This window comes from Labeo rohita, chromosome 24, assembly GCF_022985175.1.
Source record: "Labeo rohita strain BAU-BD-2019 chromosome 24, IGBB_LRoh.1.0, whole genome shotgun sequence".
NCBI classification, from domain to species: domain Eukaryota; kingdom Metazoa; phylum Chordata; class Actinopteri; order Cypriniformes; family Cyprinidae; genus Labeo; species Labeo rohita.
In genome coordinates this window covers 28,611,593-28,755,771 of record NC_066892.1, presented here as the reverse complement: position 1 = coordinate 28,755,771, position 144,179 = coordinate 28,611,593, and the positions used below count along the sequence as shown (strand labels likewise).

General features: G+C 35.5%; 5 protein-coding genes across 8 annotated transcripts; 2 read left to right on the top strand and 3 right to left on the bottom strand.

Moving 5' to 3' along the window:
- Positions 1–1,374: 1,374 nt before the first annotated feature.
- cdk13 (cyclin-dependent kinase 13) lies at positions 1,375–21,978 on the bottom strand. The gene is made up of 14 exons (XM_051098402.1): positions 20,172–21,978; positions 15,536–16,090; positions 12,687–12,851; positions 12,472–12,611; positions 12,169–12,339; positions 11,894–12,083; positions 10,505–10,561; positions 10,269–10,370; positions 10,114–10,191; positions 9,899–10,015; positions 8,113–8,244; positions 7,293–7,492; positions 4,564–5,049; positions 1,375–2,766 (listed from the first exon to the last, which is right to left on the bottom strand). Exons 1-14 carry the CDS (start codon positions 21,224–21,226, stop codon positions 2,177–2,179), a joined length of 4,038 nt encoding a protein of 1,345 aa, XP_050954359.1. The 5' UTR covers positions 21,227–21,978; the 3' UTR covers positions 1,375–2,176.
- A 1,878-nt stretch (positions 21,979–23,856) lies between these two features.
- On the bottom strand, positions 23,857–36,192 carry ralaa (v-ral simian leukemia viral oncogene homolog Aa (ras related)). Its single transcript, XM_051098670.1, has 5 exons — positions 35,889–36,192; positions 32,880–33,157; positions 30,686–30,894; positions 30,233–30,407; positions 23,857–25,795 (listed from the first exon to the last, which is right to left on the bottom strand). The coding sequence occupies exons 2-5, from the start codon at positions 32,991–32,993 to the stop codon at positions 25,673–25,675; spliced, it is 621 nt and encodes a 206-aa protein (XP_050954627.1). The 5' UTR covers positions 32,994–33,157; positions 35,889–36,192; the 3' UTR covers positions 23,857–25,672.
- A 67-nt stretch (positions 36,193–36,259) lies between these two features.
- On the top strand, positions 36,260–53,557 carry zgc:111976 (uncharacterized protein LOC553663 homolog). Of its 2 annotated transcripts, none has more exons than XM_051097700.1 (17): positions 36,260–36,453; positions 42,344–42,444; positions 44,274–44,349; positions 44,447–44,501; positions 45,901–46,033; positions 46,108–46,136; positions 46,222–46,293; positions 46,369–46,443; positions 46,512–46,600; positions 46,686–46,751; positions 48,520–48,631; positions 48,908–49,032; positions 49,112–49,224; positions 49,487–49,685; positions 49,814–49,915; positions 50,111–50,213; positions 53,099–53,557. In XM_051097700.1, exons 1-17 carry the CDS (start codon positions 36,438–36,440, stop codon positions 53,445–53,447), a joined length of 1,815 nt encoding a protein of 604 aa, XP_050953657.1. In that variant the 5' UTR covers positions 36,260–36,437; the 3' UTR covers positions 53,448–53,557. The 2 variants fall into 2 exon arrangements, with proteins under 2 accessions (XP_050953657.1, XP_050953659.1); XM_051097702.1 differs by having other exon boundaries at positions 36,261–36,453; positions 46,524–46,600; positions 53,099–53,556.
- A 3,871-nt stretch (positions 53,558–57,428) lies between these two features.
- Positions 57,429–102,951, top strand: si:dkey-192l18.9 (F-box/LRR-repeat protein 7). 2 transcript variants are annotated; one of them, XM_051098700.1, is made up of 4 exons: positions 57,429–57,740; positions 67,273–67,362; positions 95,666–96,256; positions 98,695–102,951. In XM_051098700.1, the coding sequence occupies exons 1-4, from the start codon at positions 57,704–57,706 to the stop codon at positions 99,429–99,431; spliced, it is 1,455 nt and encodes a 484-aa protein (XP_050954657.1). In that variant the 5' UTR covers positions 57,429–57,703; the 3' UTR covers positions 99,432–102,951. The 2 variants fall into 2 exon arrangements, with proteins under 2 accessions (XP_050954657.1, XP_050954658.1); XM_051098701.1 differs by lacking the exon at positions 67,273–67,362.
- A 1,644-nt stretch (positions 102,952–104,595) lies between these two features.
- itgb1a (integrin, beta 1a) lies at positions 104,596–141,005 on the bottom strand. 2 transcript variants are annotated; one of them, XM_051098009.1, is made up of 17 exons: positions 140,733–141,005; positions 123,028–123,094; positions 122,622–122,707; positions 118,696–118,915; positions 118,430–118,600; positions 117,933–118,171; positions 116,065–116,220; positions 115,879–115,974; positions 114,026–114,115; positions 113,814–113,954; positions 113,513–113,715; positions 111,643–111,881; positions 111,310–111,532; positions 109,387–109,616; positions 109,101–109,267; positions 106,704–106,781; positions 104,596–106,150 (listed from the first exon to the last, which is right to left on the bottom strand). In XM_051098009.1, exons 2-16 carry the CDS (start codon positions 123,092–123,094, stop codon positions 106,704–106,706), a joined length of 2,406 nt encoding a protein of 801 aa, XP_050953966.1. In that variant the 5' UTR covers positions 140,733–141,005; the 3' UTR covers positions 104,596–106,150. The 2 variants fall into 2 exon arrangements, with proteins under 2 accessions (XP_050953966.1, XP_050953967.1); XM_051098010.1 differs by lacking the exon at positions 106,704–106,781 and having other exon boundaries at positions 140,733–141,004.
- Between the last annotated feature and the right edge of the window lie 3,174 nt (positions 141,006–144,179).

Below are 144,179 nucleotides of genomic sequence, written 5' to 3'. Positions count from 1 at the left end.
AATCAAATTGTCCGGCGTTTAGCAATTTTCCCTGAAAATTAGTTGGTAACCCTGCGAACAGTATTTAAATTAATATTTTGTCAAAGCAACTAGAATCATTTGTGACCCATGAGCACACATTTAGATTTACACATCATCTGAAAGCTGAGTAAATAAGCTTTTTACTGATGTACTCGGTGCATCGTCAGAAGAATGGCATCTACGCTAATATTAGTCTGTTTCTTTCTTATTCCGAGGTCACATTAACCACCAGATCCAGTCCGTACCCAGCCCAGACGGTGGATCAGCACCTAGAGGCGACCTCTAGAGCACTGAATGTCAGCGGAGACCACATCGACTAGATGAGCCCCAGAGACGGATCCCCAGTGAAGACCTTGTCACCCAGACGGCTGTCGGCACAGGACCACGGGACTTGGTGAGTCCTCTGTGTCTGGCCAGAGGAGAACTGGCCCCCCGACTGAGACTGGTTTCTCCATTTGTCACCGATGGAGTTTTGGTTCCTTGCCGCTGTCGCCTCTGGCTTGCTTAGTTGGGGACACTTTGTCTTCACTTTATCTTCACACAATATTGTATTTTATTTTGTTGTATTGATTAACTAGCTTTACCTGAAAATTGAGTGTTTACTGTTGCCCTTTGCATTGTTGATGTACTATTTCCTATTTAATACTGTACAGCCGCCTTGTCACAATTCTGTATTGTTAAAGGCGGTATATAAATAAAGGTGATTTGATTTATGGTTTGTGAGGATTTGGCCGAGATACAACTATTTGAAAATTTGGAACCTATGGGTGCAAAAAAAACAAACAAACAAATATATATATATTGAGAAAGCCTTTAAAGTTGTCCAAATGAAGTTCTTAGCAATGCATATTACTAATCGAAAATTAAGATATATTTTTGGCATAAAAAAAAAAAAAAAAAAAAAAAAAAAATTTTTTGACCCATACAATATACTGTTGGCTATTGCTACGAATAAACTCGTGCTGCTTAAGACCGGTTTTGTGCTGCTCCAGGGTCACATTTAGTAACCTTATTTTCCTGAAAATTGAGTGTTTACTGTTGCCCTTTGCATTGTTGATGTACTATTTCCTATTTATTACTGTACAGCCGCCTTGTCACAATTCTGCATTGTTAAAGGCGGTATATAAATAAAAGTGATTTGATTTGATTTCTGTTTTCAAAGTATCTAATGTGGATTTAACTTCATACTGCACAAGACTGCTTCAATTGCGTTCGAATTTGTTTTACTAACATGTATTAGAAAACTAAATTTACAATATTGAAGTATTTTCTGTTTTTGGATAGGACGGCTTAACTGCAGTGTGCATATATGTGATGTACATGACATGCAAAAATATACAAAGAATTAAAAATAGCAGTTACATGATTGGCATTTCTTTAATAAACATTTGCCAAAGGGGGGGAAAAAAAACATCTTCATACAAAAAAAGACATTGTTGCTCATCTCCTTGAAATCAGTTAAACGTCTCTTTCAATTTTACAATGGCTATAGACAAGAGCTGGTGGGGAACCGGTGAGAAACACAGCTTTGATCCGTTCACTCATTCAGTAGATGCACCAGTTCATCAATCGAGGCCAATCACTCAAGTGCTACCAGTCTCTCTGGAGTCCTTTAAAAGCCCCTCCAGTGAATTTACCCTTGCGACAGAGCCCATAATTGTTGAATCATTAGAAGGAAGGAAAACAAAAACTGTCCAAAAAAGAAAGAAAACCAAATAAAAAGAAAACGACTTACATTACTGGTCATTTACGTGTGCAGATACAGCACATTACCTCCATTCACACCTTTGCTTGTTTCCACCTACTTTATTCAGTAGTGCAAAACATCATTGTAATACTAGTCTGTCCTTACGCAATTAAAGGTCATAAAAACACTTACCCTGGCATGGTAAATGCACACTCAAAAAAGGTACAGTTTTAATTTAAAAGACAGCAGTAGAATAGATTACAAAAATCAATCGGAGGGAAAACCAAAACAGCTCTATGAAATGGTCTGAATAGTTCGTCCCTCCAGTTGTAACCCAAGCTGTGTCCTCGAGTGCCCTCGGGTCGTTTACAAATCTTACAAATCGACTTCTGAGACGCTTAGTGCTGGTTTGAGGGCAACTGCGTGTGTCTTTTAGAGTCTTCCTTTTCCGAGTTCGTCGGGAGCCCGTCAAAAAGGGAGTCCTCTGCCCCGCAGCGCCGCCGCCGCGTTCACGTGGGGAACGTACCCGAGCGGGAGCGGCGCCCCTGATTGGGATGGCGAAGTCCAGGCTTGGCCCGGAGGGGGCGGCGGAGGTCCGGGGCCCACGGGCAGCGGGCTGTGATTGTACTCGAAGCGATGGTCCTTGTCTCCGCTGAACACCATGCCGCTGCCGCCTCCTGCGCCGGCCGCGCTGGCCGCGCCCCCGTGAGCGAACGCCTCCGGGGCGAGAGGTGGGTGAGGGGGCATCCCGCCCCCCATCATGTGGCCGAGGTAGCTGTCTGCGTAGCCGAACGGCGGCGGCGGCGGAGGCCGGCTAAAGTCCGCCCCGTACCCGGGTCCCTCCGTCGGCCTGGGCGGCGGCGGATAGTCCGGCTCCGGAGGTCTGGGAGCTTCTCCTGGGGCTGCGGAGGACGGCAGAGCCGGCTTGGTCTCGGGGGCCTGCCGGTAGTCCAGGTCTGCGCAGGGAGGTGGTTCCGGAGGTTCTGGGGGTCTCTGGTCCGGTGGGAGAATGGAGAGAGGCTCCAGAGGCCTGGAGGACGAGCTGCCGCCTTCAGCCACTGCAACAAACACAACAGCAAAAGCTTATTAGGGGCTGCGTCCCAAATCGCATACTTCCCTACTATATAGTAGGCGAGAAGCTGGGCGATTCTACTGATTAATTCAAGTGAAATTGTGGTTTTGAATAAAAATTAGCGAATGCTACAATTAGACATGTTGACGATACATCAATAACAAAAAAACAATATAATAAAAAAAACAATATAGCGCCAGCTGTGGTTCGATCCCCATAAAAATTTGCATTGCTCACCAGGTTTCGTGAAGTTTTGAGTTTTCCATTAGGCTTTATAGGATTTTGGGTAAATCTGGACAGGCCCCTTTTCTAAATGACACCGTTATAGCTTCCCAAAGGGTACATTTCAACATGTTTTTGATCATTATTGACATAAAGAGCCAACAGAATTGCACTGCTGTTTTTTCCAGACTGAGCAAAAAACCTAGGACTAGTTCGCAAAAGTAGATTTTTCACATCTTCTCAATCATTTAAAAAAAAAAAAAAAAAAAAATGGTTTGATTGACAGCAGTGGCTTTAGAGGCAAAGTTGTTCAGAATGAGGAGGTCTATCATACGATATGAATATTACATATCGTATGATCCCCCACCATGGATTTCTTTCAAATTTCTCACAGACCTTTGGGGCCGTGAGTCAAACAGGCCCACCAAGTTTCGTTCCAATCGGCCTCTGTTAACCTTGTCTAATAGGGGCTCAAACTTCATCAGCCAATGGCAGCTATGTTTTTTGAGATATGCAAAACGTCCTTATATGTGCACAGTGATTTTCATGTTGATAGGACAAACTGCCTAGTTATAGCCATTATGTTTTTCCCTCTTAAAGCACCACCAAGTGGCCAATCTCCGCAATTTTTTCCTGTGACCTCAGATTGAGCTCTTACACAAGTATGCAGAGATTGGCAGAGATATCTCGTTCCCCTCAGGAGTAATAGGCGTTTTACTAAAGGTGGCCCTGCCCCCTTCAAGCATTTTGACGTTTAACGGTGAGTTGAAAGTTCAACTTTTTTTTTGATAATTATTGATATTCACTCTCCAGAGAATCTTTCTGCACTGGTTTGGTTCCGATCAGGCGAAAAACCTAAAACCAGTTCACAAAAATAGGTTTTTCGTAAAATGAGAAATACCAGAAAATTTTGCCAGACTCACAATTGAATCCAAGGCATATGTTTTGTCAGGCATATACAAAAGACACTTGCGACTGGCAGTTTATGAGTTGTGAGCAATTTCGTACTTTTGATCGCTGTAGCGCCCTCATCAGGCCAATTGGGGCGAGCCTTGGAGGGATGGTAGTACTCACACTGCCTACAAAATCACCAAGTTTCAAGTCTCTACAACTTGATCTGAACGTTCAGTTTTAAGTGGATATCACTGATCCATGACCATTCTAACAACTGCAATAGGGTTTCAGCTCATTAGCGAACCCATAATGAAAAAAACAGTTTCTTGAACAGCAAATCAGCATATTAGAATGTTTTCTGAAGGATCATGTGACACTGAAGTAACTGCTGAAAATTCAGCTTTGATCACAGGAATAAATTACATTTTAAAAAAATATCCAAATCAAAAGCAGTTATTTTAAATGGTAAACATTTCACAATATTACTGCTTTTGTTGTATTTTGGATCAAACAAATGCAGGGTTGGTAAGCAAAAGAGAATTAAAAAAAAAAAAAAAACACATGCTGTTCAAAAATATTTGACTGGTAGTGTACCCAATAATATGCAATTTCAGACATAGCCAACATGTTAAAGAAGTTCAAGATGGACAGGATTATATGCTATTACCTGGAGATACAGGGCTGGGCTCAGGTGGTGGCTCAGGTGGACCTGCTGCATTTGGGATACCACCCTCAGCCCCCTCAAACCCTATGACCTCTCCTTGCTGGACTTTGAGGAGCTGAGCGAGGAGCATGGTGACGGCGGTCTGCGTGGCTGCGGCCGAGGCCTCTCCCTCGCTCTTGCCCGACTGTTGCGGGGTGGGAGGCGAAGGCGGTTTCGGCATGGGTGGGGTGCGTGGCGCTCCGCCCCCTGAAGGAGGCGGCTGAGGGGGTTTAGAGACTTTGGGGGGCGGTGGCGGTTCTGGGGGTCTTTCAGACTCCAGCGGTCCAGGGGGCAAAGCCTGCGTCAGCTGCTGTAGCGTCTCCGGGTTCATCTTCGAACCCATGGTCTGGGCGAACTGGGCCGATCCCACCGGGGCGCTTTTGGACTGAAGGAGGTTCAGAAGCACCGCCAACTGTTCTTGAGTCAGTTGTGAGTTGGGAGCTTTAGCGTCTGGAAGAAAAAGATGAAAAAGAGAAGATTGAATGGTTTTCTCATTATTGAAACCTGATCTGACTCGAAGAGAAACGGGCTGGGTCACATTAAACTTCATAAACTGGTTTAAAAGTCCAAAAGTCCGTTTCCATGTCTGCAACAAGACTAATACTAGGGCTGGACAACACCGGTTCTTGAACTTTGTTCTGAACTGGTTCTTTTTAGTAAACTGAATGAACCAGTTCACCAAATTGGACTGAACCGTTAAGTTACTTAAAATTCACTTACGGACATGCCTGACAGTCACTCCAACTCAAAATGAGCCAAAATGGCAACGTATATGACACTATGATGCCACTCTTTTGCTAACTCGTTCACTTTTATGCTTTAGACATGTATAACATCCATGTTCATATCATTATTTGGCACTTTAATAACAACAGAATAACAGAATTGCATGCATGTGATGCAATTGTGTAATTATTTGAATTTTTTTAAGCTTTGAAATATGATTCCATACTGTCAGAGGATAATTTTTTGCAATGACCAAACAGAATGCTAATATGCGATCCGCAGTCATTTAGCATATGAATCCCAATTTTTTCTCTGTAACCATTAAAGTCGACAAGTTTATGATGCCCAAGGCCAGATTTACTAACCGCTTGCAGCACAAACCCCTCTTTTGGCATTAAAGAACTACTGCGAGGATTTAGACACGGAGTGAAAAAAGTTGGTGATGAAAAGGCATGGATACAGTCATTTTTCTGACTTTGTTGCAAATGCATTTGTTGAAGTTTCTTTTTACACCATCTACTATTGCTGTATTCATGGTAATCAAAAGAAAACCAAATCATAATATAAAGATTCAAAAGAAACTCTAAAGACTAAACTTGAGTTTACTTGGCTAAAAACCTTTATAAAAGCATAAACAGAATAAAACAAAATTCCTCAGGGTAGAAGTACTGCCATCCAGTAAAATATGCTTTAAGATAAATTAAAGACTAAGACCTGCTAAAAATAAAATGAATGCCATATTAGCACGGTAAGGCAATGTCCATGGAAACATTAAACTGTAAAATGACTGTAAAAAGCATGATTTAGATACAGGATTTTACAAAAACAAAAGTTTTATAAACTTAATTCACCCTTTAAACTATTTTTAAGAAAATGGATGAGTCAAAAGCATAAGTTATTATATTAATTAATTATATATATTATACTAATTGTCAATCAATCATAATACTAATGAAATAACATTTTACTGTCTTGATTGTTTAGCAGCATAAAAACATGGGTCAGTTTTCACAGTGGTCTAAACAAAAACAGCAGATGTGCAGACTGAAAACGCAAACGTATTCTCTGCCAGCAGGTGGCGCTTATGGAGCGGCAGAAATTATATGGAGCGATTTCTCTGTAATCGCAGCACAAAAGGCACAAAGTGCAGTGCTCATGTTTATTTCATGTTTATTTGAAGTTTAAATCATGACATTAAGCTACATCACAATATTTGTCTTAGTCTGCAAATTTAAGAACTTTTGAAATCATAATTAAGTTTTTCTTGCGTGAAACTTTTTATGGCCTTAAATTGAATAAGTGTAACTTAATTTAAGACTTTTAAAGAACACCTGAAAACATTATTTTATGGGCGTTTCCTTTCAGATGCAAAATTCATGGCAGTAGAGTATTTAAATGCATCATGCAAAGTGACATTACTAAGGTTTGCAGTAGTCAGTTTGCTTTTATTTGTGCCATTATTTATCACGGAAGAAAAGCATGTCAAAACTCATTTTGTGATGGCATGGCTGTGACAGTTACTACTTTGCACTGCACTCGGAAGACTGCATTGGTCATTAATGGAAACAAGCCGTTTACATCTTTTTAATTTATTCTATAATTTGTGCATTTTCAGAACTTTACACTTCCAACATTGCTTTTATGAGACAGTGCTCTCATGCTAATGTGCCCGTTTCTTAATCTGGCCACTGGTCTTTTAAAATCATCTTACATTTTAAATGTAATGTAGTGCACTGCAGCCTTTACAAACTGATGCCTAAATCCCTCCACTATGATGCTAGGGTGATGTGGATTACTGTGAAGATGCTACTAAGTGGATGTTAAGGTAATACTAAAGTGATATAAGTAGTTGCTTACAGACCCAAGACAAAAGAGTAACTGGTGCATGTCTAAAATGTGTGACAGACACAGTATGACTGACAATAGGAGGATGTAGGTTTCTGGAGCATTTCTGATGAAGTTCTTACCCAGCAGAGCTGCAGTGGCAGCAGCACTCGGACCTTTGTGTCCTGCAGCGGCAGGGAAGCCCTGTGGCGTGTTGCTGCGGCTGTCGTCCAGGCCCAGCTCCTTCCGAGGGGCTTTGGGGGCGGTCAGCTCCTCCGGCATCTGCTTCTGCCGGCGCCGCTTCTTACTCCACAATTCATGGCAGTCCTGCCACAGAGGGAGACTAGAACGAGAACAAACAGAGACGCTATCAGAACACAGTACAGAGAATCAGTGGTGAAATAATGTAAGCGGAGATAAATTAAGAATCTGAAATTAAATTTGCACTGATTATTAAAAATAACGAGCGAAATAAAAGCACAAAAAAAAAAGTCTGTTTTACAGTTTTATTTACTTAAGGGAAAAAAAAAAAAAAATTGCAAAATTAATTAACTTTCTATCTCACAATTCATTTTTTCATGCAATTGCGAGTTTCTCACATTCCAACTTTTTTCCCTGCTATTAATTGTTTTTTTTGTTTTTTTTTTTAAGTTAATTGCAACTTCCTCACATTTCAGACATTTTATCTTGCAACTGCAAGATTAAGTTTTACAATTCAGACTTTATTGCATTTTTTTCATACTTATTTATATTGCATTTTTCTCCCCTCAACATGGAATAAAAAAAATAAATGCAATTAGCAGAAGCTTTCAGTACACTAATTAAAACCATAGCTCTTAAAAACTAACAAACAAAAAAAAAAAATCTGGTACAGTATGAAAATAAAATGTAAAGTAAAAGTTAACAACATAATAATAATACTAATAATAATAATAATAATAATAATAATAATAATAATCATACTCAGGTGGGGGCATCTTGGCAGGGTCCACATCTTTGAGGAAGTCACTTTTAAGAGCTTGTTCTGCAGTGCAGCGTTTGCTCGGGTCCAAAGCGAGCATATGGTCAAACAAATCCAGGGCCATCAGAGGAATACTGAAACATCAAAATGAACAGTCACCAAACAACATCACCGACACTGATGCTTATAACAGTTCAAGAAATACATCTTTCTTTACGTGTCTAACAGTGCTTTCAAATCATGTCTAATCATAATAATCATTTTGACGCACACATAACACCACAATGATGAAATTACCAGTGCACAGACATCACTAGCAATTTAAAAAAAATAAATAAATAAAAAATCATGGGAGAAGCAAATAAGTGTTATGAAGATGTTTATGAACAGCCTTAAATCTTGTCACAAAAACGGCTTGTTTGGCTGGTTTATGAGGCGACATGCTTGTGCGACAAATTGACTTTTCCTGTGATTCTCAGTGGCAACATGAGAATAATAAAACAGATAATGCATCAATTACACACTTACTGCAAATCCTCTTCATTTTATTGCATTAGCACTAAAAAGCTTCCTATCTTTATCAGCAAGCCAACAAAAATCCATATTCATCCTATATTAGGGTTTGTGCAGGTTTTTTTTGATGGTAAATGCAAAACTTGCGGTTTTTGAAATTGAGATTTATGCATCACCTGAAAGCTGAATTAATAAGCTTTCTATTGATGATGATGTGTTGATGTTTGTTAAGATAGGACAATATTTGGCCGAGATACAACCATTTGAAAATCTGGAATCTGACGGTGCAAAATAAAATCTAAATATTGAGAAAAATCACCTTTAAAGTTGTCCAAATTAAGTTCTTAGCAATGCATATTACTAATTAAAACATTTTTTGATTACATTTACTGTAGGAAATGTACAGAATATCTTCATGGAACATGAACTTTACTAAATATACTAATGATTTTAGGCATAAAAGAGAGGGAGGGACAAAAAAAAAAAAAAAAAAAAAAAAAAAAAAAAAGTTTGACCCATTCAATGTATTGTTGCTACAAATATACCCGTGCTACTTACGACTGGTTTTATTGTCCAGGGTCACATTTAAGAAATAAATTGAATGGAACTCAATTGGTCTCTAAATGCAAATGTACTATATTAGCAACACTTTAAAGTTTGTAGAAACTTTACTTAATTCATTTTACAAAAATAAAATTACTGTAGCTTCTGACCACACTACAAAGAAAGTGATGTCCTTATTTTTGTGTTGTTCTACAGATCTCTAAAGTTTAAATCAAGGTGCATTATTTTATTTTATTTTCTTATTTTTCTCATTTTTTATTTTTATTTTATGACAAAATAAGTCTTGTTTTACGAGAAATGGATCAAAATGAAGTTAGTTTATGATTAAAACAACAAATCTCTTTCAAAAGGCTTAGAAATGAGCTTAATTCAAAGCGGAAATAAGTTTCCATTCCCTTTTTACAGATTTTGTTCCCTTTTTGCTGAGAAACTGAACTAAATGAAGTGAGTTTATGCTTAAAACATGAATTTGGATCTGCAGTAAGTGTGTCGTAGAAACACTAGTTTTTTTTGCAACACATTTGACATTTAATGCATCCCTTTATGAATGTAAGACTTTCTGCGGCAATGTAATTTGTGGAAGAGCAAACCAGGACTATCTGAGACCTGCAGAAACCCTGTGTATTGATTTGTCTCTTTGTAGTTTTGGTTTGTAGAGCTGTAACGCCTTTAAAACAGACTAAACTGGTTTCACTCATTTCTGTTACTCACAAAGCAAACTCTTCCCTTAACCTCCGCCGGTACTGTTTCTTTGGTTTCATGGTGTTGAAGTAGGGCAGCTTGATCACGTCCGGCCACACAGCGGGACAAGGGCTGCCACAGATTCGACTGGATTGGACACAAATATATAGGTTAGCTAAATTCCAGACTTTAAAACGAGAACATCCAGTCTGGATCTCCAACCACGCATGGACAGTTTTTCCTACCTTATGAGCTCTAGCTGCGCCAGCTCCTGGTTGGCCTGAAAGATGGGCTTCTTTGTGAAAAGCTCTCCCAAAATGCACCTGTGTGAAATTGGAAGGTTTCAAAATCTGTGTGATTTGACTATTAATAGCAGAGCATTTCTGAAGTGCTTTCTCACCCGCAGCTCCACATGTCGATGGCGGGCGTGTACCTCTCTTCTCCCAGCAGCAGTTCGGGTGGGCGGTACCACAGAGTGATCACTTTATTGGTGTACGGTCGACTGGAGAATGAACGCACGGGACAAGTCAGAGTCTGCTCTGATCAGTTTACACAAATCATAACTGCTTGCCGAATCAAGTCAGGATGTTGCAAAATGTGTGTGGCTGATGTGGCTTTGCAAAAGGAGGTACGTACCTCTCTTCAGAGTTATACAGACGAGCCAATCCGAAATCCGCCAGCTTGATCTGACCCCTGCAGGACAACACACATAGATCAGAGATCTCAATTATCAAACAATGTCTTACATTTTAAATTCTAAAAAAAAAATAAATAAAAAAATAGATAAACAAAAGTATACTAATACATTTACTTTTAGGGGATTGGTATGTGTATACTTTCTTTTTTCTTTGTTTTGTTTTTCTACCGTTCAAGAAAAAAAAAACAATTCTGAAAAACAGACTCGCAAAATCGTTCTGAAAACCTGATCTGAAACAAACAAACTCACACCAAAGTCCTGACCTGAATCAACATGAATCAAATGATTCATGATCCCTGCTCCGAAGCGCCGATCTAAAGCAAAAGATTCGCGAACCTGCACCGAAGCTCCAATCTAAAGCAAAAGATTCACTAACCCGCACCTAAGTAAATCAAAAGATTCATGATCCATGCTCTGAAGTCCCGATCTGAATAATGATTCACAAACCATAATTTCTGCTCAGGACTGCGGATTGCAAATCATTTGACTTAGATTGGAAGTTCACATATAGCAAACCATCTGATTTAGAACAGGACTTCAAATCACATATTGCAAATAAATATTGAATAATTCAATTCATGAATTGATTCACAAACCTGTTCCAATCTAAATCAAAAGATTCGCAATACGCACTCTTAAGTCCTGATCTGAAACAAGTGATTTGTGATACGCAATTTGATGTTCCAATCTAAAGCAAAAGAGTCGCAAACCAGCACCGAAGTTCCGATCTGAATCTAATTATTTGCAATATGCAGTCCGATGGAAGTTTTGAAAAGATTCACCCATCACTATGTGCTTTTTAAAATCGCTACAAGCAATGTCGAAATTTGAAAATGAATGGCTTTTAATTTTATCTGTTTTTTTGTTGGTGAAACACTTAAAATGAACAATCGAAGACACGAGTTGAATCAGAGAGGTTCATGTGACTCAATTAATTTGGTTCATCTGTTCCTCTTTTCACATCTTCAACCATGTTTAATTTTTAAAATTTAAAATTTTATTTCAAAAAGTCAAATTCAAGTACCTCAAGCACTTTAAGCACATTGTACAAACCCTGTTTTTTTACAAACTCTCAACAAACAATAATGGCCTAAACTATAATTTAAAGCTAAGTGTTAAAAAAAAAAAAAAAAAATTATATTTATTTATTTATTGATTGATTGCACTTTGCACTTGAAGATAGCCTATTGGTTTAGATTTTTTTTTTTTTTTGGAAAATCTGGATTGTTTTATAGGGGTCCAGGGTTCACAATATCTTGTGAAATGATCCCAGACCCAAAACAAACCAAAACAAACCAAATATGAAACTGTGACTCATATGCACTGACTTGTTATTGAGCAGAATGTTGGAGCACTTGATATCCCTGTGCAGGAAGTTCTTCTTGTGGCAGTAATCCAGTCCTTCTAGCAGCTGCCTCATGAAAGACTTGATGTGGCTCTCGTTGAAGTGCACAAGGCCTGACTCCAGGAGGCCCATCAAATCGTGGTCCATGTACTCAAACACCAGGTAAAATGCCCCTGTGAGAGGAAAACACAGTTACCACAACAAAACGAAGATGAGAACCTCTAAGAGCCAAAACAAAGGACCATCTCCATGTGATACCTTTGTCGTTCTTGAAGTCTAACGCGTCTTCTTTGTCAGTGACTATCTCCTTCATGTTGATGATGCTCTTATGGTTGAGCTGCCGCAAGATTTTGATCTCCCTGATGGCCGTGATGGGGAAGCCCTCCTTCTCATTGTCCAAACGGACCTTCTTTAGAGCCACCAACTCAGCTGAATAAGCAAGACCAGAAAGATGGAGTAGATACACTAAGTGATTAATGGTCTCTGAATGCATTAGCAGACAAATTGAGGTACTCAAGCAGACTACAATTCTATTATCACAGACATTTGAGAACATCTTACCGGTGTCTTTGTCCTTGGCTTTGTACACCTGCCCATAAGTACCTTCTCCAGTGATCCCAATGATTTCAAACTTGTCGACGCACCGCTTTCCCCAGTCGATCTCCGTCTCCTTGATCTCTCCGAAGCGTGGACCACATATTCTGCAATACAACCACAGATGATGTTTAATGTGGCTAACCAGAGTAAATCCAAGGAAGGATTGTTTGAGAACATACTTTGGTCTCTTCCGTGGAGTGGGCGTCTTTTTGTCATCAGGCGGGCTGTGGGGCGAACCAGGGGTGACGCCCGGGAGCTCTGGAGGAAGAGGGAGGTCTGCGAGGAGGTGACGGGCTTTCCTTTCGGGTTTCTTCTTCCCTGCGGTTGCTGAAGAGTCCTTCAAGCTACTCATATTGAAAAAAGGAAGCCATCAGTGGAACTATTTACCAGGGCTAAAGCACTTTAAGGCATTTAAGCACATTTGGAAATAAAAGACCATGCAGCAAGTCTATAACCACCTAAATCCATGATTTATAAAAATTGGATTTTTGGCAAATCTATGCAATTTACCACAGAAATACAGTATTATTTTTTTTAAATGTTTATGACTGTTAAATAAACCTAGGACTAACTTGCAAAAGTAACTTTTTTTTTTTTTTAACACATCATCTCAATCATTTAACAAACGATTTGATTGACAGCAGTGGTTCTAGAGACAAGGTTGTCCAGAATGAGGAGTTCTATCACATGATACAAATACTGCATGTGTGTGCAAAAAAAACACGTAATGTACACTCGTTTACGACCTTGAAAAATGCAATATAGCCCCCCAGTGGCTGATTTCTTTCAAATTTCTCACAGACCTTTGGGGCCTCCGTTAACTTTGTCTAATAGGTGCCCACAATCATTGGCCAATGGCAGGATTTTTTTTTTTTTTTTGAGATATGCAAATGTCCTTATAGACACTTGTGACACTTTGGTCCAAGACCACGCACAGCAATTTTCATGTTGATAGGATGAATGGTTGCGTTGTTATAGCCATTTTTATGTTTTCCCCTACTTATAGCGCCACCAAGTGGCCAAGCTCCACAATTTTTTCCCCGTAACCTCAGATTGTGCTCTTACATAAGTGTTCGGAGTTTGGCTGAGATATCTCATTGCATTCAATAGTTATAGCCATTTTGGTAAAAGTGGCGCTACCTCTTTTTGAACGTTGTCATGCCAGTGACAGTGAGTCAAAAGTTGTTGTTAATTATTGATATTCATTCTCCACAGAATCTTCCTGCCCTGGTTAGGCTCACGACTGAATCTGAGGTGTGTGTTTTGTCCGGTGTGAGCCAAGGATTCCAATGACATAAGACACCTAAGTCTGTGACTGACTCTTTAGGAATGATGAGCACTTTCATACTTTTGTAGCGCCCCCGTCAGGCCAATCGGGGCGAGCTTCGGTCACATTGTAGACTGTGTGAGTACTACCATCCCTCCAAGTTTCAAGTCTCTACGACTTACAATTTGGTCTTCACGATCTGTTTTACGTGGAGATTGCGGATCCTTGGCCATTCTAACAATTACAATAGAGTTTGAGCGCTACACACTTGAACCCCTAATAATAAAGAAAAAAGCACAATCCAACAAAGTGTGGACAGGGACTTATGAAGTCTCAAATCACTCCTCCAAAAATTAAGAACTTAAAAAGGTCTTAAATCAGGGGCCAGTTGCATAAAAGGTTTAGACTAGTCTTAAAAGTTAGTCATCTAATTTCTTTCTATAAGACTGGTCAAAATTTGTAAAATTCGGTTACACAAAAACTTCGATGAGTCTAAGTTGAATCCAAAATATATGATTGATTACCCCTTAGTTAACTGCTAGTTGGTCAAAATAGTTCTTAAGACACTGTCTTAACATAGAGGCTAAGTTTATGCAACTGGCCCCAGGTCAGAAAGTCTTAAAGTCATGGCATTATATACTGCATGCACTGCAAAAAAAATTAAGTCCTCCACAGTATTTTTGTCTTGTTTTCTGGGTTAAACATCAAGATACATTTCCTTGAAATGCAAAATGAACATATGAAGTCTTGTTTTCTGAGAAATTGAACAAAATGAAGTGAGTTCATGCTTAAAACAAGAACAAATATCTGTCAATGAGGAACGAAAACATATTTTTCCATTAAATTAAGGCAATTTTTGGTTCTTTTAATCAAACTCGTAAAATTAAATATTTTGACCAATTGATTTATTTATTTCTCAGTATAAGAATTTAAGAATCTTCAGACATTTACACTGGACAAAAATAAATTAAAGTAACAGATCTGTTGGGAACTATTGTTAAAAAGAAAAAAAATGGCTCTCTATAAATTTACAGAACATAGTAGTCAACATCTGAAGTGGATCAAAAGGTTTACAGTTGTCCTAAGACAAGAACAGGTATTGTTTTGGTTTTAGGACAACTTTGGTAAAAGGTTTTACTCCACTTCAAATGTTGACTACTGTATACTGACGTACTATGCCCCCTTAGTCCTTGAATTTTTCACTTTGCCTTAAAGAGATCTTTAAAAAGTCTTAAATGCGACCCTGGCCCACAAAACCAGTCGTAAATAGCACAGGCATATTTGTAGTAACAGCCAACAATTCATTGTATGCGTCAAACTTATCAATTTTTCTTTCATGCCAAAAATCATTAGGATATTAAGCTCATGTTCCATGAAGATATTTTGTACATTTCTTACCATAAATATACCAAAATTAAATTTTAGATTAGTAATATGCATTGCTAAAAACTTCATCTGGACAAATTTAAAGGTGATTTTCTCAATATTTAGATTTTTGTGCACCCTCAGATTCCAGAGTTTTAAATAGTTACATCTCGACCAAATATTATCCTATCCCAACAAACCATACAACAATGGAAAGCTTATTTATTCTTATTTAATCAATAAAATCAATTTCAAAATAATCCTTATGACTGGTTTTGTGGTCCCGGGTCACAAATTAACCTTCATAAAAGCCGCAGAAGCTCTGGTAAACTATTAAATAATGAGTGAAATGTATTATATATAGTTTTTTTTTAAAGATCAATGTGGAAAACAAACCTGTCGCTTCCATCCAGATGATCCAGGTTGTTGGCTGCCAGTGGAAGAGAGGCTACAGCTGGAGCAGCTGCTTTCTCTCGCTCCTTGTCTTTAACTTGCATGGACTGTCCTCCTTTCTTTTTATCCTCCTTTGCCTTGGCTTCTCTGCTGGCCTGCGCGGGATCTGAGATCCTCTTGGCAGGTCGATCCACAGGAGACTGTGGCTGACTGGACACTGGGGTTCTGGGGCCTTTCTCTGACACAGGTGGAGGTGAGGGTGGTCTGGTCTTCTTGGTTGTGTGGTTGGTGACGGGGCTGGGCTGGGGCGCGCTGGAGGAGGATGAGGAGCCCTTGGTCGGGGTGGAGGCGTTGCTGGAGTTTTTGACGCGGGCGGCTTCGGCGGCCTTAGCTTTCTTCTGCTTGCTGAGCTCGGCGGCCAGGCTGCTCTTGAGGGTCAGCGTGCTGGGGGACAGACTGGAGGGTCGGCTGCGGGACCGAGAGTGGCGGTGGCGGCTGCGCGAGCGAGAATGACGCGAGGACTGGTACGGGCTCCTGCTGCGGGATTTTACAGTCCGCCTGAAAGCGAGAGTAGAATGAATTAATGTAAATCTCTATAACGTATGAAGACAAAATGAGAGATTCCATTTGACCTTTTGGATACAATGAAAACAGCAGAGAACAGGGGGAGAACAGCAGAGCACAAGCTCCAAAAATGACAAATGCATAATAAAAAAGGATAAATAAGAAAGGAGTATATGCGATGTGCACTATATGACAAGTCTTCTGAAGTCATGTGATAGCTTTGTGTCAGGAATAGAGTCATTGAAGTCAAAGGAAAAATATAATTGGAATAACTTTTACAAAGCTTTTTTCCAGCTGATGAACAATAAACAAATTTCTAGAGAAACTGAAAATTATTTCTTTTTTTGACAGATAACTAAACAGCATTGTGTAATTTACTAGAGGTTCCGACAAAATGTTAATTGCTGCAGTCTATTTAAAAAATATCCAATTTAAATAAAGTAATTTTAAAAATTAATTTTAGAAACACACTCAAAGACTTCACTTGTTTCATTACTAGATGAATCTGCATTTTTTTAGTAAATGTCTCGAGGTAATGATTCAATGACTCACTCATAAAGACTTGTTGATTTCTTCCATTAATGAAACACTTCTGAATGAATCTTGAGAATGACTCACTCATAAAGACCTCACTTGTTTCACTACTGGATTAATCTGCATTTTTAATGAATCTCAAGTGAATGATTCAATGACTCACTCAAGGACTTCACTTGTTTCATTACTGGATGAATCTGCATTTTTGAATTAATCTCTTGTGTGAACAATTCAATGACTCACTTAAAGACTTCATTTGTTTCATTACTGGAAAAATCAGCTCTTCTGAATGAATCTCAAGTGAATGATTCAATGACTCACTCATACAGACTTCACTTGTTTCATTACTGAATGAATCAGTGCTTTAAATGTTTGCTTGATTGTCCTTGTCAAAAGTTTAATAGATGACGGATCACTGACATTAAGAAATAAGATTGCACGGGTGTTTGAATCACAATCTTTTGATGATTAATCATGCAGCTCTAATTGGCAGCCAGTCAGAATCCACCTGACTTGAGTATCTAAACACCATCAATGCAGCGCACATTTATGTATCTCGCTCATGTATGCACAAGTTCAATGCCTTAAGATGTGCTGCAGCACATTAGACATCATTGGTTGTTGTGTCTTAACCATTCAAGATGCATAAGGTTTAAAAATGTGGAAATGAAATTTGAGAGCTAAGTGGACAGGATGACTACTACAATAATGATTTCAGCGATTAGGTGTATCAAGCAACAGATCTGTCTGCACTGTCATTGCTCATTTCTATAAAGCTGTGTAAGCGGACATTGAGAAATCTCATTGAGAATGACTGATATCTGGATGTCACTGTGAAAACCCCTTCATGCTTTGGTCTGTGTCCCACACACAGCTATCATATGGCTCCAGAAGTCTGACAATATGGTTAACGAGTCTTACTGACTCATTTTATTCATCTAATTTTACTATATTTGGAGCTTGAAAGACTGTGGTTACTGTTTGTTTTGACTGTGCAGAAAAGAGCAATTGTAACAATCCCATTTTGCACTACCATTCAAAAGTCTGAAGTTAGTATGCTTTTTATTTTGTTTTAAAGAAATTAATTATTTTAATAAAGTAAGAATGCATTAAATTAAATCAAAAGTGACAGTAAAGAAATACATGAACCTCAGCAAATCGGCAAATTAGAATGATTTCTGAAGGATCATGTGACACTGAAGACTGGAATAATGATGCTGAAAATTAAGCTTTGATCACAGAAATTAATTACATTTTACCAGATATTCACATAGAAAACAGTCATTTGAATTTCTAATAATATATCACAGTTTCAAACGTAATTTTAATCAAACAAATACAGCCTTGGTGAGTAGAAGAGACTCTTTCAGAAATCTTACTGACCCCAAACTTATGAATGGTGGTGTATATGTTGTGAGCACAAGTAAACTTTAAACAGAAATATAATTTTGGGTTGACTATTTATTCAGTGAAGAATAAAAAACAAGTGGCAAATGACTGTCGTTTACTGCAGTGCTACAATAATCAGTTTCTCCCCACCATCTCTCAAAATAGAAACCATAAGACATTAAACTGATGGTGTCTTTAGTCTAAGACAATGTTCAAACGCAGAGATCAGATAAACTTTGATTTCCTGTACTTGAAACCACTTACAAAGGCTTTTAACCTTGTTACAATGCAAGCATTTAAAGAGTCATTAACTGCTAAAAGGAAAGATGGAACTGAATGAAGAAACAAACAACACGGCTGCTTAAAATCATCAAACAGGCATTTGCAAAAAGGAATGGCAAATGAGTTGCCTTCATCCTCAACAAACAGCACTTAATGCGGAAACACTTGTAGAATTTACCATTAACAAAAGCTAAAAGAAAATAACCCAGTTTATGGTCGCTGTCCCTGATATTTGGTTGTGCAATCATCTGACAGCAAAGCGGATGAAGCCACATAATGACTGAATCAGCCAATGAAAATGTACACAATTTGCTTCTCAAACTGAGATTACACTTATCTGCTTTATAATGACAGACATCATTATGCCTAATACAACAACTGACTGAGCCCTTTATAAAACTCACTGACTCACTTATGACTTACAGTTTTAACTCATAAGGTGGAAAGCAGATGCTAACATGTCGTAAAGTCTAAGGCTTCAGCCTCCAGTGTGTTGCTTAAGCCAAGGGGCCGCTCGACTCCGGTTATAAAGCCTGTGATTCACGTGAGCTCAGCCAACACGCAACGCGTGTGTGCCTCATTCTTCACAGAGTGTGGAAAGAGTCAACAGTGGGTGGAAAGACTATTTTAAGGTCAAACAATTAAAATCAAAAGTCTTTTATACTCTTGTGCTGACTGTTACTAAAATAAAAGCAAATTCTTTACAAATGCCAGAAAATAATAGCACAATAACATTTCTACTGATTGTGACGTTCTTATTTCAGATTTACATTACAGCCAGTATGAATTTTAATAGGAAAAACCGGTGTTCTGTACAGAATTCTTTACCAAAATACCATTTGAAGAGTTCAAATGCAAAACCCTCTAAAAGCCACCTCGGTCAGAAATAAGATGATGATCCTGAGTGAATGCTCTCAACACACAGTCTACATCCATCAAATACGTTTACTTCAAACTCGCTAAATCCCAGTCTCAGACCAATCACAAGTACCAGTAGTTAGGTAGAAACCTATACATCGGAGCCGGATAAAAATGCTTATTTTAAAGAAAAACGACAGATGGACTTTTGCATCTGAACTCTTCATCTGTACTAGTTTGTTAACCAACTAATGTTGTAATAATAACAACAAATCTTTGTTTAACAGTGTAAGTAGTTTTATTTAATTTTAATTTATTTTTTGATTATAGTAGTGGCAGAAAACGGTTACCATAGTATGGATTTGTAATGTAAACCTTTACACAAAAAGAATTATAAGAGGTCCTAAAAAAAAAAAAAAAAAAAAAAAAAAAAAAAAAAAAAGACAAATGCAACTCAAATGAAATAGTCACTTGGACAATAAATATAATCTGCATTTACACTAAGCAATACTAAGCTTCATTTACACTGATTATCTGAAAAGGTTTGAGCATTGTATAAAATGCTATTTATTAAAACAATTCAGTTTTGTATTTTTTTTTCCCCTTTTTACTATAAATCCAAGGCATTAATATTAAGTATGTTTTATGTTTATTTCCGTTATTATTAAGTCAAAGTAAATACTTTTAAACCCTACAAATCAAATACGTAGTTTGCTTTAATCGATTCTCGGCTTATAATCGAAAGAGTCGGTACTCTGCTCAAATTCGCCATGTATGGGTCAAACACTCGATTTCTCGGCTCGTTTCGACAAATGAACCGGACGAGTCGGTTCTCTGTTCAAACTAACGAGTCGATGACTCGCGTATCGCTCGAGTCGATTCGCTCACAGCGGTTGTGTGAACCGACTTCAAACAACAATTCGAGTCACGTGTTGTATTTACAACGCCAGTAATCGTTACTAACCCACGCTCAGCACACAGACAGACCCAAATAAGCGTGACCCTTTCTTACCTGACGTCCGGACTGGGGCTCAGGGACTTTCTGTAGGGGCTCCTGGAGCGCCTGCGCTGGCCGTACGGACTGGAGGTGAACTCGCCCTGCTCGTAGGGACTGTGTCGGCCGTAGCTCGGAGACCTGCGCCAGTACGGGCTGGACGGGGAGCGCTTCCTCTTACTACTCGAGTACGAACTCGGCGACTTGGAAGCGTTATAGGCACCGTACAGCTCTGAATCCCGACCGTAGTAGGTCGAGCTCGGAGAGAGCCTCCTGGGGCTCCTCCTGGAAATAAACGGGTAGTTTGTGTTAGGAGACTGGTATCCATAGGAATAAGACGTCCCGTAGGGACTATCCGCCGCTTTGAAGCTCGGACTGCTCCTCCAGTAGGCCCTGAGCTCCTCCCGGTCGTCCCTATAAGCCTGCGGCGGTTCCCTATAGGCGGAAGGAGGGTCCTTGTCGGATTTGGACTTGCTTTTGTGTCGCTTCGACTCCTTTTTGTCCGCCTGGGCCGCGGACGAAGGCTTCCTGCCGTTGCTGTCGTGATTCCTCACGCCGCTGCGGGACTTGAACGCCGCGTCCCGCTCCCGGCTGGACCGGTTCCTCTTCATCTCCTTCTCCGGGCGCCCCTTCTCCGCCGATCCGCCGCCGGCTCCGTCCTTCCTCCGAGAGGAGGAGGAGGAGGAGTTGTGCTCCCGCCTGCCCGGCGTGGAAGCGCCGCCGTAGCTCGAGTCCTGGAGCTCGGCTTCGCTCAGCCGGTCCACGGACAGCGTGTCGGTTCTGGGCGACGGGCTGCCGGAGAAGCGCTCGGACTGCGAGCTCACGTCGTCGTACTCCACTAAAGTCCGAACATCCCCGTCGTAAACCACGTCCTGCTGTTGCCACGACTGCTGCTGCTGCTGCTTGTCCCTGGCGTGCTTGTGTTTCTTCCTCCGGGAGGAGGAGGACGAAGATCGCCCCTTTTCCCGGTGCCTCTCTCGGCGGCTCTTGCTCCGTCTCGCCTCCCTCTGACTCCTTTGTGGCGGCGGGCTTCTCCCCCGGCCCTCGCGGGGAATGATCTCCGGGTTCGGCATTTAATATCCCACTTTTATCGCTCGTGTCTCAGTCCCCGGCAAACAAAGCAAAACATTTGAAACCCACTTTAAGCGCTGTTCTAGCACCGCTAGCGTCTGTGCGTTCACACAGCCACCGTTCGCATCCAGATCACACCTATTCCATCGCATCCAAGCATCCCAACGCACATCGATCGGATAAATCCCTAAAAAGCCTCGGAGAAGTCAATAAAAGCCTCGAGTTGTAATCCAGTTCCGCGCATATGATGAAAAGATGGTGTTAGCCAGCCTGTGCTAACTTAGCAAATCAGCCTCACAACAGCCGTTAAATCCGCCTCCATGGCTCGGCTCGCGTTGTCCTCCCGGTGCTGAGTTAAAAAACGCCTCAGTGGTTGCGCCTGGCGAGGATTCCAAAGGGAAAATCCCATCGAAAACGTTAGCTAAATCCACACATACTTATGCGGGGCTGAAACTTCTTGTCGCCCTCTCACACCGACTCACTAACAAGGAAGTAGCACGCATGCTAGGGCAGCGCGGAGTTCAGCTCGGCAGATTCCACACTCGGTGGAAAATCGCAAATTCCGTTCAGTCCGGCGAGCTCGACTTATTAGCTGTTTTCTGTCTAAATAGGATCTCGGTTAAAATACTAAATTTATCAGATGGCTTTGGAGCTAAATGAAGCGGCGTTCGTCCAAAGTGCAAAAACAAAAGTAGCGAATCGAGCGCATTGCCGCCGCCAGTAGGCCTTTGCTCTCCGAGGCCTTCAATCAGAGTAGATTTGCTCTAGCGGTGCCACTTATTAACTCCTAAATCTTGCAAACATATGCCGCTGGCAGCAGAGGGCGCCACCACGTGTCTCCTTTTGTACATGTGACACTTTTTATGTCCATGCAACAGTTGAGAAATGAAAGTGTTGTCATTTTGATCTCGTACATTGTATGCTTGTTATTTTTCATCAACAGGATCAGTTTCTTGGAAAACTAGAGTGGTTTTCCTCAGGTCTTATCTGCAGACTGACCTTTGGCTGATCTGCTGCTGCATAAAAGTGTAAATGAATGTTGTAATTGAAATAAAACCTGAAAAGTTGCTCAACATTTGCTGATTAGAAAAAAAAAAAAAAAACCTGTGTCAAATCATTTATAGCTATAGGCCACTATAGGCCAATGATTTTTTTTTTAACTATTATTATTTAGAAAACGATTTCAGTCTGTTTTAATTAAATAAATCAATGCACAACTACAGGATATTGTTTTAATATACATTAATAATAGTTAATAATTAACTAAACATTACACCCAGGTAAATAATTAATATAAAAAGTAATGCAAGACATTTTATGGGCTGCTGCTAGCAATAAAACCAAAGCAAACTAGACCACAAACTCTTCGAATGAAAGCACAAATAATGCTGTCATTTTAATTTATTTAAATCGTTTAATTTAGACAATATCATTTCTGTTGTTTCCAAATGTTTCCTTTACAGTCAGAAATGCCCATTTGCAAGAAAAACATTGAACTTGAATGCAGTTCAGTACTTTACAACTTAGGTTCAAATATAAAACAAACTACAAATACTACACACAACTGAAAATTAGCTATATGTTCTGTATATTTTACATTGTAATCATAATCGTGTATTTTTTTTAACAGAACTGTCCCTTTAAATTGCACACAAGTTCTCAACACACACACACAGCCCATGCTGCACACACTGTACACACACACACACACACACACACACAAAGGACAAAGCCTTTGTAAGCAGATATAGCACCAACAGAAATGATTAAACAGGCAGGAACACAGCTGCGTTTGCTACTAAAGCCCACGGCCACGGTGATATACAGTACTCTCGCATTTATGACACTCCACTGGCCTTTGGTGGGACATCATTCAGTCATATAAACCACTGCTCACAGTCCATTTTAGATTTTTGATCTTTTCCCCAGCATAAAGAGTCATTTTTGTTTCACATGTTCATGCTGTAGATGTGAACACTGTGCTATGACAAATGACAGAATTGATGATTATCCCATGCTAAACCTGCCATAATTTTTTTTGGAAATGTTGCAATTAAAATTTTAAGTGATGGACTTTTTTTCTAGTTCTTCTTAATAGGAGAGCTTTTAAAGTAATTGTTAAAACAGTACGCCTTAACTTCCATTTCACAAGATCGGCTGATTATGATGAACTAGATATATGGCACACAATCATTTACTTTCTAAAATGCAGTACTACAGAAGCCTGTTTCTGCCATCTGATAAATAATAACAACAACAGTAATGACAATAATAAAATCAATAATAATAATAATTCAAATGTGGTTCAAAAAAAGTTCTGACTTTTTTCTCATGCAATTTCACGTTTACATCTTGTAATTCTGTTTTAAAACAATAATTAATAGTTAAAAAAAAAAAAAATATATATATATATATATATATATATATATATATATATATATCTCTCACAAATCTGAGAAAAACAGAAAACTGAGAGAAAAAAGTCAGAATTGTGAGATTTTGTTTATTTTTAAATATTGGAAATATGTATTTATTTATGGCAGAAACGAGCCTCCCATCAATACAGAGGTATAATGGAAAAAAAGTAAGTACTATATATAAATACACATATTTTTGTGAATAATAAAGCACATTTAAATTAGAAAAATTTATTTTTTTGAAATGGCTGAAATAAGCTTTCACATTAACAATACATATATAAAAAAGCAGAAAAGCTGAATGAACAAAAAAAAAAACAGTCACTGGATTGATATACATTAAAATGACAATGCATTTCTCTGGTTAAGACTGGAACCGTGGGGCAGGAGCGCACGAGCAGTCCAGACTGATACGTTTTGGATTTTCACATCACATAAAAAGCATAAGATTGTCTTCGTACAAGCTGTGCCACATCTAATATGCTGTGTCATCTTCCAATAACTGATGCAAATCCTCTGCCCTGTTCTTCCAGCTGCCTCTGATTCTGAAATGGTCAGACACTAAAGGGAGTGGACGCAGTAAGTACGGGTGAGTGTCACATTCACAATGGACATCAAGGCAGCAGGAAGTCAAGTACACTAAACTTCCTGTTCGCCCACTGGTTCTGACAAGTTGCTTGGAATATTTAAGTAATTAAAGGAACTGTAACTGGTTACTGGTGTAACACAAATCTCATCGCTTGTTAGTGTACTGCACTTTATGCATAACAAATACTAACTGCTTAGCCACAAACCAACATAAAAATTGACAGCATGTTTTTTTTTGACAATGCATCACTTTGCCATAAAGCTTGTCTATTTTTTTTTTTTCTAAAGCCTGATGATTAGCTCCACTAATGTGTTTTTAGTTTTAAGACCCCTCAAGTTAATAAAGCGTAAATTGTAATTGAAATAAATGGAGTCATCCAACATTACAGTAGTAACAATCACACACTCATTTTAGCTTTAAGCCCAGAGACTCTGCTAAAGAAGACTTCTTTACACCAGCTTTACCATCCTTTTCAGGTGATCCAAACATACATGTAAAACCTTTGTTTTAGTAAGATTCAGTAGGGTTTTTTTTTCTTTTATTCAGCAAGGATGCATTAAATTGATCAAAAGTGACAGTAAAGACATTTATAATTTTACAAAAGTTTACAATAAATGGTGTTCTTTTGAACTTTCTATGCATCAGATAATCCTGAAAAATAAAATGCATGACAGTTTCCAGAAAAATAATAAGCAGCACAACTGTTTTCAACATTGCTAATAATCATAAATGTTTGTCGAGCAGCAAATCAGCACATTAGAATGATTTCTGAAGGATCATGTGACACTGAAGACTGGAGTAATGATGCTGAAAATTCAGCTGCGCATCACAGAAATAAATTAAATCTTAACATATATTTACACGGAAAACAGCTATTTTAGATTGTAAACATATTTTACAATTTTACTGTATTTTTGGTCAAATAAATGCAACCTTGGTGAGCAGAAGAGACTCAAAAACATTAAAAATCTTACTGGCCCCCAAGTGACTGAATCACAGGACATTTCAAACACCTTTTTCACCTGTGTTTAGTGTTGTCTATTTGAGATTGGATCACCCAAGACTGATGTTAAAACCAGGTAGAACTGTGTTTATTAAAAAAAAAAAAAAAAAAAAAAAAAAAAAGGTGAGGTGGCCTGAGAACTCATTAACAAACCTGAATAAAAAAAAAAATAAAAAAGCTCTCTTGCACAGGAAGTGTTCATATGCTAGTCCACTTACACCAATAGCGTCCTGTGCCTCTGGACAGTACTACTGATTTGACACTAAGAGAGTCCAGTTGGACTGCATGAATCTATGAAATCAGCTGTGCCAGACTGTCCTGGTCCTTCATCTAATTGGACACACAAACACCAGGAAACATCGCAGATGAGGATTAGTTGGCAAAAATATAGAACATACAGGTACATATGCAAAAGGAGAGGAGTAAATGATCACAGACACTATAAAATGCAACATCTTTCGCGGATTCGTTTGGCCAGACTTTTTCTCTTCTTCTTTCCGTTCTTTTCCTTGCTGTCCTCCATCTTCCTAGCCCGAATTTCCCTCATGAGGTCAAAGAAAACCTGCAATCAAGACATGATATAATTTTGGAAAATGCATTATTTCAATTAAATTCCAAATTGCTTGTATTATCAATACAACAATTCATTTGAAGTGAACAAAATAAGCTCTTTACAACCCATTTTTATCCATTATATCAGAACAAGTCTAGACTAATCATTGCATCACTGTCTCACCAATGGATGCTCTGCAGTGAATGGGTGCCATCAGAATCCAAACAGAGTCCAAACAGCTGATAAAAACATCACAATAATCCACAAGTAATCCACACCACTCCAGTCCATCAGTTCACATCTTGAGAAGACAAAAGCTGAAACAAATCCATCAAGACGTTTCTAACTAAAATACCGGTGAGTCCGTAATCCATAATAATGCTTCCTCCAGTGAAAAAGTCCATCTCCTGTTGTCTCTCACATCAAAATCCAACCACATATGTCTTTAGAGCTGTTTTGGCTTGTAAATGGTGCTTGATTTGTGCAGATTTCTCTCCTGATTCAGACCAGACCGCTTTTTCACTGGAGGAAATGTTATTATGGATTACAGACTCGCATTTTAGTTAAAAACGTCTTGATGGATTTGTTTCAGCTTTTATCTTCTCAAGATCAGTGTTAGGGAAAGTTACTTTTAAAAGTAATGCATTACAATTAGAGATCGACCGATATATCGATTTACCGATATTTTTCCCGATATTTAAGCATTTTACCATAATCGGTTATCGGTTTTGTAATATCGGGTTCACCGATAAACGCCGCCATCTTGTGGTTGTTTTGAGAATTGCGCGCATGCAGCGCGACCCGGCAACAACTGCGTGCAAAGGTAAAGCATAGCCTGCTTTCTTGCTTTGCTGTAATTAGTCAACTTTATTTAATATAACATTAATGCTCATATTAGATGTGATACATAAATGCCTGATATGTAACTAGTTTATGCAGCTTGGCTCTAAGAAATAGAGACGAACTTACAGTCACGTAAATTAATTCATGTCCTGTCCCAATAAACATAACTTTGCCTGAATTAAATAATATACAGCCATGAATCAGCACATGTTGGAAATGAAAGCGCTAAATTTAATTCTCTCTCTGTTTTGTGTTCATTATAGTCTTATGAAGTCACATATAAGCTTAAACTGTCATAAGAAATAGCTCAAACTCACTCACTTAATAATCCTTGCCTTAAATAAAATCTATAGATATAGGCCTAAAAGAGTTAAAGTATAAAGCAATGTTAGTTTCAGTGTTAAACTTGGATAAATGTGCGCTATTAGGCACACAATGGTTTGTGCGGAGAGTGGAAGCTAAAGCTGCTTACAGGACACGGAGGCGCCAGCGCGATCACTAATCACATTTCTTTCAGTGGAAACAATTTGTTTATTCCGTCATTTTTGCTCATAAAGGTAGAGTAATGCATCATTCGGAACTGTAAAGGCTCTCCTTTTATTTTTGTGCACTCACAATATCAACAAAACGTTGCAAACGGTGCTTTTATAAAACAATCATTATGCATTTTCTGTTGTCTCAACAGGAGCGCTTCACAAAAATAAACCGAAACTCAGCGAATACAAACCGCACAGACATGATAAATATACCTATAGAAAGCTCAAAATTATTACTTAACGAAATAAATCAAATCGAAAACAAAAACTCTTATGTAATCTGTAATGATGCTTTTTAAAGGCGCGAGTCCGGATCGGCATTTTTTTCCTGAAATCAAAACACTAGTTTATTAATAAATCTAAAAATTCTCCTTACTATTTTCCCCTCGACACATTCATGGTAATAACTTTTGCTTTGCAGCAAGCTTTGGCTTACTGCGTGCACTTGAACGCGAATCTCTTCCCGCTGCGTTGAAAGCGCTCGCTGATGCTGCTGATGGAGACGCTAAACGCTTTCCAAGCCGGTCTCAAAAGTGAAAGCGAAAGTGACGTTTAGTGTTGTTTTCACCAGCGCGGAATTTTTTCATCACCATAAATTGTGGATGTAAAAAAAAAATAAAAATAAAAAGAAGCATAAAACAGACCCGAAGCCCGGCCCGTATCTGAGCTATGACGTGAATATTGGCCCGAAGCCCGACCATAGGGACGTAAAAGAGTCGGGGCCCATCGGGCTTGGGGTGAAATGCAGGGCTCTAAGTTCACTCACCGGGTTGATGCTCTGACGGCCCCCGCATGTAACTTGTTTAAAACACCCTCAATTATACTAACATGTACTATATAACCATTATTTTTCTAATACACTTCTAAATATGTACAACCCTAAGGAACTTATGTATTATCTTTGCCAGCGATCACAGTTTGAGTATACTTCTATGTAAATGCATAGATAAACCGTGCTGTCAGCAGGCATTTCAGAATAGAAAGACGAAAACAATATTAGTAATTTTGATATAACATGTCAGTTGAAAAATACAATGATGTTTTGTTTGTTATATTTGTTGGTTATATGCTAATTTTCAACACTTTTTAGGGATGACTTAAAGGAGGAAAAACCAAAGTGAAGTATGGACTTATATTACTCAGTCACTGATTTACTTTATAACAGTAAATAAATATCGGTTATCGGGCACATAATTATGCAAATAATCGGTATCGGTATCGGTAATAAAAAATCAATATCGGTCGATCACTAATTACAATATTGTGTTACTCCCTAAAAAAGTAACGAATTACGCTACTTAGTTACTTTTTATGTAATGTTTACTGTTACTTTTTAAATGTGGACTGGCTTGATTTTTTGTATGTAACATAAAAAGTTCTATTTTTTTAAACGTAAAAGCCTTGTACATTTGCATCTGTACAGTAGAACACAGGAGAATTTTAACACTCTTTAGCAATAAAAAAAATGAAGCACAGTTTAAAATGTTAGTTTAATGTTAGTCTAATGTTATTTTTGCTTATTAGTATGATTGAATTGGATCATTGAAGGTCAGCAGCAAAAACATTAATTAAGTAACATTTAACATTGCCGGTTTGCCACATATTCTGAGTTCACCTTTGCACTTACTTCCAGTTTCCCCCAACTTGGGGAGAGGAGAGCTGTCAATCAGTCAGTGGTAAAACAAAGTTAACTGGTGTTACTTATTTGAAAAAGTAACTCAGATATTTTTTTGGAAATTGAAAAGTAATGCGCTACTTTACTAGTTACTAGGGATGTTCATTTTGGTTATTTTTCCTATCCGACAGCCGACGCTTGTTAACCAATTATTAACCGTAAAAACATAATTAACAGAAAAATATAATAAAGCTGTATGACTAGAAGGAGATATTGTGCTGACACCGCACATGTGCACACAGTTAAGCACTGCTAACTTGACAACACAGCCTTTCCATTATGATAATAAAATACAGTCAGCCAAACATATGGAGAGAGAGGAAAAAAAAAAAAAAATAAATAAATCACACTGCTTCATCGTTATCAACATACTGCCGTGATATTATTCCAAACAATTAGTTTTATGTGGATATTGGAATATGAGGAAAGTACAAAACCAGGTTTACATAATAAATAATACTTTGCCATTCAAATACATCTCGAATATGGAAACATTTGGATTTGTGCCGTATGAGACACCCAACGTTAGTTTCAGCTTCGCTTTAGCCTAAATAAATTTGTTTTGGCTTGTCGTTTATATAGCTTAGCTTCTTATATTTTTCATTCTTGTTCTTTTCTGAATACTGTTAAATTGAAAGGATTTTTTTGTGGAGTGAGGCAAACTAAAATAGCCTAGCATATGTTTACAGTGTTTGTAAAAATTTCGTGTCCACATCTTCTGAATGTAATAATAAAATGCGACTTAACGCTAGAGGCCTATGTGATTTTTCTTTTTTTTTTTCTCTCTCAAAAATGCTATTTTATTTTATTTTAACCATCCAGCAAATGTTTTCAAACATTTTGATAAATTACTAAAAAAAAAACAAAAAATTAAATTACCTTTTAAACTACTGTTTAAATGGTTGTATTAATCGGTCAAAATTCTTTCTGTCGGTTAACAGTTAAAGGGTTAAAATGAGCATCCCTACTAGTTACCTGAAAATCTGATTACGTAACTCGCACGTAACTTGTAATGTGTTACCCCCAACACTGCTCAAGACGTTAACTGATGGACTGGAGTGATGTGGATTACTTGTGATGTTTTCATCAGCTGTTTGGACTCTCATTCTGACGGCACCCATTCACTGCAGAGGATCCATTGGTGAGACAGTGATGACACATTGTTTAGGCTAAACATTCCAATGACACATTTCTACAAATCCAATGAAGAAACAAACTCATCCTAATCCTGGATGGCCTGAGGATGAGGTCATTTTTAGCACAATTTCATTTTTGGGTGAACTATTCCTTTAATAATAAACTGTTTTAAATGTATAGCAATTGTAGTCCAAAAAGCAGGTTAGGAATACATCCTTAATAACTCTTTTGCGCATCTGGTTTTGTAGTACTGACCTTGTCTACGTTGGCGCGGGTTTTAGCAGACGTCTCCACGTAGCACACGCCCCACTGATCCGCTCTGGCTTTGGCCTCATCGGCGCTCACCTGTCTCCTGTCCTCCAGATCCGACTTATTTCCCACCAACAGGAAGGGGACGTTCTCATCTTCCTTCACCCGCAGAATCTGCTCTCTGAGTAAGGAAAGTATCATTAAGCGTTTATTGAAAATAAATGCTTTTGCATTTAAATGCTTTTGCGCTTAACCTTTAATTGAACATTTAAAGTACCACAAAAAAGCTGAACTAGTAGACTAGTCACTCGTTGGCCAACTATCATAACCACTGTGGCCCAACCCTAATACAATCAGATAAAAAAGATGATGACATAAACAAGATCATCAATTAAAGAGCAACAGTTTAAGTCTAAAATCAATAGCGCTCTATTAAATAAGCTCAGAGTTGTAAATCACCTGAAATCAGCAGTCGCTGCGAAAGATTCTAATTCGGTGATGGAGAAGACGCAGAGGAACCCCTCGCCGCTGCGGAAGTAGTTATCTCGGATAGCCGCATAATCCTCCTGACCGGCTGTGTCCAGAATATCTATCTGGACCTCCTCGCCGTCCAGAACCACCTTCTTCCTGTAGCTGTCAGCCTTCGTGGGCTCGTAGTCTTCCACAAACTGAGGAAAAGAAGGTGGGTAAAGGTGTTTACATTCAGACAAAAATCAATCAAAATTGGGTCGTATTTAAATAGTTTATGACCTTTAACTGATAACAAAAACACCAGGGCTTCAGCAAACTTCCGATGAGAAATCAAGACACCTAAAATATTACATTAAAATCTGATCTTAATTTAAACAATTATTAAATAATCTAAATGTCTAAACAAAAAAACATGTAAGAAGTATTTCTAATACATTATAATTAGTGTTTCTATAGTATAATTGAGATACTATTACAGTTTTTATTATATCGAATCAGTTTAATTTTTCTATTTTTTTATTTTCTTTTTAATTTTAGTTAAAGGTTTAATAATTATACTGTGTATTTTTGTCACTTTTAGGATTTTATTTATTTATATTGTTTTTATTCATTTTTATTTCAGTTAATTTAGTACACTAAGTTAAACTAAATTAAAATGAATAGGCAATATATTAGTTTTTTTCTTTTGTTTTTATTATATTTATTTTATTTTATCAAGTAACAATTTTTAAAAACTGTTTTGGTTATATTTTACTAAAACAATTTAATACATTATATATTTTTAAAAATATTTTTTTCATTTATTTTTATATAATTATAATACAATAAAAATATTTTACAAATATATTTTTACCCCCATTAACTGTTGTTTTTAATTGAAGAACATACAGTTCTTGAAATCTCTGAAGTCACAAACTGAATCATGTTTTATTTAATATCAATACTCCCAGTTTCTGTTAATAAAAAAGCTTGAAAACAAGCAGTAGGCTTGCCACGATAGACGGTGTTGACGGTGTTACCGGTTTTAAGACGCAACACCGGTGACATCACTTTTCCACCGTCCCCACATTTGTTTTTTTTTTTTTGTTTTTTTTTTTAAGTATTCGTTTTTTTATTAAATATTTATTTGAATTAAATGGAAAATATAATTCTAAATAATTTACTTAAGACGAGAGCATGCACTATAATTAAAAACTGAACATGGCTACAATGCGTCATATTTCATTTATCACGTGAGGAGTCGAATTTACAGAAAGAGAATGGCGTTGTGTTTTTTTTTTCGTTATGTTAATAAAAGTTCTGTGTTTAATATCAGTGATTTTTTTTTTTTTTTGTACTTTCGTTGTCGTCCATTCAAACAATTGACGCCGAATTGCCAATTCCCGCAAAACTGAAAGTCAAAGTATAATACGCACGCATTTATAAGCTATTTAAAAGCAGAAAAAAAGAGGAAAAGAGGAAACCCCCACCCCCACGGTGATACCGGTATTACCGGTGTTGTCACATGTCGATTAACCGGTGGGGAAATTTCCTCATCGTCACAACCCTAACAAGCAGCTTTGTCATAATTCAGTGGGAACACTGGGAATAAACGTCCATAGTGGTGAACTGAACTTACAACAAATAATTTTTTGTGCACTCGCTTTCTCTAATAGCAAAAGAATAAAATCCACTACTGTTTCTATTATTTTTTAAAACAGGTAAACAAATTTGGAAAGATTGATTACAGAGGTCAGAAATGACATAAATGTCAAATTTGCATGCAAGTTACCCAGTCATCTGTATTCTCGTGCCTCATAAATCTCATAAATGTACATTCATTTGTTTTCAATCAAATCTTTGCTAGATTTATGATGTTAATAACTGAAGAAATGCACCATTACAGTATGCGAAAAGGGTCCACGTCATGCTTAGAGCTCCCAAATACTGTCCTCAATCCTAAACTAAACTAGGAATATGCAAGATTTGTTGCTGGAAGTCTACCCGATTTAACCAGGCTTAACCAAGATGTTCTACAAAGGTTGATGCTCTTGGTCAAAACCAGACAATGCAGCTGATATTGCCATCTGGACCAGCTATAAACTGTATAAAACCAGTGATGATTCATAACAATGATTATTACATGAATGCAGATACTATCAAATAATAAATCATTTTAGTAATGTGTGGAAGGCATCCTCACCTCATCGTACATGAACTGCAAAGTTAAAGCGGACTTTCCCACACCGCCGCTCCCAACCATGATCACCTTATGGAGAGCCAGTGAGTTCTGCCCTTTTGGCTTGGCTGCTGCCATGGTAACGGTAGCTATGGGGCAGGACAGACAGGAGAGCTGTGAGGTTGGTAGGTCGGGTCGGGTCGGGTCGGGTCAGGGAGGCTGTGAAGATGCTGAAGGTCACTGAAGCGAGGGGTCAGGGTGGGAGTTTGTTCCAGAGAAGATCATGTACTGCCTGTGTGTACCTGGAGGAAATGAAAAAATAAGGTTCACATTTCTTTCTGTAACATTCTACTCATAGTCATCACATAAATCAAGCAAAATTGCTTTTAATTTAAACGTCCTCCTGTCTGAAGCAGTTACTGGAGAAACAATTTTCCCAGTATTTCCCAGAAGTACTGAAATGGCTTACGGCATCATTTTATATTGACGTTTCACTTAAAACAACTCATTTATGTTCTCCTGACTAACCTAACTCCCTCACAATCAACTGATTAAAAAGAGTTCACACGCATTAACAGGGACGGATAAACTCCCTATGCATTTGCAAAAGCATTTCTGTCATATCTGAGTCAGTGTTGTCATTGTTAATTAACACTAAAACTACTAAATATTGATTTTGTTAATTAAAATAAAGCTACATTTGGTAAAAAAAAACTTCAAATGAGAAAGGTTGCCTTGGCAACTAATTGAAACAAAAAAAGTTGAAGTATTAATATTACTAGAACTAGAAATATTACTTTTTATATAAAATAAAATGTAAAAAAATATTTAAAAATTATTAAAATGACAAAAGCACACAACTAAATTACTTAAACGTAAACTAAAATTAAACTGAAAATTATAAAATAAGTTAGGTACCAATTACTAAAATTGAAATATAACAAATAGAAATATTTTTCTTTTTTATTTTACAACTAAATTACTCAAACTTAAACTAAAATTAAAACTGAAAAATTAAAATAAGTAGATAACTGAAAGGTTGAATCACTATTTACTAAAACCGAAATTTTTTAAGAAATAAAAATAGAAGTAGTAATTACTAAAACTATATATATATATATATATATATATATATATAAAAAAATATATATATATATATATATATATATATATATATATATATTAAAAAAGCACACAAGTAAATTACTCAAACTTAAACTAAAATTAAATGGAAAATTTAAAATAAGTTGAAGTACTACTAAAACACAAATATAACAGAAATATGATTTTTCATTGATATAAAAATATAATTATTAAAAAAAAAAAAAAAAAAAAAAAAAAAAAAAAATCACACAGTTAAATTAATCAAACAAACTAAAATTAAACTGGAAGTTATAAAATAACTTACTAATTACTAAAACACAAATATAAGAAATAAAATATTATTTTCCTGTAATATAAAAATAAATATTTAAAAAAACATAAAAATACAAAAGCACAACTAAATTACTCAAACTTAATTACTTAAATTACTTAAACTAAAATTAAACTTAAAATAGAAAAATAAGTAAATAACTGAAAATAAGTTGAAGCACTAATAACTAAAACTGGAATATAAGAAAAAAATCTATTTTTCATAATATAAAAAAAATAAACAAATACAAATGTCAAAAAAAAAAAAAAAAAAAACACATAACAAAAATTACTAAAATGTCAACTAAAATGAAAATTAGAAATGCTACCAAAATAAAATAAGTTCAAGTTAAAAAAGTAATTAATAAAACTGATATATAAGAAATAGAAATAGTATTTTTATTAAAAAATAATAATAATAATAATAATAGAAACAAATAGGAGTATAAAAATAATAAAAGTGACAAAAGCACATAACAATATTACTAAAACTTAAAATCTTGGCAACTAACTCAACTGAACTCAAAATAACTTGAAGTACTAATATAACGAAACAGAAATTGGTATTTTCTATAGTATAAAATAGAAATACTGAAAACAAAACTACTAACAACAACAAAAGCACATAACAAAAATGACTACAAATTAAACTAATATTAAATAAATACTAAATATATAAATAATAAAAGCTACTTCCAAATTATAGTGTATAAATAATACTAAAATAGCACTGATCTGGGTGGGGTTACAAGTGACTAACGGCTGACAAGTCAACAGCAACAAACATAGCCTCATCTGATCCTCAGGTTACAAACGCCATCCAGTACCATCATTTAGATACATTTGTGTTACTTTCAAGTTTAAGAAGCATCAGTTCTACAACGAATCGAAAGTGATAAAACCCAACCAAAAGAAATCTACAACATCCAAAGCTGATCTAACTAAAGAAATGAATGATTCATAACACACTCATAGTGAAATAGGAGTCTGTGCATGTACATGAGTACATAAAAGCACATTAGATGTGCATGTATGTAGGTATATGTGTGTGTGTGTGTGTATAGACCAGGGAGGCCAGGGCTGGGTCTGCTGAACACAACAACAGCTTTCACATTCAGACAGTCACAGTCTGCAGCTTCACTACAGTGCAATCATAAACACCTGGGAGAGACGATATGGTACCTGTGGTTTTTACCCCATTAGTCATGTGTTTAAAGACATAACAATTCAATTGTTCTTTTGATTATGTACAATGATGATCTATGCTATCTATAGGAGTGACACACTATGGGACTCATTCAGTACTATTGTGTATACCATGGTATTAGCATCTACTATGGTATCAGTACTTTTTGTAAGGGTCATTTATACTGTCTGCTCTCACACAGACGGACAGACTCATTCACACACACACACACACACACACACACACACACACACACACACACACACACACACACACACACACACACACACACACACTAGCTGTCCAGCTAGCCATCATCATCACACACACACTCATATGTTCATTAGCTTTCATCTATTAGCAGCCGGTCTGGATTTAACATTACAACCACAATATATAAGCATATCCGCCTCGACAGCAGTGCTGGATCCTACCTTTGTGTCTGCTCGTTCAGCTAAAGGTAATCCAGAGACACAAGGACTCTTGGGAAGGGGAGATTCCTCTTCCCTGATCTCTCTGTCTGTCTCTCCCGTCACTGCAGCCTCCACATCCCGACCAATGTCATCAGAACCGGACCGAACACGGCCTCAAACTGCACTTCCGTCCGTATTTACCGCGAGCGAAGCCGGTCGCCGTGATGATCGGTGTGGCTGCGGTCAGAGCTCATGGGTGTGTAGCGCTGATGCTGATCCCGATAGGCGGGTCACATGGATCCGCTTCAGTTTTCCATGCAGGGAAGCGCACGGCGGCTGTCTGCGCATGCGCACGAGATTCCCCCTCCCTCACCCTCCCGCCTCCGGATTCACGTAGCGCGCGCTGATTATTAGATTCAGGCGGGAAATTAATTAGCAGCCTCTGAGTGCTAGAAAGTCTTTTTGAAATTTGTCCGTTTGTGTTTATATATTTATCTTCAAGTTATGTGTTGTTAATCTGGAGACAAATCTCTTGAGCAGCGGTCTAGAAGAAATGAACAAGTGGCTGAAATGGAGTCCGAACGCGGTAAATCTCATATCAGTGCTGACAAAAATATTTGTTTTTAAGCTAGTTTACCTGTCTAAGATGTTCATATAAATGGGCTAAAAGGCCAAACAACGAGCTTAGGCTGGTTTAAAATATGTTGCATTTTTGTTTAGCAGGTGTCTAGCTTATTTTGTAACACGTGGTTAAGCTATTTTTTGTGAATGTGCGAGACTTCCGACAGTTGGTTAGCCGCTATAGGTAAGTTAGCTAGGATAACAAAGTGCACTAACGTTAAACGTTAAAACTATTTGTGCCACAAACCAGTGTGTTTAGGATTATGATAATGATTTAACATCAATATGCTACCAAGAAATACCGGTTTGCAATTTTAAGCGGCATAACGGAATGTTTTTGTACAAGTAAAATAACTGGTAGCCAATGACACCGGAAGTTACGCGCATTCAAGTTGCAAATGGCCGCAATTGCTCTCTTACATTAAAAATTAGGTGGATGTAATAACAGGTTGATCACAAAACATTTTATACATAATCTGAAAGCTGAATAAAGACGCTTTGCTAGGATAGGGCAGTATTTGGCTGAGATGTAACGTTATTTGAAAATCTGAAAATAAGTTGAAGCACTAATTACTAAAACTGAAATATAAGACAAAATACTGTTTTTCTTTAATATAAAAACAGAAAAAAATAAAAATACAAAAGCACACAACTAAATTACTCAAACTTAAACCAAAATGAAATGGAAAATTATAAAATAAGTTGATCGACTAATTATTAAAACAGAAATAGAAATATAAGAAATATTATTTTTCTTTAATATAAAAAGAAATATAAAAAAAAAATAATACAAAAGCATACAACTAAAATTGAAAATTGTAAATAACTGAAAATAAGCTGAAGCACTAATTACTAAAACTGAAATATAAGAAAAAAAACTGTTTTTCATAACATAAAAATAGAAATATAAACAACAAATAAAAATGTCAAAATCACATAACAAAATTACTAAAACCTCAACTAAAATGAAAATGGAATCTGTTTACCATGCTGATATTCGGCTGACAAGTGCCCAAAGATCATATAAACGGGATAAAAGACCAAACAACGAGCTTAGGCTGGTTTAAAATATGTTACTTTTTTGTTTAGCAGGTGTCTAGCTTATTTTGTAACGCGTAAGTAAACTATTTTTTGTGAATGTGCGAGACTTCCGACAGTTGGTTAGCCGCTATAGGTAAGTTAGCTAGGATAACAAAGTGCGCTAAGGTTAAAACTATTTGTGCCACAAACCAGTGTGTTTAGGATTATTATAATGAATTAACATTAATATGCTACCAAGAAATACCGGTTTGCAATATTAAGCAGCATAACGGAATGTTTTTGTACAAGTAAAATAACTGGTAGCCAATGACACCGGAAGTTACGCACATTCAAGTTACAAATGGCCGCAATTGCTCTCTTACATTAAAAATTAGGTGGATATAATAACAGGTTGATCACAAAACATTTTATACATAATCTGAAAGCTGAATAAAGACACTTTGCTAGGATAGGGCAGTATTTGGCTGAGATGTAAGGTTATTTGAAAATCTGAAAATAAGTTGAAGTATTAATTACTAAAACAGAAATATAAATATTATTTTTCTTTAATATAAAAATAGAAAAAATAAAAATACAAAAGCACACAACTAAATTACTCAAACTTAAACCAAAGTGAAATGGAAAATTAAAATAAGTTGATCGACTAATTATTAAAACAGAAATAGAAATATAAGAATTTTTTTTTTTTTATATAAAAAGAGAAATATTTAAAAAAAAAAATACAAAAGCATACAACTGAAATTGAAAACTAAATAACTGAAAATAAGTTGAAGCACTAATTACTAAAACTGAAATATAAGAAAAAAAAACTGTTTTTCATAATATAAAAATAGAAATATTAAAAATAAAAATACAAAAGCACACAGCTAAATTACTCAAACTTAAAATGAAATGGAAAATTATAAAATAAGTTGAAGGACTAATTATTAAAACAGAAATAGAAATATAAGAAATATTATTTTTTCTTTAATATAAAAAGAGAAATATAAAAAAATGAAAATACAAAAGCACACGACTAAATTACTCAAACTTAAACCAAAATGAAATGGAAAGTTATAAAATAAGTTGATCGACTAATTATTAAAACAGAAATAGAAATATAAGAAATATTTTTTCTTTAATATAAAAAGAGAAATATTTAAAAAAAAATACAAAAGCATACAACTAAAATTGAAAATTGTAAATAACTGAAAATAAGTTGAAGCACTAATTACTAAAACAGAAATAAAAGAAATATAAATATTATTTTTCTTTAATATAAAAATAGAAATATTAAAAATAAAAATACAAAAGAACACAACTAAATTACTTAAACTTAAACCAAAATGAAATGGAAAATTATAAAATAAGTTGATCAACTAATTATTAAAACAGAAATAGAAATATAAGAAATATTATTTGTTTCTTTAATATAAAAAGAGAAATATTAAAAATAAATAAATACAGAAGCATACAACTGAAATTGAAAATTATAAATAAGTGAAAATAAGTTGAAGCACTAATTACTAAAACTGAAATATAAGAAAAAAACTGTTTTTCTTTAATATAAAAATAGAAATATTAAAAATAAAAATACAAAAGCACACGACTAAATTACTCAAACTTAAACCAAAATGAAATGGAAAATTATAAAATAAGTTGAAGGACTAATTATTAAAATAGAAATATAAGAAATATTATTTTTCTTTAATATAAAAATAGAAATGTAAAAAAAAAAATACAAAAGCATACAACTAAAATTAAAAATTGTAAATAACTGAAAATAAGTTGAAGCACTAATTACTAAAACAGAAATATAAGAAAAAAAAAACTGTTTTTCATAATATAAAAATAGAAATATAAACAACAAATAAAAATGTCAAAATCACATAACAAAATTACTAAAACCTCAACTAAAATGAAAATGGAATCTGAGTGCAAAAAAAAAAAAAGCCTTACTATGCTGATATTCGGCTGACAAGTGCCCAAAGATCATATAAACGGGATAAAAGACCAAACAACGAGCTTAGGCTGGTTTAAAATATGTTGGTTTTTTGTTTAGCAGGTGTCTAGCTTATTTTGTAACGCGTAAGTAAACTATTTTTTGTGAATGTGCGAGACTTCCGACAGTTGGTTAGCCGCTATAGGTAAGTTAGCTAGGATAACAAAGTGCACTAACGTTAAAACTATTTGTGCCACAAACCAGTGTGTTTAGGATTATGATAATGATTTAACATTAATATGCTACCAAGAAATACCGGTTTGCAATATTAAGCAGCATAACGGAATGTTTTTGTACAAGTAAAATAACTGGTAGCCAATGACACCGGAAGTTACGCACATTCAAGTTATAAATGGCCGCAATTGCTCTCTTACATTAAAAATGAGGTGGATATAATAACAGGTTGATCACAAAACATTTTATACATAATCTGAAAGCTGAATAAAGACGCTTTGCTAGGATAGGGCAGTATTTGGCTGAGATGTAACATTATTTGAAAATCTGAAAATAAGTTGAAGTATTAATTACTAAAACAGAAATAAAGAAATATAAATATTATTTTTCTTTAATATAAAAATAGAAAAAATAAAAATACAAAAGCACACAACTAAATTACTCAAACTTAAACCAAAATGAAATGGAAAATTATAAAATAAGTTGGACTAATTATTAAAACAGAAATAGAAATATAAGACATATTATTTTTTCTTTAATATAAAAAGAGAAATATTAAAAAATAAATAAATACAAAAGCATACAACTAAAATTGAAAACTGTAAATAACTAAAAATAAGTTGAAGCACTAATTACTAAAACAGAAATAAAAGAAATATAAATATTATTTTTCTTTAATATAAACAGAAATATTAAAAATGAAAATACAAAAGCACACAACTAAATTACTCAAACTTAAATCAAAATGAAATGGAAAATTAAAATAAGTTGATCGACTAATTATTAAAACAGAAATAGAAATATAAGAAATATTATTTGTTTCTTTAATATAAAAAGAGAAATATTAAAAATAAAAATACAAAAACACAACTAAATTACTCAAACCGAAATGAAATGGAAAATTATAAAATAAGTTGAAGGACTAATTATTAAAACAGAAATAGAAATATAAGAAATATTATTTTTTCTTTAATATAAAAAGAGAAATATTAAAAAAAAAACAAAAGCATACAACTAAAATTGAAAACTGTAAATAACTGAAAATAAGTTGAAGCACTAATTACTAAAACTGAAATATAAGAAAAAAAAGCTGTTTTTCATAATATAAAAATAGAAATATAAACAACAAATAAAAATGTCAAAATCACATAACAAAATTACTAAAACCTCAACTAAAATGAAAATGGAATCTGAGAGTGCCAAAAAAAAAAAAAAAAAAAAAAGCCTTACCATGCTGATATTCGGCTGACAAGTGGCCAAAGATCATATAAACGGGATAAAAGACCAAACAACGAGCTTAGGCTGGTTTAAAATATGTTACTTTTTTGTTTAGCAGGTGTCTATCTTATTTTGTAACGCGTAAGTAAACTATTTTTTGTGAATGTGTGAGACTTCCGACAGTTGGTTAGCCGCTATAGGTAAGTTAGCTAGGATAACAAAGTGCACTAACGTTAAACGTTAAAACTATTTGTGCCACAAACCAGTGTGTTTAGGATTATGATAATGATTTAACATCAATATGCTACCAAGAAATACCGGTTTGCAATATTAGGCAGCATAACGGAATGTTTTTGTACAAGTAAAATAACTGGTAGCCAATGACACCGGAAGTTACGCACATTCAAGTTATAAATGGCCGCAATTGCTCTCTTACATTAAAAATTAGGTGGATATAATAACAGGTTGATCACAAAACATTTTATACATAATCTGAAAGCTGAATAAAGACGCTTTGCTAGGATAGGGCAGTATTTGGCTGAGATGTAACGTTATTTGAAAATCTGAAAATAAGTTGAAGCACTAATTACTAAAACTGAAATATAAGACAAAATACTGTTTTTCTTTAATATAAAAACAGAAAAAAAAAATAAAAATACAAAAATTACTTAAAACAAAATGAAATGGAAAAAATTACTTTAAAAACTTAAAATATAAGAAATATTTTTTTTTCAAAATGAAATGGAAAATGATAATAAATAAGTTGATCGACTAATTATTAAAACAGAAATAGAAATATAAGAAATATTTTTTTTTCTTTAATATAAAAAGAGAAATATAAAAAAAAAAATACAAAAGCATACAACTGAAATTGAAAATTGTAAATAACTGAAAATAAGTTGAAGCACTAATTACTAAAACACTAAAAGAAATATAAATATTATTTTTCTTTAATATAAACATAGAAATAAAAAATAAAAATACAAAAGTTTTTAAACTAAAACTGAAATAAAAGAAAAAAAAAACAGTTTTTCATAATATAAAAATAGAAATATAAACAACAAATAAAAATGTCAAAATCACATAACAAAATTACTAAAACCTCAACTAAAATGAAAATGGAACCTGAGTGTGCAAAAAAAAATATTAAGAAAATCATCTTTAAAGTTGTCCAAATGACGTTCTTAGCAATGCAGGTTGCTAATCAAAAATTAAGTTTTGAGATATTTACGATAGTAAATTTACAAAATATCTTGATCTTAACTTAATATCCTAATGATTTTTGAAAAATGTATCATTTTGACCCATACAATGTATTGTTGGCTATTGCTACAAATATACCCGTGCTACTTAAGACTGGATTTGTGGTCCAGGGTCACATATGTCTCAGGGGAAAAAAAAAAAAAAAAAAAAAAAGTTTTCTGGTCTGTCACCTCCACAGGTTTTGTAAGTATGAAGACCAAGACTTTAATGTCTGACTTGAAGTCCAAATATGCTGACAAATCTTGGAATGAGACCGTTCAGCTGGTCCGGAGATGTATGGTAAGGAAATTGCCTTCAAGAAATAGTGAATTTAAACAGGAATGTTCTGCGATTTATTCACTGTCATGTCATGTCCGTCTATTTTACTTGGAACAGAAAAGGAGATATTTAGCAGATGTCAGAGCTGCTCTTTTCTGTTCACAGTTTTCAGTCACATGACTGGCATAGAGACCTGGAAGGTAAAACATCAACAGAACTGCAGCACAGGCCTGTTTCAGGCAAGGAATATTTAGATCCGTTTAAGAATATAGAGGGTTTGCACTTGCATCATGATTTGGTCAGTTACCTGGATGCAGGGCCATATTGGTGATACTGAGATGTAAACAACAGCATGGATTGCAGGTTAATGTACTACTGAATATGTTGTTCTGTTAATTTATGTCTAAACCACGGGAAAAAAAACATGAGAGCTGCTATAGAGAATGACTTCGTAAGCATGAAAGGGTGGAATATTTTGACAAACTGAAGTTAATAGGTGGTAAAGATGCGTAAGAGTGGTATTAATTAAGATATTAGTCTAATATTTCCTGGTTTTATCCTAAATCTATAAATCCTGGTTCAATTTGGCTAACCACAAACGCCTTCTTTTTTGGCAATCTGTAGTATTCCAAATGTGATAGTATTCCAAAAGTCTGAGTTGTGAGATGTCACAATTACCTTTTAATTATTTTTTAAATCTCTTTTTTGTGGCAGAGACAGACTTGCTTATACGGTATAATTTAAAACAGTGGAACATTCTAAATTGCTTAATATAAAAAAGCTTGTACTAAGACAGTAATATCAGAAGAATCAAATTCAGTATGCATCTTATTGATGATGTGTGCAATACTCAGGCAAGGAGATGAGTCCAGAATATGAACACAACAATTACACGTTACAATTTTTTTTTTTTATTGTAGTAGTTTATATTCTTGCATGTACGTTTTATACTTGCATATATTGAATTTGGTCCTCCAATATCACTGCATTGTTAATGTGCAATTTAGCATGTTGCGCTCATATTCGAGGCTCATCTGCTTGCCTGTATAGTATGTTTTATGAATAAGGTGTATACTGAATTTGGACATTGAAAATCACAATATAATTTAGTGCATTAGTACTTAGTGCAAACCTGGTAAAAATAGCTGTCATTCAGCTTGTTCTGCTTTCTAGGTGGGTGTTTTTATAATATGTGATGCATGCTTTGGCTATATTAAAAGTACATGTTGATTCATCATCAAGCTCAGGATATTCCATATGGATTATTAGACTGTTTGGTGCTTGTGGTATAAATTGCCATCTGGCAGCTTTGACATTTTTCTAAATGTCTCTTTTTGTTTTCCACGAAAGAAAGACTATCATACGGGTTAACAATGACATAAGGATGAGTAAATGATAACAGACAGTGTTTATAATACTTAAATTCGCATTACACATCAAGCCATGTCGCATCATATATGCACGTGGGATTAAAGCAGGGTGATATCAAACGAAAGAGGTCAAGGCTGGGTCAATAATTGCGCATTAGAGTCCAAACTTAGGTCTCACAGACATCAGCCTCAGATTTTTGCCATTATGTGTGTGCACAACCCTCCAAATCTATTCCAGATGTGCAGCTTAAGACTGTTGCAGATTGCATAAATCAGTGCCAAAATAATATGCAAACAGCAGGTCGCTCTCCAGAGCGATGATTAAATCTGAGTTTCTCTGAGCGGCTGTATGGTGTATAATGGTCTGTGTTGGTTGGAAAGTCACTGCACGATATGCTCAGGGTTATGTTTTTCCCTCAGAAGGTAATTATCAGTATTGCTGTGATGAAACACAAAGGTGAGGAATATTTTTCTTCGTAGGAAAAAACAAAAGGAGACGACAGAGCTTGTGAGCCGATCACTACATGTCTTCAGAAGATCAACGAGGCGCTCAACGGTGAGGATATCCTTGAATTAAACACTATTGTTGCTCTGTGAATAAAAAATGTCTTTTTATCTGTCTCTTATATTTGTTATTTCTGTTTGGTCTGTAGTGTCCTCATTGACAGCAATGGTGTCCAGACTCGAGATGATTGCCAGACAAAAAGGGTTTGAGCCTTTTCTACATGCAGATATTGTATTTATATTACAACAGTTTTTTTTTTTTTTTATGTGTTAATATTAGATAATCGGCAGGTTAATCTTTGCTGAAAGTCGTGATGAAATATAAATTAATGTGTTTTCTAAATGAATGTATTTGTTCTTTTTGTGAGCGCTTGATCCGTCTATTTTATTTTATTTTTTTAATTGAGCTTGAAATTTTGAATCATAACTATCTAACAAATGATGGAATGAAGTCCTCACTGAATTTCTCTCTCCCCAATCCTCAGTTTTGTTCAGGTATAACTTTGGAATAATTTTTTTGTTAAAACCCAGTATTTATAATTTATTTTTTTTTTTTTTTTAGAAAATAGATTTTAAAAATCTGATATAAATTAAAATTTTATTTATCTATTTATTTATTTATTTTTTGTTTTTATTTTTTGTCTGAATAATTAAATTAATTTAATTTAATTTAATAAACCTAATCAAATTGACATTTGACCTATTTTTCAAATTGAATGAGAACATCCCAGCGCATCTTCTGGCGGATTTTCCCAGATTGTTTTTAAATTGTGTATTTTTTTTTTTTTTTTTTTTTTTTTTTTTTTTTTTTTAACATTTTTACATTTTTATGTATTTATTGAAGTATTTATTTATTTATTTATTTATTTATTTATTTTCAGTTTTAGTATTATTTTAGTTTTTATTTAATTAGAAAGTTTATGTGTGTTTTGTTTATTGGCTATTTTGGTTTTAAAGGTTTTTTAAAATATTTTAATTTTAAGCTTTTTTTTTTTTTTTTTTTTTTTTTGTCCATGCTTTTTGTCATTTTTATTACTTTTATTAGTTTTTTCCACAATACTCAGTTTTGCTCAGGTGTAACTTTGGAATAAATTTTTAATGTTTTTTTTTTTTTAAAGAACAGATTTTGAAAATCTGATATAAATTACAGTTTATTTATTTATTTTATTTTTATTTATTTTTTTTTCATTTTTAGTCTCACCTTAAAAATGCCAGAGGCAAGCATAGCATTAAACAAACAAACAACAAACACTTGGATGTATGTCACAATGCGGAAGAAATTTAAGTCAGAACTATCTTGTACAACTAATTGAAAAAGTGTAGATTATTCTGGAAAACCTGTCTGAATACAGTCAGTATTTTTGCAATTCCACGCATTGCAACCAGAGATATAGAAATTACACCTTTAACTGATCATTCATCTGAAGTTTCTGTGTTTTATTGTTTTTTCAGATTGTGTTCTCACATAGACATTTCTCATAATTTAATACTTTGTCAGTATTTTAAAACCTTGGATGAGTTTCAGATTTTATTACTGTTCCTTAAAACTCTTTGTGCAGTTGTTTCTTGTCATTTTAAGCTGACAGACTCCTGGTTTTTGTAGATTGGGGTCACATATGAGTCCCACAGAGACTGTGTGTTACCTGACAGCAGACCTGTTTTACATCGAGGTGGTGCTGCTGTCGGGGGGACGAGTGGAAGATGTGAGGGTGGCCCATCATGGTGAAGCTCCTGTGGTGAGATAATGTGCTTCTAAGTTTGCTGAAAAGATTCTGTGAAATGCATTAACGTGGTTTGGTTTTGTTTGAAGTCCAGCCCATCACTCCTTCAGTTGTTAAGGTAAATAGAAATGATGTTTGATTCAAGAGAGACATTTTTGAATTTAACTGGTGTTGGAGTAAGAATAGTTATCGTATTCCCACAGGATGAAGAAATTTGAAGAGTTCTCTCTAAAGTTGGACGACCTTGCTTCTTTTTACAACATCCCAGGAGACAGGTATTTCCTTCTGGTTTCTGATTTTAACATTTATACTACTAGTATATTTGTCTAATAATGAGTGTGCTCTGGCAGTGATGTCAAGATTAAAATCTACACCTCTCTTCGGCACCTGGAAACCGACCTCTTCAAAATATCCCATTTACCAAGGTGTGGGAAACGAATGCTTTACGTGTTTCTGAAGATAAAATTCTATTATCATATAATTCAGTGAACAGTGCCTCCTCTAGGTCTTTGAGAGAAAGTGACCTTCACGTTGACCTCATTATGAACGGCAGGATTGGAAACGTCCGGTCGGGCAAAGAGGGTACGCGAGGGAAAAATGCGAGTGTTTGATCAGCATGTTTTATGTCCAAATATATAACTGTTCTCTAATGTCTCCCTCCTCACAGGATCTCCACTGACAATCAAGTACTACGTTAGTCCATTAGATGTGCTTATGGGGTTGTCAAGCACAGGTAAACCATAAACAGTACCTTCTAATCCAGTGTTGTTTTAGTTTTTATATATGTGATGCGATCTAGGAAACCCAACACATGGTGAGATTTTACCTTTTTTGAGGTTTTGATACCATATGAAAGCTGGGTTCAAGCCCTTTCCAACTGTTTTTATTTTGTCCATACCCTGAATATAAGTTATGGCTATCTTGAGTTGGCTGATAGCTGTGATTTTCAGGAATAAAATTGAGAAAAACGGGTTTAAAGTAAGACTGGTTTCACTTTCACTTCACGGGTTTAACGAGAGCTGTCTGTCAGAGCGCTGTACTGCATCATTACACAAACAGACTAATGTTAGCCTGGAGAGGACAGTTTTCCGTTGTCTGTCATGGCGTAGTGTCTGAACTTTTGCTTATCCCTTCTATGTTTAGATAGCACAAATAGTGTACCTTGTAGTTTACGTTTAGAAAAGCGAGCGCAGCGCAACTGTTGGCACACTGTGCAAATAACAACCCGTCATTGGATGACTCCTCTTTAGTAACTTCATCCAATCCTTCATCTCTGGATGTGAAATTGTCCATTATAACATTGTTTAGGGCACTGACATCACCAAGATTGAGCAGATTGAGATGAGAAAGATTAAGTCTTGCGCAATGCCATCTTACAATATTAAAAAATAAATAAGTAAAACTTTGCGTGCTATAGTTTTAGGCCTGGCGGGGAATGTGCATTGATACGCCTTTATTAAATATGTTACGTGGTTTATTTTGATAGGTTAACTGTTTTGTGGTGTTAAGGGAAAGCACCTCAGCAGCACTTAACATAAGAGAAAGACACCGTCATTTCTGCTTGCTGCAATAAATTGCTGTTTTTCTGCACTAAACAAGTGAATTTTGGAGAGAGATTTTCAGAGATGATGGACAAGATGTTAGACTAATTTAATTTAATGATTAAATTAAATTACCTAATTTAGTAATTAATTAGTTTAATTAACCTAATTTTGCCAAAAAAAACAAAAACAAAAGACATTTGGCCTATTTTTAAATTTCCTGAAAACTTCCCAGCGCAACATCCAGCAGGTTTTCCCAGATTACATAGTTTGAACAATATTGCCTTTTAAAATTGTAGTTTTCTTTCCTTTTTTGTGCTTTTGTCATTTTTATGTATTCATGTATTTATTTTCAGTTTTAGTGTTATTTTAGTTCTTATATAGAGTTTGTGTGTGTTTTGAACTGGCTATTTTTTTTTTTTATTGTTAATTTTAATTATTATATTTATTAGTTTTATTTATTTTTTTATTTTTATTTATTTTTTTTTCCATTTTTCTTCCATTTTTCATTTTTAGTAGCTATTTTATTTCTGTTAGTTGCCAGGGCAGGGTTTGTAATTTCTTTAAATGTAAATTGTTCATCCAGTTTTTTTTGTTTTTTAAAAAAAAGCTTTAGCTCAGTTAACCAAAACTATTTTTGACAGTTTGCTTTAAATTTAGTGCACAACACTGTTCTAATCAGTTCAATTTAGAGATAATTATAAAATACCCAGTAGCATCAGTGTCAGTGTATCACTGAAATACTATTTTAGTTTTTATTAAAATTTTGAATGTTGTTTTTTTTTTTTTTTTTTTTTTTTTTTTTTTTTTTTTTTTTTAAAATGTGTTAGCTTTAGTAATTTACTTTTTCCTCATTTCTAGTGTTTTTTGTTTAGAGAGAGAGAGAGAGAGGGGTTTTTTTTGTTTGTTTTTTTTCTCTCAATATAGTTTTGAATTTATCAGTTTTGAATTTTTATATAGATGAGGTTAGCAGTGGCCAGGTTGCTCTGGTAACAGTGGGAAGCAGTGACGCCTCTCACAAGCTGCAGATGGAATCGCTGATCTCTTCTCCACCTCAGGTCGACTCTTTCGGGTGAGTAGTGGAGTGTTTCATACCAGATGTCTTTAAAAATTGTGATTATCGCCTAATGGTTGGGGATTTGTGCTGCTAATACAATGGTTGCATGTTCAAGTAGAGACTGCCAAGGAAATGGGAAGTAATAGTCACCCCAGATAAAGGCTTTTGACCCTTCCCAATTCCCTTTACCACCAGTCTAGCTCTAGAGAGAAGAATCAATGGTGCAATATTGATTTTTCTGACCCTTATTATGTCAACCAAGATAAAATCTTTTATTTTTCTGTGCTTTAGGTTTCCAGTGTTTCAGCCGCTCACTGAATCCTGCTCAGAATTACTCCCAGCCACCTTTCTTCTCAAACTACAGCCACCGTTACCCATGCTTATTTCCTTTATAGAGAAAATGGGCGAAATCACAGGTGCATTACACACCGAGACACTTAAAAATAAATTGAATAACCATATTTCCCCAGTAACCAGTCTCCTATCATTACTCAGGTGGTGTTGTAGCTGAGAAACCCCAGCAGGTGGAGCCTCTACCTCAACTTCTCATGAAGACCTGCAAACTGCTGAACTCAAAGATCTGGACTGAAGGGGTTCAGTTTGTTGTGGTCTGTTTGCAATTCAGCCCACCAAACTTTACATAAACAAGCATGTTTTGCCTTGCCATGATAATTATATACTGCAAAGAGAGATTACAGGATATTCAGAACTTTTGTTTGGTTCGTTACTGGCTACTGTACATTAATTGTACATGCCATTCTTTGCTGCTAGAAGATGTTTATTTTTGTTCAGCAGAAACTGACATTCATTGATTTGCTCTTCTCTGTTTCTGTCTTATTTACCTTGGTTACGGTCTTTAATGTTTCTCAGCCTTTGCCCGCCTCGGAGTACCACAGTTATGTGTTCCCTGGGGCCGAATGGGGCCGAGAGTCCTGGAAAGGGGCCTTAATTCACACAGTCCCCTTCACACACCCTGGCCACGTCCCTGCCTTACTGGATATCCTTCGCCATCAGTCTGCCATCAACGTCCTGCTGGCAAGCTGTTTCAGTAACCACAACCACCACATAGGTTATTAATACAGCTTATTCATGCATTCAGCTGGCAGTAGACTGGCAGCACATTCTCCTGGCCTTCTCAGACTCATTTGCCGTAATTTAAGATGAAGCTTTTGCCTTCTCGCTTTTCATATACTGAAGATGCTGGCTTGCTGTATGACCTGAGATGTGAGATCCTTCCAGAATCAGACCACAGCCTTTCTGTTACATTCAGCATTGATGATGATAACCACCTGGCTGTTCGTAAGGACCGTTACACTATATTAAAAATATTTAGTGCGTGCAGCAGATTCACTATAGTATATATTCACTATTAAGCAAATTCACTGCATGCTATCTGAAATGTGTTTTGCATCATATTTTGGCACAAATGGAATCCTGTGGAAACTAGTCAGCATAAGCACAATGATAAAAAAAAAAAAAGCCTTTTTCTGTTAGTTCAGGTGACGGTGGTGGATTCTCATCAGATGAGCTGCAGGCTTCTGATGCCTGATTTTGTGGATCATAAATTGGACGACTACATTTCCAGAGTCCTTATGCGGTGCGTCCAACATTTTGCATCACTATTGCACATGCTCACTAATTAGGATGTCCTTTTTGCATTTAAGAACTGTTATGCTTAACTATATCAATAACAAACTCAAAACTTAAAGAGTTATTTCGTGTAAAACTGAAAATTGGCACCAGGTGTCCAACCTGATGTCATTCCAAATTCATAACTTTTGTTCATCTTCAAAACACAAAGATATTTTTAATGAAGCATGAGAAACTTGTTCACCGAAAACTTTGTTTCAAGAAGTTAAAGCCTGAAGATTGTAAAAGAAATCCATATTAATGTAACTGTTTAATCTGAGTCTTCCACATTGACATGATCACTTTGTATGACAGAATTATTTTAGGCTATTTTTCACATGTGACCCTGGACCACAAAAATGCTTAATAAATAAGGTTCCCATGTATGGTTTGCTAGGACAGGATAATATTTGGCCGAGATACAACTATTTAAAAATCTGGAATCTGAAAATCACCTTTAAAGTTGTCCAAATTAAGTTCTTAGCAATGCACATTACTAATTAAAAAATTAAGTTTTGATATACATTCATGGCCAAAAATATCGGCACCCTTGCAACTCTGTCAGAAAATTGTTGCAGTTGCAAATGTTTTGGTACTCGCATGTTTGTGTTTTTTTTTTTTTTTTTGTTGGCATTGGAACAACACAAAAAAAAACAAGAAAAGTAAATCTGATACAATTCCACATAACCAAAAAAATGCACTGGACAAAGTTATTGGCACCTTTAACTTAATATTTGGTAGCACCTCCTTTGGAAAAAATAACTGAAATCAATCGCTTCCTGTAACCATGAATGAGTTTCTTACACCTCTTTACTGGAATTTTGGACCACTCTTCTTTTGCAAACTGCTCCAGATCATTCAGATTTGAAGGATGCCTCCTCCCAACTGCTGTTTTGAGATCTCTGCACAGGCGTTCTATGGGATTCAGATCTGGACTCATTGCTGGCCATTTCAGAACTCTCCAGCACTTTGTTTGTAACCATTTCTGAGTGCTTTTTGAACTCTGTTTCGGGTCATTGTCCTACTGGAAGACCCATGACCTTTGGTGGAGACGCAGCTTTCTGACACTGGCCACTACATCACGCCCCAAAATTCTTTGGTAATCATCAGATTTCATGAGGCTGTTCACACAGTCAAGGCATCCAGCGCCAGAAGCAGCAAAGCAACCCCAAAACATCTTTGAACATCCACCATGTTTGACTGTAGGGACTGTGTTCTTTTCTTTAAAGGCCTCATTTCTTTTTCTGTAAACAGTGCCATGATGTCCTTTCCCAAAAAGCTCTACTTTTGTCTCATCGGTCCACAGTACATTTCTCCCAGAAGGACTGTGGTTTTGTCACATAAGTGCTTTTTTATGCCTTTGTGTCAGCAGTGGTCTCCTACCATAGCGTCCCTTTTCATTCAGATGGCAACGGATAGTGCGAGCTGACGCTGTTGTACCATGTGTCTGTAGATCAGCTTGAATTTGTGTGGAAGTTAATCTGGGTTCCTTATCCGCCATTCGAACAATCCTTCATTGTAATTTTTCATTAATTGTGCTCTTCAGTGCACGTCCAGGGAGGTTAGCTACAGTGCCATGGGCTGTAAACCTCTTGATATTGTGCACAGAAACAGGAACATTAATATCTCTGGAGATGGACTTGTAGCCTTGAGATTGTCCATGTTTTTCCACAATTTTTTTTTTTTCTCTCAAAAACAGAGACAACTCTTCACACTTTCTTTTCTCCATGCTCAGTGTGACACTTAACAAAAAGGTTGAGTCATTTCTCCATTTTAACTGGTTGCAAGTGTGATTACTATATTGCCCACACCTGTTACTTGCCACAGGTGTTTCTAAAATGCAAATTACAGATGCATCACATGCTTGGAAAGCAATTATTTCTTACAATTTTGACAAGGTGCCAATAATTTTGTCCAGTCCATTTTTGTGTTTTGTGTGAAATTTTATCAAGTTTGGCTTTTCTTCTGTTTTTTTTTTTTTTTTTTTTTTTTTTTTTTTTTTTTTTTTTTTTTTTTTTTTTTTTTTTGTGTTGTTGCAGTGCAAACCAAAACAATAAGCTTGTGAATACCATAACATTTGCAATTGGAACAATTTTCTGAGAGAAGTGTTGCATTTTCTCTCAGAATTGGGTGCTGATATTTTTGGCCATACAAAATATCTTCATGGAACACAATCTTTATTTAATATTTTAGACATAGGCATAAAAGGAAAAAGATCATTCTGACCCATACAGAATGGTAAATAGTAAATTTACAAAATATCTTAATGGAACATGATCTTAACTTAATATCCTAATGAGTTTTGAAAAACTTATCATTTTGACCCATAAAATGTATTGTTGGCTTTTGCTACGAATATACCCGTGCTACTTAAGACTGGTTTTGTGGTCCAGGGCCACATATAAACAATGATCACATAAGAAATGGTCAACCAAAACTCAAATGTGTTTGCTTGACATGTGGAGGATGGGAAAACTCTTAGGTTTCATTCAGAATACCCTCTTTTGTGTTTCAAAGATGAACTAAATCTTATGGGTTTGTAACATGAGGGTGAATAAATGACACAATTTGCATTTTTTTTTGGTGGAATTACCCCTTTAAAGGAAAAAGTGGTTTCCACTGAATTTAAACACTTTTATTTGTGGAGTCTAGATGTTCCATGTTTACTAAATATTTTGCCTTCACCTTCCTGTAAACATGTTGTGCTCCTAGATTTTATGTTTAAAGCAATTCTTGATGCCCAGAAAATATGTATGAATGATTTAAAGTGAGCCTTGTCCTAGACTGCTGCTTGTTTTCTGGAAACTCCCTCTGTTCATGAATCATCCTTCACCCGTTTGTTTTTCTTTCCAGATGCATGTCCATCCCTATTACGATGAGGGCCATACGCAGGAAAGTGGCTGGCCGGACGTTACCTCTAGCCGACAGAGAATCCTCTGTTGCGATGGAGAGCACCTTGCCTCCCCACTCTGATCAGTCTGTTCCCGATATCATCAGTGCTGTCTACCCATCTGCCTCTGTTTCCCATGAGGCTGTTAAGGATGAGAGCATGGCTTCTCCTCCAGGCTACTATGTTATGTCTGTTGCTGCCCCAGTGGCTGATAATGCGAATACAGATGTTGTTGCTAACCGTTCCCCCTGTGCTTCTCTGGGTGTCTATTCACATTGGGCGACCAGCGGACTTCCTGCAGAGCTTCTATAGTATGAGAAGAGATTTTATAAGAGTATTTTAAGAGATTTCTCACTATTTTAAACAAATCTTAAATAAAGATGTTATATTAAAGCTTATAGAAAGCGGTTTATCCCATGAATGCAAGTCTGACTATATGAAGTCAACACGAAAGCAGCTGTTCCTGGTATAGTGTGCATGATTCATCAGTGTGCATTTATTTTAGAAAGGGAAAAAAAAACTTGTCTTCATTATTGACTGAATTGCAAAATAGTTTTTATTACAAAAACAAACTGCAAAATGCTGCATTTCTAAATGCATTTATTTCATGCATGGATTGTTTCTGACAGCACTGCAGAAGCTAGCTTGTAGTTGTCTATGGGACACCCTTAGCATTTCTGCCAAGCTCGAAAATTAACACTCCACCAAATGCGTAAAAAAAAAAATAGGCTTTGGCGAAGTATACGAAACTCCGTTACTTGCCAGTTGGTGCAATTTATTGAATTGCCTTTTGGAAAACGCAATAAGTACCAACCATCTTCCCAAATGTGTAATGAGAATCATTTATAAATCTGTGCTCAACAGAAGAGATACTCTTGCTGTGGTTTTTCCACCAAACTAGATCTGGAAACTCCTTCCTGCGATATTCACAAGTAAAGTCTGCTTGTACTTTGTGGTCCAGTATGATGGTCCAAGAATTGTTTTATCATTTCAATGCTTAAGCCACCCTTAAAAATTAACTAACAGTACAAAATAAAACATCCAACCAAGTGCCATTTTAACTAAGAATATTTAAAAAGGTTCATAAATACATGTAGCATCAAGGAATATTTTCCATGAGATAATGTGAAGCACATGCAGAGCATTCAAGTTCAGTTAATACAGGCACACAACTAAAATAATGCGTATCCTGCTCGAAATGTCACATCTGGACATTTGGGAACAAAATGTGCAGTGGACATTTTTCTTTATTAACATGAAAAGTTCTTAAAGTTTAAGTTAAAGTTCATTTTAAAGCAATGCATACAGTAACACATTGCCCTAATACAGTTTGATAGCTGTGTTACTGTAATGTCAATACATCTGGATGCTGTACTGTTTGGCTGTAATACAGTACTTCAAAAGAACTATGATGCTAACTGTTACAAATGTGACCTATAAACATCAGTTGCATTGCTTCACTGCAATTCACAATCCTCTCCTTTGGCCTCATGGAATAGTAACGTGCTCATCGTATGCGACGTTCAGAATCTTGCCGGAAGTAGTAGGTCATCCATGTACTTTTCGCCTAATCTTTCATGAGTACTTTGATTTCAGACATATTTCTGTTTTTCTCATACTATGTTGTAGGGAACAGTGTTTGGGAAAGTTACTTTTAAAAGCAATGCATTACAATATTGTGTTACTACTTTAAAAAGTAACTAATCCTGTTACTCAGTATCTATTTTTATGGAAAGTCATCTGTTTTGAGTACTGTGATTTCAGACATCTATTTTTCACCTACTATTTTGTAGGGAAGAGTGTTGGGGAAAGTTACTTTTAAAAGTAATGCATTGCAATATTGCATTACTTCTTTTAAAAAGTAACTAATCCTGTTGGTATCTATTTTTATGGAAAGTAATCTCTTATGAGTACTGTGAACTCAGACATCTGTTTTTCACCTACTATTTTGTTGGGAAGAGTGTTGAGGAAAGTTGCTTTTAAACGTAATGCATTACAATATCGGATTACTTTTTTAAAAAGTAACTAGTCCTGTTTCTTAATATTTATTTTTATGGAAAGTAATCATTTATGAGTACTGATTTCAGACATACTTTTGTTTTTCACCTACTATTTTGGAGGAAAGTGTGTTGGGGAAAGTTATCTTTAAAAGTAATGCATTGAAATATTGCGTTACTTCTTTAAAAAGTAACTAATCCTGTTACTTGGTGTCTTTTTATGGACAGTAATCTTTTATGAGTACTGTGAATTTTTTTTTTTTTTTTTGTTTGTTTGTTTGTTTTTTACCTACAGTAGTAGGGAATAGTGTCATGGAAAGTTAATTTTAAAATGTAATGCATTACAATATTGTGTTACTTCCTTAAAAAGTAAGTAATTGTCACTTTTTATGGAAAGTAATGTGTTAAGTTACCGTTGCATTACTATTTTTCATCTTTCTCATTATTTATCATTTAATTATTGCAGGTTTGCATCATATTCTTAGTTTGCATTTCATTGTTTTTATTATTTTGTGGAATACTGAATCTTTTTGTGCAGTGAGATGAGTAAATGCATGTTGACATTTAGTCTAGATCTATAGCAACATCATGTTCACACATCGCATGCAACGCCTCTGCACTTACTCCCAATTTCTCTCAACATAGCAACATGAGAAGTGTCAGTCAATACTTGGGAAAACAAAGTAACTGCCATTACTTTTATGAAAAAGTAGCATTTTATTCCAAATTAAAAAGTAATGCATTCTTTTTCTAGTTACTTGAAAAAGTAATGTGTTACGCAGCACTGGTAGGGAAGTATGTGATGATTGAGATGCTGTGACATCACAGTAGGTCATTTTCAGTGCCTGATGCCACTGTTATGAAGGCATATGGCTATTAGTAAAATTTTCAGCAATAAAAACTACAAATGCTACCTTTGGGGAGTCTGAAGCATGAATGTGGCCTTCTAATTCTGTGTTTAATATGACTAAAACCTCAGATTTTGCAACGTCAATATCTGACCTTTAAAGTTCTCTCCAAATCTCGGGTTTCACGGCCGTTTTCAAAACCACATTTTAAGCAGCTGGCTTAAGGTTTTCTTCCTGTTGTTTTCAGTATCACATCTGCACATGTGTCTCTGTGTGTGCCAGCCTGCATCAATAGAGCCCCAGAGACAGGAAGTAGATAGCGTTCTTGGGTTGCATACCGTCGAGGCAGAGCGTTTGGCTGTAAAGGCTTTCTCTGGCTTGGCATTTGACCTCAGTCCAGACAGCCAGCAGACCGCTGATTGGTACCATGCAAGCCAAACAGACCAGTCGAAAGTAGACGCTAAAAGTTCTCTCAAACCCGCTTCCAAGAAAAATAACTTTTGTGCAACTCGGCATGTTTTGACTCTGCTCAGATCTGCGTTTGATAGATGAATAATAAATGAATGCATAATTAACAACAGCCATTGCCATTTACAAAGATCTTTATAAAAATGTGTGGTCCGGACATTTGGCCATGTATATTGTCCTAGAATAAAGTTGTAAGATCTTTGACATCAGCGTGTTCACCTTTGAATTTGACAAAGAGAGAGATGTTGACTTGCAAAACGATACGCGTCCACCCATTCAGGGCCACCAGCACAAAAAACAATGTCAGCACTTGCAAACAATAAGGAATTTTGTATTGTCGCAAGAACATAAAGGTCACAGGCGTTTACTAATTGATGGGAGTTTCATGGAAGTAATTCCTAGACAAAAATACCCTTGTGTATGATTCCTGTTTTGTTCAGTGTAAAAGGTTTCCGTTAATAGTCCCAGATGGCTTTATTCTGCACAGGAAGCCTAACTCACAATAGAACACACAGTAAGGACACAGACTAGTTTGGTTTAAAAGGAAACATGTCCTGCCACTGATATTAATATATTATTTTATTAATGGCCTCTTGAGTATAACACAATTCTGACATGTACCCATACTCAATTCAGTTGATATTAATGCAGAACTTTTATAAAGTGACATATGTGTTCATAAATGCATCTGCACCGCAGTGTCGATTACTGCATTATCATGTCATGTACTTTTCCAAACCCTTTTGGCAATGTGTCTTCATCAGATTTTCAAGTTTTTGCATGCCACTACTTCTTAGAAAGGCTTAAATTTATGGCATTGAATGATGCATGCGCATCAAAAAAAAAACAAACAAAAAAAACCTTTAGATGAGGCTGTTTTCACTACTGGATGCTCAGGAGGATGTGTGGCATTTTAAATCGAGGGTCTCTTTAAAGCTGGTCCAGCCCCTCCATCACATTCTCGTATAGTCGCAGTGCAAGTGAGTTCATGTGGTTAGTTTCTCTTCACACATCTGTCGGAACCGCCCGCTCGACATCTGCGCAACTTCTCTCCAATAATGGTCATTTTTCTCAGCGAAAAGATTGTTGTCAGCTTTCTCCAGGACTGCTGGATTCCGCGTCTGAATGTTGCGTTATAAAGAAGACTTTGTCTTTTCCCATAATGGAGCTATATTTTGTGTGCTCGAGGACTTTCCCCGTGTAATCTGACTGCTTTAGATTTGTTATTGGGAGGAGAGACTATGTGTTCTTCGGGATGGGTGCGAACAATGGCAAACAGTGTGGAAGCGAAGGTAAGTGATCTCCAAAAACTAGAACGCTGCACTTTCTGTGAAATTAAACATGAAGTATCGCAAATGGCGGTTTTGGTTGTAGAAATAAAGATACAGAGCTGCCTTGGATGAGTTGCAATAAATTGAGCACATTTTGGTGCTGTTTAAATGAGTAATGAGGGGGAATTGTGTGGCTTGGTTGATTTACATTTATTTGTAATGGTCCAAAGTAAAATTTACTAACAAATTAAATAAAGCCGGTAAACTCATAGGATGTGGCTGGTTGAAGCTAAAACATAAGTAATTGTAGTAACGCCCTTAAAATGTGGTCATCCTGAGACGCACTTGTCTCTGTGAGGCGCTGTTAAACAGCAAAAATCTGACTTCGGTCCCCGCGTGTTATCAATAGAAAAACGTGGGGGCGTGGTTACCTGGCAAATGTATCTTCGTCTGTCAATACTAAACCACGCCCACACGAAGTTATATCAGTTACAGACCACGCCCACAACTATTGGAACGATACAGACCACACCCACTATGAAATACAACCTCGGCAGATACAACACAACAAGGTTTTTTTAACAAGAAATTCACTCCTTTGCCAAGTGTCTAGGATTTAAGTCAATTTAATTAAAAAAATTTAGTACTCTTATAGCTTTTGAAGGCAAAACAATGATTTTCAACAAGCCTCTTATTTTAAATTCCCATCTTCTTTCTGCTACAGGTACGGTTAGGACAGTGCTGTTAGTAGCCTATCAGTGAGACCATGGTAAAGTTTTTATTAATTTAATTTATTATTTATTTTTTAAGTTTTCACCTTAGAGCTCTCATCTTGCATTTTAAATAAAGCTTTAGTAATTTTGTTGTTTTTTAGTAGTGTTTTTTAATGTCTACATAGCTATGGATTTTTTTACTTAAGTTTTTTTTATTATTATTATTATTATTTATTTTAGTAAATCAAGCTAAGCTACATGAAATGAGAAATGTTTCCATGGCAGCTAGCTGAAATAAAATAAGTTTTATTTTTTAGATTTTATTTCAGCTAGTGTATTTTATTTGAAATAACATTTTTATGGGTTAGTTAACCCTGGGTTAGCACTGGATTTACACTTGTTATCAGTCACGTGACTAATATTCTGCATGCTCATGAAGCAAAGATGGCATCCGGGGTGTTTTGTTTCAAATGGAAATCCTAACAGCTAATTTTTTTCAGGTATTGTACACTTCCTATCCATGGGAAATAAGGGTAATGTTTGGAAAACCTGTTTGGTAACACTTATCATTTGTGTAACTTTATATGGTACCACTAGCATCACAGAGTAGATGTTTTTGCACAGTTCTGATCCTAGAAGTAACAGCTGATATTTACAAACAGTGTTGAGCTCCTTCACACCGTATGATGGTCTCGTGCAGATGTGTGTACTTTATGCAGTTTTCAGTAAAACTCAACACTTGTGGGTGTGTGAAACTGCTCTCATTCAGCTCTCTCTGGTCTTGTTTACACCTGCCATTCACATCTGTCTTGTGTGATTTGATCACAAGCGGTCAAGCGAAACAGATCACTGTGTACCTGATAATGAAGTGTCTCAAACGCACTTCCTGTGAGCACTTGTGATTGAATTTAGTGGGGAGGATGTCTGATTTTGTAACTCACCACTACTTTACCCTGCGGGCTCTTTCTAATTTTAATAGACCAGTTAATGGATCTAAAACTGATTTACTATGCAAGTACATGTGTGTTCATTCAACACATTTGCATTTTCTTTGAAATGGTGTGCAATTACTACGGAAGCTTAAAACTAAAGGTAATTACAACTTTTTAGCTCACAATTTTGATTTTTTGCAAATGCAATTTTGCATCTTACAATTTTCTTTTCTTAACTGAGAGTTGCAGTTGACTAAATTTGCAATTGTGCAAGAATTATGAGACAAACTCTGAACTGCAAGAAATAAAAGAATGTAAACTCAAAATTATTAGATATAAACTCACCATTGCAAGATATGAAGTCACAGTTCTGAGAAGAAAAGTAATGCAAATGCAAATGCAAAGAAAAAAAGTTAGATTTGTGAGATAAAAGTCCTACCTTTTTTTTTTTTTTTTATAAATCCAATGTCAGAAATAGGCTTCCATGCATTACAGAAATATGAGCTCAGAAACATAGCTTTTTTTTTTTCTTTTGGACCACCATGATCTAAGCAGGTGCAAAGTGTTTTTGGAAGACAGATACTAGTTTTGCAAATATAACTGAATGAACTTCTTACTCACTGAAAAGTTTAAATGCAAAGTCAAACTCTTGTTTTTGCAGTCATACCAGATATCATATGGCATTTTAGTGCAGCAGCACAAATGTGAAGTTGATATTGCTTAATGGTCTAAACAATGCCAAATAAAACATTCTGGCTCTGTAACACTATTTACTGCATATGAAATACACAGATATACATTATGCATCTGGGACTCTGCAATCTGTTCTTAGGTTTGACCCTGATTTTGAATTTCTCTTCAGGCCTGGCTGAATTCTCCTTGTGCTTTGCATAAGCACAGGACAGGAAACATATGAAAGCTTTTGAGAAGTTGTTTTCCAGACCAGAAAACAATTATGTCTCCCCTCAGCCTTGGCTCTTTTGATAACTCTGTTTCTGCTGCAGCTCATGGTGATTTCAGCTCAGTGGGAGAGTCAAGTGGTGCGTTCATTAAACTCCCTCACCATCACCCTCTGGAATCAACAGATGAATATGTACCCCTGTCATTTAGGAAAACAACATGGATCCTAGAGAAACCCCTTAAGTAGTGAGGCTCCACAGATCTTTGACCACAAAGACACATCTGGAGAAGAACAATGACATTGGACAACTATAATATACTGTAAAAACCTGATTACAGTCATTCCAAACTATGTAAAACAGTACAAACAAGCATCAAACTGTCATTTGCTTCCCTCTAGATACCCAAAAAATTAGCTGAAAATGTACTCACCCTCAGGTCATCCAAAATGTAGATGAGTTTGAAATGCGTCATTCCACACTTTCAGCAATGGATCCTCTGCAGTGAATGGGTGCCGTCAGAATAAGAGTCCAAACACCTGATAAAAACATCACAATCAGTTAACATCTTGAGAAGACAAAAGCTGTGTTTGCTGCATTTTTGGGTGAACTACTCATTTAAAGACTCTTTTAAGATTTGCTTAAGTGTCCAGATATGTTCTGTGGCCTCTGGGTAGATTGTCTTTTATGAATGCAGGGCGTGTATTGTCTGTGAATGGGTATAAATCACGTCTAATGTGGCAATGTGTGCTTAGGACAGTCCTTCTCATTTAAGCTCCATCTGGAATACTTAGGAGTGTTTGAAATTTCCATTATAGAGGAAAAGAGCTCTAATATGACTTATGGATTAGGGTCATTGGATCAAAAGCAGGACTGGCCACTCGGGCCATGAGTGATGGACCGTTTGTGAAAATTCGAAGGAAATCTCTTTGTCATTTCTCCCTTCACGTGATGGGAAATGGCTGTGCTTGGGATGGCAAACGACTGACAGCTTAATGAATCAGATTTATTTTCACAGTCAAGCAGAGCTCTTTTCTTCCTAGTTTAGGAGGAGAAAGTGGAAGACTTTTGGATTTTCCAGCTTTCAGTTTTTACAGGTCAGAGTTCAGTCAAAGTTCAGAGGCAGTCTAGAGGAAAGAAGGATCTCAAATCAATGATATCTGGCAGTCTTAAAGGACTAAGCTGCTGTGCTTTTGGTTGCTAGTTTTAGCCGAATCCCACCGTATCAGATGATGGATCTCATAAACTTTGACGTCTTCTCTCTAGCCCATTGTATTGCATTCTCATCTTCGCATTTAAAGGAGAAGTCCACTTCTGAAACAAAGATTCACATATAATGTACTCACCCCCTTGTCATCCAAGATGTTCATGTCTTTTTTTCTTCAGTCGTAAATAAAGAGTTTTTTGAGGGAAAGCGTTTTTCTCCATATAATGGACTGATATGGTGCCCCGATTTTGAACTTCCAAAATGCAGTTTAAATGTGGCTTCAAACGATCACAAAACTGGGTTGTAAACGATCCCAGCCGAGAAAGAAGGGTCTTATCTAGCGAAACGATCGGTTATTTTCATAAATAATACAATTTATGCACTTTTTAATCTGCCTTAATAGATAAGACCCTTCTTCCTCAGCTGGGATCGTTTACAACCGCATTTGGGATCGTTTGAAGCCGCATTTAAACTGCATTTTGGAAGTTCAAAATTGGGGCACCATATTTGTCCATTATATGGAGAAAAATGCTGAAATGTTTTCCTCAAAAAACATTATTTTCATACAACTGAAGAAAGAAAGACATGAACATCTTGGATGACAAGGGGGTGAGTACATTATATGTGAATCTTTGTTTTGGAAGTGGACTTCTCCTTTAAAGACTGCATTTTAATTAGATCATTGGTGTTAAAGTTTTCAGATGGTTTTAAAACCATTTATGTGAGAGATTGTCACTCAATAGTATTACTGTCACTTTTTAGTCATAAAGTCAAAGTCATGGTTGGTAACAACGTCATTAAATTAAATTAAAACAAACTTGCCATCAGCTTTTATTGGAGAAAACAGTCCTTAAAGGGGCAGTTCACCCAAAAAGGAAAATTATGTCATCATTTACTCTACCTCAAGTTGTTCCAAACCTACCCAAACTTTTTATGTATGTTTAAAGAAAGTGTGTGCATGTGACAATAAACAGGTGAGGGCTGACTACTCCATTTTCCTGTATTGTATTCATATCATAATATAAACTCTATGCAGTACTGAAAATTGATGTATGGCATACAAATGTGGCCTGCACTTGTATCCCATACATCATTTTTCAGTATTGAGTTGAAAAAAATTTCCTGTGCAGCAGTACCAAAGCAGATCTTTCAGCAAATATCTGTGGTTTCAGCTCGTGATTCTGAGTAAGAACGCTGCTGTGTCTCTTTTAGCAGCAAAGTAATAGAGTTTCATCATCCATTTTGATTAAAATGAAGACTTTAAGCTTTGTGAAAGCCTTGCCTAGCAACATCATAATAACAGCGTCCGTATCTGGTCGTTATTCAAGGCGTGCAAAGCACATGAGGTCCACTTGACGGATGAGTCACGTTCTGCCGACTACAACAGGAACCGAAGCAGATGTTCTGGCTCACTGATGTCACCACAACACGTCCACGCAGCGGTAACGCCACGTTCGGCACGGGTCACGTTATTCTGCTGTTTTTCCGTCGTGACCCAGTTGATAAGAGTTCACGGAGTCGTTCGATGCATCAGCGGTAATCTGACAGCTTGTTTGAAAGACCTTCACGCAACAGCTTTACAGGGTGAACGTATGTTGGCCACTTGTAAAGGGGTGTTCACACACGCAGCGATTTGCAACCGGCAATACGGCAACTCCGTGACCTCTCTATATGTGTGAAACAGCATTAGTGAGTGTTTCTGTGTGTTTGTTCCTGTATGGATGTGTGTTAAGAGTGAGAAGAGGAACTTGTTTACAGAGAGAGAACAGTGTTTGTGGGATGAAGGCTGTTGCACTGTGCTCACATGGAGCCACTTGTGGTTCAAGTTTATGACCTGACAGAGGATGAAGTGCCGTAACCCAGCCCTGCCAAATTAACACACATGCACAGACTCGCATCTTCTGCTACAGAAAGTGAGACCTTATGAAAGGACCTCAACTTCTTAATGCTTTGTATCATCTTGTCAAATTAAATATAGGTTAAAATGAGTCTGAAATGCATTTCAAATGGGTTTGACCAGTCATGACTGTTTCTAGAAACCATAGTAGGTCCCACATCCATTGTTTGAACTACACAATACAGGTACTTTTAAAAAATGTGCACTCTTAAATTTGCATATATCACCAGTTTTGGGTGGCAATCTTGTATGTCTAGACTCATTATGTTTCATAAATTGAGAAAATCCCTGTTTTAAGTCAGTAAGTGCATCACATTTTGTTTTAATCAGCTTACACATTACTAAGTTTGTCATAGCTATGTAGACATTCAGTTTTTCCTGTCGTTTAATACAAAATCTAATTTTAAAAAGATGAAGTGCTATGCAAAGGCTGTTTAAGACAGTATTGGTTATGACCAGATGGCAAATGCTAGACTAAGACACTCTTCTCCCATAAAACATTAGCCTTTATAGACATAGTGTTTCTTAAGGAAAGAGGGCGGTGTACTGTTTCAAACAACCAGTTTTTTATTCTTTCTCTTCAATCTGCGAGCGGTATTTTCTTGAAGATGGACACGGGTGGAGCTCTGAGGTTTTCTGACAGTTTGAGGATGCAGTGGAGTTTCAGTCACGAGCTTGTTAAAGGGGTCATGACATGAGAAATCAACTGGAAAGTTTATTTTTAATGGCATTCTGGGTCGTGTCAGAGGATTGATTCGGAGCATGTTGTTTTGTAAACGAGGCACAGTGTCATGGAGAGTTCACAAAGACACATTGATTAAAAGATAAAGTTGTACTAAATCTGATTGCAGCTGCATCACAAACTGTAAGTAAATGATTTCATAATGCATTGTCTGGAAATAACCGCTTTATTTTGATCATGTTGTCAAAACACTCACATGGCGAGGGGGCACTGATATTGTTTCCTATGCAATGGCGTTAGTCAGTCATAACAGTGGGCAATGACTGACTGAAGCCTTTTTTATGCAAAAGCTTTATTAACATTATAAGTAATCCTTAAGGAACATATTGAAATAATTTTTAAAAATCCATGTCGTGACCCCATTAATACTGTTCATTGGTTAAATGTGTGTCACTCACAGAAAAATAAAAGGAGTGATCAATAGCATTGATTAAAAAAATTAAAAAATAATAAACAACGATCTTCATGTAAAACTGATCGTGTAGACCAAACCGTAAGTCATAGAGAACTGGAGAGATTGTAGTACTTACACCGCCTACAACGTGGCCAAGTCTCACCCCAACCGGCCTGACGGGGGCGCTACAGTGATCAAAAGTACGAAATCGCTCATAACTCCTCAGGCTCAAGTTTCTTAAGTCATTGGAATCCTTGGCTTACGCTGGACAAAACACATGCCACAGATTCGATCATAACCCTGGCAAATTTTTGGGTTATTTCACATTTTTTGAAACCTACTTTTGTGAACTAGTCCTAGTTTCTAGTCCTAGCCCGATCAGAACCAAACCAGTGCAGGAAGATTCTCTGGAGTGTGAATATCAATAATTATCAAAAAAGGTTGAAATTTCGACTCGCCATCACAAAAGGCCGCCAAAATGTTCGAAAGGCAGGGCCACTTTTGGTAATTCCTGTAACTCCTGTATGGAATGAGATATCTTCACCAAACTCGGAACACTTATGTAAGAGCTTAATGTAAGGACGCTGTAAGAGAGAAAAACACGGTCTTGGTCCAAAGTGGCTGCCACTGGCTGATGAAGTGATTTGACTCATGGCCCCAAAGGTCTGTGGGAAATTGGAAAGAAATCAGCCACTATGGGGGGCAATATCGCATTTCTCAAGGCTGTAAATGATTGTACATTGTGCGGTTTTTTGCACATACATGCAGTATTCATATAATAAAATAAAACTCCTCATTCTGGACTACTTTGCCTCTAGAACCACTACTGTCAATCAAATTGTTTGTTAAATGGTTGAGAAGGTGTAAAAAAGCTACTTTTGTAAACTAGTCCTATGTTTTTCTTGAAAAAAAGCACTGCAGTACAATTCTCTCTAGGTCAATAATGATCAAAAAAAAATGTGAAATTCACTCTTTGGGAAGCTATAACGGGCTCGTTAATTTACCCAAAGTCCTATAAAGCCTAAAGGAAAGCTCAAAACTTCATGAAACCTAAAGTTTTAAGGAGATTAGACCACAGTCGGTGCTATAATAGTCACAAACGTTAAAATTTTATATTTCTATGAAAAAATTACCTAGATTTGGCAAAAATGCTTGTTTTTAACTCATTGATTTAAAAAGCAGCACACCAATGGCAAAAAATGTTCAAAATTGGGTGCTCAAGAAAAAACAAACAGAAGTCGTGACACCATAAGCAATTTTTTTTTAAAGATTTTATTTTTGGCCTTTGTTATGATAGGACAGATCATACAGGACAGGAAGCAGAGAGAGAGAGAAGGGCGTGGGATCGGGAAAGGTCCTCGAGCCGGGATTCGAACTCGGGACGCCCCTACCGGCTATCGTCGACGACGCCATAGACAATTTAATAATGCACTTCACAGTGAAACTTTACCGTGACTTTGACTTGTCTTGACCTGACTTTAGTTTGTTCTTTCAAATGAGTTTCACGCAATTCATTTCAGTGCTGCAGTAGTCTAGTAATTGGGATCCAAAAAAAAACAACATCCGAAAACAACTGCTGACAGATTTGTTTTGACTGTGAAAGTAAACTAAGTAAAGAAGCAGTGAATTTTCTCTGGATGATTCATGATTTGAGTAAACTTTGAGTCATATATTTCATAAGTTCATATATTTCATAATTTAGTTTCTGACAAGCTTCATTAAAGGTTTTCTGTTGTTGTTGTTTTTACCCTGACTTTTTGATGTTTTTCAAAGCTTTTCTTTTTTTCTTTTTTTTTCAAACTGATGGAAACCAATAGGGGAGTCAGTTTGACCCCAACACATCTGTGTGTTGTACCTTTGCATGCAGCAATATTTGGTTTATTAAAAATCAAAAGGGGGTCAAATTGACCCCAATAAAACAGGGGGGGATAAGTTTTGCCAGTCAGCTCGACCAGCACCAAGCAGGCACTCACATCAACCAAGATGGAAATTCATGCAATGAAAGTCAGCTACTTAACACTGGCTCGTTCCTGCGAATGGGGAACCATAATCTAAAGGGTGGTGGTAGTGTTGTTGATTTATGTGTGGGTCTCCGTTCCAGGCTGTGAATGACCACACTTTTATTACAACACCAATCCAACCTTCACATCCACAAAAGTGAACTAATGTGTAAGTATCGAACTTATTCACCCTCTTAAAAAAACATCAACCAAATGCAAGTAACAAGCCGTCATGAATGGTCTCCGCTCCTAGTCTTGCACAGTGGCCAAATATGTCCTAATGTATGATAGATAAATCTGTCTTGGAGGATCTTAGCGAAACTGCAGACTCTGCCAGTGTTGAAGATACTAAAGTAATTTCTTCCATCTATTGTTCCAGTCACGGATATTGTCTTGGCAGGAAGACGTAAACCGAAGGGTTCAGTGCTTCAGTGCGTTCCTGATGAGTACTGAGTAATGAGTTCCTCTCAAAATCTTTAATCATGAAAACCTCAGACCTCACTTTGGATTAGGAACAAGAGGAGTTTCCTCGCTTTCAGTAATGGTTCAACAAGTGAATGAGCGATGGGGCCAAAATGTCCGATCGTACTTTTATTGCATCTGTTATAATATTGACTTACAGTGGGAACCGATGCACCCCACCCTTCTGTGAAACTGCACACCATCGTTCCCACAGCTGGCCAATGGAGCTGACCGTACAGATCGTGAATGCACGCAGTCGACAAGCTGTTTTCACAAAATGTCATTTTCTTCTTCCCTTCTGTCCCAGGCAAGGGTAGCTCCAGTATCTCCTCCGATGTGAGCTCCAGCACTGATCATACGCCCACCAAAGCTCCCAAGAATGTGGCTACCAGTGAAGGTAAAGCATCTGGTCTTCATTACGAGCCAAAATGCCTGCTTAACTCCCATTCGCTCTTTCTTTTTGCCCCCACCCCCCCTCTCTTTCTCTTTATGAAATGCTTAACATTTTGGAGCAAACCCATGTGCTCGTAGGATAACCTGGAAATTGAAAACAAACTTGACGTTCCCATCAGAAGTAACTCGTGGGCCGTTTGTCTTGTGAGCGAGCGGAGAGGAAAAATCCCCAGGGCAGGTTAATATCTGGATATTAGCTGCAGGACCGCAGTGCGTGTGTGGCTGTTTTTCTTAGAGGTTCTCTTGAAATTAGGAAAACATTATCGAGATTTTTTTTTTACATTACAGTGGTGTGGATTGCACCCTTTGCATCCCCATGCTGTACTGTAAAAACAGATAATAAAAAAGACAGTAAATCTGTTAATCCCTGTGTGAGTTTTTCTTGGCTTATGCTTCACAGATTCTCATGTACTACATGACCTCCCCAGCAGATATATTCCACACATTAGATCACTCCAGAGTTGTTTTGTAACTTGATAGGAATAAACGACTGCGACGGTCCTTTGCGTTCCTTTCCATTACGGCTAACCGTTTGACCTGTGTTATTGTATATATCAGTGCGTGTATAAACAAACTCGTTTATTTATTGGTTCCATAGCCTTTTTAGTTTCATTAGAGTAAATCTTGTCTGCAAAAAGCTTGTAAATATTTTTACTGTGCATTTGGCGTGGGATCTCTATCTGCTGGGTGCTGAGAACTGAGCTCAACCATCACTTTGACGCCAACCGTGCACGCATGTTGTCGAAACGTTTATGCGGTGTGTTTGTTTTTGTCTGGACTACGTAATGCTTTACTCTACACCGGTTTGTGAACACAGGCGCTTCTTACTGCTCAAGCTTGATTTGACATGTCATTGCAACGCAAAATGTGTCAGAGACGGACTGATAATGCAATGCAAATGCACAAGGGCCGTTATAGTAGCTGTAATATCATACCAGCTGTAATATAATACCAGAGCAAGAGATTAAAAAAAAAAAAAATATTGCAGAGCAAGTTGCTTAAACTTAGTTAATCTGTCAACAAGTTTTTAGCTAGTGAAATTAAACTTGACATTTTTAAGTTGGTTAAACTGACATGTTTATAGCTACATAAAGTTAGTTCAACTGTCAACATGTTTAGAACTAAGGAAATCATTTAAACTGTCAACATTTGTATAGCTAGTTAAGCTACTTAAACTGTCGACATGCTTATAGATAGAGTTCAACTGTCAACATGTTTATAACTAGTGAAATTTGTTAAACTGTTAACATTTTTAAGTTAGTTAAACTGACATGTTTATAGCTAAAGTTAGTTCAGCTGTCAAGTTTATGGCTAGTTAAAGTTAGTTCAACTGTCAACATGTTTATAACTAAGGAAATCAGTTAAACTGTCAACATTTGTATAGCTAGTTAAGCTACTTAAACTGTTGACATGTTTATAGATAGAGTTCAACTGTCAACATGTTTATAGCTATTGAAATTAGTTAAACTTGACATTTTTAAGTTAGTTAAACTGACATGTTTATAGTTAGTTAAAGTTAGTTTAACTGTCAACAAATGGTTAGTTAAAGTTTGTTAACTGTCAACATGTTTTTAGCTAAGGAAATTAGTTAAACTGTCATCATTTTTATAGCTGGTTAAGTTACTTAAACTGTTGCTTTGTTTATAGATAGTTAAAATGAGTTCAAGTGTCAGCGTTTATGACTGGTGAAATTAGTTAATTTGTTGACATTTTAAGTTAGTTAAACTTGACATGTTTATAGCTAGTTAAAGTTCGTTATACTGTCAACAAGTTAATGGCAAGTTGGTTGAAGCTAGTTGAACATGTTGAACATCTTTATATCTTAAGGAAATTAGTTAATCTGTCAACATTTTTATAACTACTTAAGTTACTTCAACTGTTGACATATTTATAGATAAAGTGAGTTCAACTGTCAACAGGTTTATAGCTGGTGATGGTGAAATTAGTTAATCTGTTTACATTTTTAAGTTGTACAATTGTTTAGCTAAGGAAATTAGTTAAACTGCCAAAATTAAAATTTACTTAAACTGTTGACGTGTTTATAGATAGTTAAAGTGAGTTCAACTGTCAACATGTTTATAGCTAGTAAAATCAGTTAAACTGTTGACATGTTTATAATTGTTAAAGTTATTTTGACTGTCAACAGGTTTGTGGCTAGTTAAATTTAGTTAAACTGTCAACATGTTTATAGCTAAGGAAAATAGTTAAACTGTCAAAAGTTAGTTTTATAGTTTTATAGTTAGTTAAGTTACTTAAAGTGTTGACATGTTTCTAGACAGTTAAAGTGAGTTCAGCTGTCAACAGGTTTCTAGCTAGTGAAATTAGTTAAACTGCTGATATTTTAAGTTTGTTAAACTGTTGACATGTTTATAGCTGTTAAAGTTAGTTAAACGTTCAACATGTTTATAGCTAAGGAAATTAGTCAAACTGTCAAAACCTTTATAGCTAGTTAAGTTACTTAAACTGTTGACATGTTTATAGATAATTAAAGTGAGTTTAACTGTCATCATGTCTATAGCTAGTGAAATTAGTTATACATTTTAGCCAGTTTCTGTTGATCTGTTAAGTTGTTTATAGCTAAAGTTAGTTAAACTGTCAACAAGTTTAGAACTAGTTAAAGTTAATTAAAGTAAACGGTCAACGTGTTTATAGCTATTGAGTTTAACTGTTCATCTTTACATAGCTAATTAAGATAGCTGTTGACAGGCTTATAGCTAGTTCTGCTGTTGTACTGTCAACAAGTTTAAAGTTAAAGTAGTTAAAGTTTAACTGTCAATGTTTTTATAACTAGTTTAATTTGTTACACTGTTGACATGTTTATAGCTAGTTAAACTGTCAAGATAATAGAAGATAATATAGTTAGTAAAAGTTAGTTGAACGGTTTTCTTGTTTATAGCTACAGTTAATTAAACTGTTGTTGACATTATTAAGATTAGATTTCAACAAATTTATAGTTAGGTAAAGTTAGTTAAACTGCCTTCATGTTTATAGCTAGTTATTTAAACATATTGTGTTTATAACTAGTTAAAATTAGTTAACCTCTCAATATGTTTTCAACTAGCTAAAGTTAAGTAAATTGTCAGTAGTAATTAAACTTATTTAAACTTTTGCCATGTTTATAGGTAAAGTTAGTTAAACTGTCTTCTTGTTTATAGCTAATATTAATTAAACTCAATATCTTTATAACTAGTTAAATTCTAGTTAAATAGTTAAATTCAATTAAAATGTTGACATGTTTATAGCTTGTTAAAGTTAGTTTGAATGTCAACAAGTTTATAGCTCAAGTTAGTTCAGCTGTCTTCTTGTTTATAGCTAAAGTTAGTTAAACTCTTTATGACTATTTTTTTCTTACATGTTTAGAGCTAGTTAAAGATCTAAAACTTAAAACTGTTTACATGTTAATAGCTAGTTAAATAGCTACCGGAATATCATGTGGCGCTGTGTTCTAATGGCACAAAGATTTGGAAGTAACTTTATCGCCCTCTTGAGTACTGGAGGTTTCTTATAAGTCTTTTATAGAGTGTGTTTTTGCATCTAGACATTTAAATTAATTTAAATGAATCTGTTCGTATTTTCATACCGCGCCGAGATGCGTGTTTAAATCTGACATTTAGTTTTAAAGTCAGTATGTGGTTGGGCACCACCACAGCTCCCTGGAAAGCTGTTTTCCCAGTTGGCACTGTTCTTGATACACTGCTGTACCCACCCCACTCGGGCTTCACGCCAGGGAAATCGGGTCCAACTGCATATTGTCCCCAAAATGGGGCATGTGGTGTGTGTGAAAAAGACTGAGCCAGGTGCTAATAGAGTGTGACCCGTGATTATGGTCGTAGTCGTAGTATTTCATAGTTTCTTGGCTCAGACAGGTGGAATAATGAATATCAACAAACATTTCGCTAAGCAACGCCCGCCATTAATGAGGGCGACATAGTGTGCGTGTAAAGCTGCCAGTTTGTGTGGTTCAGCGAGGGAAGCTCAAAACATGAGGGAAATGAAAATGAGGTTAAAGTCAATATTAAGAGCAATGATTAGATGTTTAAGCTGTGTGAAAAACTTGGAAACTCATGCTCACTAAACTTAACAAAGGAATAATGTGATCACATAAAAAAGTTGAAATGTTAAGCACACAGCGCTGGCCTTCACATATGATATGGAGCCAGTAAGCGATCTAAGGTAGTTGCTAAGAAACTAGCCGCTGTTTAAAGTCAACACGAAACGGCGTTCACAACCCATTTGACTTTTTATAATGTGAAGTTTTTACAAGTGAAACAGAATATTCAAAGAGATAAAAAAAGGGTGGGACTTTGATTGGATTGTAAAAAGATGGGTGTTAGTGAGTGGAATGGTGTTTAGATTATTTAGATAAATATTAATTACATTTATTTATATGTATATCCTGCATATTTAGTTAAGAATGAATTAATTTAGCAATCAGATTTTCCTTTCAAAGCCCATGATCATTCTCATTTATTGTGATTTATCTTTTGATTTCTTTGGTGAATCCGTAAATCCATAAACTCGTACTGACTCTTTCTTCTTTATCTCTATTTTGTGACAGATAAAGGTCAGTCACAGTGATTTATTTTTATGAACAATATTCAGACGTGTGTATGTGCACAAACACTCACACACAATGTAAAGACCTTGAATCCCTCTATATTTTTGCCTTCAGGGAAGGATGAAATCCGCTTGTGTGGGACGGCGCTTCCCACAGGATAACAAACACATGTGAGTGTGTCTGAAATGTCGGGATATATCATATTGTCAGTCAGGAGACTGTTTGACCACAGTGATGTGTTCTTTGTCCAAGAATGGATATGCCACAAGCACACATAATGCCTGGACGACTGACAAAGGCTTGGCGTTGAGAACGTCAAACTTTTGCACTGTGGGAAATCATATATGTGTATATTATGGAGGGAGTTCACCATATTTGTGGGTATAGTCATTTTAGTAAAACATACGTCTTCATTAATTGAGACAGAATGTCATTTTATGGGTTGTAATATGTAAACATATTAAATATAATGTAATAAAATTCTATGACTGCATTATATATAAATATGGTATTACAGTGTGCAAAATGAAGACAGTATTGTCAAAAGTGAAAACGGGAATGCAAGTCGCCAATTACTAATTGCTTCGCTAACTGCAATGTTATCATTTCATGTAATGCAAGTATGAGGAATAAAATAATAACAGGTCTTGGCGCTTTTGTGACAGGTTGTTTATGGTTAGTGTTCCAGCTATGATCGGCGCTTTTCTACAGAATTATTGCCACAAATAATTCATTTTCGAAAGGAAAAATATATATTTATTTTGATGCAATTGTACCAAATACAATTTCATGCCTACAATTGAATAATAATTCCCATCTGAGCTTAACAGGGAACATCTTGTTCTCTTAGCTTGAACATGTTCTTCTCCATTTATCATTGAACACTGACTAGCTTTCTGAAGGGTGGGAAAGTCTCGAACTAAACCATAAAATGCCCAGACCAAACCATTAAAATGCTCAGAATGCCTTGTGCCAACCATACTGCCATCACTCATAGAATTCTAGCCTCAAGATCCATGTTTTTGAACCTTGCTGAATGTAAGAAGGATGATGTTCCTCTGTGGTATGTTATTCAACACTATTGGTTGATTTTGAAAGACTAAGTCGAGGTTTGGTAGCGAACGCACGTTTTAAACACCTGCAGCCTTCATCTGTTTTCCACAATCTCTGCGGCATCTGGTTGTTCAGCTGGAAAAAGGAGCAGTGGATAGACCACCCTCGCTCATCTGAACTTCAGGGGATATTTGAGAGTTTATTTCAAAGAACACTAATAAAACCGCTTTGAGCCTACAGAAGATAATGCTCAATGGAACATCTCAAATTTCTGCCCACTTTATGGAAAGCATCTAAAAGTGGGACAATTTTCTAGCGGAGCACAAACGCAATTGCTTTGTCATCTTAAAAGGACTGTGCCGTCTCTCTTTTTCAAGACAAATAGTTTACTCATCTTATGAGTAGCTAAATTTAGCTCCTCACAAATGGTCAATTCGAGAGAGCATTTCACGAGGTGCTTAGCTAAAGTAGTTAAAACGCTCACAGCTCACAAGTCCACATTCCTTATTTGGGATGTGGTTCAAAATATACACTATAAGTTCAGGCCTAGGAACGGTTGTCCCGGGATAGTTTTCTTTGGCTCGCCTTGTGTTTGAGGTGTGGTTTCACTACAGATTGTTCAAGGACGAATAACAAATTATGAGACCAGAGCTGTTAGCACAGGAGGATTATTAACCCACTTTGTGGTGCCACTTGGTCAGTTTTCTTCAGTGAGGAATTGAATGTTTTTTTCAACCTCTTTCAAAGAGTTGTATTGAAGTTTTCTTTTTAAAGACTTTAATGTACTATGTAAACACACTGTGAATTTCTGAAATGAAAATTTCCTCAAGTCCAAAAGGACCATTTATCAGACATTTGGCTCAGTCACAGTACTAATAGATAAATAAGCTACTGCTATTCCTTAAAAAAACACACACACAAGAAGATTCTTAACCAATAATAGAGTAAGAAAAAAGGAAAGGTTGTCAAAATGTTCTTATTTCACCTGCAAGAGTGCCTTACATACTAAAAATAAATTTTAAAAACGTTTAATTTTAATGTCAGGGAGAAAAACGTTCAAACTTTCAAACTTGTTTCAAATTTTAACCTGCTACAAACTTCAAGCTTTTAAAATGAATTCAGATTTAATGGCTTTTTAAACTGCTTTCTCAAGTCAACATAAGAGTTTGCCCTGTCAAACCTTTTGATCTATTAGTATTATTTTCATAGTTAAAATAGTTTCATAGACATACAGGTGCATCTCAAAAAATTAGAACATCATGAAAAAGTTCATTTTTTTTTTTTTTTATTGTAACTTATTTTTAAAAATGAATTTTTTTATATATTCTAGATTCATTGCATGTAAAGTAAAACATTACAAAACGTTTTTTAGTTTTAATGTCATGAAAGTCAAAAATCCAGTATCTCAAAATATTCATTTAATGACTATCCCTACAGTATAAATTCCGGGTATCTCTTGTTCTTTGAAACCACACTAATGGGGAAGATGGCTGACTTGGCAATGGTCCAGAAGACAATCATTGACACCCTCCACAAAGAGAGTAAGTCACAGAAGGTCATTACTGAAAGGGGTGGCTGTTTACAGAGTGCTGTATCAAAGCATATTAAATGCAAAGTTGACTGGAAGGAAGAAATTGGGTAGGCAAAAGTGCACAAGCAAAAGGGATGACCGCAAGTGTGAGAATACTGTCAAGTAAAGCCGATTTAAACACTTGGGAGAGCTTCACAAGGAGTAGAATGAAGCTGGAGTTAGCACATCAAGAGTCACCACAGAAACAACGTCAGAAGCATCTTACCTGGGCTGAGGAGAAAAAGAACTGGACTGTTGTTCAGTGGTCCAAAGTCCTCTTTTCAAATAAAAGTAAATTTTGCGTTTCATGTTGAAATGATGATCCCAGAGTCTGGAGGAAGACTGGAGAGGCACAGAATCCAAGCTGCTTGAAGTCCAGTGTAAAGTTTCTGAAGTCAGTGATGATTTGGGGTGCCGTGACGTCTGCTGGTGTTGGTCCATTGTGTTTTATCAAGTCCAAAGTCAATACAGCCATCTACCAGGAGATTTTCGAGCACTTTATGCTTCCATCTGCTGACAAGCTTTATGGAGATGCTTATTTGCTCTTCCAGCAGGACTTTAGCACCTGCCCACAGTGCAAAAACCACTTCCAAGTGGTTTGCTGATGATGATATTACTGTGCTTTATTGGCCAGCCAACATGCCTGACCTGAACCCATTGAAAATCTATGGGATATTTTCAAGAGAAAGCTGTGAAACAACAATATACAGATGATCTGAAGGCTCAATAGTGCCTCAGCAGTGCCACAGGCTGATCACTTCCATGCCACACTTCACTGATGCTGTAATATGTGCTGCCGACCAAGTATTGAATGCATAAATGAACATTCTTTAAAAAACTTGAACTTTTCTTTCTTGCAAATCCATTTTTTGATTGATCTTAGGAAATACTCTAATAGTTTGAGATACTGGATTTTTGACTTTCATGAGCTGTAAGCTCTAATCCTCAAAATTAAAACAAACAAAAAAAACTTTAGAAATATTTTACTTTACATGTAATGAATCTAGAATATATGAAAGTTTTTTAGTTTTTAAAATAAGTTACAATAACAAAAATGAACTTTTTCATTATATTCTAATTTTTTGAGATGCACCTGTATACTGTTGCTGTAAATATATTATTATATGACAGAAATAGTAAGAGTACTATGTTAGTATGTGGTTCCAAATTCAGCAAATCACTTATTTTGTTCCTGAGCGAATCAGTGGTTTTAGTGGAGGTTGAGTAAATGATTCAATGACTCCTTCATAAAGACAGCTACTGTCATAATGCTTCAAAATGCTTTTGCACAGACTCAAGATAGCCTGCTAATACTCTCTATACAAATTGTAAAATGTTTAACAGGGAATGTTTAACATGTAACCTTACTAGCCTATCTTGTTATTAAATAAAATAGTTACACAGATGCATATACTGAGTGGTTCATTTTTTTTTTATAGTGTTATGGTTGTTTCCATTTCCAAGTTTCTGTAGTGATTATCTTAATGCATTGTAAGAGATTCGAATCGCTGTTACACACAGGGAGTAAAGTGTAAATCCTCCCATATATTGGAATTTCCTTAGAACAAGTTTATCTCGAATAAATGGACTTTCCCTTCCTCAGACAAATGCATGGGCAAATTCCCAGCAGGACCCATCTACTGTGCTGCTTCTGCAGGAGTGATATGTGGATTACGCTGTGAGGTCAGCAGAGGTGAAGTTTAACAGTTTGAGCTCTGCAGTGCAGTCTGTCTCTGCTGTGTTCAAGGTTTCTCTCCCCTCAAGGCCTCCTGTCATTAGCAGTTGTTTGTAAACTCGTAGACTACTAACAGTCCCTCTTCATATTTTTCTGATCATACAGATTTGCACAATGTGTTAGGTGTCATTGTCAATCTTCTCTTGTGCACATAATAGAAGCATGAGTAGAAATTTGTTATACTGGACTTCAGAGACCTGCACTATGGAGTAATGGGGTTTTAAAGTAAAGCCAAGTGACAGTACTGATTACTGATGGCGAGCACTAAATAACAGCAGATTGGACAGTTCAGCCCAAGTATAACCTATTAATCAACTTATCCCGATTCAGGCCGATTGCTTTGCCAAAGACTCTCAGCTTTAGTGAATAGCCTATTGCATAAAGAGAGATGTGGGAGAGTACGGCAGATTTATTATGCTATGGATTAAACGGTACGGAAAGTCAAATGTTGTAACTTAAACCTGGCATGCGAGAGTGTGCGGTTTATGCAGATGTAGTTTGGTGTATCCATTTCTTAATGACATTTCCTTAATATTTCATTGGGAACTGGCTACAGTGTTCTATAAAGAAAACAATTTAGAATTTACCTTCCGATGGTTATTTATATTTCTAATACTAATTAATTGTCTCTTAGAATACTTAAACTAATTTGTTACACGGCGGCTTAAAAATTTTAAGTTCAGTCAACTCAAAAAATGTTTAGTCAACTTGAAATGTTAAGTTGTACTAAGTGACAACTTAGATATTTGAGTTTATTCAACTTAAAATTTTAAAGCAGCTGGGTAACAAGCCCAGCTTTTAAGTTTAACAAACCAAATTGCTCGTTTAGTAACCTCAAATATCTAAGTTTTTACTTAGTACAACTTAACATTTCAAGTAAATCTGAGCTGACTGAACTTAAAATTTTAAGTCTGCAGGGTAACAAATTATTTGAAGTTGACTCAACAGATTGTTTTTGTTTGTTTGTTTTTTACTGTGTATGCCTTAAAACAGACAATTTTCATCATCCAGAATTTTTTTTTTTTTTTTTTTGGTTTGCATTGGACCAGCATGACTGCAAATGTGATATTACTTTTATATAGCTTTCATTAAACAAGAATTTATCATTGAGTAACTTACAATTTGGGAGACACTATCATCAGTTCATTTTATCTTTCTCCACCAATGAAAATGGTTCTAAACAAAGCCAAAACAGAATCAACTGTTTCTGCATGATCGAATAAAGTGAATTATTTAGTGACTCACTCACAGAGATAATTGTTGCAAATATATCATTATATGGCAGAAATAGCACAAGTAGTATGTTGGTATGTGGTTCCAAATTCAGCAAATCACTCATTTTGTTCCAGAGTGAATCAGTGGTTTTGAATGAATCAGTTGAGTCAATGATTCAACGACTCCTTCATAAAGACAGCTACTGGCATAATGCTTCAAAATGCCTTGCACAGAGTCAAGATAGCCAGCTAATACTCTATATATCAAATGTAAAACTGGGCTTGAAGGAAATGTTTAGCATGTAGCCTTACTAGCCTATCTTGTCTGATGTTTCTTGTTTAGATCTGTTTGTATGAAGAACAACAGTCATAACATATATGTGACCCTGGACCACAAAACCAGCCATAAGGGTCAGTTTTATGAAATTGAGATTTATACATCAGCTAAAAGCTGAATAAATAAGCTTTCCATTGATGTATGGTTTGTTAGGATAGACTGGCTAAGATACAACTATTTAAAAATCTGGAATCTGAGGGTGCAAAAAATCAAAATTTCTAGTCAAAATTTAGTAATATGCATAGTTCTTAGCTATGCATATTACTAATCAAAAAGTAAGTTTTGATATATTTACGGTAGGAAATGTTCAAAATATCTTCATGGAACATGATCTTTACTTAATATCCTAATGATTTGTGGCATAAAAGCAAAATCAATTTTGACCCATACAATGTATTTGTGGCTATTGCTACAAATATACCTGTGCTGTTGGCGCCGATAGCCTTGTGGGCAGCGCGCCAGCATACAGTGCAGTTGCACTAAGTTGTCCCGAGGTCGAATCCCATCTTAAAGACCTTTCCAGATCCTGCCCCTTATCTCTCTCCCACTTCACTTCCTGTCAGTTCTGATCTGTCCTATTCTAATAAAAGCAAAAATGCCAAACAATAAATCTTAAAAAAAAAAAATGAATAAATAAAACTATACTACTGTGTTTATACTGTAGTATGCATTTTTGTGGGACATTTTCTATTCTTAAGTTCAGTTTCAGTCAAACTGACCCTAACAAACTCACTGTCATAACTCAATTTCTACAAACATGTTCGCTGTAGCTGATGGAAAACAGATATTGGGGTTTCAGTCATGTTTACTCAAGACAGTGAAAGACCACTTAATTATGTCCTTTTTTGTAGAAGCTGTTGAGCTGTATGTATATTAAATTAAATGTGTTCGTGTGTGTAGATAAATGAGCCTGCCATGTGGCTAATTACTCAAGAGCTGCAGGACCGTGACGTTATCTCAATAGTGATTGGCTGATGGTACCAAACGGCCACTGTGACTATCCTGAGCAGTGAAAAGAAAGGCAGTAGATCAGAAAAAAATACCCAGTTTTAAACTTTTTAAGACTCCACCAAAAAATATCTGTCATTGGTAAAACATCTACTATATTATAAAGAGGTGTTAGCTCACCATACCGCAGAAGAAATGCCTTTTTGTAGTCCTAATTCGCTTCTGATGGACTACAGGTGTTGCCAGTTCAATTACTCCTCCCAGACTCCTGACCAAGTTGTTTTCATTTTCCAGGGCGATGCTGACATGTGTGCAGAGGTTAAACCTGATGCGGTGTTGCTTAATAATGTGTTATAGTGCAATCTACATTTTTAAAGAAATTTGTGCACCAAGCAATTTCATTGCACGTTGTTTCCGGGTCTCTATGACTTTCTTTCTTCTGCAGAAGACAAAATAAGATATTTTGAGGAACATCAGGGTCCAAACTTCCATTGTATGGAAGAAACACTGAGACATGTTCTACAGAAGACAGAAAGTCTTACAGATTTGGAATGAGTAAATGATGACAGAACATTCATTTTTAGGTGAACTATCCATTTACCAATCTCCAGACAGCTGTCAGCTGTCAAGTTTGTATTATGAATGCATTGGGCAATGAAAAGTAAAACCTTCATTCAGTCATAATTGTGGTTTTGGCTCTCGTGCAGCTGGTTGAGTCAAGAATTGAGCCTTATGTTCTCAGTGTTTCACCTAGACCTGTCTCGGTCATGTTAGGCAGAGTTGTGTTTGGCTCTTCAAAGGAGGCACCCTGTTGGTATGAACTTCTCAATCATTAGAAACACAACTGTGCAAATATGTAAGTCCTTACCCTCTGACTGAACCGTCACACGAGCAGGAGCCGGGTTTTGACGAAGCCAAGTTTGGGGGGCTTAACCCTTCCACGACGTATGATTCAACACCTCTCCGTGGAGGGACGCAATTTTAACAACGAGGTTCCTAAACAACAAACTTTTACGAGGTGCTTGGGGATAATAGTTCATGGAATGTTGGAGCGTGGCTTTCTTTCTGGTTAAGCCCGAATCTACAGGCCGAATCTGGACAGCATAGCATTACCTCATCAATCCCTCTCTTTCCAAATCAGAGGGCTTAGTCAGTCAGCCCTCCAGATGTCCATGACCACATTACAGCAGTTACCACAATTTGCTTCTTGTCATAACTATATAGTGCAGGGGTCCTTCCCAGAACATCTTGCAACGCATTACGACTGTTTGCCTGTGATTTGTGTGATCTGCGAGAGTTTCGGCGTGTCTGCTGTGCACATGTCGTTGCAGATGTCATTAAGTTTCAATCTTTGATATTCCAGGCGAGTTGCTCAAGAACTTTTGATAGCCTATATTTCAAGGTGCTAAATGACGCTGCGGTGCCATGATGGAAATCGGATGGAGTTTGAGGCGTTAAGCCTATGATTAGGTGTAAAACGGACCAGATCTGCTGGACTGGCTCTTGACTGGTGAAATACTGCTTGGGAGTGATGTAAAACACAATAGTCTGCCTGTAATGTTGCTTTTGCCCTTATATTTCTGCTGCATGTAAAGATCTATGAGCTGTGGAGAGGAGAAGGAACAGATCGAATGTCCTTGCAGCAGATTTTGTAGGCCTTGGAAGAGGTCCTTTGGGTATTTTTGTTTTTCTTGGTGAACTCTCCAGAAGGAGGACAAGACCTGGTTGCACATGCTCAGCAAAGACTCGTTTTCCCTAGAGTCTCCTCTATTGAGGATATGAAAGGAGATGCTGACTGTGCCTCAGTGGGGCTCTTCATTGAAGACCTGCTTTTCCATATTCTTGTCTGAACGGCCAATTATTAGCTCATACTTATTGTATGTCCTCAAATTATGCAACTTGTTAAGAGCAGATGTGCTGTGTCTTTTCTAAGTAATGAAATTTGGCCAGGCGTTCCATATAATATAATGTGACTTAGCATTTTCATGCATTTTCATTCTGTGTGCCAAATTGCATGTGAAATTCAGACTGAACTTCCATGCCTTACTCTTTTCACAGCAGAGATGTATTTATTTATTTATTTATTTTTTAAAGTGGCCAGCCACCACCAGCATTTTTCATCATTTTCACAAAATGAAAAAAACTGTCATGGCCCTCAGAATAGTTTCTTGTATGAGTTTCTGGACATGCATTATGTCAAAAATAAGAACAGACCACATTTTATTTTAGCTTAATGCATTTATTTATTTATTTTTTTTTTTATAAAGTTTCATTAAAAAGAAAAAAGCAACATTTTGACAAAAATTGCATTTTTGCACAAGACCATTACTAAGCAGCACAAGTATAGTTGTAGCAATAGCCAAATATACATTGTATGGGTCAAAATTATCGATTTCTCTTTTATACCAAAAATCATTAGGATATTAAGTAAAGATCATGTTCCTTGAAGATATTTTGTAAATTTCCTACCGTAAATATATCAAAACTTAATTTTTGATTAGTAATATGCATTGCTAAGAACTTCATTTGGACAACTTTAAAGGTGTTTTTCTCAGTATTTTGATTTTTTTTTGCACCGTCAGTTTCCAGATTTTCAAATAGATGTATCTCAGCCAAATATTATCCTATCCTAACAAACCATACATAAATGGAAAGCTTATTTATTTCAGCTTTCACAAAATTGACCCTTGTGACTGGTTTTGTGGTCCGGGGTCACATTTCATTCGGTAACATTAGGTTTTGATTTATATGCTGTTTAATGTTTGATGATCGCATTATTTTACATTAGAGCTGCAGCGATTCGTTGACGTCATCGATTGCATCGATTATGAAAATACGTTGATTGGCATGGAATGCGTGGACGCGTTGCACCTTTAGCCCACGCCCATTGTGCGAACCTGCAGTTATCCCTGCTTAAGACTGTTTTTCAGCTATGTTTAACACGAAACAAGACTCTAGAGCAGAAGGTAAAGGCTAATATGGCAACGTCACTTAATAGAGCTGTGTTCATAGAGCATTTTATTATTATATGACCATCAGAACCGTGTATATAGCTGAACTGACCCCTTTACATTGTAAGGATTCACAACCGCATTCTCACATTCAAAGCTGCGCTGAATGAACGGAACAGCACGGGACATCGAGTTGCCTATATAATCATGACTGGTTTAATTCACCTACATAAACGGAGAAGGAGAAATGATCCAAACACGCTCTCTGCACTCGCTAACAAAGCATGTAAGGTCATTTTTAGCTGTTTAACTGTGTGAAGGACTGGACAGGCCTTGACTGGGCTCATTTATTTAAAAACAGGCTGTCAACTGTGATAAATCTACCTGGTATAATGATGCCATTTTTGATTGTCGCTCTAGTGTCCTGAATGCAGTTGTGACTGCAACTGTTCATTCGAGCCATGAAAATGCATATAAATAGTACACCAAATAAAAACAAAAACTCCCTAATCCTACCCATCACATAGAATATACAAAGTCAGTTATTGCGTACCACGCTTTTTTGTTTGTTTGTTTGTTTTTATTTGGCGTACTGTTTATACGCACTTTAATGAGATTGGGTTGGTTCATTCATACAGATATTTTTGAATTCTTTCTTTTTCTCTCTTCTTGTTTTTTATTGTTACTTTCTTACTTTCAATTTTTTTTATTATTTATTGTTATTATTTTTCTTTTTCTCTCTTTTCTTATTATTTTTTCTTGATTATAATTTTCTTTCTTTCTTTGTTATTTTTTTGTAAAGTATTAATTATGAGAAAACGTTTGAATAAAATATTACAAGATTAATAGCAGAAGTTACTGTTATTATTTTTATTGATAGTTTAACTGAAGAATTCATCAACTGATAAGAAAATAATAAATAGATTCATTATAAAATAATCGATGGATTAGTCACCGATAAAAATAATCGTTGGCTGCAGCTCTATTTTACATATGTGTTTTTCTGCTTCTTCCTTGAGTTTTGATCTGGAGATTCAGTACTTATTCAGAAGATGTGTAATAGCGTCCCCTACAGTATGTATAAAAGCTGGAAAGTTCTGTCAAATTACGGGAAATAATTTATATTTGTGTCAATGTGAATATGTGTATAATTTGACCTGTAAAGCAGTTTAAAATCACCATTTTTAGGCATTGTCAAATACATCTTTAATCAGTAAAAGTGGGGTTTTTACACTAAAATCACACATAATGTTTATGTCTTGTGGCTGTACTATTGAAACAGTGTATAACAGTATTTTAAAAAATGGGCCTCACTCACTTCCCTTGCAAGTCCGTGAGTCTAACCTAGATTTGTTTGTTAATTTATTGTTTTTTTTTTTCTTTTGGTAATCAGCATTAAGCCACAAGTGCTGTGGGTTAAGTGTAACTTGCCCAGGAATATTCCTTTAATGAGTTAATTTAGTGTAGAAATGATTTTAAATCACTGCTGCACCTACCATTAATGTCCCAGACAATGTTCTGCCCTCATTTTGAAAAAGCGGCGTGTCTTTGCCAGTGTCAATTGAGTAAAGAATAGAAGAGTGTTTCTCACACTCTACCAACAGCTTTCATTTGGCAGCGCTGCACATGTGGAAAGATCTGATGGAAGGAACTCATCAAAAGAGCACTTGAACGGCGCTGCTGATGTGGACTGTGAGCATTAAGCTACTGGCAGTGAAACACCGGCTGCCCTTCACACACTTGAGTCATCTTGGCTCGAGAGCTTTAACTCATCACCAGACTCCCTGAAGAATAACTTAACAGATATTTTACTGCTGCCTGGACCTTGGGAAAATTAGTTTCGTAGTGCCAAATGTATCCTCCCCCACTCTCTCTCTCATCATCTGCATTTTTTTAATAATTACCACTGACTTGTTCTATTCCCTGCTCTATCATTCAATTCTGGCCTCCTGTATTTCCTCACAGCATGTGCAGGTGATATGTTTCACAGAGTCTATATTTAGTGGTGTTTGCTAAGGCAAGAATCACTATTATTATTGCTCATTTAAGGTTAGGGGTTTGTTATAAACCCTAACCTTCGGTATTAAACCTCAACCCAACCTGCCCACACTGTTTGTGATACTGACATGATTGATGGGACAAGCCTGCTATTGCTTTTCTAAGCAGTCAGACCTACAGTTTTCACCTAGATGACAATAGAAAGGCTGAAAAATCGCATAGATTTTAGAGACTTGTCTAGAGATCAGGAAGCGGATTCACAAAAATCTTATTATGGAAGAAGTTAACACTTTCCTTAAAGGATTAGTTGACTTCCGGAATAAAAATCTCCTGATAATTTACTTAACCCCATGTCATCCAAGATGTTCATGTCTTCTTTCTTCAGTCGAAAAGAAATGAAGGTTTTTGAGAAAAACATTGCAGGATTTTTCTCCATAAAGTGGACTTCAATGGAAGCCAGTGGGTTAAAGGTTGCAGTTTCAATGCAGCTTCAAATGGCTCTACACGACTCCAGCTGAGGAATAAGGGTCTTTTCTAGCAAAACAATCAGTCATTTTCTAAAAAAGTAAAATAAAATGCACATACTTTTTAAACACAAATGCTCGTCTCGCACTAGTTCTGTGATGCGCATGTGCATCTTCACACATTGCTAATCATTACATTGTTGTTTTACCTTTTTTGTAAAGGGTGGTTGACTTTATTTGCATGTTCGCTTTGTAAACACTGGGTCGGTACCTCCGCCTACATCACTTGTGACGTTTTCAACATGACTATGTAATGCATCAGATTGAGCTTGTGCAAGATGAGAATTTATGGTCCAAAAAGTATATACATTTTTGTTTATTTATTTTTAGAAAATGACTAATCGTTTAGCTAGATAAGACCCTTATTCCTCGGGTGGGATCACGTAGAACCCTTTGAAGCTGCACTGAAACTGTAATTTGGACCTTCAACCTGTTGGATCCCATTGAAGGCCACTATATGGATGAAAATCCTGGAATGTTTTCCTCAAAAACCTTTCTTTTCGCCTGAAGAAAGAAATACATGAACATTTTGGATGACTTGGGGTTAAGTAAATTATCAGGAAATCTTTATTGTGGAAGTAAACTAATCCTTTAAGAAGTTTCTCCTAACAAGTTCTTAAGAATGTTCCTAAGTGCAATTCTTGAAAAAAATCTTAAGAGGTTCTTCAGAGTTGTTTAAAAAAATAAAAAATAAATAAATTCTAAAAGAACATGACAGGACATGTCTGAATATAAAGCAGATGTTTTTGTTGTTGTTGTTTTGTTTTAAATTGTGAACACAAAATAATTCTTAGAAAAATATTATTAGAAAAATAAGAAGAAAATAATAATTATGAAGAATTTTATTCTTAACCCTTGTGCTGTCCTGAAAATTCTCAAAAGTGACTGGCCTTTTAAAGATAAATGTCTCATTATGCTATATTATTACCAAATATTGGATTAAATATTTTTATTAACTTTTTTTTTTCTTTTAACACTTAAAGCCGATGAGGTTTAAGCTCTGATCAGTGAGCCCTATGATCAATCAGCTCCAAAAACAACTAGAAAACCTGGGCTAATTAAAAGAAAAAAAAGTTGTTAAAAAGTGAAATCCGAGATTTGGTAATACTATAGACCAAATCAGTGTTTGCAAACAGTAGGTGCGTTTCCATTACCCTTCAAGATGTGCATTGAAAATAGCCTAATGGAAACGCGTCAATTTCGCAAAAACTCCCATATATCGCAAAAAAGTTTTTACGCTCACATGAGGTGGTTTTCCAGACAATTCGAAAAAGGAATATTTCGCAAAACTGCAGTGGAAATGGCTTTTTCGCATTTACAGATCACATGGCGTATGTAAGAAGTCATATGATCGTTCTTCAGTGTAATATAAACTCCAAGAAAAACTTCATATGTAGCCGCTCTCAAGTATAAGGGGCTTTCCCTGATATTAATGCTTAGACTATGCACGCTGCATGCATCTGCAGCGCATAACGGCTCACCGGAGCTGATGTGTATATACCAGCAGCGTCGCACACGTTTCTGAAGCGGCTCTCTACACTGCTTCTGTAAAGATACACAGGTGGGGCCTACAAAAAATGTCAGTTTTCAAGTGGCAGGCTATGGAAACCACGGATTAAAAGTATAAAAAAGATAAATTTGAGTTTACTTTTCCAAATTCAGACTTTATTCTCGCAATTCACAATTCTGGTAAGAAAAAGCTCATCATTCTCTCTTTTGAGGTTATGTCCCATACTTCTGTTTTTTTTTCCTCGCTATTGTTGAGTTAAATCGGGTTATAAAGTCTGAAATACGAGATACAAATTTGCATTTGCGAGAAAAAAGTCAGAATTGTGAGATAAAATGGGTAAATGTTTAATATTTATATGTATAATATCCAAAGGCACAATACATTTAGTCTTATTCTGTGGATTTTTTCCATTTCACTCCGCCACAACGCGTGCGCTGCAAGTGATGCAACTGTGACGTCTACTCCAAATTAATCTGTAGCATAATGAGAGATTTAAAAGCAATTTTTTTATAAAATAGTCATTTTTGACACCACAAGTGTAATAAGATAGGGAAAAATCCTAAAAAAGAGTAAGAAGTTATAGTTATACTCTGTGTGAGCAAAGTTAGTTTAGTCCAAGTTTTAGTCCAATGTGAGAACATTAAATAGCATTTTTGGGGAAAATAAATGACATGTAGGTTATCGTTGGGATGGACTGATTAAACTTGGGCCAATAAGCAACCACACAGAACAAAGTAGCACTTGCATGTATTAAAAACACTCATGCAGAGCTCATGCATACTGCATAGCAGTGCAACAATGGCAGGGAATTCTGTTCCAGAGAGTCTTTGTCCCATTACTTCTATTCAAGAGCATGCAAATGCTGTGATGTTCATTATTTTCAGTGCTGTAAGGCACATGTCAGTGTGCTGTGTGGCGTCCAATGATTAGCTAATGAATGATCACTTCTTTTGAACTTCTCGATCGGTCCTGTTTTGTCCATCACTGGGGAATAGCTTCAGCCAAAAGGCCTCGCTGTGGTTTCCCACTTGAAATGCACGAGCTTTGCTTTGTCCAAGTTGAAGACCAGATGGTTAACCTGTTTCTCTGATATCTCATGCCTCTGGATTCCTCCACCATATGCAGACTTTGGCAGTTCACATCAAGGCCAGTCAGCTGGAAGAGATACGAGGCTAATTATACATTCAAAAACAGATTGGAAAAAGCGGAGAAATTCGCCAAGTATGAAACATCATACGTGCTTCCGAAAACTGGCCTACAGATGAGCAGTTTATAGTCAGATAGCTTTGTACCAAGTTACTTCCCATAATGTTTTACTGTGAGAATCACTAGCTGAATATATAACACTTTTTCCAGGCCTGAAAGATGTTTGGTCTGAATTGTTTTGGCTGTTTCTCTGTGTTTTGTCTAGCGTGTGTGTATTTGTGTAAGTTCTAAGTTTAGGCTACGTTTCACAATTGGAATTAAACAGATAGTTCGGCTTTGATTGTGATTCCAAATCCAACACTGCAAGTTGATCTTAGTTTCTGGCCTCGAGGCTTCGGATCAAACAGGAGAAAGAATGTGCGGCCAGCCACAATTCAATTGAAATTCATTTGGAAAATGGATGTTAATGAACTCTGCCTGCTTGGCTTTATACAGAACATTCCCTTGATCAGTGACACATGTAATTATAGCTTATTAACTGCTTATTTGCTGTCGACAGCTAGCAGTGGATCTTGTTTTGCTTATGTTCCTTAAGAAACGTTGGGAAAATATTACTTTCTTAGTTCTGGATTAGCTTAAGCAGTTATCTCTCTGTCTGTATGTTGTGTTGAAAAGGCCGATTCATTCTAGCGTATCAGTTCTTTTGGATGATTCATGTTAATGAACCAATACTAAAATGAGTCCCTATATGTAGAAGTTCCTGCATTGCGTTTTAAGTCTAATATATCTTCAGTTAAATGGTTAAACTAAAACTAAATATTTAGTGAAATGCTGAATTAGTTAAAAGCTCTGTTTATTACTGTTTTGTCTCCTTAATGGTCTTTTCTCTCATCTGAAGCATTAGAATGAATGATTCATTCTAGTGAACGAGTTTATTTGGATGGTAAATTTATATAAACCAATTCAACAAACAATGAATCGTCATGACGTCTCTAGGTTGCATTTTTAGGACAAAATGTTTAGTTAAACAGTCTGTTTATTAATGTTTTTCATTCAGATTTTTTTAGTATGTTGGAGTAATATATAAAATAAGGTAAGGTATATAAATTATTATATTTTTATAGTTGTATTCACCATATTCCTTTTTTTATTCTTTTATTTTTTAAATAAAATGGAAATAAATTAATTATAAGCAATTATTTATTTATTTATTTTTTTTTACAGTAACGCTGCAGTATTGAACAGACCAGTGTTGTTACTGTTAATTAAGAATTTTTTTGTTAATTGAAATTAAAATAAGCAAATAAATAAATAAAATAAAAAATGCCGCCTTGGAATCTAACCGAAATAATTTGTGTATGTTGAAGTACATTACTACCTAAAATTATATATATGTATATATAAAAGGATACAAATTTTTGTGAATCACAAAATTACTAAAATGTAAAATGTAAAAATCTAATTCTACAACAGTATAAATTCTAATACACTAGAATATAACTAGAAATAACACTAGAACACACAGTTAATACTCTCTCAGAAAAATGGTACAAAATCTGTCTTTGGTGCAGTGCAGTACCTGTTCAAAAGGTTCTAATATGTGACCCTGGACCACTCATAAGAGTCAGTTTTTTCAAATTGAGATTTATACATCATCTGAAAGCTGAATAAATAAACTTTCCATTGATATATGGTTTGTTATGATAGGATATTTGGACGAGATGCAACTATTTGAAAATCTGGAATCTGAGGGTGCAAAAAATCTAAATATTGAGAAAATCACCATTAAAGTTGTCCAAATGAAGTTCTTAGCAATGCATATTACTAATCAAAAATGAACTTTTGATATATTTATGGTAGGAAGTTTACAAAATATTTTCATGGAACATGATCTTTACTTAATTTCCTAATGATTTTTGGCATAAAAGAAAAATCAATAATTTTGTTGGCTATTGCTGCAAATATACCCGTGCTACTTATGACTGGTTTTGTGCTCCAGGGTCTCACATGTACCATTCAGATACTAAATATGTATTTTTAAAATAATAATAAGTACCTTTAAGGTACTAGTATACACCCTTTCTAAAGGTACCAGTTGTATTTCATATGGAGTGCCCTCTAAACAGTCAACTTTAAACATCAAATAGTCAAGTAAACCAAACGCTCAATCATAACTAAAGAATTGTCATGTACATGTCACTGTGGCATGTTTATGTGACAGATGTGTGTTGAATTGCCTAAATGAGCCATGGCATGCATTATGTCTAACACTGGTTTTCAAGAGAGCGGGTCATTTAGCATCAGCGTTCCAAAGCGAGCCCGAATAAGCTTGGGGTCAAACATTGACTAAACAAAGGACGCATCCATAAACACTGGATTCTATCCAAAGTCTGCTCTATTATTTATAGAGTGCTTGAATAAACACATGGGCTTCTGAGACCAATGGTCATCATCATGTTTTTTTGTTCAGGAATCCTAAGTATGAAAGCCAGCGAGCTGAGTTGAGCCAGTCCTTTGAGTGGTTGGGATATTTGATGGGCAGTTTGGTAATGACCCATTACACCACAGTGGGAGCCAATCCTCCCCGGACTCGTTCCAGCTGCGAGCACCAAATCCATAGATACAGACTGTATTGCACGCTACGCGTCCCTAGGGAACCACGATACGAACGGACCACCCAGAATTGCAGATTTTGTTGCAGAGCAAAGCAGGGGATCTAGCGAATCCCCTCGGTGCCGTTCTCGAATCCTTAATCTTTCACGGTGTTTTCCTCTTTAAGCCTGAAGCTGATTGAATCCGTGAGCCGCTGCCGGTTGAGGCCGTTCGGAAAGCCTGCGCCGAAGGTCACGGGAGAAGTAATTCAGAACCCCTTCTGTAAAATTTGTTTACTCGGTCTGTCAGCTTGTGCTGCACTGGATTTTTAGGGCCGTTAGACAGCCAGCAGTTGCACAATCAAAACAGGCCCTGGTTTAATATATTGATATTATGCAAACAGCTCAGCCTGAGTGTATTTATAGAGCAAAAGTGGGAGCCGGTCCACAAATACCACAGTTGTCACAGATGCAAGACTGGAATAATAATCATAAGAAATGAATGCATCAGCAAGATTGTGCCAGCTGTTATGGTCTCCATTTATTCAGACTTTCCAAAAGAAACATGTTAATATGAACTAATAGATGAGACATTGGAACAGATTGTGATAAAACAGACACTATATTAGGACTTTTAAGGTTGAGCGAGTGCTGCATTCTCAGTACTCCCACCGGAGGTGCTGTAGTCAGCGTTAGTCTATGCTGTCGTCCTCTATGGTCAGCAGGAATCAATGATCTCTTATGTAACTGACATCCAACCTCTACTTCTGACTTAAAAGTACAAAAGAAAGTGTCTAGTAAACAATGTCATTGTTCTTCAAGCAAATATTGTATGGTTTGGAATACAGAGTTTTTTTAGTTACTTGAATAGATAGATAGCTTTAAAACAAGAAGCTTTAAAGCAGTGAAAAACAGTGTCAGTCTGCTTTCAATCAAAATTACAACTTCAGTTTCTACTATAAAGCAGCTCTCCAGTGTGTTTATGGGTTTACTCATGGACGTCTGACCTCGATGGACTGAACAGAAGAAATGAACTGGAGAAGATTTCAACATCAAAAGAAGGCGGAGCCCCAGAGCCACACCCACCTATTATATAATCACCAACTTTTCCATAAAGTTTACTTTAGCAAGCTGTTTTAAACTCCCGAAACAAACTTCAAACAAACTCTGCTGTGGCCTGGTTTTGTTTGGAATGACCTTACACTAATTTGTCCTTCGATTTACACTTGATGTAAATCGGATCTGTCCCTTACACAAAGAAAATATATTCAATATATCAAATTATCTAATGAATATTGAGAATATTTGTATGTATAATATGTTAAATATGTTTATTCCATGGAATGTCTGAATACTGGATTCTGATTGGCTGGCAGGTATGCAGTAAAACTGTTTAATGCACAGGTAGTTCCAACTCTCACTTGATGCACGCAAGTGTACATAGAGAGAGAGAGAGATTGGAGATCTCTCTCACCTTCTCTCTCTCTCTGTCGATCGAAAATTTACTGAAATAAATGCTATAATTCATTCAAATAAATGTGATCTTACCACACTATTTCATCTCTGTGTCTGATTTGAAGCGGGCAGAATGCTAGAGCTGCGTGTCTTTTTTTACTCATTTGGTCAAATATTGCTCTGCAAAGAGCAATACTACTTTTACCTTGGCTATAACTCGGCAAATGACCATGGAATAAGCAGGATAATCAATGGCTTGTCGTGCATTAAAGGATTTTAAATGCACTTAATGGTGCATTTAAAATCCTTTGATGGACGGCAAGTTGTTGATTATCCCTTACATAATATGTACAGTATGCATTAATGTCAAATCTAATTTTCACCATGTTGCTATGAGTTTAACAAGAAGAAAAAAAACTCTTCTCTTATATACCATCACACATATTTTCATATGCAAACAATGAAGTAAGATAAGTGTATGAATGTGTTTTTTGTACGCTTTTGTAAATTTATGGTTGCAAACACTGTCTATGCCTCCCTACACTCATAGTTTGTTTAATTCATTGACTGAAACAAGAAAAGACAACATGAAATGAAATATAAATTTGACACTTTGGAAGTATTTATTTATTTATTTCTGTAGATATCTTGATAATCTTGTTCTTTTGGTCAGGATAATTGTGTAATGGAAATCTGATATGCTATCTATGCTATCAGTTTGCTAACTGTTTTTATCTGTCTTGGATCAGTCTTGTAATGGCGTGGAACGTGGCTCTGGCTGAGTGTGTGTGTCTCTGTGAGGGTCTGGAGGGGTTTTGTGTAACTGTCTTCTGTCATGCTGAAGACATTTTGCTCCCTGGAGAGGGAGAGTCTGTGTATGTCATCATGACCTGGCTGTGAGTCAAACTGATCTCAGGTCAAGTCTGGAATACAAATCTCCTTGACTTACTGCACTTAAATGCACGCACACACACACACACACATATGTAAGAAACTACGGTAACACACAAATCTACACAGCAGAGGGCTTAGCGTGTCATTCATTCTCACATGAAGGAGGAAATGAGTCTGTCTGTCCTGTACGTGCAGTAAATCACTGTGGGATGACAGTCATGTGGATGTCACTGTCTCACTGTCTGGAGCAAAAGCATTTAGAGCCAGTAAATTCATCTGAAGAACAGTTCTTGGTACACTAAACTCAGCTTTTATTATATGCATCTGATTGACTGAACTGAAGCCAAAAACTAATGGCATGACATTCATTTTTGTCTGTATCTATTAATTTATTAATTAAACTGACATAAAAATGTCATTCATATATACATAGTTCAAGGCACATGGTTTTACATTTCTGAATTTTACAGTTTTTGTAAAGAGTTTATGTATAATGCATTATAAATAATACCATAATGTGCAATGCAATCTTTTCATAAATGATTATAACCAAAGTTTAAATGCACTATAATATTTGCAGATTTCTTTTTACATCTGAAACTGGTTGTTTGTCATGTCTGGGTATAAAGGTCTAATAGAAAATGTATTATAAACAAGGTTACAATTGTTCATGAGATCATAGAATGCAATATACAGGACATTATAAGGCCAAATCAGTGCATTAAAATACTTTTGTAATGCATTATATCTTATCATATATAAAGGTTTTAAGCGTTACCGTATTAATTAAGCTGGTCAAAAAGATCAGCTTAGAATCTTAATACCATAATGGAGAATTACGCCTCATTGAAAGAATAAAATCTTAACTTGAAGTTTAAAAGTGTATATAGATTAGATAGATGTTGCTAGCATTGTGTAGCACATTGATAACATGATTTAACAAGTTGTAAGCATGTTTTAGCATGATTAGCATGTTATTGGCATGATTCTAGCATGTTTTTAGCATTATTAGCATATTGCTAGAATGATTAGCATGTTGTTAGCATGATTCTAGCAGTGACTTCCCTGTTGAAAAAAACAGCGTAAACTGGTAGGTAGGTTTTGATGCTGGGATGCTGGGTAGGTAGCTTCTTATGGTTCTTTTAACATGATTAGCATATTGATTAGCATTATTATCATGTCGCTAGCTTGTTCATAACATGAATAGCAAGTTGTTTACGTGTTTCTAGCATGATTAGCATGTTGTTATCATTAGGATCTTTCTTGGGGTGCGTCTCAATCAGCTCCTTAGTTCCCGAGCTCATGAATCAGTCGATCGTGTACCCGAATTCGATCTCTGGTAAGTTCCCTGCTAACTGCACATTGGGACAGTGATCACTAGAATTCCAGTGACATCACTACGTACAGCGTCAATGGACAACATTGTAGAACGTCATCACTGGAATTAATAAACAACAGGCAGGACTTTAATATTATTTTTTATTCTCTTTAAACACATTGTTCCATTACATTTCAGCTGAATATTAAATTGTTGTTAATTAGATGTGTTCATTTCCTGTCTAGTGATGTGTGTTTATGTTGAAATATATTAAAAAATATTTACCGAGTGTGGTTTATATTTCCCGTTTCAGAAATGTGATGTTATTCCCGGTAAGGGAGCATAGTGTGCACCAATGCTCCCTAAAATTTGCGATGCATTGTGGGATTTTTCAGGGAGCAAACGTTCCAGTCCACTGGAAGGAATTTGCGATTGAGGCAGCCCTTAAAATGGCTGACTCCCTGATCAGTGCCCTGACTAGTGAACAAGGGAGCTGATTGAGACGCACCCTTGGTTTCTTTCAGTATGCTGGTGACCTCAAGTCAAGTTGAGCTTTATTGTCATTCCGCTACATGTGTGGACATACAGTGGAATGAAATGTCGTGTCCTGCAGGACCACGGTGCTACATAAATAAACATAAATATGAATGTACATACACTAGACGTAGAAACAATTTTTTAAACCTATACATGTAACTATACATATACTATAAATAATTGACTATACATACACATAACCTAAGACAGACTATACAGGTACTTTACATAATAACTGTGCATGATAATGTGCAGAAGAGGTATTTAAAGGTTAAGAAGCAACTAGTGCAATATGATTTGTGGTGCACTGACAAGTAAATATTTGTTAAGTCTTTATTAGGTCCTTGTAACATGGAGTGTTAGATCCTCCTATGATAGCGCCACATTCATAGTCATTGAGCTTTTTGGTGTACGTTCCTTCTACTGTAAATGTTTGTGTAAGGAGTCTGTTTGGCTGTATGCTTGATTTTATGCACCTGTTGGTAATAGTAGCCAAAGTAGCCAAACCTGTAAATTAGAGAGTGGCGTCCACATACTTTTGGCATTATAGTCTGTATTAAATTCTTCTTGCTGCGCTTCATCTGGAATAAAAAATATACACCGAAGACTGTTAATGTAGCGTTTATAAATGCAATCTTGCATGCAAAAAGTAGCTTGCAGAGGAAAATTCTGCTTAGGCTTATCCATCATGTCACCGAAGTTCCTTCCTAAAGAAAATTTCCTGTTCAGAAAGCATCATTTCACATAAACCCTCACTTCCTCAGAAGGACCATCCTGAAGCTTAGCAAAGAGCCATTAATCCAGAGTTTAGGGACGGGAATCCATGAATCCAGAAGACAGACTTTGGAAATGTTTTGCTCCCATTCTCTCATCCTTTGTGCTCATTTTTGTGGAGGAGGCTTGACAAGGACGTGAAATAGAGAGGAAGGGAAGACAAGAGCTTATTATAAACGTTTTTTCCCCTTAATATTTCTCCTCATTATCTTTCAGTTTACGACTGGCTTACGAACCGGTTTCCTAAACGGAAATCTACACAGTAAAACGGTTCAGCCCCACACTGACCTGTGGAGACATCAGTTGTGTAACTGCATATATGATTTATAATTTATGTAATAGATTATTTTTGCTATACTGATATGTAACATGTGCTCACTTTGAAACTACGTGGAAAGCATAGTATTCAGTGAATTTAAAACAAAGTGGTATGTGCAATAACACATAACCCTGATGTTGGTAATACCTTTTTTTAGCTTCAAGAACACATTTCCAGCAAAACTTTTTTAGCCAGTTTGTGTCAAAAAGAAAACAAAAATACAGACAAGGCGTCCCAGTGGCAATCCACGGTTATGATGAGATTTATCAGAGAGCTCTTAAGCTATCTGCCGTACCACCCAGTCTTCCTCTTGATCTTTTTCAAATCAGTGAAACATCTGCAAAGAATGAAAGCTTCAGCATTAACAGAGACTCAAGCGTGGCAAGCACTTTAAGTGCACACAGTGCATTTGAGATAAACTTGACACTTTTATCAGCGTCCAATAACGAGATATCAAAAACAGTTTTGAGAACAAAGAGCCCAAGAGCGTCGCTTCAGTTAACACCATTTGTGCTAAACGTGTTTCTCAATCCAGCTGATGGCTTCCATATTCAAGATCCTTTGTGCTTCTAGACATTTAATGCATTATCAGATTCTTTCCTAACAAGAATCAGGTTCTCTTTTACCTTTATACAGTAAATTACATTATTTTACATCTTTATTCTGAGTTTTAGACAGTATTTAATTGAAATTCTTCAGTGACAATACTTTGGTATTTCTCAAATCTGACATGCATTTGCTTTCCATTGAATCTCTTTGATGTGTAGTTAAAATAATTGAGATAAAGAGACATATTTTTTTTCTTTTTCTTTCAGATTCGGACCTGAGCATGAGGACGCTTAGCACTCCCAGTCCCGCTCTCATTCTGAAAAGCCCTCCTCAAACCGCCCCAAACGGCCATGAAACATCATCCACGTCTTTTAACGTCACTGGTGAAACGGTCGCCCTGGTTCACCCGCCTCCAGGCACTCGCTCACGGCCTTCCAAAGTTCCTCCCATCGCCCTCATTGATATCCTGCCCGATCCTGTTTTACTACACGTCCTGTCATACCTGTCCACCCCTCAGCTGTGCCGCTGCGCTCGTGTGTGTCGCCGCTGGTATAACCTGGCTTGGGACCCGCGGCTCTGGAGTGCCATTCGTCTGACCGGAGAGCTGCTGAACGCTGACCGGGCCCTCAAGGTGCTGACCCATCGCTTATGTCAGGACACTCCCAACGTCTGTCTGACCCTGGAGACCGTGGTGGCCAGCGGCTGCCGGAGGATGTCGGATCGTGGGCTGCGTGTGGTAGCTCAGTGCTGTCCAGAACTGCGGCGTTTGGAGGTTGCAGGCTGCTATAATGTGTCCAACGAAGCAGTGTTTGATGTGGTGTCCCAGTGTCCCAGTCTGGAACACCTAGACGTATCAGGTAATATTGACAGACTTTGCAGCTGGTGACGCCATATGGCTTTGGGTGAAGCTCATGAAACCTGTCAAGAACGTGATAAAATGAAAATATTTCACTCTAGTTGAAAAGAGAAAATTAGAAATTTATATTTTGAAAGAAAATTATAAAAAGCCCATGTTAGCACAATTTTTAACCATATTTTATGACAAAGGATTTAATTCTCTGTAATTAGTAAAAATGCCATTTATATTACACAATATTTTGGTTTCGAAAAGGCGTTGTGGAAACGTTAGTTTTACATTACGGTAATGAAAATCTAGTAAAAAATGGAAATTTAAAAAATAAATGGCAGAGTGAAAAAAATCTAATTTATATTTGTTTTTGTCTTTAGATTTTGGGGAGAAACATGACCTCAGAATGTTTCTTTGGGTGAATCTCATTAAAATTATAAATTATATTTTACATGAAACTGAAGCCTATATTAGGACAATGTTTAACCATATTTGATGACATTTAAAGTATGTATTTCTCTTTAATTAGTAAAAAACAAATGTTAGAAAATGCTATTTATATTACATTATATTATGGTTTTGAAAGGGGATTGTGGGAACTTTGGCTTTTTAGCACAGAATTTACATTAAGATGGTGAGAATTTAGGAAAAAATTGAAATTAAAATGAAAAGAAATGGCACAGTGAAAAAAAAAATTATATTGCATTATATTATGGAAAAGGGATTGTGAGCATGGAATTTACATTATGTAAATGAGAATTTAGGAAAAAATGAAACACAGTGAATAAAAGAATAGCACAGTGAATAAAAAAATGCTATTTATATTTGTTTTTGTCCTTAGATTTTACATGACCTGAATATTTCTTTGGTTGAATATCATAAAAATTAGAAATTATATTTTACAAGAAAATAAAGCCTGTATTAGGACAATTTTGGGCATTTAATTCTCTTTAATTAGTTTAAAAAAAAGTTAAAAATGCAATTTATCAGCATGGAATTTACAGTAATGAGAATTTGGGAAAAATTGGAAATTTAAAAAAACAAAAAAAAAAAAAATGGAACAGTGAATAAAAAACAAAACAAAAACAATATATATTTGTTTTTGTCCTTAGATTTTGGGGTGAAACATGACCTCTAAATATTTCTTTGGGTGAATCTCATTATAGTTAGAAATTATATTTTGCAAGAAAATTTTGGGTATTGGGAACTTTGGCTTTTTAACAGGGAATTTACATTACGGTAATGAGAATCTGGGTGAAAACTGAAATGAGAAAATGGCACAGTGTCAACTATGTTTAAACTATGGAACTATGTTTTGATTTTGGGGTGAAATATCACACATTTAATTGCAATACACATTTAGTTTATTTTCAATAAATCTCATATGTCTTGAGGTGAGACAAACCACTAAACCATGCATTGTTGTAGATTTACAATATTTTTAAGATTTTCAAAATTCTAAGTGTTGCACCACAGGTGGGCTGCAAACGTATGTATTTGCATGGCACATCCATTACCTGGTCAACGAGTAAAACATGTTATGTCTTGATTATTTTCAAGAGCTCTTGTGATGGATTAGCTGCCATTATGCATCAGAATACCATGTTTGGTTGTGGATTTATTCAGGGAGTAATTCATAGTGGTGAGGTTTTTTCTGGGAAGGCTGGGAAAAACATTATGGGATCTAGGAATCGCTGCCAGTCTTTCAGTCTTTCTCTGGGGGAAGGTGAGGCCTGCTCGCTTTTGAAAGATGGACTGCTAACCTCAACCGAAGAGTGAGAGTCCGTCTGCTCAGTTCATCGTACGAGTCACACACTGTACAGTTATTCATCATGCAGAGGGCACAGCATGCGTCCTGCTTTCCACGAGTAATACACCCTTTGTTGCAAAAGTATCCTACATTTCTTGTGGTTACATTTACTTTTAAAAGCAGGTAGTATAACTGTAATAGGAGCAAAAACAGAAACTGCCTGGGTTTTGTTCCATATGAGGTTTCTGGATCTTATTTCTTTATTATTTTTCTCTGTTTTCTCCTATTTTATTTGGCCTAAATTCACCTTATTTCATTAATTCACCTCGATTTAAAAACCTGATGCAGACTCTAAATTTCAGAATTTTAAAGTAGTTTTATTTGACTCTTTTCCTGTTTCCCATGTGACATTTCCTTTTTCTCAGCGATCTGCACAGTTGCAATGCAGGATTTTGATTTATGGCTTGAAAAAGGATCAAAACAACAGGAACTGGTGCTCATATGTATGTTTAAGGACATCTTTAAAAAAACAAGAAATGGTCTGATGATTTTTATATAAGACAGGAATAGTAAATAATGTTCCCGTCCTGAGAGGTCAAAACAGTTATGTGGACAAAATCAGACCAAACAACCCGATATTCATATATAACTTTTCTAGTCATAAACTGTAATAATAACAATATCCCCCTTTCCCTAAGGCTGTCCTAAAGTGACCTGCATCAGCCTGACGGAGGAGGCGTCTCTACAGCTCACACCTCTACATGGACAGCAGATCGGCCTGCGATACCTGGACATGACAGACTGCGTATCACTGGAGGACGAAGGCTTGAGGACCATCGCATTTCATTGTCCGCGTCTCACACACCTCTACTTACGGCGTTGCAGCCGCCTAACAGACGAGGCCATGCGACAGCTAGCACTGCACTGCACCGCGTTACGTGAGCTTAGCCTGAGCGACTGCCCTCTGATCGGAGACTTTGGCTTACGTGAGGTTGCTCGCCTGGAGGGCCGACTACGCTATCTGAGCGTGGCACATTGTATGCGCATAACAGACGTTGGACTGCGTTATGTAGCGCGCTACTGTCCGCGGCTCCGCTACCTGAATGCGAGGGGATGCGAGGGGCTAACGGACCAGGGTTTGAGCCACTTAGCTCGCAACTGCCCCCGATTGCGGTCTATAGATGTTGGTCGCTGCCCGCTGGTGTCGGACGCTGGGCTAGAAGCGTTAGCACGTTGTTGTGAAGGGCTACGAAGGCTGAGTCTGAGGGGCTGTGAGAGTTTGACAGGGAGAGGGCTCATGGCGCTAGCAGCGGGATGCCCCGAGTTGCAGTTACTAAATGTACAAGAGTGTGAGGTGCCACCTGAGGCACTTCGACTGGTCCGACAGCACTGCAGACGCTGTGTAATCGAACACACCATACCTGCTTTCTACTGAGGGGACAGGTTGGGGACGCCAGAGGTGTCGACCTCTGAAAAACAGATGTTTATACTTTTTGCATTCCTTCGACTGCCTGATGAGACGCAACAAGGTGGATGTGTCTCAAGACCTAGTGCAAGAGTGCTCAGTCATTCTCCTGGAAGGCAACTCATGCAGAGTTTTTCTCCAACACACCTGACCGAAGGTTTCTAGTAAACCTGACTGTTATTGGATGGTTCAAATGTTTAATTTGGGTTGGAGCTAAACTCTGCAAGACAGTGGCCCTCTAGGAGTAGGAAAGGACACCTGTGACCTAATGAATCAGTTCAATGTCTACTGCAGTGTTTTCCAACCTTGTGCCTTGAGGCACACTAACAGTACACCGTTTGGATACCTCCCTTATCTAAAATTCTGGGGCAACTTATGGGTGTCAAACCCTGCTCCTGGAGGATCACTGTTATGTAGAGTTTAGCTCCAACAACACCTGCCAAGAAGTTTCAAGTAATCCTAAAGAACTTAATGAGCCTGTTCAGATGTGTTTAATTCAGGCTGAATCTAAACTTTGCAGGACAGTGGACCTCCAGGGTCAGGAAAGGTCACCCTGATCTAGTGAGCCAACTTGTCATCTACTGCAGTGTTTCCCAACCTCGTTCCGGAGGCACACGAACTACACATTTTGGATGTCTACTTTATCTGACCCATCCATTTTAAGTCTAGGAGTCACTACTAACAAGCTGATTTGATTCAGGTGTATTTGATTAGGAAGAGTTTAAGAAATGTGCACTGTCTCCACAAACAGGCATGGGAAACACTGGCCTACTGAAATTCTGGAGCAACTCACAGAAGTTTGCAGTAATCCTAAATACTTTGATCAGCTTGTTCAGAGTTTAGCTCCAACTTGCATCAACCCACCTGCCTGAAAGTTTCTAGTATGCCTAGTAAGACCTTGATTAGCTGATTCAGGTGTGTTAAATTAGGGTTAGAGCTAAACTCTGCAGGACATGTGTACTGTGTCTCCATTAACTTGTTTGGGGAACACTGGTCTCCCGCCTACTAAAACTTTGTGGCAACTTTGGGTGTCAAACCCTGTTCCTGGAGGATAACTGTTCTGCAGAGTTTAGCTCCAACATACCTGCCAGGAATTTTCTAGTGATACTGAAGACCTTGATCTTGAGCTTGTTGTGTTTATTTTTTAGGTTGGATTTAAACTTTACTAAAAGGTGGCCATTTGAGAGCAGGATTGAACACCCCTGATCTAGTTAGTTCTCTTGCTGTTTACTGCAGTGTTTCCCTATCCTGTTATTGGAGACTCACTCACAATATACATTTTGGATGTCTCCCTTATCTGACCTATCAATTTCAAGTCTTGGAGTATCTATTAATAGGCTGAATCTAAGCTCTGCAGGATAGGTCACCCCTGACTTTGTGAGTCAATTTGTTGTCTGCTGCAGTGTTTCCCAACCCTGTTTCTGGAGGCACACCAACAGTACACATTTTGGATGTTTCGTTTATCTGATACGTAACAAGCTGATTTGATTGTGATGTCTTTAATTAGGAAGAGTTTGAAAATGTGTACTGTGTCTTCATGTACTTGCTTGGGAAACACTGGTCTCCTGCTTACTGAAACTCTGGGGCAATGTTTGGCAGAATTTAGCTCTAACACACCTGCCAAGTATTTCTAATGATACTAAAGGTCTTGATAAGCTTGTTCAGATGTGTTTAATTCAGTCTGGAGTTAAACTTTACTGGAAGGTAGCCCACTGGGAGCAGGATTGGACTCCCCTGATCTAGTTAGTTGACTTGCAGTGTTTCCCTACCCCAGGGACTGGGCAACTTCGGTCCTGGAGGGCCACTGTCCTGCAGGGTTTAGCTCCAACCTAATCCAGCATACCTGCCTGTAGCTTTCTAGTGGTCTTGAAGACATTGATAGCTTGTTCATGTGTATTTGATTAGTGTTGGAGCTAAACTCGCAAGACAGTGGACATCCAGGACTGAAATTGCACAACCTACCCTACCCTGTTCCTGGAGGCACACCAGCAGTATACATTTTGGATGTTTCCCTTATCTGACCCATCAGTTCGAAGTCTTGGAGTATCTACTAATGAGCTGATGTACTGCTAGCAGGCTTGGGAAACACTGGTCTCCCACCTACTCTGGGGCAACTCCAGGGTGTCAAACTTTGCTCCTGCAGAGTTTAACTCCTTCCAAGTTTCTAAAGACCTTGATAAGCTTGTTCAGATGGGTTTAATTTGGATTGGAGCTAAAGTCTGCTGGAAGGAGCAGGACTGGAAAGCCCTGACCTAGTGAGTTGACTTGCTGTCTACTGCAGTGTTCCCCTACCTTGTTCCTGGAGGCTCATCAGCAGTATGCATTTCTGATGTGCATCTAATCTGACCCATTCATTTCAGGTCTAGGAGACTGTACTAATGAGCTGATGACCTGAATCAGATCGGTCTGATTAGAAAGAGTCTAAAAATGTGTACTATGCCTCCTCAAACAGGCTTTGGAAACACTGGTCTCCTGCTTACTGAAACTCTGGGGCAACTTAGGGGTGTCAAACTCTGTTCCTGGAGGACCACTGTCCTGTACTACACACCTGCCAAGAGGTTTCTAGTGATCACAAAGGCCTTGATTAACTTGTTCAGATGTGTATTTGGGTTGGTGCTAAACTCTGCTGAAATGTAGCCCTCCAGAAGCAGAATTGGACACCTCTGACCTAGTGTGTTGACTTGATGTATACTACAGTTCTGGGGCAAGTCAATGGTAAACCTAATTGAACACACCTAAACCACCTAATAGAGTCTTCAGGTGTACTAGGAAGGTCTGGACAGGTGTGCTGGAGTAAGTTAGAAATAAACTGCAGGACGGAGGCCCTACAGGAATGAGATTTGACATCAATGGACAAATAAGCAGCATTTTAAGCCTAACCACACATATGATTGATGCAACACTCACAATTTTGACAGTAGCATGTCAAAGGCAGTATCTTAGGTTTTGAGACACATCCGGTGCGTAATGTTGCTTCTTGCAGAGCTGTATCATGCTGTTGTAATAAAAAAAAACAAAAACAATAAAAAAACTACATGACATATAGCATAATATTTATCACATGAAAGAGATGCATTATTGTCACTGTACGTCACCAGTAAGCTGGTGTTTCCTAGGTGTCTGAACTATGTTTATTTGAGTTGATTTATGTATTGTTTTCTACAAAAGCTCTTTAGCTGGTTGTCTATGTTCAGAGTCCATCCATTACATGGTTAATGTTAAACTTTAAACTATTCATTTAGTTACATGGAATCTTCCTAGTTTTCTTCAGAAAACTCATATTTGATTTCAAGAGACCGACTTGGTTCAAAATAACGAGGAAATATGGGCATTTGCACTTTAAAGGGCATTACTGACAATCTCGAAATGATCTAAAAGTCTTAGAAAGTCTTTATTTCATATCCCAGCTAACGCTAGTCAAGGATTACGTGAGATTTGTAAAGGTTTCATTTTGTGAAAGCAATATGTTGCTGCTAAAAACACTCAATAAAGGGCTACTTATTTAAAATTATACGTTCTTTCATTTGTTGTATCTATGGAACTATTGGGAAAGTGACAAGTGTAACACACATGCAAACAAAGGAAAGTTCCTTAGTCAACATAATGCAATGAATAGTTATCCATGGGGAAGAAAGCTGCTTCCAGACAGGAAGGTTAAAGCCTTGTGGCAAGCATCCAGATATCAGTTAGGACTTCCTTTGCAGTTCTTTGAGAGATTAGATATACTTGAATGAGATATTATTAGGGAGATCCAAACTCTTGCTTGCTCACACCAATGAGCTCAGTGACACATACAGATTTCCACCCTAAATAAATCCTTAGTAAGAACCATCAGCAGCTGGACCTAAGAACATCTTGACTTGAGTCAGGCGTGCATTACCCTCACGATAGCCATAATCGTGATTTATTTCATTGTTAGTATATGAATCACTACTACACAAACAAATGGATCATGAAATAGCAAAGATGAAATCAATTACTCAGTAAGATGGATGGTAAATATGTGGTTGTTGTTGCAGCGGAGTCATGTGAGGCACTTGTCCTCTACACGTGAGTGTGCCATCAGCTGAACCGCACAACTTCATTTTGCTTGCATGGGTAGGAAAAAAACCATCTGTATATCAAAAAAAAAACAAAAAACTAAAATACAGAGGTAGTGTTATCAGAGTGCATGGGTAGGAAAAAAACAAGCAAACCATTAATGTTTTAAAAAGTAACTTGCTGACATGCCAGTGCTTGTTCATTAAAGATCAGTACAATTAGTAACAGGCTGTTTCTAATATAAAGCTAATCAGTTTGCAGTCATGTGGTTTCCACGTGACCACATGGGGCTGATCTGGTGAAAGGTCCCCTCAGTGTGATCTGTAAATGAATAGAGAACAGCCTGAAACACAAGTGTGTTGTGAATGTAGCTGTCAATCATTGTTCTGTGGTCATAGTCAGTGTTTGAATGAATCGTGTAGTGGTACAATAAGTCCACTCTTACTGATACTTTCAGAGTCAATGGTGCTTAACTAATGGATCCTGTTCTCTCTCTCTCTCTCTCTCTCTTTACAATCGCGTTTTGTTCTAGACAACTGTAATTATCATCTTCTGCTGCCCTCTGTTGGTTAATATCTGTTTCTGCACTTAATTTAAACTCAAAATGGAGTACTTGTAGGCCTATATATAGATATTTAACATGTTTCATCAAAAGTGTAATAAAAAATATCAACTTAATCCAATCCAATCCAGTCCAGGTAATCCAGTAAAATAGTGAGTCAAGAAAGAGATGTTAAACAGTTGATATTTCAGATCCATTCATAACACTGGAAATGCAAAGCTGATCACGTGGGAAATAATGTTTTGTATTTTAAGTGAAATTGGAATTTTGTTACATCTTGTAGGTCATCCTGCTATTCTATTCACAATGTACTAAATACAAGTTTCATAGAGCAAAATTGGTGTAGTATGCTATTCTTAAGTTATATTAGATAATAATAATAATAATAATAATAAGCAGTCAAGTGACATTTTTGTTTATTTAAACGTCACAAAGATTATGATTATTGATATTGTTATAAGCACACCTATCAGTATCACACAAACCTTTCTGATGTCTACTAAGCTTGAAAAAAAAAAACACATGATCACAGTCTTTTAGATTTTGTTTTAATAAATAAATTCAAAATTGCAATACTGAGAAAATCAGAAAAAGGCACTTAAAAAAAAAAAAAAGAAAGTCAAGCTGGTAGATTGGCTGTTGTGGCAGGCCATCTGTTTGTCATCCTTCAGCTTGATATTTGAGACCCTGGACCACAAAACCAGTCATACGAATCAATTTTCTGAAATTATGAGATTTATACATCATACATATGCAATCCATATTACTAATCAAAAATTAAGTGTTGATATATTTACGGTGGGAAATTTACAAAATATCTTCAAGGAACATGATCTTTACTTAATATCCTAATAATTTTTGGCATAAAAGAAAAATCAGTAATTTTGACCCATACAATGTATTGTTGGCTATTGCTACAAATGTACCTGTGATACTTATAACTGTTTTTTTTTTTGGTCCAGGGTCACATTTATTATTTTGTCAAGCATCCCTGTAAATTTAAATGATTCAGTCTGCTTATGTTCAGTTAAAATAAGTAAAAATAAAGGGTTGTTGTACCTTTGCGTATATGATATGAACATTTAAACACAAAACTACACTAATTCTTCCGTTTTTCCAGATAATTGTCTTAACAACAAAGAGCTTTATCTTTGACTTCAAATATGCAAATTACAATGTCCTTTTTCTTTTTCGTTTAAAACACTACCTGAAAACATATTTGAAATCTGTAGGTATCAATAAGTCTGCCCATTTCTAATGAGCAGTTTAAGGACATTTGTCTACAAACTACAGGATATCACCTGAATACACTGATACTCATCAAGAGCCGCATAATTCAACAAACAGTCCTTCATAACATATAAAATACACAGACATTTTCAGCTGAACACAAGACACGTGTCATAATGATTTCCTAAGAGCAACAATAAGTGAGAAATAAGCTGCACTAAAAACAAAGAAACAAAGACATTTTTGGCATGAAATGCAAGATGTGTCTGACAGTAAGTGAATATGCATAGATTATTAACATATCAAACTCAAACTTACATCAGCCCAAAAAAAAAAAAAAAAAGAAATCACATATACATCAGTAAATAGCCAACATATGACTGATGACAAAGTTTAAATGCAGAAAGAACATGATGGAATATTAACAAAAATGTATATGATGTTTTTAAATGTTTTTGCAATTTTTGAATGGTTCAAGGATCCATTTGCACTGCAGCTTAAAGTAAAACACTATGCAAAGGCACAAATATCTGTTCTGTTTGAAAAGGGCAAATGTGTGAATGTACACAGGGTTTAAAAGAGAAACGGATGTAAATAAAAAGACTATACAAACTGTACATGTTTGCAAGGGACGAGAGGCAGCCAGTCTTTCATAAAATACTACTACAGAGCTACAATACTGTTCTAAAAGAATGACATACATTGGGAAAATAAACAATTTAAAGGAAAACTAAGGATATCTGCAAACCTATCCCTTCCAAAACATTCATTTGTGTGATACCCATGTCCATTATTTGCCTTCATATTTGGGGTTGATCACAGTTGTGACGGCACTCTTGTAGATGGGGTTCTCTCCCTGTGAAACACACAAAAATAAGATTTATTAGAAAAAACAAAACAAAACAAATCACCAAATATACAGCACAAAACTTGCTACAGCATGTCAGCATGTCATCTAAATGAATTTGCACCCCAAGAAAGTGCAATAAACGTTGGATTAAAATGGTTAAAAAAAACATACAAAAAAAACAACAAAAACAAATCAAAACAAAAAAACATGCAGCTAGCCTATACCACTCATATTTAATAACAGAATTTTGATAAACATTAATATCCAGTGAAGAAAAGCAAATTATAAAGTCAAATGCTCATTAAATATGACACAGCATTGTCAATTAGTGATATAAACACTTTATAAAGACACAACATTTTGTATCAACGATGGGAAAATAAAAGGTTTATAAATAATGATAAATCTAAAGGCATTTAAATATAATTATGGTATTTTAGAAATGATATACAAAACAGTAATCAAACAATTGTGAATTGTAATCAGGTACAAACACACACACACACACACACACACACACTGGAAAAAGGCCATGCAGAAAGAGGAGAGGTATACAAACTTATAGAGCCACAGCTTTACGTCCATAGTTTGGGTTCTTGAATTTATTAATAGGGCTCTTGTAAATTGGATTCTCTGTCTGAGAGTGGACAGGGACAGTCAACAGATCAACCACAGATGAAGCAACAGAAGAGATGAAATTATGGACAACAAATAGAGAACAAAAAGGATGGAAATCACAGAGAGATGGAAAGATGATTTCATGAGGATGAAGGAAAATAGGAAACAAAGCATGCATATGGAGTATAAACAAAAACACAACAGAAGGTTTAAAAAAAAAAAAGCCACAGTAACTGCATAAAACATGGTTAAACCCAGAAAAATAAAATTAACGAGTCTTTTGTCCCAACAGTTGCCACGAAAGCTTTTTTATTTAAGTCTGAATTTGAAAATTCAGAAATTAACAATTTTCAAAATCGTATAAATTAGAATAAAAAAACATTTATTTGTGACCCTGGACCACAAAACCAGTCTAAAGTATCACGGGTATATTTGTAGCAATAGCCAACAATACATTGTATGGGTCAAAATGTCCTATTTTTCTTTTATGTCAAAAATTATTAAGATATTAAATAAAGATCATGTTCCATTAAGATATTTTGTACATTTCTTACTGTAAATATATCAAAACATAATTTTGGATTAGTAATAGGCATTGCTAAGAACTTCATTTGGACAACTTTAAAGGCAATTTTCTCAGTATTTTGATTTGCACCCTCAGATTACAGATTTTCAAATATTGTCGTATCCTAACGAACCATACATTAATGGAAAGCTTATTCATTCATTCATCAATTTCAAAAAATTGACCTTTATGACTGGATTTGTGACATTGTCACATTTAAGTAAATTATACTGGTTATAAAAATGTTTGATCAAGTTGAACTTTCTGCTCTAAAACCTCCTACAGGGGTTTTGTGTACCTGTTACAACACTGAATAAGTACCTTATTACAGCCCTAAATACAGTCACACCACATTTCCTGTGAATCAGCAGATTTTGACCTGTGCTTGGCTAATAATGCCCTTGTGAAAACAAGCACACTTCTGCATACTTTAGTCTACTTTTTACAGAAATAATATACTTAAAGGGATAGTTCACCCAAAAATGAAAATTCTGTGAAAAATTCTGAGTAATTAATGACAGAATTTCTACATATACAGTCTACATTCTACATATACATATACATTTCTACATATTTATATGTGACCCTGGACCACAAAACCAGTCATATAGGTCCATTTTTAAAAATAAAAAGATTGAATAAATAAGTTTTCCATTGATGTATGGTTTGTTAGGATAGGACAATATTTGGCTGAGATACAGCTGTTTGAAAATCAGAAATCTGGAATATATTGAAAAAATTTCCTTTAAAGTTGTCCATATGAAGTTCTTAGCAATGCAAAAATTAAAAATCAAAAATTAAGTTTTGATATATTTACGGTATCTTCATGGGATCTTTACTTAATATCCTAATGATTTTTGGCATAAAAGAAAAATCGATAAGTTTGACCCATACAAAGTTTTGTTGGCTATTGCTACAAATATACCCGTGCTACTTAAGACTGGTTTTGTGGTCCAGGGTCATATATGTAAATTCATAATTACTTCTGTTGTCTTTGAAATATGGTTAAAGTGCACAAACATTAATGGTAAACTATAATATTCTTTAATGTCATTTGTATTGAAACTTGTATGTATATACTCGTAATTACACAGTTGTAATTTAGTACATTTAATATACCGTATATTAACTTTAATTGTAGTTTTTAATAACACTACAGTTAAAATTATAATCAAGCACCTGACATGTGCCTTAGTATGTTAGTCAACACATCAAAATAAGTGTAAATAATTTTTTTCTTTAGGTTTCTCTTGATTTTCTTTAAAGCATGACAAAAAGATGATTAAAACAATGATTTAAAATGTACTTGGAATGTGCATTATTTGACATTATTACAAAGTGCACTTTTAAATGTACTTAAGTGTGTTAAATAGTCCTGAAAGTGTCTCTATGTGGCCTTTTATTTACTTAAAATTCTATTATCAGCAGATTTTTAAAAATACACTTTTGAGAACTGAAGTAAACTGCATCTAGCCCACTTCTTTTTCACAAGGTTGATGCATGTACACACACATATACGCTCAAAGAGTGAGCCAGCAGAGGGCAGCAGTGCATCATCCTGACTGACCGCCGCTGCCCACGACACACCCAGAAAAATCAGGCCCTGAAAATCCAAAAGCCTTTCCTTTTACTTCCACAGCTGCCTTAAAATCCAGACGGCTCTCCTAAAAATGGAGCGCTCATAAAGAGGAAAACCACACATCTGATTCAACAGTCTTGGAATTTTGGAAAGATTAAAAACAAATAGAATAAAAGAAAGGTTTCTTTTCTTACCGTGTCCCACTTGGCGTTCATCTTCTCCTTCTCGAACTTAGCGAACTCACGGCGGTCGTGAATGATCATGAGCAGCTTCCAGATCAGGAGCAGAGCTAGACCAATCAGAACGATGCCTGTGACCACGCCCGCTACGATGGGGATGATGTCAGGACCCGCCGGACACTCTGCCAAACGAATCGCGCGTCACGTCATTAAAGTATACAAACACTCATGCACAATACAAGCAACACAAACTCAGATATTCAAACCATGGCTCTTATTTTGTTTTAATACAAAGCCTCACCTAAAGTCTCCACCACATGCACCTCCTTCTCCGTGTTGTTGACGGCGTAGGTGTAGTAGAACCAGCAGTCGTTGGCGTCTCTCTCCTTGCAGTGCATGAGGGGGAAGGCCTGCACCGGCTGAGGGAGTTTATCTCTATCCTTCACCTTGATGAGGTTAAAGTAGCTACAGTCTCTCTCACACGTGTCTTTCTTCTCTCCTGTGCCGAACGCACGGCACTGCACACACTCCCTGAGACAGGAAAGAGCCGTTAACATGTTTAGTCAGTGTGAATTGTGAAACACACTTTGGATTTTTTTTGTAATATATATATATATACTAATAATGCATTGCTTAGAAACTGTGCAAAGAAACAGCGCTGGTATTGACAAATAATGAAAAAATTGCTGAATATATAACAATAGTTGCCCATACAGCAAAATTTAAAAGTATATTTTAAAATATTAAAAAAATGGCCAAAAATTATAACTAATTTAGATGTTAAAATATATTAATATAGACTACCAGTCAGTTACAATAATTAATATATGTGTGTATATATATATATATATATATTTTTTTTTTTTTTTTTAGAAGTCTGCATTTATTCAATCAAAAATACAGTAAAACATTACTATTGTGAAATATTAGTACAATTTAAAACAACTGTATTTTTTTTTTATTTTATTTATCCCAAACATTACAGTAGTGTCTCGTTTTCTACAAAAATATTCTAGTTTTCAACATTGCTAATAATCAGAAATGTTTCTTGAGCAGGAAATCAGCATATTACAACGATTTCTGAAGGATCATGTGAAAATTCAGCTTTGATCATAGAAATAAATTACATTTTAACATACATTGACTTAGAAAACATTTTTTTTTTAAATTGTAATGATATTTCTTAAATACAATTACTGTTTTTACTGGATTTGTCCCATAAAAAAAAAAATATTATTTTAATTATTCTTTTAATTAATTATCCTTAATTATTCTACATTTTTGACAAGTAGCATCAGGCATTTATGTATCTACACAACTATCTTTGTATGTATTTACCCAGCTTATATCCAAACAGATATATTTTTATTTGCAAAGAATATTTAAGTGTCAAATTTAACCCTAAGATAAAAAGAAATATGAAACTGTTTTTTTGTTTTGCATTGTGAAGATTATTAACATTGTCTTTAAAGTATACTATAAATATAAATTTTTAAAAGACTGTTTTTTGAAGTACATTGTTTTGGTATTTGACGGTTTGAAAAAAATAATATATATATATATATATATATATATATATATATAATTAATATATAATTAATAAATATAAAATGTACACACACACACACACACATATATATATATATATATATAAAACAGTCATTTAAAAAAAACATTTGCAAAACGTAATTTGAAGTACATTTTCTGACATGTTTTTGAATTTGAATGTTTAAACAAAATATTTAAAATTTGAAAAAAATATTTGTGCAGTGCTGTCTACTATGGAAGCCCATTTCCACTGCCACTGAATAATAAAAAAAAGATTATTGCGACTTTTTATCTCACAATTCTGACTTTTTCTCAGAATTGTGAGATATAAACTCACAATTTTTTTTTTCTACTCAGAACTGGACTTTATAACTTGCAATTGCGAGTTTATATCTCACAGTTCTGAGAAAAAAAGTCAGAATTACAAGTTTATATAATAAAGAAAAAAGGTCATAATTGTGGGATGAAAAAAAAAGTAGCAATTACCTTTTTATTTTATTTTTTATTTAGTGGCAGAAATTGGCTTCCACAGTTTACACCATATATTTATATTTAAAAATATATATATTTTCTGTTCACCTGCATATGATGTGTTATATTCAGCATTTGTGCGTATATTGAATGTAGTTTTATATGTCACACATTATGTACACAGACGTGTGTGTTTTCCACTGACTTGTGTTCAGTACAGACTCCGGGGCAGGTGGGGCAGATCTCACAGGTGGGCCCCTGGAACTTGGGGTCGGTGCACCTGCAGGTCCCGCACTCACAGATCCCTCTGCCGTTACAGATCTGCTTGTTGGAGGCTAAGCAGGTGGAAGTGTCTAGAGAGCAGTCGCACGCGCTTCCTGTGTAGTTAGCGTCACAGATACACACCCTGCACTCACAGCGGCCGTGTCCTACAGGAAAAAACATCACCTTAACAACCGTCTTCCTCTAGTAATGGTCTGTTGAGTGGTGTATTGTAGATGTATTGGTCTAAAAAGAAAACAACTTCCTGTTTCAGTACCTCCACAGAGTTTATTATTGGAGCGGTCGCAGTTGAAGTTGTCGCACTCGCAGAATTTGCCGCTGTAGCGTTCTTCGGGATTGTCCCGTTTCTTGCACTCGCAGGTGCCGCACACGCACTCGCCGTTATTGCTGCAGATGTCCGTGCTGTTGTCCTTGCGGCAGTTCTTGTCCAGGTCCTCGGTAGACACCTCGTCTTTTCGACATTCACACTGCCTGCCAACACGGCCCTTATTGCACCTGAAGGAACACAGAGAGAACACAGCTCACATTTACTCACATATAAAGTCTTTTAAGTTTCTTACTTTCATGTTTATGGGTCAAAAGACAAAAGGAAAATCAAAGTGTAATGCACCTTCTTTCTCCTGTGAATTGGAATATATCCTCTTTTTTTTCTCTTTTCATACACCGTAATAGTTCATATACCAAAATATAACAAATACATTTTTTAAACAAATATCATTTACACCAAAGATTCAGTTTTTTTTATTTACCCCCTAAATCAACAAAAACAGTATTTTTGATTAAACTAATTGATTAAATCATTGTGAAATTATTTTCATTGTATCGTCAATGATGTGAATGAGACTTTTTTTTATTTTTGTTTATTGCGTATGGGAATTCTGGAGGAAAATGTGCTTAATCTTAGATGAAAAACAAGGATGAAAATTAGAAATGTTGCAAAAAATTGTCAAAATGACAAAAGTATATAACAAAATTACTAAAACTCAAACTAAAATACTCAAACTACTTTTTTCCTGTGCATTAGAATATACATTTTTTCATTTAGGTCATATACAAAAAAATATTTTTTACAAAGCTTGTTTAAGATTCAGTGGTTCTTTAATATTTAACCCTATAATCAACAAAAACAGAATTTTAAATAAGGTAAAAATCTATTTTTGTTTTGCATTGTGAAATTATTTTCAGTGACATTGTATCATCAATAACGTGAGTGAGACCTTTAATTTATTTATTTATTTATTTCTGAATGCATTGTTTATTGCACACAGGAATTCTGGAAGAAAATGTGCTAAATTTGTATGAAAAAAGGTCCTAAAATTAGTCTTCATTTCATGCAATATATATTGTTCATTGCTGTTATTGTTAACTAAAGCGATTAGTTGGAGTACTAAAATTACTAAAACTTAAAATAAATAATTAAATAAATAAATGAAAGCTAAATAGAAATAAAAAAAAAACCTCATAAAAATACACCAAAAAATAACAAATAATTTTTTGCACCATTTTTTTTTTTACAAATACTATTTACATCAAAAATTCATTTTTTTGTATTTAATCCTAAAATCAACAAAAAACATTCTTTTAAATGAAGTAAAAAATGTTTGTTTTGCATTGTGAAATTATTTTCATTGACATTGTGTCATCAATAATGTAAATGAAACTTTTTTTTTAACTTTCATTTTATGCAATATATATAGTTAATTATTGTTATTGTTAACTAAAACTATTAAACATAATTTTTATTAACTGAAAAAAAGCTGACAAAAAACATATATGACCAAATATAATAAGATTAGAAATGTTGCAAAGGCTTATTAAAAAAGGCTAACAGTTTGTTTTTCAAGCTGAAGTACTAAAATTACTAAAACGTAAAATAAAGCTAAACAGAAATTAAAGGACTCATGAAAATGTAACAAAATTACTAAAATGCAAACTAAGTAAAATTAAGGTTGAAAATGTAAACAAAATTGTAATTAAGTTAAAAAAGTTTAATATAGGAATGTTTTAAGCTGAGTATTCGCAACTTGCTTTGCTTTCCATGAAAACACATTAAATGCAATTTAGTCGTTAAACAAAGATGTGTTTTTCTAGGCAAACGCAGGACTGTTATGTGAGGTCAGTCTCACCTGCAGGCTCCGCACTCAAACGTCCCGTTGCCGTTATGACACAAGTCACTGTTCTTGATGCCGTGCTTGTGACATTCGCACTCGCAGATGAAATTGAGCATGATCTCCACCTCCTCAGTGAAGCCCAGCGGCTTGATCTTAATGGTTTCAGGTTTGCCTTGTTTGGGGCAGCCTTGAGCCGTGATGTTAATGTTGAACGATACCTGGGAATACATTGGAAACAGAAAGCGGCTCAGAAACAGCAGGCTAGCGGTTTCTGCTACGGATGATGGAAAATACATTTGTGTTGATTTGGCCTCACCTCGTCTCCAATAGAGATGTTCGAGCACTTCCTTCCATTTTCTCCCTCATTCACGACCCCGTTCTTACAGCGTGATTGATAGGTGATGGTCACTCCTTCAGGAAGCTTACTGTTCTCAAGAATCACCTCTGAGGAAAGAGACTGAGAGAAAACAGAAATCAGTCCAATTCCTTTAGACGGCAGATATTTATAAAGAAACTTTATCGACTCACATTGTAGGCATCAACGATCAGATTGATAACATTGCTGGAGTTTGCCGAAAGCGTCCCCACTGCAGACTTAGGGATCAGGTTTTTAAGTTCCTGTGGAAAGAGAAAAAAAAACATCCATGGATCTTCAGCACAGGGACACAGGGTGTTTGTTTTACAACAGTCCTGTTAAACTGCAGACAGGAACTCTAAATTATGACCTTGGCGTTCGGATCATTCCAAGCTGGGAAACTATCTTGGGCTTGTGGCTTTCCAAATACAGACAAGCTGGATTCAAACTGTTCAGATGCCTGAGTGTTTTAGTCTCACAGCAGGGAAATATGTGATATGGAATTTCACCCTACAATTCATCCATTTGTAACACACAGCTATGGCTCTTTCAGTGTAAGTCTATGGGATTTTGTCACCTGTTTTTTCACTCAAGAGGTGAATAGGCGAAGTCTGATCACTTAGTAAAGTAATAGCATATCTCGCCCAAACAGGTCACATCCCATTCAGGAAAAAAAAGAAAATGTGATGAAAATATATTTTAATATATGTGGCTAAATTATATTTTGTAAACAGTGAAACTGAATTAATATGAATATATTAATATCAACCTTCATATACCAAATTACATTATAAAATGTATTTCAGAGGTAAGTACATTTACATGCATTGCATTTACATGCAAATATGGATATACTAAAGATACAAAATAGATTTGAAATGATTAAATAATGTTTAAATGTTGTATATTGTAATACTGAATTTTTGGAAAATTGTAGGGAAATTGTAAAGTATGTTCCTGGGTTAAAATATACAGAGATAAAAAGACAAAATATATTTCTAAATGGTTAATTAAAAAAAAAAAAAAAATTATATATATACACACACACTACCGTTCAAAAGTTTGGGGTCAGTAAGACTTGTAATAGTCTTTAAAGAAGTCTCTTATGCTCATCAAGGCTGCATTTTATATTTCTAAAAATATAGAAAAAAAACAGTAATATTGCAAAATGTTTTTACAATATAAAATAATGTTTTTTTTATTTTAACATACTTTAAAATAGAATTTATTCCTGTGATGAAAAGCTGAATTTTTATCAGCTGTTACTCCAGTCTTAAGTGTCACATGATCCTTCAGAAATCATTCTAATATGCGGATTATTATTAGAATGATCAATGTTGGATAATATCAACAGTTGTGCTGCCAAATATTTTTTGGAACCTGTGATTTTTTTTTTTTCAGGATTCTTTCATGAATAACAAGTTTAAAAAGTACAGTGTTTATTCAAAATATAAATATTTTATAACAATGTAAATTATTTATTATTAACTTTTAATTAACTTTTAATTATTAACTTAATACATCCTTGGTGAATAAAAGTATTAATTTCTTAAAAAAAAAAAAAAAGAAACAATAAAAATGTACTGACCCCAAACTTTTGAACGGTAGTGTATGTATGTGAGTGTGTGTGTGTGTATATATATATATATATATATGTATACACACATACACATATTTTAGAAAATGTAGATTATTAGGCCATGTATTGTATAATTTGAAATATATATTTGATTTTGTTTTTGCTCTATGGGATGATTTACATAATCATTCAAGCAACAATGTTATATGCTTGCATTTAATCCTTTTATGATTTTTGATTTCAAATCCAACAAGCACCACAAAGTTTCCTAAATTTTGACGACAGCCCAGGTGGAAACTTTTACAAACCAAAAGCTGGCTTTTCTATGACCAAATGCAAGGAAAATGAAAAATTCTTACAGGGTAAGAAGCTACAAGCTCCAGACAGAGAAAAATATGAGTGTTTCAGTTCCATACACATCATTACAATAATCATCTGTGGACCTACTTTGTAAACAGGCTGAAACTCCTCCGTAACTGCAAAGATGGTCTGGATGTTGTTTTCACTCAGTTTCTGAACCAGGTGGGCGATGGACGGGTAATCCTAGTCAGGAAAGGAAATGAAAGCTCTTTTAAATCTGTTAAACTTCCAATAGTCTGGTCTGGAAATCACCTGATGATTTTCTATACGTACGTAATAATGGCTCATGGTGTACATGTTGTTTTCTAAGTGGCATTTCCCATCATTAGGAAGCACAATTCCACCTAGTTTGCCATCGCCGGCAAAATGGAAACCTGCGTCTGTGGAGAAAACCAATAAACGAGTGACGTTTCTCCAGCCGATGTGCTCCTGAGAAAAAACAACAGGAAGGAGGAGAAAAATGAGGCCAAGGGATACAAAGAGTGAGCTGAAAGTACAAAAACAGACTGAGGACACAACTGGCTATACTTATAAAGTCTGAAAATAACCAAATAAGAACACGGGTCTTTCAGGGTTTTCACTGCCTTTTGGACGTCATAAACAGTGAAAAATCAAATGAAAATCAAATAAATATAAAAGCCTGTTTCCAACCTGTTTCCAAGTTTTTACCTTAGATTTCTGAGTTTATATCTCGCAATTCTGACTTTGTTTTTCTCAGAATTGTGAGTTTTCATGAATTTGAGTTTACATCTCAAAATTCAGACTTTTTCTTAGAATTGTGACTTTATTTCTCACAATTGGGAGTGTAATCTTGGAATTTGTACTTTTTTCCCCTTTGAATTGTGAGATATAAGCGCACAACTGGAAGTTTTTAAGACGAAACTGCACAAACTCAAAATTCCGAAAAAAAAGTCAAAATATGTTAAGTTTACAGGTCTCAGTTGTGTAAGTTAAATGAAAGCATTTCTAAAAAAAATTCTTTGAAATGTTAAACCATTAATATTACATTAATATTACATATATACACAAAGTTAAAGTCAAAAGTTTACATACACCTTGCAGAATCTGCAAAATGTGAATTATTTAACCAAAATAAGAGGGATTATACAAAATGTTATTTTTTATTTAGTACTGACCTGAATTAGATATTTCACATAAAAGTTTACATATAGTACACAAGAGAAGAAAATTGCTAAATTTGAGTTGAACTGAATAAAAATGACCCTGTTCAAAAGTTTACATACACTTAATTCTTAATACTGTGTTGTTACCTGAATGATCCACAGCTGTTTTTTTTTTTTTTTTTTTTTTTTTTTTTTTTTGTTCATGAGTCCCTTGTTTGTCCAGAACAGTTAAACTGCCTGCTGTTCTTCAGAAAAATCCTTCAGGTCCCACAAATTCTTTGGTTTTACAGCATTTTTGTGTATTTGAACCCTTTCTAAACAATGACTGTATAATTTTGAGATAACGATGCATTAAGAACAGGGGGTGAAAACTTTTGAACAGAATGAAGATACAGTGTACATTTTTCTTATTTTGCCAAAATATCATATTTGTTTCATTTAGTACTGCCCTTCAGAAGCTACAGAAGATACATACATGTTTCCCAGAAAACTAAATAAGTTTAATGTATCCTGCTCTTCACATTCAAAAAGTTTTCACCCCCTGTCTCTTAATGCATTGTGTTTCCTTCTGGAGCATCAGTGAGTGTTTGAACCTTCTGTAATAGTTGCACATGAGTCCCTCAGTTGTCCTCAGTGTGAAAAGATGGATCTCAAAATCATACAGTCAAACAAGGGACTCATGAACAACTATCACTAAATGAAAAAAAACAAAAACAAAACACATACACACATCAGGTAACAACACAGTATTAAGAATCAACTTTTGAACAGGGTATTGTTTTATAAAATAAACTATAATTTTCTCTTGTGGACTACATGCAAATGTCTTTTATGTGAAATATCTTATTCAGGTCAGTACTAAATAAAAAAATGACATGCATTTTGTATGATCCCTCTTATTTTGGCACAATAATTAACATTTTGCAGATTCTGTAAGGTGTATGTATACGTTTGACTTCAACTGTGTTCTTAGTACACAGCAAATAAACTTTCTCAGTGATGTTGATTTTCACTCACTCCACAGACAGCCACTTGCATGATGGCATCAAATCCCCCTTCAGGTGAGTCCAGGTTGCCAGATATCTGCTGTTTTCCCACCAGCACGTTAAACTGCTCCCCGTTGCTGGTGAGTTTCAGCACGTTTTTGTAGCTGAAGGGGCTGGTGCAGTTTTGGTCCCCTGTGCAGGGGTTCAGGAGCTTGGCTGGAGTCGTGCTGATATACGGCATAACCGTCTTCTCCACAAAAGAGCCAAAACCTGTGTGAAAATGAGAAAAACAGCATCTTAGCTTAAAATGCATGCTCACTTGTGTGTCTAATGGCTTTGGGAATGTGAAGAAAGTTTTAATTAGGTATTATTTTATCATTTAATTACAGGTTATAAAAATAATATTCTAAGTCAGGGTTTCTCAACAGGTCCCAACATGAAAATATGTAAAAAAAATTACAAAGTAATTATGTGCGTTCATTTGCGCTGTAATGAGAGGTGTTTATAAACTTTATATAAAACTCTCACCTATTCTGAAATCTGAGGTGATCTTGGACATTTCCTTCATCAGACTAGTCCCTAGATTCTTGACGTTCTCCAAATCATCCTTCATGGAGTAGGACAGGTCCATCAGGTAGTACAGGTCTATGGGATAATCCTCAGCCCTCTTGAACTTCAGTTTGATATTCTGAGGTTCCCCTACAATTCATTTACAACATATGTGTTAGTATTCCCTGAATTACTTGCACAGATCAATAAAAACCAACAAGGACTGATTTATTTTGAGTTCACACCAGATCTGAGATTGAGGCTGAGTTTCTGAGGCTGGATCTGAGTAATGTCCTCAGGTCGGAGTTTCTCTGCTCCTTTCTTGCGGTTGGTCACTGCTTTGTTCTTAAGGATCTTTTGGCTCCCGTGAGGGTTCTCGATCTTGGCGGCGGCGCAGCCTCTCTTCCTGAGCGACTCCAGCTCATCACACCGCGCCGACGTCGGCTCTCCCTGCTTCAGAAACTCCTGATGGGGAGTAAATATAAAAGCGGTTGCAGTTTTTTCTGAAAAGCTGAATTTTCAGCATCATTACTCTAGTCTTCATGATCTTTCAGAAATCATTCTGATATGCTGATTTGCTGCTCAAGAAACATTTCTGATTAATAGTAATATTGAAAACATTTGTGTTGCCCAATATTTTTGTGGAAACCATCATACATTTTATTTTTCAGGATTCATTGACGAATAGAAAGTTTGAAAGAACAGCATTTATTTGAAATACAATTATAATTGGCTCTACGCACATTCTTAATGTGTCCTTGCTGAATAAAATTAATAATTTCTTTAAAAGACATGCTATAAAATTAAAAACTATCAGGAAAAAACATGCAAAAATTACATATAATTAAATAAAATTACAATAACTATGTTTACACTTTTTGTTCTCTGAGAGTGTTTAATAGATAGAAACTTTTAGTAAAAAAAACACCTTAGAGTTATTTAATTTAAAGGAAATTTATGACAAATTAATATTGAATATAATTATATAATTATATTTATATACTATAATTTCTTTATAGTGTAGTATTATAGTTAATAAGACAAGAGTAATGATAAATAATGAATGAATTCATTAATAAACAAACATACAAACAAACAAATAAATAAATACTTTAAATAAAATAAACCTTAACTAAAAAAGTATCCTTATCAGAATGCATATTAGCATATTAGAATGATCCTTCAGAAATAATTCTAATATTTTTTATCAATGTTGAAAATAGTTGTACTGCTTAATATTTTTTTGGAACCCGTAATACTTTTTTTTCAGAATTCTTTGATAAATAAAGGATTAAAAAGAACAGCATAATTAGCATACACTACTGTTCAAAAGTTTGGGGTCAGCAAATTTTTATTCTTTCTTTTTCTTTTGAAAAAAATTAATACTTTTATTCACCAAGGATGTGTTACATTAATAAAAAGTGATAGCATATATTTACATTGTTAGAAAAGATTTATATTTTGAATAAATGCTGTTCTTTTTAACTTGTTATTCATCAAAGAATCCTGAAAAAAAAAGAATCTCAGATTCCAAAAAATATTTGGCAACACAACTGTTTCTGACATTGATAATTCTAATAATAAATCAGCATATTAGAATGATTTCATGTGACATCATTTGCATCACAGGAATAAATTATATTTTAAAGTATATTAAAATAAAAACCATCATTTTATATTGTAATAACATTTTGTAATATTACTGTTTTTTGTTTTTTTTTTCAAATAAATGCAGCCTTGATGAACATAAGGGACTTCTTAAAAAAAAAAACATTACAAGTCTTATTGATCCCAAACTTTTGAGCGACAGTGTGTATATATATGTATATATATATATATATATGACCCTGGATCACAAAACCATAAGAGTCATAAGGGTAATTTTTTCAAAATTGAGATTTATACATCATATGAAAGCTGGATAAATAAACCTTTCATTGATGTATAGTCTGAAATGTGACAATATTTGGCCGAGATACAACTATTTAAAAATCAGGAATCTGAGGGTGCAAAAAATATTGACCCATACAATGTATTTTTAGCTATTGCTACAAATAAACCCCAGCGACTTAAGACTGGTTTTGTGGTCCAGGGTCACACACACATATATATATATATATATATATATATATATATATATATACAGTGGGTACGGAAAGTATTCAGACCCCCTTAAATTTTTCACTCTTTGTTATATTGCAGCCATTTGCTAAAATCATTTAAGTTCATTTTTTTTCCTCAGTAATGTACACACAGCACCCCATATTGACAGAAAAACACAGAATTTTTGACATTTTTGCAGATTTATTAAAAAAGAAAAACTGAAATATCACATGGTCCTAAGTATTCAGACCCTTTGCTGTGACACTCATATATTTAACTCAGGTGCTGTCCATTTCTTCTGATCATCCTTGAGATGGTTCTACACCTTCATTTGAGTCCAGCTGTGTTTGATTATACTGATTGGACTTGATTAGGAAAGCCACACACCTGTCTATATAAGACCTTACAGCTCACAGTGCATGTCAGAGCAAATGAGAATCATGAAGTCAAAGGAACTGCCTGAAGAGCTCAGAGACAGAATTGTGGCAAGACACAGACCTGGCCAAGGTTACAAAAAATGTTTTGCTGCACTTAAGGTTCCTAAGAGCACAGTGGCCTCCATAATCCTTAAATAGAAGACATTTGGGACGACCAGAACCCTTCCTAGAGCTGGCCGTCCGGCCAAACTGAGCTATCGGGAGAGAAGAGCCTTGGTGAGAGAGGTAAAGAAGAACCCAAAGATCACTGTGGCTGAGCTCCAGAGATGCAGTCAGGAGATGGGAGAAAGTTGTAGAAAGTCAACCATCACTGCAGCCCTCCACCAGTCGGGGCTTTATGGCAGAGTGGCCCGACGGAAGCCTCTCCTCAGTGCAAGACACATGAAAGCCCGCATGGAGTTTGCTAAAAAACACCTGAAGGACTCCAAGATGGTGAGAAATAAGATTCTCTGGTCTGATGAGACCAAGATAGAACTTTTTGGCCTTAATTCTAAGCGGTATGTGTGGAGATCACCTGTCCAATACAGTCCCAACAGTGAAGCATAGTGGTGGCAGCATCATGCTGTGGGGGTGTTTTTCAGCTGCAGGGACAGGACGACTGGTTGCAATCGAGGGAAAGATGAATGCGGCCAGGTACAGGGATATCCTGGACGAAAACCTTCCCCAGAGTGAGAGGCATAGGATCCCCAAGTCCAGGTGTGAAAAACTTGTTGCATCTTTCCCAAAAAGACTCATGGCTGTATTAGATCAAAAGGGTGCTTCTACAAAATACTGAGCAAAGGGTCTGAATACTTAGGACCATGTGATATTTCAGTTTTTCTTTTTTAATAAATCTGCAAAAATGTCAACAATTCTGTGTTTTTCTGTCAATATGGGGTGCTGTGTGTACATTAATGAGGAAAAAAAATGAACTTAAATGATTTTAGCAAATGGCTGCAATATAACAAAGAGTGAAAAATTTAAGGGGGTCTGAATACTTTCCGTACCCACTGTATATATATGTATAACATTTCTCATTTTAATTTAGTTTAACTTGATGTACACCTCCATACTAAAATAACTAAAAACTGAAATAAAAATTAATAAAAGCAAAACTATATAGACTAAAATCACATAAAATTACTAGAACTTTAACTAAAATGAAAATAAAAAAACATTCAAAATACTAATAAACTCTACAATCTCAATGAAACTAAAATAACTTTTGATGATGCCTAAAACATTCTGATGCTTTAAATTCCTTATAAGGACTCCTAGAAGGAATCTCAAGCGTCAGTAAAGCATCACGAAAAAATTTCCATGCAGAAGCAGTTGGAATGAAATTTCCTAGCATGAATGGAATGACAGCGTTCATCTGTCATTACTGTTCCTGGAAAATCTGCCGTACCTAATAATACCTGATCTCTTTGAGTCATTTTCTTTGGCATTATGTCTGCTTGGTCCATCAAGTTACTTGATATTAACCACTTATTTATCGAACTGTTGTATAAAAGCATATCAGAATTATAATCATGCTCTTGGTCTATCAGTACAGCTCTGATTAGTCAGCATGAATGTGAGTGTGATTCAGCATAAATCTGTGTTTGGAGGGTTAAAGAACAGAATGACCCTGGCATTTGAACACTACTCACTGGATCTGTGCACCATCCACATTTAGCCCCCACTTGTATGCACTCGCCACAGGATAAAGCGTTGGCTTTGATGCACTCGTTTCCCTCTGCAGAACAGAAGAGATGGAGAGCATTTCACATCTACAGCTTCCATTCATTTACATCGCTCCGGCTCACTGTAATCGGAGCCAGAGATGACTACTCTATGTTTTCCATTATGGATAATGCTCCGACCGCGCTGGGTGGAGCGAGCTCTGAGTAATGACATCAGTATTTAACGGCCGAACGAGAACCTCGCTCGCTCTGAGGAGAGAACGATTAGTTATCCTCACAGAAACCCAGCGCTTATTAATTCAGACAGGGTCAGACAGAGTTACAGTACACTGGACAGAAATACACGAAATTGAACACTGAGAGTTCACATTACCTTGCTGTGCGCTGCTGCAACAAATGATCCCTAATAATGTTGATATGAAAAGTAGCTTCAGGTCCATCTACAACAAAAAGACAACAGTTATAAGCGGTGGATTCAGCTTCAAAACAATCACTACACATTTATTAAAGAAAAATATGATGAATGTGGTATTTTTAAAATAATGTATAAATATATGGCTATAGATATCTGATGACTGAATGAACCTGAAATCATTAGACTATCACAAAAACATAGGAACTTTGTCACACATCCGCCATTCAAAGTACATTGGTTAGAAATGTTGTTAATAAGGCAGTGGAGTGATAACTCCAGTTTAAAATTTAATCAGTGGCAGATTACTGCTGTAAATTACAAATGTGGCACCTGAGGATTGATTCCCTGTTTTTGCGGGTTTCTTTTTGTCAATCTGGTACTAGACCACAAATGTGCGTACCCACGTTGACAAACAGGCAGTAAAAATGCTGATTTTGTAAAAGACCATTTTTGAAGAAGAAACACACATATATATGTAGTGAAGTCTGATCTTACTTTGTCAATTCTTTCATTGTTTCTTTTTTAACAGTTTAACTGAATTGTACCATAAATTTGTCCTTTGGTGTGACATGGCAAAAATTAAGGGGAAAAAAAAAAACTCTTAATAACATACAAATAGCACGAGAGATTGTTAGACACTTATTTTATATAGTGTTATTTATTTAATATAAAATTATAATTAACATCATTTCCCCCTATGACTTGTTAGACAATTTCAAGAAAAACTTTGACAACAAGACAAACTTTGTCATCTGTTTAAAACTGCTGAAAATTATATAATTTAAAGATGAGTGATATTTCTATCTCCCCTATTGCAATACTCAACTGTTTGTTTGTTTTTTTTTTTTAGATATTTTGAGATAAAAACAAATCTGTGGTTCTTTTATGTGTGTCACACCACAGGACATTATGTCACACTAAAGAACAGAAATGGTAGATATTGAAGTATTTCTATTTAATTTTGAAACAATATCAACATGTTTTTTAAACAAAACAAAATTTTCATCAACAAAATTCTGTCTCTTAGTCAATCAGTATGTTACTGAAACTCTTCCAGCCCCCACTGCATGTGCAGCACAGCTAAATATGATTGATATTCAAACTATATTCATTTAGATGTGAATGATTTTTTTAGTACATGTCTACTCTTGTTAAGGCATCATTGTAATTCTATTTACTTTCTAAATCGAACACTTAGGATTTCCTCCCTTCTGGTGGATCCCTGTTCATTTTCTGTCTAGATTTCCATGTCCTCTCTCCTCCACTAATTTCTCTCCCTCAGTTCTTTCTGTTTCAAAAACAAAGTATCACATTTTAAACTTATTTTCATGACACCTTATAACAGTACAAGTTTTCTGCAAAAACATCAGAAAATAAGAAATGTTTGAAAAGAAAAAGGCATTAAACATCTTATTTAATTATCCAAAATGCTTTTTAAAGAGACCTTGTCCTCTGGTGTGACATCTTTGTCCTGTGGTGTGACAGTACAGGTGTCACACTGGAGGACATTTTTTTGTCACACCACTGGACGTTTCAGCCTTTTGTGTCAATTAATGACCTTGCTATTCTAAGCTAACCTGTCATTAGCGGTTAGCAAGGGACATTTGCATAATTTTCTTGTATTATGTAGTTTAACACTACATAATTAGAAATATAATTTAGTGGTGTCACACCAAAGGACAAAAAAAGTGGCTGTAGTGGTTCCAAAATTGTTATTTCACCATGTGCACATGTCATGGGCTTGACAGGGGGCTTCAGTAACATGATCATGAATGGGATCGTTCAACTAATTCAAGTTTTCTCTGCAGTTGGCCGATTTAAAATCAGGATATGTTGTCGCACCAGAGGACATGGTTTTCAGAGACAAAATGTATCAAGTTCCTACACTTTCAGAAATATATGGATGAAAAAATGACTGCCGTTTACTAAAACAGACACTTGTACAATTATGCCGGAGACATTTATTAACATTTTTATGCTTTTCTTTTTAACTTCTAAAAGCTGAAATTTATTGAACCATGCTTGACACATTCACACCATAGGACAATTTTGCTCAAAATGTAAAAAAAAAATAAAAATGAAAAAAATAAAAAAAATAACACTTTATAACCCACGTAGGATAAAGAAATGTTTAACCATTTACTGCATTTTAAATAACGACAATATTAATTATATTCTTTTTTATCTTGTGAAACTGCCATGTCATGTCAACAACCCGCATGCACGTTAATACTCTTAACATACTAAAAGACGCAGAATCAAATTTGTATATGTATGGAATGAATATGTATGGTTCTTGTTTTGTTTAAGTGCATGATCTATTTAAGTCTATATGTCTTGCTAAAAAAAAGCTACACTTCTAACCACAGATCAAAGGCTGTAGTGTACATTTTTGGTAAATGTTCTTGGAAATACGGTTTTGGAAACACCACATCATTGAACTATGTTGGTCATGACCTAACTTGTGACCATAGTTTTCCAACTATGCTTTTGGGAAATACAAAGCAGTGGCACTGTCACATATTGTCTGTGGTTTCTGCTTTCAGTTCCATTTCATCCCCTGTGTTTATTCCTTCCCACAGCTATTCATTTGTTAATTGATTAGTCCTACTTGTTCCTAATTTTCTCCCTCATGTGTCCTGTGTATTTATACCCCCATATTGTTTCAGTTCCTTCTCTGTTCGTTGCATAGTACATGGTATAAAAGTATACATAACCTTGAGGTACTATGTAGCTCTACTTGATCTGGCCTTGAAATGTTGAAAAACATGTTTTACTGCTCATATTTTCAGAGCGATGACCTTGAGGTCACTGGAGGTCATAAACCTCCATCACCCAACAGGGCTCGTCTATTCTCAGCTCCTGCAAGAGGAACCGCTGGGCTAATTTAAATACGCCTCTCAGATGCCATTCCTGGGCAAGAGTAACCATCATTCACCGCTCACACCGTTTCCTAGTGGCTCTTTCCCCTGCCAGAAATAGTGCTGACTCTTTTAGGCAAAGGGTGGTTCAAGTGAATACTAAAGGAGTAAACGGTACTGTGTAATCACAGAAAAGCTGTACAGTAATGATTTTAGCATTTTCTGCTTATTTTCATTATATATTTTTAATATTTGTCATTGCAATGTATGCTTTTGTAACCATGTTTTCGTCCAAAGATATTATGTCACTATTGTATACTGATCACACAATGACTCGTAATGGGATTATTTTGATCTATAATGATTATGAAGAACTCGGGTTCAAAAATTCTCTTCTGTTCAATAGTCTCCGTAGTTCCCGTAAGATTGATCTGTCATTAGATTCAGAGCACTTTTGCCTGCTGAAAGCATAAATGGCTGTTGTCTGTCCTGCCAGGTAAAGCATTATTGATTAGTGTGTCCGATGAGGCTGTGTGTTGTGTCTGGTTAATAAATGATCCTGTATTTGGCTCTACATGTCAGTGAGGGCCTCAAAAGCACTTTGGATATGGTGATGTATATAGAATGAAATCTATAGAAAGTACGTTATCACGCTAACGTTATCATGTGCTAAAATAAGCTTCCTTAAATTTAGAAGTAAAAGGCTTGACAAATGTTGTTTTCTTTCCTGTGCTAAGAAAACAGGACATTAAACAATTAATTAGAAACTTTCTGGAAAAAAAACACACCAGCCCTTGTGAAAATAAAAGTGTACTGAATGTGCACTTATAATTTACTTCAAATCTTAATACACATCTGTAAATATTCTTTTTATGACATGTTTATGACTGTTTAACAAACTTTAAAAAGTGCATTTTAGTACTTTTCAATAAGCATCTTAATAAACTGTAAAAATGTTGAATTACATAAATGTTTAATATTGTTTTTAATTTTTAACTAACTTTTTTTTGCATCATGCTTTAAAGTACACTTAATTTGATGTATTAACTAACATGTAAAGTACTTGATTAGATCATTAATTTATATTAGCCTACATTTTAAATTTAAAATATTTTAAAGGTACTAAATTACTTAATCATTACAAACATGTAATTACAAATATATTCCAATGCACTGACATACAAGACGAATTTTAACAGAAATACATTAAAGTAAATTTTAGTTTACACAAGCATATTTTGTGTGGAAGTAACTTTCATTCAAAAATTGTTTGTAAATTTCAAAAACAAGGACAAAGAAATGCAACACATTTAATTAAACATGAAATTTTGATGAAGAAAACAAAACATTTTCTTGTAAAACATACTCCAATATTCTGTTTTATTTACAGCTTTGAAAATTTCTTTCTTTATTTGTTTTTATTAGTATTTTTCAATGTATAAGGCCTATTGGGTCAAAAAAGCACTCGTTCAGGCATTTGCATTTAATATAAATTTTCATTGTAATTTAACAAGCAATGTTCCATGCAATTAAGTGTCCGAAGCATTACATTCAGATGGCACTTAAGTACTTTCTTTTAAAGTATAATTTTTTCCTATAATTTTTCAAAAGTAATAACTTCTTTTCCACAAGGGAAAGTACTCATCTCTTTTAATTCAGCTAGCCAGTAGTAGTTTATACAACTGTGCAAAACCAGATAAACACAATTAAAAATGTAAAACATTCACAATGAAAATAAACACACACACACACACACACACACACAAAACACAAATCCTTTTGTCGTCCAGTTCAATCATTGTGTCAGGCTTTAGAATTATACTAGCATAGACATGTCCTTAAAGCTAACGCACATCATTTTTAGTACTATAAAATTTCCCCCTAAAAAGCATGAGATGTAAAATGAATGGCCAAATATGCAATAGTTCAATGTACAAAACCATAGTAAAAATGCACAAACTTAGTGAAACATTAAGACATTCTGGCACCCAGCGCAGTCTACAAATAGTATATCATTATCCAAGAGACATGTTGACAGATATTCATAACGTGACACTGGCTTGATGTAAGTCATGTCTGACGCTAGTACACTTCCTCTAAATTACACAGCACATCAATGGCCGTTCCAAAGAAATCACAAATGTAACAAACGTCTGACTGGAAACAAAAACACCCTTCTGCTCATGTGGGGCGTCCAGGGTGAGGCTGAAAATGCCTTTTACTTCCCTGCTGAATGTAATGCATGTGGTTTCCATTAAACTCAATGGGCAGAGATGAGGTGGCTTAGAAGAATTCCACCCTTTAAACGCTAAAGCGAGCCACTGTTGGAACTGCGGCGGCAGATTAAATCACAAGTAACACCTCTGAAAGTTGTTAGGTTGTGAGTTTGTTGCATGGTAAAGCAAACTAAGCCTTGTGTAATTCAGTCAGTGAGACCTAATAAGTGTGTGTGTGTTAAAAAAAAGGTTCCTCTCAGTGTGCCGTTTATACACACAGTGTGCAGACAGCATGTCGGGCAAAGCGACCAGATTAGACCGCCTGTCACTGACAGTTTAGCTCTGTGAGGTCACACCGAAACTCTTCAGGCCTAAAGATTCCCGTTACAGTGACTATAAGAGTACGTTTACATGACAACGATTTACCAAAAATGGAACTGTTTTTCCTTTGCATTTAAAAAAAAATGATGAGAAACAAGCTGCAAAATCTGTGAAAATGACTAAACAAGCTGTGTTATGCATGGCAGGCCAGTAGTTGGCGATGTCACTTTGTAAAGAAACACTATGTAAACACATAATATGTTCACACAATATCAGTTTTCACAAATTGATGTTTTTGTAGTTTACACTTCTATGATAACCATATCATTTTAAAAAGCTTGCATCTTGAAACCCGTTTTCAAAAGTGTGTTTCCAGGCCCCCAAAACACTGTTGTGTAAATGAACGGCCAAAACACATACAACGTTTTCCATTTTTTCGTTAAAAACAGTGTTGTGTAAACACCTCTTAAATGACAAAAGTTCTAGTAATTTTTTGTACACAAAACATGCATTAAAAGGCACTTCATACACTTCATTCAAAAAAAAAAAAAAAAAGATTTTGTTATTCAGGTTAGTTTAATATGATTTATATGCTATTGTAATGTTTTCTTACATTGTGAAGTAGCTTTTATTTTTATATTTTTTAGTTTTCATTTTACTTCATAGTAAAGTAGCTTTTATTTTTGTATTTTTATATTTTTAGTTTTCATTTTAATTTATAGTAAAGTAGCTTTTATTTTAATTTTTTTATCTGTCATTTTAATGTTTAGTAAAGTAGCTTTTTTATATATTTTTTAGTTTTCATTTTAATTTATAGTGAAGTAGCTTTTATTTTTATATTTTTAGTTTTCATTTTAATTTATAGTAAAGCAGCTTTCATTTTAATTTTTTTAGCTTTCATTTTAATGTTTAGTAAAGTAGCTTTTATTTTTTATATTTTTAGTTTTCATTTTAATTTATAGTAAAGTAGCTTTTATTTTTATTTTTAGTTTTCATTTTAATGTTTAGTAGTTTTGTTATGTGCTTGTCATTTGTATTATTTTTTGTTCTTGAATATTACCATTTATGTTAAAAAAATAATTTAAACTATTTATGTTAAAAAGGAAAAATTATTTCAGTTTTAACTGTTGAACTGTCAAGGCAATACTTTTAATTTTTGTTCATCTTAAGTTTTCAATTTAATATTTATATTTTATTTCAGCTTCATTTTAATTATTAAAAATGTTTTTAGTGTTCGGTGATGATAATAACCAAGAAAAACACATTTTGTGTCCTAATTAAGGGTGTGAACATAAACCAACTTGTAAAACACCATTTAGGTGTCAAACTAAAAAAAAAAAAAATGACATGGCTATTGCTGTTTCTGTTCTATGAGGTTTCACAGCTGGACTGAGGAATGCTTGGGGGAGGCTAACAGAGAGCATCATGGGAAAGATATCCCCATCTACACAGCATTCTGGTAATAAGCCTGGTACAAGTGTGTAGTCCAACACACAGATAGTGTCACAACAAGACTCTAAAAGGCTGACCAGAAGTCAACTTATTTCTGATCCTACAGTACTTTTTTTTTTTGGCATATGACGAGAGCTCAAAGATAATGCAAATGCAAGTGCAAATGCAAATGCAAAAAAAATAAAAAAGGAGTAAAGAGAAAAACAGGAAAGGGCGGCCGTTCTCTCCAGGACACTAAAATCCCACCTCCAGTCCAAACTGAAACCCCTAAACCACTCTGTGGAAAGGCCACCGTCTTTCTTCTCTGCTTTCTTCCCTGTCTTTTCCATTCTGGACAGGCAAAGAGGGATCAGAACAAATGCCCAAGAATGCCCCATTCAACCTCTGTCCTGGAACGAAGGCCAAACACAACCATGAGATAATATCCCTTTAAAATGGAGGAGCGTGTAATGAGCTCCAGGTTTAACAATCCGCCTGCAGCGCTGAAGAAACTCTCTCTTGACCGCTTCTGTCGCTCATTTAAAGATTTATTTTTGTCTTCTCAGCTTGCAAAAGTCGTAACATGCTTCTGAAGATTTTTTATGTATTATTACTGTTTTAGTATGTCTGTGGAATCAAACTCAGGACGGCTAGTTTTTCCCTTCTTAAAAAGAAGCACACTTTAGCATTTTGAAGTACTTATTATGGAAATAATATACTTAGACGTATACTTCAGTGCAAACTGAATGTAATGTTTTCAGATCTTTAAATGCAAGTTAATTGCAATTAAATGAATATTTATCATAGCTTAAATGTACATGAAATGCAACTACCTGAACTTTTAAGTACTTTTTTACACATTTAAATATTTTATTACTTTTATTATCCTGGAATGAGACAAACACTCTTTGCAGTGTCCTTGTTATGCATTACATGTAGTAATAACAGTAAAATATAAATAATTACATGCAATTTTCCTAAACTAAACCCTAATCCTAACCCTATAGTAACTACATGTTAATTATAGTCAGTAATGTATAAATAAGGTGTAACAGCTTAATTTAAGGTGTCCTTGTTACAGAGCAATTAAGCAGTTAGGAACTGAGTAATATTAATTAACAACATGCACTTACAGCATTAGGATTAGGGTTAACCGCTTGTAATTATGAATAATTTACTGTCATTACTACAGCAAATACATGTAACAAGGTGTTACAAAAGTAGGGATCTGGAAATCCCTGCTGTAAACAATGCGTTTGCAAAACTGACCTTTTGCTTGTCTTTCAAACTACAAAATCGATTGTGAATATTGCTAAATATCAAAGAGTAACACTGCTCTTTCTATAAGAGGACCTTTAGGGGAATATTGACCAAATGCCCATCTATCACAGTCATAATGGATCAATACCACTTTCTGCTGTACTGAACATTACTTAGCCAACCACAATTCAACAAAGACAGAGACACCAGGATAAAAAACTAAGGGAGATCGTTCATTGTGCAGGATATTACAAAAAGCATTTCCAAATACAATACGATTATCCTTTACTTCTACAAATGTAGCTCACCATGATGATATGGTGTTTTGGGCATTGCTAAAAGAGTTTTTTTTTTTTTTTTTTTGGGTGTTACTGCTACAAGTCAGTATGATAAGGTTTGGGCTTCTCCTTCATTGTATTTTATTTGCTACGTTTACATGCAACCAAATAATCTGTTAGTAATCAGACTGATGGCTCAATCAGACTGAAAACCCTTCATGTAAACACCTTAATCAATTCGACTGATCTCGATCCGAATGACATTTCCATTCGGTTCAGACCTTTTCTAATTTGAGCGAGAGGACATGTAAACACTTCACTGGATTGAAAACTGAAACTGGAAAGTACTGTGCAATGGATTAGAAATAGCGTAATGGCACATGAATTTTTTCACATGTTTTTGTAGAATAAAGTGTCATTAATGACTGCCGTGTTATTCTAACATTCAAGTGGAGCAGAACAACTTCGGCCACAGGAATGGGCGATTTTACTGCGTGATAAATAAAAACAGCACGGCACAAAGCTTCACACGCTCGTCGTCTCCTAATTAGGAACCAAAATAGATAAATATAAAGTCTGCTCTTTAAGACAAAGAAAAGAAGCAATAGCAGGAGAATAGTATGTGCAAACAGCGGGATACTTTGTATATTTGTGCAATGTGTGCATGTCAATAAACAAATCTGATATAGAAGCTTGTTACATGTAAATGCGCACATCAACCCAATCACTTTATTTGGCGTTTGTGTAAGCACAACGTTCGGAATGATTTCACACCAATTGAAACAAAGTGTCCATGTAAACACAGCCAGTGAGATATTTCTCATTCTATCATCCTGATCTTTTACTTAGTAAACACCCATAGGAATAACTAATCAGCAGCACAAACTGCCTGCGATGTTGTTATACTGTAGTTCAAGCAACTGACGTAAATACTGTTTGTGGCTTTGATGACATTTCTGCAAAATGAAGCTACATTGTTTTTTTACCAGTGTTGGGGAAAGTTACTTTTAAAAGTAATGCATTACAATATTGCGTTACTCCCTAAAATAAAAACTTTTACTTTTTATGGAAAGTAATGTGTTACGTTACTTTTGCATTACTTTTTAAATCTGGACAGGGCTTGCTTGTTTGTTTTTAATATAAAAAGTTATATTTTATATTTAAAAGCCTTCACACCAAAAGTGAAATGAATAAGCTTTAGGGTGAAGGAAAAGTAAATTCATGTCTGTACAGTAGAACGCAGAAGAAGAAAGTTTAACACACTTAAGCAATATTAAAAAAAAGAAACACAAATGTTTATCTTGGTTGAATTGGATCATCAAAGGTCAGCAGCAAAGACATTGGTTAATAAAATGGGATTAAATACATAAAGGATATTTGTGTTATTTAACATTTAATTATTGCAGGTTTGCATCATATTCTGAGTTGCATTTCACTGTTTTTATTCATTTTGAGGAATACTGAATCTGTTTTTTAATGAATTAATTAATGTTAACATTTATTCTAAAACTTCAGCAACACCTTACTCACGATTTCTCTCAACCTCAATTTATTGAGACCTGTCAATCAATAAATGGGAAAAAAGTAACTGATGTTACTTATTTGAAAAAGTAACTATTTTACTGTAAATTAAAAAGTAATGCGTTACTTTACTAGTTACTTGAAAAAAAGTCATCTGATTTTGTAACTCAAGTTACTTGTAATACATTACCCCCAACACTTTCAAAATGTCCAGTGGGGGTCAATAAAAGCACTTCAGTTTTATGCAAAACAGATAAATGTGAATCTGGTAATGTTTTATTATACTGGTTGTGCATATTGCAGCAGTTTGGTAAAGAAATGTCTGATAAGTGGTGCTAGAATTTTAATTGTGCCTGAAAATAATGCACTTTCTACACTAAACCTCACCATAAATGTAACCGATAGTGTTAACTGAAACTAACATGAAATAAAAATGCATTTGGTGACGCAAGCATGTCACTTTAGCTACAAGTTAGTATAAGTCTTAGTAGTACAGTCTTTGAACTGTTTTTTGTGACTTGTGTTTCAAGGACAAGTATTCGAATGTTTCAAGTGCAAGTGCAATGCTATACCGGGTGGCCTATCGAGCAAGTTTACTATGTCAGAAAAGCCAAACATATGCAACTGCTTATGAGATGCAAACTTCAAAAAGCATTAGTTTACAAAGAGATCATAAAACAGTGTTGTTCAAGGAACCACATGAAAATAAGTCTGTATTAATCCATAATCTACCTCTGTAATGAATATTTGTGTGAAAATGAACTGTGTCAAATGCTACTTGTATTTATCTGATCCTTTTTGGAGTTTTGCAAAATTGTAGGTATGAGCACACTTTTCCAATGAGCTTGGGTTGAATATATGGTTAAACTCATCTAGTTTGGTTCCACCCTAAGACCAACCCCTTCATTTCATCTTCTCCACCCTCTGCAGTCAACCACAAACTCTACCATCCTCCTAAAAACCATCTTAGGAATCCCCGAGATGTGTTTTCCCAATGACCAGAACAAAGGCTTTTATACCCAATTCCCAGCATCTCCACTAGTATTAATCAAACGCAACCCAAATGAATCAAATTGAAGGCTGGGTGAGAGTTAGCCCTCTATAAACATATAATGCATGGACTACACTAAGCATGATATATTACGCCTCTGAGACCTGAAGCTGGCATTACAGGGCTCAGGGCCATCGTAATGTTACTGCTTCTGCCTGACTAGTCCCTTTTAACTGTCGTGTTGGCTTTACAAGAACCTTTCCTATCACACAGGAAACCTGCATGCAGTTTGGCAAACAGCCAGAAACTCCTTGTGGTGAAGCCCTGCCCAAAAAAACCACCCCACCTTTGTGATACCTACCATAAATATATAGGAGAAAGTGGTTGGCAGAGAACATATATGAACATATTTATATATTATGAAATTTACAGTAAAATAACAAATGAACAATTGTATGTACTGTATCTCTTTCATGGTGAATCCCCTTTAGACTTGAACTGATCTGGTTTAACTGTGGTCGAAGCATCGCTGAGGTCATTCGCATGATTTAAGATGTAGGAAAATGACGCAGTCACATGCTCATCTATCATTTTTATTATTGGATATGAATGAATAATTCACTGTAATGGAGTGGCTGACTCAGAGGACAATATCACTGCGGAACAAAACCTTTCAGTCATACAAGGCTAAAGCAGTTCAATGCCAGGCTAACAGGTTACAGCGGTACCACTTTACAGTTAAACTTAGATTATGCATTAGGTATTATGGTAATTAACTGTGAACAACAATCTTACTAGCATTTATCATTGTAGACTGATGTTTATTGCTAAATACTATTGTTCATTTCAAATTTATTGTTATTCGTAATTCATAGTTTATTGCATGAACTAATGTTAATCTACAGACCCTTGTTGTAAAGTGCTACCACTACAGGCGTAACAGAGCTGTCAAAGTCTCTGTAGATAAGGGAGCTTGTAATAGCTTAGAGGAAATGGATGTTTTATCTAAGATCTGTATTGGTCTCTTGGTCCATCTAATTTTGTAAATTTAGTAAAATCGTAAAATCAAAACAACACAAGAACAGAGTCGGCTGGTTGTTATCACCAAATAAACCCAACAGGAGATGACGACTGTGACATGAAATATATATACACACACACGCGCACATGATCTATTGTGTGACACAACTAAACAGGATACAAGATGTACAAGATAAAAGATGTAAGGAATTAGTTTCCTGAGAAAACAATGATAACTGTGGTTTTAGTTTAATTTATTTATTTAGAACAATGTTCAGAATATTCCATTTGACTAAACTCTGTGGACCAGTAGTTCAAAGTGATATCATGAGGATTTGTATGTATTTTATGTGCATTGTAGTTCTGCCATGTACAATTCTACCAATACATTTTCATATCATAGACAATAAAATGTACAGTATTAATGCGTAGACAACAAAACTCAAATCATGTTCGTATGAACAATTTTGTGCAAATCTACAAGTGTAACTGGTAATTATTTCATCTAATATTTAATTCATGCAATAAAGACATCTTGTGCAAATTTGTTTCAAAGGATTATTGTAAAAAAACAAGACTACACTTTATAGCCTTACAATGAATAAAAGTTCAGTAATCATTTAACCTCAGCAGAAACTGTAACCATCAAATCATGCAACGGTAAAAATCTGTATCTGCCGCCTCAAAAAAAGGGTACAACCAATGTTGTTATGTCATTACATGCGTTTTGGTTCTCGTGTAACGTGCTATATTTCAGGTGATGTTTGCATCTACACTTTTCAAAATAAAGGTGCTTCACAATGGTTTATAAAGAACCTTTTACATCTAAATAACTTTTCTTAGTGGTGAAAGAAGGTTCTACAGATTATAAAAAGTTAAGAAAGAGCAGGTTCTTTAAAGAACCTTTGACTGAATGGTTCTTTGTGGAACCAAAAATGGTTCTTCTATGGCATCGCTGTGAAGGACCTTTTAAAGCACCTTTATTTTGAAGAGTGTAAATGATACGCTCAGTTTCACAGAATGGACCATAATAAGATTTTCAGAAAATTAACAATTTGCTCTGTACCTCACACACAAACTAGTGTATATTGTGAGACAGCACTTAGAATGTTGTCATTCCTTCCATATTTTAGGTTTCAGCCTCCACCCCAATATACATAAAAAGTATGTTTTTGTACCTGTAAAGGTACCTACAAATACCTATTCATAAACAGTGAGAGTAGCAATCTCTGTAAAGTCTCTGTAAAATGACAGGAACTTTCCAAGTACAAAAGCCCTAGGTTGATGGTTAGAGATTGATTTCTTTCCAATCAATTTTTGAATGTGACAACAATGACTTCCAGTGACATGAGGGCAACTGAATTCAAATTAACCTTCCTGTTTGGTGAGAATTTACCCCAGATGAGGAAGAATATAATGTCTCACTTTGTATCTGTTTTTTTTTTTTCTGACAGATGGTCCGAATGGTTCTGCATTTCTGCCCACAGCTGTGCAACACCAGCTGTTCACTGTGCACAATTGATTCAAAACTTTCCCAAAAACTAATGATACTACCGGCCATCAACTTACCCCAAAGACCATAACAAACCAATTCATGCTCATTGTAAAAGTAAGAATAATAATACCCCTTACAATTTAGGGTGAATAATACAGCTGCTAACATATGGAAATGATTTGCATCTGCATTTAATGCATTAGATTTACTGCAAGCACTTTTTTTTTGGTAAAATAGTTTTCTGTTCTATTCCCTTGACTCAGCATGTACAACAACAATTGTTTTCACCATTTTAGTCATGACAGATTGGCAGGAATATTGGTTAAAACGGCTGAGAGACCAGCTACACAATCCAGCATTGACCACATGCCTCTGCAGGTCAATTTCAAGCTAATTTATGTGTGACCTCCGCTGGCTCACATAAATACTGCTTACATTGTACACCGGCAAAGAAAGGGTCTTTCTCATTGGCTGACCGGTGAGAGCAAAGAGAACCGAGATCAGATGAGAGTGGACGGCTCGAAGGAAACGGGGAGGGGATAAAAAGCAGATCAGATTAGACAGGGGCCTGTTTTCCAGACCAACATCAAACAAGAGATATTACCAGTGGAAAGGAGATATACACACATTCTGAGCCCCTTTATCATGACATGAAAACATTTACAGGGGATTTAAAGTCTAAAGGGAGTTTACGACCTCACATTTGAGAAAAAGTTTTGATGTGTACATAGACACACATTTTAATCCTTCATAAGCCAAAATCAACCTGATCTCATGGCGCAAACGTACCTGTGGGAATAATTTTGCAAGACACAAAATACGTAGTGCCATGAATGGCGCTAAAGTGTGTTCGTTTTTTCCCCCAGAACAGATGAACGTACATATGGTACGTTTTATGTGACGTTGGTTTTGTATGTGTCATATGCAGTTCTGACTTAAAATGTCAGTTGAGTGGCGCTATAACTCTAAGCTATGAACAAAAGCAAATGTGGCAACCGTGAAAAAAATGCAACCGTGAGCATGCCGTTTTAGCTTGTTTTTCAATCTCCCATCTTTCAGCTCTTTCGTCAAAAGTCATGTTTTTAACAGGATTCGTACACAAGGATTACGCAAGTCCAATTACGTGCCGAATGAGCTACTGAGCAAGCTTATTCCGTCTGGAAAGCAAAACGTATTAAGCTGTAATCATAACTGTGTACGATGATTACAAGCGCTCGCTGTTTTACCGCCTCTAGTGTTAAATTCTGTGAAAAACGACTATGATATGTACTTATTGGTATGTAATTCGCGTCTTGAGAAAAAGTTCCCACAGGTATGTTTCATCATGAGATAAGGCCAGTATATAAGCATTAATGAACACTGAAGAGTAATTCTCTGAAGAGCCAAATGTTTTGAGATGAAAAGTTGGAGAATTTAGAGTCTCAAGATGTGTTTTTAGCATAAATAATAAAGAAACAGACACTGAGAGCAACATGCATCCTATGTGGGAGAAAAAAAATCATGACATTTTTAGGCAGCATAATATGGTCAACAACAAGAAGCAAAACCAGAAAGAGTAAATGGGTGTAGAGAAACTAAAATGTCTCTAAAATCACCAAACATGACAAAAATGTACCACAGAACCAAAGACATAGCTTTGTGCAAAACATATGTATAACATTTGTATACTCACATGTTTTTAATATATGAAGATATGAAATTTCAAGGTATGTAACATCAGGCTTCATGCCATGATGCCAAATCTCACTATTATGTGTCTTGTAATTGATTGTACTTGAGGATATGAGGATGTTCAACAACATTTATTAGCTATGGTGGAAGATTTGCACTGAAAAACTTAAGTTTTCATATAAGGACTTGTAATACAGTGCACAGGTTATATGGACTACTTTCCCCCCCCCATTTTAGGGAGCTTGAGAGCCATTGTATGAACAAAATCAAGCTTTATGAGTTATTCATGGTATGTAATTCAATAATGCTTTTACACTGTTAAATTTCCTTTTAATGTTGGATGGTTGAAGGGTGCGTAGAATAATGTCAACTCACTGTACTTATGCTTATTATTTTGTTCATAGAACAAACCTTTTGCTGATTATTTACAGTTCAATGAAAGTTACACCCATAATTTACACAAAACGTCATGGGGTGAAGGAAAATGGTGGGTATGGGTTTAGAAAAACAAAAGTAAATTATTTATTTATTTTGAATTCCTTTAATCTGGATTTCATATTTTTGGGTTACTCTAAACTTTCCTCCCCCTTGATTCAGAACCAAAGCCTGGTTAGGAACGACTGCCAAACAAGGTCTGGAAAACAATGACTGGATACGTTCCTATAAATATTTTAGCTAAGATCAGAACTGACAAGAGTGCTTGAATAAGACTAACACTAAAGCATTACTATCTCCATAACACACAAGAAATGTACCAATGAAAAGTTTGGACACACACTCTTAAAAATAAAATAGAAAGAACATTTTTGTCTAAATGGTTCCATAAAGAACCTTTATCTGAGGAACCTTGCTGTTTTACAAAAGGTTCTTTGCGGCAAATAAGGTTCTTCAGATTATAAAAAGGTAAGCAAGAAATGACTGCACCAAAAATGGTTCTTCTATGGCATCGCTTGAAGAACCTTTTGAAGCACCTTTATTTTTAAGAGTGCACTTGACTAAATTTATGCTTTGTATAATATTCAAAGAGCTTTTGATCTAAACTTTAATTACTTGAAATTAGTTTCGTAGAAACATAAGCATCTGGATTTTAATGTGTTGCACCAGACAGTGAAGGAAAAGCAGTCAGCAAGTGTCCAGCAAGAATGGGAGCACCAACACTTTCCTTTGCACTTGCACATAAACTTCACAAGAAAAACTAACCACTAATTTGAAGTTATAATCATGTTTTAAACATCTTTAAGTAACCAACAAAACAATGGGATTGTGTATTCATCCTCAGAGATGACACAACTGCTTATCTGTCAAAGGGAGTCGCTGGTCGTTGGATAAAAATGTCCAATAATAAAGTTTTTTTCTGTCCAGCAGCTGTTGTGAAGGTCAAAAGTCACGTACCGTCAGCGAACAGATGCTACTGACCACACACCTGATTTATTCCATCTACACTGAGTCTTACACCCATTTACGAGATTAAAAAAGCTCCTCTGCTGTCAGACGCAAGGTTGTTCTGAAGGACACAGCAGCCAGACGTCCTCTTCAGATTAAAATGGGTACAAGGGTGTCACGGCATTCAATTAATCAATGCAGGCTGTTTCCTGGAGTATTGACATCTCAAAGGAACATGTCATGTTAGGAAACATGACTTGCTTTGCTCAGATTTAAGAAACTGATTGGAGACAGAAACCATGACAGATATATTTGTGTGTGTTTTTCTCTTACTCATGTTTTCCATTTGTGTCCAACAGTCATACAGTAAAAGCAGAAACGTCTTTAAACATAATATACAGTCATTCTGTACTGTAGTTAGTCCAGATCAACACTATGGCCTGTGTTTAAACACTGGATAGCGGTTAGACGTGTTTACCTAAGAAAACAGATCCATTAGTCATGTAAACTAGCTATTTACTTGCTCAAAGTACTTCTCCTTGTTTGTTTCTTATTTCATTACTTGCAACATTAATCATATTTTTCAAAGTCCGAATCAAGTTATGCATGAACCCTACAATTTGAGCTCTAGATATGAATGTAAAATGACACTTTCTGTACGTCACCATTCCTTTTTTGCCTTTTGTCTTAAGAAATACTGTAGAAAAGCTGTGGAAATAAATAAATAAATAAATAACTCTGACATTAATAATAACCACTTTAAATAAAACCCTCGACTCAAATGAAAATAGATTATTCTCCCTAGCAACAAGTGTAGATGTGCTGCATTTATATTGATATAGAAAACAGATGGAAGATAAAACAAAACAACAGAAAAAGTGTCCGTCGAACCTTTTTTTCCCTCCTGTTGTGTGTTAGAAATCACAAAAAACAAAAAAACAAACAAAAAAAAAAAAACAAGTATACTTGTGACTGTGAGGCTTTTCGAGTAACCTAACAGAAGAACAACATCTTTTTATAAACCACCAAAAATACATCTGCGAGACGGACCGTTATTTGAGCCACACAAGCAACTTTACCAAACATTTCTCGCTTTAAATCACACTCACATCTGGTTAAAAAACCACTTCACCATTCTCAATAGAAAAAAATTCAATAAAACCCGGACAAAACCGTCCTTTCATTCGGCCGACAGCAATAAGACGGCAACTTTACCTTATGGCTGTTATTACTAGTTTTCTCTCCTCACTTTCGAAGCCTCATAGGGGTCTTTTGTCAACGTGTATCCTTCTGTTTCTTTTTTAACCCTAAAGGAGCTTGTCTTAAATCCTTCGGTCAAAACAAATCACGCCAAACAATCCATTCTGCGTCCGTCCGCCGCGAAATGAACTATTCCACAAAGTCCGCTCGCCGCGTTTATCGTCTACGTGTTTGCACTGGAGAGAAGAGCCGATGAACGCTGGATGAAAAAGTATGAGGTCAGCAGACCCTCCGACAGGCCCCGCCCCTACAGGAAATACCTCACGACGTCATCAGCTCTGCCTTATGACGCCACGAATCCTCTCAGTCCATCACTGAATAATTAAGTGCTTTTGCCTCAGAAACTTGGCTTTAAGTACTAAATAACAACAACAACAACAAAAATTCTACTGCATAAACTGTAATTTTACACCTAAACCTTTCTGCATTTTTAGATTAAAAAAAAATAATTCTGTATGATTAATAAGCTGTTTTCCTTATAAGGGCTCAAAAATGTACCCACAAAGACAGGATTTTGGATCTTGCTGTCTTTGTGGGGACACTTTGACCTGAACCACAGATAAACCCAGTGACTGGGTTGTTTTGACCCAGAGATCGGGTTAAATGTTTAACACAACCCTCTGGGTAGCTTTATTTAACATAATGATTGCTTAAAAATTATTATATTTCTTTCTTAAAATGAACACAAAATAGGTTGGAAAATAACATTTATTCGTTTGTTTAATAAATGAACATTTGTTAATAAGTTTTATGCATTAATTAATTAATACTAATGTATTAATAAACGTTTATTAATAAACAATAATTAAATAATACATATTAAAATAAATTAATAAATAATAAATAATGTAAATTAATAAAATGTTCACTTTTTGTTTATTGGTGATGCCTGTAGTAATTATTAATTTATTTTTAATTTACAACCTATTTTGGGTTCATTTTAAGCTACATAGTAATTTTTAAACAATAGTTGAGTTAAACAAAACTACCCAGAAGTTTGGGTTAAAATAACCCATCCACTGGGTTTGTCCATTTTTTTTTTTATCCAGCACTGGGTTGTTTTTTAACCCAGCATTTTTTTTTTTTTTTTAGAATGTACTTTTATCGTTTTTATTAATTTTTTTAAACCAGTTTGCATTTTTATACTTCTATTTTTTTTAAAATATATATATCTAAATATTTTTTAAGAATATAATTATTAAAAATTATCAAATTTATATAATTATATAATATAAATATTATAATATATATAATATAAATATTATAAATATTCATTTCAGTTGTAGTTATTTTAGTTAGGGTTACATTAAAATAAAAAATAATGAAATGTTGCTGAAATGAAAAGTAAACAAACAAACAAATAAATAAAAATATTTGTTATATTTTATCAATGTTTCAGTCAATATATATAAGTGCATAACCTGTTCTTTAAACCATTCAGAAAACTCACATGATTACAGGAACTTTCTGCTCCATTAAGTCAAAAGTTAATTTACTACCTATTAAAATTTAAGAGACACATGATGTCGCCTCGGTCCAGCAGTGTTTTAATATTATGAAATTATTATGAAAAATAATAAATATACTGTATGTTCAGGTGTTACCCTGGCCACTGTTACAATCACGTCCACATTATATCACTCTGACTTCTTGTAATAAATTCAATATCATGTCCTATTACTGTATTAATATTACAGTTTTAGCATGTATACAGTTTTTTACTCCAAATAATAAAAAGCTGACTTGTGTAGTATATGAGTTGTGAAGGACACTGCTAAAACTGACTTTCCATATAAAAATATAGCTATAAATAAACTATAACTTTTAAAGAAAAGGGAATAGAGAGAAGAAGTAAAAGTCAAAGGGAGAGAACTGACTCTCAGAGATATTAAAATAGGATCTGGTTGAAAGTATTGGGTGGATGTGTTATTAAAAGGTATGATGGGAAAAGAGCCTGTATCACGTGTAAAAAACAGGCTCAGAAAACCTTGGTTGCTATGATTACATAAGCACAAAAGAAAGAGACGCCCAAAAGAAGCAATGCAGCTTTCGCAATGAATCCCTTCCTGAATACTCAAATATTTCACTGTCTGCTTTATAGCAGTTAGTCTACAGCTGCTTTATACTAGAAACTGTGAAAAAATGTCATTTAAGATGAAACGCCGCATAATTGTTAGTGTTAATTATATGGACTGATAGCTGTAAATGCTTACATGTAAATGTTTTCATTAAAATGTCAGGCAGAGTAAATTAAAATAATTTTGTTTTAGATTTTAAGAGTAATGGGATCTTACTATCACATCACTGATATAATAAATGATCTTTTATTCACCTTTATTATAAGTAGGGTCTAACAAATTTTTAGATGAAGTTCTGCAGTCTACTAACTCAGTAAACAGCCTTAAAATACAACAGCTTAATGTAATATTTACCATGTATATGGTCCATAATGATGTTTTAAAGAGATAGATAATAAAGTTTCTAAGGGTTAGTACAGTTAGTTTTAGGAAATTCAGGTAGTAGTTTGTAACTTTTATTGCGAATACAACACTGCCCTCTAGTGTCCATTAATGATCATGAGCGGAGCAAGAAAATGTGGCATGTGACTTGGAATTTTAGATTTTTTTTTTTTTTTTTTTTTTTTTTGTGAATCATATGAAAATGCTATTTTTATTATAAGATGTTTCTGGTTCTGTTTCTGGTAAACATATTAAACGTTATGTGACAATGGTATTTTTTTTTAAACAAAGTAAACATTTTTACATGCCCATAGACATTAAAAAAAACAAGCTGTATAAGATAACAACAACAATAATTCCATTTTAAAATGAGAACTGTTATTTTAAGGCATCACATCACTTAAATACATTCATGTTTTGTATTCATATTTTGTACCACTTACAGATTCATTGTTTTGTATTATAAACAAAAATGTATAATGCTTTATTTTATTTTATTTTATTTTATTTTATTTTATTTTATTTTATTTTATTTTATTTTATTTTATTTTATTTTATTTTACTGTCATTAGATAGACCAGGAGCCATTTTGGTTTAAAATGTTCAGCTCTTCTGTCACAAAATCAGATTATTTGTCTGGTGGAATGTTGAAAAATCTTATAATAATTGACTTTAAAACTTTTATTTTTTTTGCAGTATAGTACATGACACACCTTAAGGATTTGTGGAAGCTTTAACTTTTCTTATAACACTTACATATTTCCTATGCTTCTGTGTGTGTCTGTGGGTTTGTTGCCCCTGAGCACAGAACTAATAGATTTCAAAACAATGCTTGTGTAACCAGAGCTGGCGTCTATATGATTTTATTGTAGATTAAAGCTGTTTTAACGGAAAGATTGCATCGATTTGCAGCTTGGCTCTCTTCATGTTCTGTATCCCGGCG

Excerpts from the sequence above, each read along its gene's own strand:
- ralaa (XM_051098670.1), bottom strand. The coding sequence starts at position 32,993 with ATGGCAGCAGCCAAGCCAAAAGGGCAGAACTCACTGGCTCTCCATAAG. Across the intron at positions 30,895-32,879 it reads TGCAGTTCATGTACGATGAG|TTTGTGGAAGACTACGAGCC; the intron begins GTGAGGATGCCT and ends TCTTTTCCTCAG. Across the intron at positions 30,408-30,685 it reads GCAGCGACTGCTGATTTCAG|AGAGCAGATTCTGCGGGTGA; the intron begins GTGATTTACAAC and ends TTCCTTACTCAG.
- zgc:111976 (XM_051097700.1), top strand. Across the intron at positions 46,034-46,107 it reads ATCATGGTGAAGCTCCTGTG|TCCAGCCCATCACTCCTTCA; the intron begins GTGAGATAATGT and ends TTTTGTTTGAAG. Across the intron at positions 49,033-49,111 it reads GAAAATGGGCGAAATCACAG|GTGGTGTTGTAGCTGAGAAA; the intron begins GTGCATTACACA and ends ATCATTACTCAG.
- cdk13 (XM_051098402.1), bottom strand. The coding sequence starts at position 21,226 with ATGCCGAACCCGGAGATCATTCCCCGCGAGGGCCGGGGGAGAAGCCCG. Across the intron at positions 16,091-20,171 it reads AGCCCCAGTCCGGACGTCAG|GCGGACTGTAAAATCCCGCA; the intron begins GTAAGAAAGGGT and ends TCTCGCTTTCAG. Across the intron at positions 7,493-8,112 it reads GCCAAGATGCCCCCACCTGA|TCTCCCTCTGTGGCAGGACT; the intron begins GTATGATTATTA and ends TTCTCGTTCTAG.
- si:dkey-192l18.9 (XM_051098700.1), top strand. The coding sequence starts at position 57,704 with ATGGGTGCGAACAATGGCAAACAGTGTGGAAGCGAAG. Across the intron at positions 57,741-67,272 it reads CAAACAGTGTGGAAGCGAAG|GCAAGGGTAGCTCCAGTATC; the intron begins GTAAGTGATCTC and ends CTTCTGTCCCAG. Across the intron at positions 96,257-98,694 it reads GGAACACCTAGACGTATCAG|GCTGTCCTAAAGTGACCTGC; the intron begins GTAATATTGACA and ends CCTTTCCCTAAG.
- itgb1a (XM_051098009.1), bottom strand. The coding sequence starts at position 123,094 with ATGGACCTGAAGCTACTTTTCATATCAACATTATTAGGGATCATTTGT. Across the intron at positions 111,882-113,512 it reads TTTGAGTGCGGAGCCTGCAG|GTGCAATAAGGGCCGTGTTG; the intron begins GTGAGACTGACC and ends GTGTTCCTTCAG. Across the intron at positions 111,533-111,642 it reads CAATAATAAACTCTGTGGAG|GACACGGCCGCTGTGAGTGC; the intron begins GTACTGAAACAG and ends TTTTTCCTGTAG.